This window comes from Carcharhinus amblyrhynchos, chromosome 7, assembly GCF_965287045.1.
Source record: "Carcharhinus amblyrhynchos chromosome 7, sCarAmb.v2.hapA, whole genome shotgun sequence".
In the NCBI taxonomy this organism is placed as follows: domain Eukaryota; kingdom Metazoa; phylum Chordata; class Chondrichthyes; order Carcharhiniformes; family Carcharhinidae; genus Carcharhinus; species Carcharhinus amblyrhynchos.
The window spans coordinates 36,493,188-36,637,366 of NC_137330.1; the positions used below are offsets into that span (position 1 = coordinate 36,493,188).

Below are 144,179 nucleotides of genomic sequence, written 5' to 3' on the forward strand. Positions count from 1 at the left end.
CTCGCCCAAGCTCCCCTGCCCCCACCCTGCGACCAAAAATCCCACTTTCCGGAGCTCCCTCTCCCACATTGGGATTGTGAGATGGAAATTATCCCAACTCTCTGCTCCCAACCTGGGAGTGAAAATTCAAGATATTGGGGGCAATTCTCCCAGCCCACTGCACTGCTGTGCCGGCTTCCCACTGGGCACCACAGCCTCCATGATTCTCCTAGCTGAGATTTCCAGGGTAATCAGCTCTGCACTGTAAATCGGCACAGACCTGATTACCATATGGAAATCCAGATTTCCATTTTATTAGCAGACCTGGGTCAGAAGTCTGCCCCCACTAGCATCCCTCCCCACCAGAAGTGTTTCACTCCAGCAGGGTTTACAAGTGATCCCCACCCTGCTGGAGTGGCCATTGAGGCCACCCCCCAGAGATCAGTTGTAAAGGGGGGGGGGGGGGGGGTTTCCCCTTGGGCAGTGCCAGTCTGGACTCTGGCACTACCCAACAGGCAAACTGGCGACACCCACTGGGTGCCTTGGCTCTCCCGACTGAGCATTGGGCAGCGCTGAGGGATGCGGCCTATTAGGGGGTACTCGGTGGAGGTGGGGATGGGGGGTTCTGCTGCTACTCTGCAATCGTGATTGCTGGCAGTAGGATGGAGGATGGCAATCAGGGCTGGTCATCCAGACGGGGGTGGGGGTGGGTGGTGGGAGGGATTGATGTTGGGGCTGCAGGGAGTGGGGGAGGTGGTGGGAGATTGAGAGACTGGGGCTGACCAGGGGAGGGGGAGATTAGGAAATCAGGGCTGGCTGGGGGCGGGAGGACACTGGGGCATGCCCAGAGAGGTCTGGGAGGCCAACGAGCGGTGGGGGGGTGATCTTTGCAAGGGCAGCAATGGGGGGTTGTGGAGTTGGCCAGTGAACTAAGGCCAGCAATGGGATGCCAGCACTGCACTGACAGATCAGCGCATGCACAGTGGCCCATTCAACGCACAAATAGGCTCCAACCCCTGATTTTCAGAGGGAATCTCACCAGGGCATCAGAGTGTCAGAAATTCAATCTGAAAATCACATTAAAAAAAATTGGTGGGAAAACTCCTGTTTTCATGCGAATTGGGGACTTAGAGAATTTTCTGGGGTGAATCCGGACCATTGTCTCCAAGTATTCCCTGAGTTGATGTAAATAACACATGCCAATAAAACTCTACAGGGATCATGTGCAGAGAAAAATTAAACAGATCCATAAATAATTTTGCAAATGTACAGAAAATTAGCTTTACAGTTGTTTAAAACAGTGATGTCATCATGGAAACATGTTGGAGAATCATTTGGTAGTTTGTTTGCAAACAGGCAAAGTGTACAGTGATAAAAGTCGCGTTGAAACATATTAGCATGTCATTTGCATAAAATGTTTTGCTCAACAGGAAGGGCTTTATATTGCTTCCAGCCTGATTGGATCGCCAAACCAAAACAAGATGATTTTCCAATATGCTCTCCTGATATATTGCTCTACAAAGCTTGGTGGGGGAATCACATTATTCCAAAGCAAAGCTTGCAGATCCATGTTCAGGCAGGAAGTTAACAAGTTTGAATAAGCCCGGATTGCCAGGGCTGCAGCGAAATGGCGACGCTATTACTTGTGTTGTCTTTCATGTGTCCATTCTGTGCCTCTGTAAGGGTTGGTTTACAAAATAATCTGAATGCACACCAAAGACATATCCAATCTTAAATCTAGAATTTTTTTTATGCTGAGAACTATCTTATTTGATTATCGAGGGAATGAAAAGGAAGCAATCTCAGGCCATGTGACATTTCCCTTATGGCAGCAACTGGCTCCTTCAAGAGAAGTCACAAGTCTGCCGTGGCAACATTTAGTTAAATAAATATTTACTTGTCTCACTTCTGGGGTAGCCTGCCCTATTAAAAGAACAAAAGCAGGTTTTTGCATGGGCACATTGCAACTCTTAATGGGAATAAAACACGTGGTACCAGTTTTGGCAGCGCAGAAATCTTGTTCCATTAAATCTTCAATTGCTTTAAACAAGGAGAACTTTTATGAACTTCCCCAAATAAAATGTTATTTGCTGTTCTGTTGTTACTTATTTCCAAATCAAGTTCTTTCCTTCCGGCAGCTCTTGTGAACATGAACAGACTTGTGTTTATTGGGTTCAGTTTTCACCCACCCGCACTTCGGTTGACATATTTAAATCTCCAGGGCCTGGTATTCCTCAAGTATACTCCTTGTTTGCTTCAACGTAAGTATAGCTGGTTTTAAAATTGTGGCTTGAAGATAATCTAATGTTACAACTCATCATTCTTTCATTCATTCATGGCTCCTAATAAAATTGTTAACATAACAGCTAAAGAATAAATCTACAATGTACAACGGATTGAAATCTAATACTCATGTTGCTTCTTCGCACAGAGGGCAACTAACACGGTGGCACGGTGGTTAGCACTGCTGCCTCACAGCGCCAAGAATCCAGGTCACTGTCTGTGCAGAGTCTGCACATTCTCACCGTTTCAGCGTGGGTTTGCCCTGGTTTCCTCCCACAGTCCAAAGATGTGTGAGTTAGGTGGATTGGCGGCGCTAAATTGCCCTTTAGTGTCAGGGGAATTAGCTAGGGTAAATGCATGGGGTTATGAGGATAGGCCCTGGGTGGGATTATGGTCAGTACAGACTCGATGGGCCGAATGGCCTCCTACTGCACTGTAGGATTCTATGCTTTTTTAAAAAATATTAATTCGTTAATTTTCCCTTGTAATTTTTTAAACTCCCATCCCGTGTTCTGGGCAAGACGATGATTGTGACATTATCCCCAGGACTCTTCCAGCAGAACATTGAAACCAGCTGCTAGGAGGAATCAAAGAGAAATTACTGGTGACTCATTCCTGCTCCCCCACACCCCACCCCCATCCCCCAGTCCAATTTTACTCCCTGCCTGTGTGGAAATGCCCAATGACCACTCAATGTTTCCTTATCCACATATTCTGAAGTATCGTGATTGTGAGCTAACAGTTACTATGTGGAGAACCATGGCTACTAACCTATGTCCTGTCATTCTACCTCTCAAATATCTTAATGGAATTAAAGTCAGATGTGGATTTGTAATTAACCTCAATTTAGAAAAAAAACACTGACGCAAATATGATAAAAGAATGGATAAACATGATCGTGTTAATGCATCCAGTGTCAAACGTCCCTCCCCTTACTCAGAAAAAGAATCAGAATCAGTCCATCATGCAAACATAATGTGCCCTTAAACCTCCCGGATGGTAATCAATTGTTATCCATCAATATCCCCGTGTTATTGTTGGGCTTTCTCAAGAGCAGTGAACACATTTTTACATTCGGTATTTCACTGAATATCTTAAGCCTCACCTTCAGTTACTAAGGTCCATCAGTGCCCAGTGTTTCTCTGACTTTAAACATGTCGGGCGTTTGTCGGCTTCCAGCCTCATAACCGTGTCCAGTGGTAGGTTAATTGATTCTGCAATTATTTTATTGTCAGTGCATGGGTCAGAATTGGCATCACGTTCACACAATTTGAAAGGATCTAATTGTTGAGCCACTATGAGATCTATGAGATCTGGATAGGCTGAGCGAGTGGGCGAGGACCTGGCAGATGGAGTATAATGTTAGCAAGTGTGAGGCAAACCACTTTGGCAGAAATAATAGTAGGAGGGATTATTATTTAAAAGGCGAAAAGCTGCAGCATGCTACGGTGCAGAGGGACCTGGGGGTCCTTGTGCACGAGTCGCAAAAACCCAGTCTGCAGGTGCAGCAGGTGATCAAGAAGGCGAATGGAATGTTGGCCTTTATAGCGAGGGGGTTAGAATATAAAAGTAGGGAGGTCTTGCTGCAACTGTATAGGGTACTGGTGAGGCCACAGCTGGAGTACTGTGTGCAGTTTTGGTGGCCGCACTTGCGGAAGGATATATTGGCCTTGGAGGGAGTGCAGAGGAGGTTCACTAGGCTGATACCGGAGATGAGGGGGTTGGCCTATGAAGAGAGACTAAATAGATTGGGTCTGTACTCGTTGGAGTTTAGAAGGATGAGGGGGAATCTTATAGAGACGTATAAGATAATGAAAGGGATGGATAGGATAGAGGTGGAGAGATTCTTCCCGCTTAGAAAGGACAGCAGGACTAGAGGACACAGCCTCAAGATAAGGGGGGGGACAGTTTAGATCGGAGTGGAGGAGGAACTTCTTCACTCAAAGGGTGGTGAATCCCTGGAATTCTCTGCCCGTTGAAGTGGTGGAGGCTACCTCGCTAAATATATTTAAGTCACGGGTATATAGATTTCTGATAGACAGGGGAATTAAGGGTTATGGGGAGAAAGCGGGAAAGTGGAACTGAGCCACAACAGATCAGCCATGATCTTATTGAATGGCGGGGCAGGCTCGAAGGGCTAGATGGCCTACTCCTGCTCCTATTTCTTATGTCCTAAACCCTTAGTTCAAATTCACAAGGATGTTAAAACTCACAAAGTTGAGGAGGAGCCAGTTTTGACTGGTCTATAAGAGAGAAACTGGGTTGTCCACATATCACTAAACAAGACTCAGTATAACACGTCTCCATTTTGGAGCACCACTAATATTGGGAAGACACATGTAGACCGACAAATTAAAGGCAGTGCAACACGAGCAGAAAATCCCAATGACAGCATAGGGAACATTCCTGGCGTTAACTTATTTCCTCACGTGTTCCTTGAATTTATACATATGGTTAGTAGTTAAATGTATTTGACATTTGAGGCTGTCTGTATGGTATCTGCATTTAAATCACTTGTCTGATATTGTTGGACGGGCTGCCGGACATTACATCAATACCAATACAGGATTAATTTCTGACGTGCTGATAATACTTTCCTCAAAGAGTTCCAGTTTACAAAGAACTGTAATTTGTTCTAAGTGATTTATTTGATGTTCAGTATAATTCAAGTGATGGGGAAAGTAATCTTCTGGCTATGAGTACTAATGAACCTGAAATTTGGAAACAATTGCGACATACTTATGTATGTGAAAGTCTGGATGTGCCTGGAGTTCATGCATCATTTATGTACCACTTCATTTATGGAAGAGCCTGAAATTTCAAGGGCAATTAACTTTATTTAGTCATTGGTCTTCTCATAAACATAGTTTCAACCAAAAATCCCTGGTTTGAGATCTCTGTAGTGCACCGGATTGTGTCCCCCAGCATCTTCCAGTGTGGACCTCACTGGAGCTGGGAATTCCAGCACCCATCTGCTTATGGGAAAAGGGTGTTGCCTAGGGTGCTCTCAACCCACAGAATTATGCCAATATTCCCCTCAATTCTGTAAACGATAAAGCTACTCTAGCTGAATTTGTTTTGAAATGAATCTGCTATATTGGAGAGCTTGCTGTGTGCTTGGCCTCAAACTAACCAATTGGGTCCCACCAATCGCACGCACCGGACATGTGCAAAAGTCAAGCACGTGTCAGTTCCTCAAGTTAAACATCTGTACCCCTCAACTGGGTACCCCTGAGACGCTGAGGGAGATGGTTAATGATGGTGCTGCAAGGCCTTGTTCTTCAGAAATTTTCTTTATTGTTTCCTCGCACATAACCCATTCAGGAAATAACTTGTGGTGTACTTCAGCAGCAATATAACATAATTAGCTACTGTATAGATTTCTTATAGAAAAGTCTGTGAAGAGATTAGAAACAAATGTTATCGGTTCACAAAAAAAACGCAAGGGTTCTTAAATCTCCAGCCTCCGAAGCCAATTATGACCTCTGCTACCTCTTTTTTAATTATTTCATGGGATGTGGGTGTTGCTGGCTGAGCCAGCATTTATCGCCCATCCTGAATCCATTTAAGAGTCAACAATGTTGCTGTGGATCTAGAGTCACATGTAGGCCAGACCAGGTAAGGACAACAAATTTCCTTCCCTGAAGGACATAAGTGAAACAGATGGGTTTTTACAACAATCATTTCACAGTCATCATTAGACTTTTAATACCATATTTTTATTGAATTCAAATAATACCATCTACCATGGTGGGATTTGAGCTTGGGTCGCCAGAGCACTACCCTAGGTCTCTAGATTACTAGTCCAGTTACAATACCACTAGGCCACTGCCACCCCCAATATGGATTAATAGATTCTCCTCTGGTGAGTTGGTGTTACCTCTCATTGCATGCTGTTTTCTCCTGCAGAAGGAATGTATATCTAAGTTAATTCCTTTCATTGGTAGGAGTAGGTGCCAAGCCGGCAGGACTCAGTCTTGTTCTGCATTTTGTGTTTAAGTTAGCGAACCTTAGAATTCTTGATTGCATAAACCTTCCCCAGATCTGGTGGCTATTAGTGACATTCCACTAGGTTAATGCAGGGAGTTCAAGGCCCCAGGAATTTCCAGGCCTCTCATTTCTCAGCTTAGATCCTGCGAACTTATCTTTGCTGCCCGAGTTTACAGAAGAATGCTTTCATCTGTCTCCAACATGTTTCCCCTTTGCTGCCTCTTTGAACTGGCATATTGCTCAAAGATTTGCCTTTTGCATTTGTTTACCCAAAATGAACCTTTTCAATGATTGTATTTCACTCTGTAATCGTTTGATGTTCCTGGTTAAATGAAGGACCAACATTTAGGACCCTGGCAGGTATTTATAGAAATGAAACAATTCAAATTTTGCGACACACATAGTCAAGGATTAAGTTTGTCAACGAATCCTCATCAGTCATCATATATAGTAGAGAAAGGTCTCTGTGTTCTTTTCACTTTCTTCCCCAACGCCTCCATGTGGAAATGCCTCCTTTGACATTGCATAGTAAGAAATGTTTTGGGCCCTTGTCATTTGGGCCCATTTTGACACAGTGACTTTTACTTACTGGGCAAGGTCCACCTCTGCAAATTTGTACTCATTATTATTATTCTGTACCTGCTTTCTGAAACTTTAATGCTTCTGTAAGAAATCAGAGAATATTAAAAATGAAATAGCAACACTCAGGAATGCTTAATTACAGCTATTGGGCAGCATATTAAGTGGCGGGGGTGGGGGGGGAGGGTGGTGGGCTTGGATGGACAGCTCATCCCCCCTCACCATTGCCGCTGGAAGCTAGTTTGCTGTGGAGCTGAGTCACTAGGTGCCAATCTGCTCCACAGCCATGATGTCCTGACTGCGGAGAGTCTCCCACCCTTGCAGCTGCTGGCCGGTCTAGATGGTTGGCAGCTCCACCAATTCCAGCAGCGTCGACAAAGGAGAGGGGAGCGCAGACGGTGTTGAACACCCTGGCCCTGGGGTGCACCCAGGCCCATTTTTCAAATAGAGTTCTCGAGTCATCCACACTGAACAGCCAAAGCCTCAAACCTCAGCTTCAAAAAATCAGAACAGTCAGGCTGTGCGGCTGCTACTCAACTTTAGCCAGCTTTGTGGTTCTGATTGCCTTTTCTTGAAAAGTCTACCATAAAACCACAAAGCCGCTGAAAGGTCAGCACGGCAACTGTCACAAGAGTGCTCTCAGTTAAAAAAAGGGTCAGTGAAATCCCTGTAATCTGAAAATCAGTCGGATTTTGTGTGTGTGGATGGGGTTTTTACGGTTAGTGTTAGGGTTGGGGGGACATTGGCGAGGAAGAGGTAAGGGAGGTTGGGGCGGGGGGCGTTGGTGGAGAGATCGGAGGAGCTTAGAGAGCGGTGGAGGGTGTGGGAGGGATGGTTGGACGGAGTTGGGGGATTCAGGAGGTTGGAAGCGAGGCAGAGGGGATGTCGTTTGGACGGGGAAAGTTGGGGAGGTGGGTTAGGGTAGGTTGGGGGTTGGAGGCTCGTTGGAGGGAGGAGATTGGAGGGGGGCCAGGGATGGTTATGGCAGGTGGGGAGGAGGTTGGAAGTGCACGTGAAGTGGGAGATTGGAAGGTGAATTGAATGTGGGTGGGATCACTTTTAAGGTTTAGTACCAAAAATAAAGAACAGCATACGTTTTGGAATTCTCAGAATTTAAACCAGCATATAAAAAGCAGTTTACATTTTTATTATGCTATAAAGTAAAGACATTCTGATGACATACTGTGTTGATGTACCAGAGACTTCAGAATCTTCGGCCTCACCGAACTAAATATAAGAAACTTAAAACAGGGAATGATGCAAACCAGGGTGTTAACTCACTATCATTACCGTTTCATTACTCTTGCAAACTCTGAGATTTAAATCCTTTTGTTTGGACATAATTTTGTGGGGCAGCATGGTAGCACATTGGTTAACACTGCTGCCTCACAGCACCAGGGACCCAGGTTTGATTCCTGGCTTGGGCCACTGTCTGTGTGGAGTTTGCACATTCTCTGTATCTGCGTGGATTTCCTCCGGCTGCTCCAGTTTCCTCCCACAGTCCAAAGGTATGCAGGTTAGGTGGATTGGCTTTGCTAAATTGCCACTTAGTGTCAAGGGATGAGCTAAGGTAAATGCAGATGGTTATGGGGATAGGGCCTGTGTGGGATTATGGTCAGCATAGACTCAATGGGCTGAATGACCTCCTTCTGCACTGTATAATTCTATGAATCTATGTTACTAAGGGATTGCTTAAAGGAAGATTTTACAAATCTCCGTTCGTCCCCGCCCTGCATCTTCCTGTTTAAAATCTAGCTGAAGGAGGTCACACCCATGTGCCTAAAATGTCTCTGAAGCTAAGGATTCCCGATCACCCATTGCAACTTCTGCAAAATCAAAATCCGGATGAAATCAGAGAGAATCAGCATCAAAAGCTTTGACCATAACGAGTCCTTATAAAAATTCAATCCTTGATTTAAGTGCTTTGAGAAGTGATTTTGCTCAGAATTTTGCTGTCACATTCTCTATTTAAGCTGTTGCAGTTTCTTATTTATTAATTACCCCTTTCCACTTATTTACTTGTTTCTCTCTCACCTCAAACAATAAATGGAATTTAAAAAAATTATTGTGTACAAATGTAATTAACAGCATATAGATCCTGTGGATAAGCTGTAAATGCTCAGTATGCAAGTAGTTTGGACATCCGAGATGTCAGAATGGAAAGATTGAATTAGTTACAAAGCAGAATCGTTCTGTAATTGGAGTGATTTTTTTTTGCAGCCACTTTCCTCACATCAGTTGATTGCTCTGGGATTAATTATCATTAGAGAATCAACATTGGACTTCCAATTTCACCATTGCTACAATCACTGTACCTACCGCATGCAAATGTAATGTACATTTATAGAACACCTTTCATGTTACCTCAAGTAGCTTTACAGCCAATTAATTCCTCTGGAGTTGTAGTCACTGGTATAATGTTGGCAACGTTATCAAATGTTAGAGCAAGCTCGAGGGGCTGAGTGGCCTACTCCTGCTCCTAATACATATATTCATATGCCATTCTGGGTGGATGAAATAAACTGAGCGAGATGATTTCTGTCATCCATAATTATCTTGTGAAAAAAAGTGGAATCGTGGCTGGAGTTCTTTTTATTTGTTGCTAATGAAAGTTTATTGTGAGCAAGCTTTGTGTGGTGAAATTGCCAGGACAGGAACACATATTGACTTGGAGAGAATGAGTAACTTGCTTTATTTTTTGCGCATGATTCTCAAGAATCTTCCCAATTGCCTTCAGTTTTGTCCTTTTGTTTACTTACTTATTTTACCACTTTATCCTGGTATTTTTACGGATTTTTTAAGATATTGAAATATTGTGTAACATATTAGAAATTAAAAATACATTGCAGTTTTGTTTAATAGTTTATTTATCAGTGTCACAAGAAGGCTTACATTAACACTGCAATGAAGTTACTGTGAAAATCCCCTAGTTGACACACTCCGGCACCTGTTTGGATACATTGAGGGAAAATTTAGCATGGCCAATGCACCTAACCAACATGTCTTTTGGATTGTGGAAGGAAACCGGAGCACCCGAAGAATACCCACGCAGACACAGGGAGAACATGCGGACTCTGCAGAGACCGTGACCCAAGCCGTGAATGGAACCTGGATCCCTGGCACTTTGAGACAGCTGTGCTAACCATTGTGCCACTGTACCATCCAGAGGAAAATCAACAAATGGCAGCCTTCAGACTAGCTGATCAAGAGAACACAGATAAAATTGTAAACCATCATCTTGTCCTCTGACCTCTTAAAAGTTTATGTCACACAGAGACACCTGAGGATTCCAGTGCTTCTCACTGTCAGTGAAGACCTGTATTGTTCAATCATTCCACTTTGCACTGAATCTTTTCCCCAAATATGAATTTATTGTCACCATTTCCCTATGGTACAATGTACAGAACATGTTAATGAGGGTCGAGGCAGTCACTGAAATCAATGTTGTCACCTGCACAGTGTTATAAATAACTAATGAGATATTTTCCCATCAAATTAATAATATTGCTTAATTTGTTAAGCTGTTAAAGTAAAATTTGTATTCTCTTTTTGTTTAAGTCATGGTGGGTTCACCTGTAAGGTGCACACAACCTAATACTGCATTATATGGTTGCTGCTCCTGATACTAATGACCCATATACTACATATAAAACACATGATATTTGTAACCAGATGCCAACAATAGGCATTATCATTTTACTAGGACCTTTTTATGATTGTTTGGTAAACTGATGGATGAATCTTGAAAACGAAAAAATATAATACAGGATTGAGGGTGAGGGTTAAATGTTGGGAGGATTAAAGGGCCCAGAAAGAGAAGAAGCAGAAGAACACACAATTTCTCTCCATGGCCCTGGCATTTGTGGGCACTGCCAGGATTCTAACCAGTTCTAAACCAGTTGGATCGCGGAGCAAGGTAAGTACAGGGTATTGAGCAGAGAGGGTTGACGTATTTAGGGGGAACGTGTCAGTGGGGTGGGTGTGGTGTGTTTTGCAGAGCATGTGGGTAGGAAGGAAGGGGGTTGCATTTTAGGGGTCTGCACCCTACCTTTCCACTTTTAGAAGATGGCCTGCCCACTCTCACCTTACTGCCACGCCACCCATATTTTGGAATGGGCAGCACATTTTCAGCATCAGTTGACTTGTTAACAGTTATCCCTTCATCATTTAAATTTGGCTGGTGAGCTGCCAATCTCTATGCCTGCCCAACCCTGTATTATGGATGCGGGCTTGAGGTTGGGCAATGTACCCATCTCATTTTACATGCCTCTCACCAAAAACAAGCTTGGAGTAGGAGCACATGAAATCCAGTCCATTTGTCTTGACACCAATTTTTCATGGAGGCAGGAACAAGACAATCTGATAAAATTTTACAAATGTGCACAAAGGTATCCATCCAAGCAGTGAAATTAAATCATTAGCTCCATATTTCTAGTGCAAGAAAATCAGTCAAGGAAAATTGTTCTTGAAGGAAGCACCTCAGTAATAAATCTTCAAATATTTATTTTTAATATGAAAACATTCCAACCGCCAATTAAAATCTCTTGCACCATGTACTTTCACATAACCAAAAAACTTCTAACAATGCTTCTTCAATCTATAGTCATGTTTTTTTAATTCACTCAAGGGATGTGGGAGTCGCTGGCTAGGCCAGCATTCATTGCCTAGTTGCTTTTAAGAAGGTGTGGTGAGCCACCTTGTTAAACCACTGCTGTGCCTGAGATGTAGGTACATCAAAGTGCTGTGAGGGAGCGAGTTCCAGGATTTTGACCCTGCGACAGTGAAGGAATGGCAATATATTTCCAAGTCCAGGTGGTGAGTGGCTTGGAGGGGAACTTCCAAATGAAGGTGTTCCCATGTGTCTGCTGTCATTGTCCTTCTAGATGATAGTGGTTGTGGGTTTAGAAGGTGCTGTCTAAGGAGCCTTGGTGAATTCCTGTGTCTTGTGGATGGTATGCACTACAGCCAATGTGTGTCGATGTTGAAGGGAGCGAATGTTTGTAGAAAGCATGCCAATCAAGCAGGCTGCTTTGCTCTGGATGGTGTCATGTATTGTTGGAGTTCCACTCATCCAGGCAAGGGGAGAGTATTCCATTGCACTCCTGATTTGTGCCTTATAAATGGTGTACAGGTTTTAGGAAGGCAGGAGGTGAATTACACACCACAGGTTCCCTAGCCTCTGCCTGCTCTTGTAGTCACAGCATTTACATGGCTACTCCAGTTGAGTTAATGGTCAATGGTAACCCCCAGGATGGTAATGCCATTGAATTTCAATGTGTTATGGTTTGATTCTCTCTTGTTGGAGATGGTAATTGCCTGGCACCTGCGTGGCGTCAATATTAATTGCCACTTGTCAGCCCAAGTCTGGATATTTATTGAATCATAGAAACCCTATAGTGCAGAAGCAGGCCATTCGGCCTACTGAGTCTGCACCAACTCTCTGGAGCATCCCTCCAAGATTCTATCCCAGTATCCCCATATATTTAGCCCGCTCATCCTCCAAACCATTACATCTTTGGACCCTAAGGAACAATTTTGCATGGCCAATCAACCTAACCTGCATGTCTTTGAAATGTGGGAGGAAACCAGGGCATCTGGAGGAAACCCATGCAGACACTGGAAGAACATGCAAACTCTGCACAGACAGTCATCCAAGGCTGAAATTGAACCTGGGTCCCTGGCACTGTGAGGCAACAGCACTAATCACTATGTCACCAAAACATCCAGGTCCAGATATTGTCCAGGTTGCAAATATTGAACATCGTGCAATCACCAGTGAACACACTCATGTCTGACCTTGTGATAGTGGAAGGTCATTGGTGAAGCAGCTGAAGATGGTTGGGCCCAGGACAGGCCCCTGAACAACTCTTGCAATGATGTCCTGGAACTGAGATGACTGACCTCCAACAACCACAACCATCTTCCTTTGTGCTAGGTATGACATAAAGCAGCAGAGAGCTTTCCCCTGATTTCCATTGACTCGTTTTGCCAGAGCTGCTTGGTACCTCACTGAGGCAAAAGCGGCCCTGATATTAAGGGCAATCATTCTCACGTCATCTCTGGGGTTCATTTCCTTTTTCCACGTTTGAACCAAGGATCCTGAAGATCAGAGGAACGTTGGAGTACATATCCACAGATCCCTGAAAATGGCAGGGCAGGTAGATAAGTTCGTTCAGAAGGCATATGGGATACTTGCCTTTATTAAATTTATGTTTATGGAATACAAAAGCCGAAGATCATGCTGGTTGGGCTGCAAATGGAGTGCTGCATGCAGTTCTACTCACCACATTATAGGAAGGATGTGACTACACTGGGAGGTAGCTCAGTGGTTAGCACTGCTGCTTCACAGCACCAGAGACCTGGGTTCAATTCCCAGCTTGGGTTACTGTGTGGGTTTCCTCTGGTTGCTCCAGTTTCCTTCCACGTTCTGAAAGACGTGCTGGTTAGGTGCATTGAGCTAGATTGTGGTGATTAGGGGAATTTCATATTAACTTCATTGTAGTGTTAATGTAAGCCTTACTTGTGACTAGTAAATAAACATTATTTTTACTTTCGGGTGCAGAGGGGTTTTACCAGGGTGCAGCCTGGGTTAGAGAGTCTGAGCTATGGGGAGAGGTTGGATAGCTGGAGTATGTTCCTTGGAGCTGTAAAGATTGAGAGGGGGCCTGATGGCAGTGTATAAGATTAGGAATGGCAAAGATAGGATAGGAAGGAAGGCACTTGTTCCATTAGTGAAGGGGTCAATAAGCAGGGGCCATAGATTTAAAGAAAGAGGTAGAAGGCTAAGAGGGGAGTTGAGGAGAAACATTTTCCTTTGGAGGGTGACCAAAGTCTGGAACTCGCTGTCCGAAAAGGTGGTTGAGTCAGAAACTCTCATAACGTTTAAGCAATATTTAGATATTCACTTCACTAGTCCTCCAGGGCTATGGGCCAAGTGCAGGAATGTGGGATTAGCATAGTCAGAACTTCATGCACCTGTGTGAACCTGACAGGCTGAATGGCCTCCTTCTGTGCAGTAAACATCTATGACTCTATTTACGCAATGAGGTCAGGAGCTGTGTGACCATTGCGGAACCCAAATGGAGCACGAGCGAGCAGGTTATTGCTAAACTAACACTTTTGATGACTCCTTCCATCAAGTAAACTGATGAGCTGGTAATTGGTGGGGTTGGATTTGTCTTGCTTTTTGTGTTCAGGACATACCTGGGCAATGTTCTACATTGCTGGATAGATGCCAGTGTTGCAGTCATACCAGAATAGCTTGGCTAAGGGTGCGGCAATCCCTGGAGCACAAATCTTCAGTACTGTTGCCAGAATATTGTCAGGCCCATTGTCTTCGCAGTATCCAGTGCTTTCAGCCATTTCTTGGTATCAAGTGGAATGAATTGTATTGCCTGGAGAGTGACATCTCTGATGCTGGAGAAGGCTGAGATGGATCATCCACTCGGCACTTGAGCTGAAAGATTGTTGTGAACACTTCCGTTTTATTGTGAGCACTGAGATGCTGGGCTCCATCACTGCGGATGGGGGTATTTGTGGGGCCTCCTCCTCCAGTGAGTTTAATTGCTCACCACCATTCACAGCTGGATGTGGCAGGATTGCAGAGTTTAGATTGAATTGTTAATAGTGGGATTGCATAGTTCTGTCTATCACTTGCTGCTTCTATTGTTTGGCACGCAAACAGTACTGTGCTGTAGCTTCACCAGATTCACACCTCATATTTAGGTATGCCTGGTGCTGCTCCTAACACATCCTCCTGCACTCTTCATTGAACCAGGGTTGATCCCCTGGCTTGATGGAAATGGGGGATATGCTGGATCATGAGGTTACAGGTTATGGTTAATTACATTTCTGCTGTTGCTGATGGCCCACAGCACCTCATGGATACCCAGTCTTGCGCTGCTAGACCTGTTCAAAGTCAATCCCATTTCTCACGGTGGTAGAGCCACAAAACATGTTAGAGGATATCCTTAATGTGAAGAGGGAGCTTTATCTCCATAAGGACTGTACAGTGGTCACTCCTAGCAATACTATCATGGGCAGATGCATCTGCAACAGGCAGGCTGGCGAGGATAAGATCAAATATATTTTCTGTCTTGCTGGTTTCCTCATCACCTGCCTCAAACCCAGTCTAGCAAGTTGTGCCCTTTAGGACTTGATCAGCCTCATCTGTGGTGGTGCTAATGAGACAAACTTGGTGATGGACATCGAAGTTCCCCACTCAGGGTATATTCTGCACCCATGCTGTCCTCAGTGCTCCCTTCAAGTGGCGTTCAACAGGGAGCAGTACTGATTCATAATCTAAGGGGGCAATATGTGGTAATCAGCAGGAGGGTTCCTTGCCCATGTTTGACCTGATGCCATGGAGTTAGGCGTCGATGTTGGGTCGCCTGAGAACTAACTTTTAGCGTGGAAGCAAGTCCTCCTCAACTTCGAGGGACTGTTTAAGAAGAGGATTTGTTGCATGTTCGTTATTGCCCTTGAATCCAATGGCTTACTAGGCTAGCCACAAAGCCACTGTGTCACCACCTCCTTGTTGGCTGTTAATAGGTGTACAGGAGGAGTAGATAATTTACTATCTGATTTTCTGTTCTCCTCAAAAAGGGTGAGTCTTCACTCTACTTGGTACTGCAACAGGACAGCACACCTGTGACCAGCATTGGACTGAGTGGGGAGTCAGCAAAATCCAAGCAATTTGTATTATTTAAGGTTGACCCAAACAGAAATCTGCAAACAACTTACACATTTTAATTAAATGTTGAGAACTGTGTTTAATGCTTGAGAAAGTTTAACTTTTTTCTGGCTCTTGAATCCAGAAATGTGGCACTGTGGCACAGTGGTTAGCACTGCTGCCTCACAGTGCTAGGGACCTGGGTTCGATTCCCAGCTGGGATCACTGTCTGTGCGGAGTTCCCCCATATCTGCATGTGTTTCCTCCAGGTGCTCCGGTTTCCTCCCACAGTCCAAAGATGTGCAGATCAGATTGATTGGCCATGTGAAATTGCCCCTTATTGTCAGGATGACTAGCGAGAGTAAATGCATGGGGTTATGGGGATAGGGCCTGAGTGGGATTATGGTCAGTACAGACTCACTGGGCTGAGTAGCCTCCTTCTGCACTGTAGAATTCTATGAAATGTTGCCATGAAAACTGATATTCTTGAAGCGTATGCAGTCCAAGAATTCCCCACAACTGAAGACTTTCCTGAGCTCAGGCTATAGATTATGGGTGTTGAGATGATTTGTGCTATTTAATATAAACATAATTAGAAATGTATGAAAGTTAAATTTAATGGTTTGAATTTTAATTTTGACTTTTAGTGAGCTGAAAATGCAAAATACAAGAGAAGTCACTAACTTACAGGAAGCCACTTGTCGCTACAAGGCAACTTCAAAACCTTGTCACCTTGAAACAAAATAATTTGGTCCCCAGGGCTTCGTGTAAACATCATAAAATGTTTGTTCAGTAAGTGTTGAATAATTTTATGTAAACAACGCATTGATTTTTCTCCACCCGTGAGTTATATTTAGCCATTCCAGGCAGAAGCGTGTGAAACGTGTCTGCAATGAATAAAAGAAACACAGAATTCAGGATCACAAAAATAGGTTTCCCTATTAAAGGAATGGTGATGTTAACAGGGCTCCCTACTCACATGTAAATGGGACAACAACTTCATGCAAGAGATAGAGGCATGGATAAGAGCAAATATCCACAGTTGTTGGCCAAGTTACACTGCTCCTCTCTTAGCTTCACATCTTTGAAATACACTGAATGACATAATGTCACTGAGCTTGTGCAGGAGATATGAACTAAGTGCGCTACAGTAAGTCAAGTCTGCTCAGAAATGATGCCAAGAGCCAGTTTAGATCTGTATATATTTAATTAAGCCTGAATTCGGACAGAGAGAGCTTTTTAGCTGTCAGTTATTATTTTTGGAAAGTGCTAAGTGTTAATTAGTGCCAATCAGCCACGCGATGGAAGGGATTGTAGACAGTGCTGTCAAGCAGCACGTACTCAGCAATAATCTGTACACTGATGCTCAGTTTGAGTTTTGCCAGGACCACGCAGCTCCTGAACTCATTACAGACTCACTCCAAACGTCAACAAAAGTGTTGAATTACAGAGGTAAAGCGAGAGTCACTATGCTACATATTTGACCCAATATGCCATCAAGGAGACCCAGCAAAACTGGGGTTCAATGAGGGAAAACTCTTCACTGGCTGGAGTTATACCAAGCACAAATGAGAACAGTTGTGGCTGTTAGAGGTCACTCATCTCAGTTCCAGGACATTTTGGCAGGAGTCCCTCAGGGTAGTATCCTAGGCCCAACCATCTTCAGCTGCTTCATCAGTGACCTTCCTTCCATGATTATGTCAGAAGTGGGATGTTTGCTGTTGATTGTACAATGTTCAGTATCATTCAAACTCCTCAGATGCTGAAGCAGTCCATGTCCAGGTGCAGCAAAACATGGACAACATTTAGGAGTGGGCTGATAAGTGGTAACATTCATGCCATACAAGTGACAAGCAAGACCATCTGCAACCAGGGGGAATCTAACCATCTCCCTTTGACAATCAATGGCATGACCATCACTGACTTGGGCAGTAACATTCTTGGGGTTACCATTGACCAGAAACTGAATTGGACGAGCCACATAAATACTGTGGTCATAATCTCAGGTCAGATACTGGGAATTCTGTGTTGAGTAACTCACCTCCTATTTCCTCAAAGTCTATTCACTACTTACAAGACGTAAGTCAGGAGTGTGACACAATACTCTCCACTTGCATGGATGACTTTGGCTCTTACAAAACTCAAGAAGCATGACACCATCCAGGACAAAGCAACCTGCTTTATTTACGACCCACCACTTTAAACATTCACTCCCACCACTGACGCACAGAAGCAGCAGTGTGTATCTTATACAAGATACACTGCAGCAACTCACTAGAGATTCTTTGACAGCACTTTTCAAACTCATGACTTCTCCCACTTTGTTGGACAAGGGCAGCAGGTGCTTGGGGACACCACCACTAGCTTTCGGAGCGCTGCTCCTTCGTCAGGTGAGTGAGAGTTCTGTTCACAAACACAGCATATAAAGACACAAACTCAATTTACAGAATAATGATTGAATGCCAGTCTTTACAGCTAATCAAGTCTTAAAGGTACAGACAATGTGTGTGGAGAGAACATTAAGCACAGGTTAAAGAGATGTGTATTGTCTCCAGACAGGACAGTTAGTGAGATTTTGCAAGTCCAGATAAGTTGTGGGGGTTACAGATAGTGTGACATGAACCCAAGATCTCGGTTGAAGCTGTCCTCATGTGTGCGGAACTTGGCTATCAGTCTCTGCTCAGCGACTCTGCGCTGTCATGTGTTGTGAAGGCCGCTTTGGAGACCATTTACCTGAAGATCAGAGGCCGAATGCTCGTGACCGCAGAAGTGTTCCCCAACAGGAAGAGAACAGTCTTGTCCGGTGATTGTTGAGTGGTGTTCATTCATACATTGTTGTAGTGTCTGCACAATCTCCCCAATGTACCATGCCTCGGGACATCCTTTCCTGCAGCATATCAGGTAGACTACATTGGCTGAGTTGCAAGAGTATGTACCATGTACCTGGTGGATGGTGTTCTCACCTGAAATGATGGCATCCATGTCAATGATCCAGCACGTCTTGCAGAGGTTGCTGTGGCAGGGTTGTGTGGTGTCATGGTCACTGTTCTCCTGAAAGCTGGGTAGTTTGCTGTGGACAATGGTCTGTTTGAGGTTATGTGGTTGTTTGAAGGCAAGAAGTGGGGGTGTGGGGGTGGCCTTGGCGAGATGTTCATCTTCATCAATGGCATGTTGAAGGCTCCAGAGGAATTGGAATAATATCACCATTCTTTCATTGTCATTGGGTGAAAATCCTAAAACTCCCCCCCTAAAAGTACTGTGAGTGTACCTATACCACATGGATACAATGTTTCAAGAAGACGGTTCACTACCACCTTCTAGAGGGCAATTCAGCACGGGCAATAAAAGTTAGCTTGATCAGCGATGCACACGTTTCATGGAAGAGTAATTTTTTTTAAAAATCAATCACTCTAGCATTGAATAGCAATGTCTACAAAGGTATTGCTGAAAAGAGACATATTGGTGAAGCTTTTCATTTTGCACTCATCAGGACAAACTAAAGATTGCCAAATTTCAAAATGGTTACAACAATTTATATTATAGGAGAAAAAGGCGCTGATTGGTTAGTAAGTAACACTTACTGACTGAGATGTTGCCATGGAGAAAGCAAATGAGAACTGTTCGCTCACCAAACAGGGTAACAACTCTGTGGAAAAAGATTAAAGGACAATTCACCAGGAGGGGGGGGGATGGATGCTGATGAGATGGGAGGAGTAGGAGTTGTGGGGGTGGGGGGATATTGCTGAGACTTGAGGAGCAGGGAGTTGCAAATGGAATTGGCAGAGTCCCCAGACTCAGGCCCAAGAGTGTAGTCACCACCTGACCTGACTTTGGAGCATGCTTCAACTACCCCAAGTCAAGCCTGAGTGCCTACATTGGCAACCTGACCCCAACCATCCTTGCTTCCACACCTCACTGCACCTCCCCACCTATGAAAGCCAGGAGTTCCAGCCAGTGCTGCCGTGAAACTCTCCTGTGGCTATGTCTGTACATGTGCACTATGCATGCACGGACATCAATGATGATCAGGCAACAACAAAAGGATACCTTGAGGAGTCCCCTCTGTCAATGTCCGGAGAAATCCAGGATATATAGAATCCTAGGAAGTCTGTATCTGGGATACAGAATAGTTAGCCAAATTCAAATTCAGGATGTTTGGACACTCTGGCCAGAATTTTACTGTTGTGCCTGCCACGGGAATCAGGACATGTGATATGGAAAGGCCCATCTTCCTTGGGAAAGATTTTACGCTTTTGGGATGGAAGCCTTAAACTCCTGCTCTCTGTCACCAAGCTCCCAGATAGTTTTTAAAAAGTGCAAGCCTTAAACCTATTCCTTTTGTTTCTCGAGACTAGGTCCCTGTGCATGAAAGTATATCAATTCGAACAAGTGTGAATGACCCATGTTACAATCTTGACTGGGACTTAAATTGGTTGTTAGCATAGCTATTCGCACACTGAAGACTATCCAGCAAGTGCTGCCCAATTGTGAAATCACAGCTAACAGCAGGCATTTTATTTGGGTTTTTGAAAATGTGAGCTTGTTGAATATATCTGCACTTTGCTTATCACCAAAAATTGAAGAAACATGCTATTTGATCCAATTAGCCAATCACTAAGTGCCTGACATTGCACCAGTATTGAAACTCAAATACAACATTGCTCAATTGTGTGTTAGGCAGAATGTCTAACAACCAATTTAAGGTAATCGGTTAAACTCAACATAGATTATTTATGCTGTTAGAAGCAACATATATTCATTCACAGGGACCCATTCTCTGCAAACAAAAGGAATATATCCATCCTCACATCTGTTTTGAGTTACCTGGGAGCTTGGGGAGCTACAATTCTCCATTGCTTTCTCCCTGGCTATACCTCAACCAATCAGAATTGACTTGTCAACCAATCAGTACACTTCTCTCTGTAGTATTAAATCATTGTGCTTGTTTGAAATTTGGTATTTTTGCATTTGTCCTGATGAGTGCAAGATGAAAAGCTTCGGCAACATATCCCTCCTTTGACAAAATTCAAGTTCTGTCCTACCAAGCGAGAAGGATCATTCTTTCTGCTTTGAATTGTTGTCGGAAATTTGAGAAATGGAATATTTTAAATTGAATGTTTCCTTTTTTTCTCTCTCAATCCAAACTTCCTTTCACTTTCTGTACTTGATTTAACATTGAATTTATCTACTCGAGGTTACGCTTCCTTCTCAGCTCTTGCACTGTTCATTTCACAACTCTTCAGTCTGATTGTACGTTTATTTAACCCATTCCTTGCCCAGTTTTCACAGATCTCAGATGTCCTGTTTTCCTGCAATGATGTTACAGCATTTTCAATAACTTGCCGTGTAAAATGCTTTTATAAAACTGAATGTCCCAAAGCATATCTAACCAAGATAGTTGCTGCCACATGCCCAATTTCAGCAAAATTTAATCCACTGTTCTTGTGATCTGAGAATCCAAGCTGAATATACAACTATTTTTGAAGTTTTAATTATGGGTGCATATCAAATATTAGAAACTTGTTGTAAAAATGATGTATATGTTATTAAAGGAATGTAACTGGATAAAAAGGGGTTCCAAAGAAGAGTCATACTGGACTCGAAACATTGGCGGGAATTTTCCCATCCCGCCACGTGAATTGAAGCGAGTGGGACATGGACATGCTAAGGTCCATTGACCTCGGGCAGGATCTTCCAGTTTTAGGGCGAGCACAGCCAGAAAATCTCACCCATCAACTCTGTTTCTCTCTCCACAGATGCTGCCAGGCCTGCAGAATTTGTCCAAAACTTACTGTTTTTACTTGACGTAAAAAGGGGGTTGTCAAAGGACAGAAAGCATAGGTAGGTGTAAATGGATGGTTTTGATTGACACCTTTAATGCAATTGGGTGCTCTGGGATTTGTGCTGGAACCTACTTTTCCCCATTGATATGATTGATTTGGACATAGGCAGAAGAGGAATGAGATGGAAGTTTGTTGACATACCGAACTCAATGCCTTAGTAGACTGTGAGGAAGGAAACTAAAGCCTGCAGTGGAAATTAGACATGTATATAGAGCAGGGAGCTCAGTAGGAAATTCTTTTCATACATGGAGATATGGAACGGACAATTACCAAAAAAAAACAAAATGAAATATGCCCTCGATGGTGAGTAGAAGAATAGAGACCTAATGGTACAGATGCATAGAGTGATTATATTTCTTTCTAACCAGCTGAATTTTCAAAGTGTTTACATCTTTTTGTTCTTATTGAGAAACAAAATTGTAATTAGTCGCAAATGGAGCAGTTTTCTATGACAGGCTCCTGGGAAACATTATCATTTCAATGGGATCCGCTAAAGCACTTGAACATTCAGACATTACACTGAATGCAATCTCACCACATGTGGATATATTAATTTTACCTCCCTCCCTTCGCACTGCTGGTCCCTGACCTCCATTTGAAGAGCTGGACTTTATGCACAATGTGCCACAGGCTCACGTCTATTGTGCAACAGATTTAATGGAATACAATTCTGCTGTCACTGAAACAAAGGCCTGGACTTAGCGACGTGGGTGCAATGTGAAATAGCTGACAAAAAAAAATGCATTTAATGAAACATAAAACAGACAATCCTCACCAAAGATGGCTTTACCTAAAAGATTCAAAAAAATGCAAGTTAAAAGAACAGAACTGCTTCGTCAGCTTCTGAAATTCTGGATACATTTCTAAAATAGATGCCATTGCAGAATATTCACATTTCAGAGAGGGTGGGGGAAGGGGAGGTGGCTTGGCCAGTTTTGTGTGGGCAAAAGGTCCCATGTTTATCAGCCTCCTTTCCCCTCTTCCAGCAAACCCTAGTGATTCTAACTTGTAAAAAAAATTATTGCCCATCCCTGATTATCCTTGTACTCAGCCATTTTCGAAGGCAGTTTAGTATGAACCATGTTGCTTTCGGTCTGGAGTTGTAAGTAGGCCAGAGCAGATAAGAGATGGCAGATTTCTTCCCTAAAGGGGTATTAATCAAACAGATGGGTTTTTGCAACAACTGACAAAAGTTTCAAGGTCACTATTGCTTCGGTTCGTTTTCAATTTCAGATTTTTTTTACTGAATTTATATTCCACCTATGCTGAGGTGAGATTTGAGCCAATAACCCCAGAGCATTAGCCTGGGCTTCCAGATTACTAGTCCACTGACATTATACCACCGTCTCCTCCTTGCTCAAAATGCTTAACTTCAACCTTGGAGATGGCTTCATCTAAATCACACCAGCTTTAACTGTTTGTGAAAGTGAAAGCTGTGTTTCCCATGTACCTCCAACTTGGGAAGATGGTAGCATTGTGATCTTGAACTGGATTAGTATTCCAGAGACCCAAACTATTTCGCTGTGGACCTGGATTCAAATCCCTCAACAGCAGATGGTGAAATTTGAATTGAATAAAAATCTAGAATTAAAAGTCTAATGATGACCATGAAACTATTGTCGATTGCTGTTAAAGACCCATCTCAGTCACTAATGTCCTTTAGGGAAAGAAATCTGCCATCTGATCAGACCTGCATTTAACTTCAGATTCACAGCAATGTGATTGACTCTTAAAATGTCCCCTGAAGGACAATTAGGGATGAGTAATAAATGCTGGCCCAGCCAGTGATGTCCACATCTAATGAAAAGAATTTTTAAAATTGCAAAGATAGCATTTAACATGCAATTAATTTACATGAAATGAATACAATTAGTTTCATGTTGTGTGCTACTGGCACTGCCATCACACTTCCAGCTCACCACCAGGAGAATTTGGCTCTTTTATCCCGATGTTGGGAATTTGAAACATCACTTCCCACCATTCTGAGTGTCCCACCTGCCATCCCCCTGCACTGTTTCCTCAGCCAGCATGAAATTACACCAAATATCTGTAAAAAAGAAAGCTACATGAAGCACATGGTTTGTAATCAATATTACTTGGAAGATGTAGAGGACACCTGCACTGAAATGGAGACTGGGGTGTGTGGGAGCCACATGTGGCTACACTAAAGTCATGGAAATGAGGAAGGTAAATGACTTATGTGTCTCACCCAGCTCATTTCCAATGGGAACAGGCACAGGCGCACCATGAATCACACTCCCCCATGCCCAAAACATCAGGGCAAATATATTTTGCCCCCTTCCCATTTATTATACATGCTCAAATCACCTGTGCTTTCCCCGGGGTGACCATCAAGGCAGGAACAGGGTTAATCATCCTTAGCTTTATCTGTGTTAAAATCATTTGATCATTTACACACTTAATCCTATCCAGATGCAGCACCATCTTGTTTTATTGTACATGTGCCAACAAACAGCTGAGGATCAAAGACCACCACATAGAGGTCACATTGTAACGTTGTACAGGCAACGACTGTTGCCAGGATGTGCTACTTCACTTGCTAGCTCAGCTATGTTGACAAAAAAAAGTCTTGCGTAACAAGTTAGTTACTTTCATTACCACAGCCACCTTACACCACAATCTTTAATTTTGGCCGTTGGGTTTTCAAATGTGCTTTGGGCATTCACAATAAATTACAATTAAAGGTATTGCTATTCAAATGGAACATGGAAACACTGGGGACTAAACAGAAAAGCTATGTGGTACAATATCCATTATCAGCGTAAATCCCACTCAGTGGTGGAATCGAAGGTCTTCCCTCCATGTCAGCCATAAGAACTCTAAGAGATAGGTGCTGGCAGCAGATCTTCCAGAAAATCGATAGTAACAATTGTGATTTGTTAATCTGAAGTTATCCATTGGTAATTACTGGCAGGCTGGATATTCTATGCATTAGGGATCATCCGTGGGAGTGATTTTCATTGATGGTCAAATCCTGTATCGTGACTTGTCCTTCAGTCACTTGTGCCCTGGCTCACGCTTGACATCTTATCATTTGTTTCCACTACATGTTGCTTGCTGCTCATTTGCCAACCTATTGTAGACCAACAAGTACTTCATGCTCTACAGCATTTTATTTTCTGTTTGCTTGGCACTATACCTGTTTGCAGTCAGTACTTTCCATTGTTTGTTTTGCCCCATAACTGATTGGTTTGGTACGTGTCCAATACATTCTTGGTGCACCTTTTACCCAGAGTATTATCTGTTGATCTGTGCATCCAAACTAGAACGCTTTTTTTTTCAATCCCTCAGCAGACTTTCTTATTAATCCTTCCAAGTTTTTTCTCACCAGTTTCTTGAAAAAATTTGATTACAAATTGAAGGATAGAATTACATCAACCTGTCAATCACCTCAGATTGAAGGGCATAAGAGAACCATCTAATTCCAGGAATAATTCAAACTTAACTCAGATAAGATTACATTCCATTAAATGCACTTAGTTCCCATTGTGTAAAGAAATATGCATATACATAATATGTACACAATATAATTGTTGGTGTGACCAAACACCCATACATCAGCCTATTACATATATTATGCAAAACCTCTAATGTACAGCACAGCTCCAATTGAAACTATTAAAAGAATGCTAATGGAAAATCAAGCATTTTCCAAAAAAAATCAATTTCAGAACATCAGGCCAACCACATTCCCAGATGTCACATTCTTCTGGTGAAACATCATGTGGCTGAAACTCTTGGATGATACTTTCCTGCCAGAAAGGGGGTGGCATGGGGAGTGGCAGGGCCACAAGGAAGGGCTCAGTCCTTGCCGGCTGAGATAATTGATCAATTCAGAATCAACTATATGGCTGTAATTCCCTGGCCGTTCAAGCCAGCGTGATTCTCCAATCCCGCAGGACCAGAGAATCCCGCTGCCAGTCATCAGCAAGCCACCTTCCACTGCCAGGAGACACGCAGCTGGAGGTTGGAGAATCTCACCTTTGTAATTTTTAATAAATGTATTCCTTTCTCAGAATTACAAAGCCAATGCACAGAGTGGATGGGGCAAAAACCTAATCCATCTCCTTGCTTGCTCCATAACCAGTTCAATTCCATTCATGGCAAGGGACATACCAGATCCAAACTGACAAGAATGGTATTGCACCTAACCACATCCACAATCTTACATTTGATCTTAGCCAAACTTTCCTTGGGGAACTGATGATCAGAGATGCTATATCTTGTGAGAGGAAGTGGGGGTCAATGCATGAGATTACATATTTTTCTTAGCTTTGCTGAACTTGCAGAAACAATTTAGGACTAACAGAATAACTAGGGTATGAGTTTACTGCTTGTTTCACTTTACAGTTGACTTTTGCCAAATGTCTTTAGATACTCCACAGCAACTTGTTTAGGACATTCTAGGGTCTTCTACTCAGGCATTACAGCTGGCAGCCCATAGTCTGCGCCACTGAATTGCCTTCATTGGAATGATGGACCTACCTGATGCGCCTAAATAACACCATACCAATAATTGGGGATGGAAACCGGGTCTCTATACTTGGGTAGATTTGAGGCCCATTCCAAAAATTGGACAGTTAAAGTATGCAGGGGTGAACAGTAGGGTGAACCGATTTGCATAGTTAGTACAGATCTGAAAAATTGGCGTTATCAGAGGCAAGTAGAAATTGGGCAGATCCCAGCATTAATTTTAACAGCAAAGTGCTGAATATTGCTGCCAATGGGAAACTGGGAGACCTTAACATAAAGAAACAGAAGACAATAGACTGAAAACAAGATACTAATACCGTTGCTGAGCTGGCTGTCTGACCTGACATAAAAATACAGATCCTGCGCTTTGCGAATAATGTTAATATCAGAATGAAACAACCTTCACAAGAAGTGTATCCAAGAGAAGAACAAATCCAGTTGCATTAAAACTACTTACATTACCAAGTGCTAAAAGAGTAAAATGTTTAAGATGACATATTCACCATGCACAAATCACTTTCCAATTCACTTTTCTAAAAATAGGCTTCCTTTTTAAATGATTGACTGTTAAATAAATAACGTGTTTAAATGAATGGAAGAATCTAGATTTATTCATTTTACTGTCTCACTAGTACATTAAACTCTCTTTTTATAAACAGCTTTGCCATGTTGCAATATTGCCCATTAACAAATATAACCCACATTTCTTTCTTCACCAGATTATACTTCAGGCAAATATAGTGAATGGGTAATGTCCTACAGAGAGGACTCTTGGAATTCTACTGTCAAAAGGATCTGACAATCTGAAAAATAATTCTCATTGTATTAATCCTTTTAGAATCATCCTGTGCAACATTTCCATTATCCAACAAATGGGATCGTGATGCAAACTGTTCACAATCCTTTAGGCAACATTTCCATTCATTATGAAATGTGTAAGGCTAGCCAGGAGGCATCTTACCTTCTGATTCTCTGTCCCCTCTGGGGAAAACCTTTTCTCTGCTTGGTGCCCCTACCAGAAGACCCAGGCCAATTCCTGGTCAAAGCAGGCTTGCGTATACACTCGGGCTGTTCAGGCACCTGAAGAAACTGAGTTGCAGCCTTTCATTGGACGTCATTCTCCGAAAGATTGGTTGATACCAAATCCAGTGTAATTTTGATATATAGATTGATACAGCAAAAGATCATTCCAGACTGTCAGAAACTTATTGAGCTGACCTTTGTGAAAGTCATTAAAGGGACAGTATCTAACTTGAAATCCATGCAAGAATGAAACATGCACACACCGAAAAAGTCATGTTTCAGATCACAGGTGCATTTATAAAATGGGTGATCTTTTAAAATAAAAGGTCAATGATAATACAAAACCTTAAAGTTGTGGCCGTTCACTTTCTGAACGGAGTCCCCACAGCCACTGCCTGAAGGCCCTTGGCTAAAAAACAACCCATTATGATCAATAGACTATTAGTAGCTGCATGAAGAATATCTAGTTATAGCTGTGCCTTTGTATGTAATTTGTGGTCAAGGACTGGCCAGTCAGGAATGCAATTTTTAAATTTCCAACTGGAAACATTCCATAGCGGTTACCTAAGGTGCTGGAGCTCTGGAAATCCTTGACATTATTCAATACCAACCCCCCAGAGGCTAATTTGGAAAATGCTGCAGAACTGTGTTGTAGCTCAATGAAAATAACTGAAGATGATGTCTTGCCTTCCTGACTTTAAATGGAGATTGTTTATTTCTGAATGTACTCCTTGTTACTGGTGATAATGCCAGTTCAATATCTCTGCAGCAGATATGATTTCCATTTGGGCAGTATTAATTTGCCTGTTTTTCAGGCCTGTTATCTTGCATTTCTTTGTGCAAACATAAGAACGTAGAAAATAGAAGCAAGAGTAGGCCATTTGGCCCTTCGAGCCTGCTCCACCATTCATTATGATCATGGCTGATCACCAGATTCAACACCCTGATCCTGCTTTCCCCCCATATCCCTTGATCCCTTCAGCCCCAAGAGCTATATCTAATTTCTTGAAATCACATAATGTCTTGGCCTCAGCTACCATTTTCTGTGGTAGTGATTTCCACAGATTCACCACTCTCTGGGTGAAGAAATTTCTCCTAACCCAGTCCTAAAAGGTATCCTCAAACTATGATTGCTAGTTCTGGACTCTTCCACTATCAGGAATGTTCTTTCTGAATCCACCCTGTCTAATCCCGTTAGAATTTTATAAGTTTCTATGAGATCCCTTTCACTCTTCTAAATTCCAGTGAATATACCCCTAACCGACTTAGTTTCTCCTCATATTGACAGATCTGCCATCCCTGGAATCAGCCTGGTAAATCTTCGCTGCACTCTCTCTATAGCAAGAACATCCTTCCTCAGATAAGGACACCAAATCTCCTCACAATGTTCCAGATGTGGCCTCACTAATGCCCCATATATTTGCAGTAAAACATCCCTATTCCTATACTCAAATCCTCTCTCTGTGACCATTTGCCTTTTTAACTGCCTGCTGTACCTGCACACTGACTTTCAGTTTTCCATTGTGGCAATTTTTAGCACCTTCATCTTGAAGTTATTTAATGTACCTTTTATTGTCCAACTTCTAATCTTAGGATGAAATGACTTAGGGGATTGTATAAATGAAACTGTATTGGTGATTTAAACTGGATGCTGTAATTTTACATGTGGACTTTTCCAATCTTCGGAAAGGTGACTGATTGAGAAGAGGTCAATTGAGAAATCAACAAATCAAGCCTGTTTTACAGCTGTCAAATGAGTGAGCAAAACAACATTTAAAATGAATCTGACCACGCTTCAAATTGGATATTTCATCACTCCTCATAGCACTGAACATAGAACTTACCACAGTGTCACTGAGGAGGTCTTGCGGTGCAGTGTGTTGTATCCCTGCCTCTGAGCCAGAAGGCCTGGGATCAAGCCCCATCCCACGACTTGATGGCCAAGGAAGGTGTGTTTATAATGCGGCCAAACAAGTTGAACATAAACCTGCAAAAAGCTAGCTATGAAAACAGATGAAAATCTGTCTTGTCTCCCACACAGTGTGGGCAAAGAAACAACAAGAGTGACACCGGTGACCTAAATATTGCTGTTCTGATTTCTGATCATTGAATCATAGGGATGACCAACCACCTGTCACCTGTCTCCTCAACTGAAAGTGGAATTGGACTATATGGGTGGAATTTTCCCATCCTGCCAGCCACAGGAATCATAGCAGGTAGGGCAGACCGTGCAAAGATCTGTTGACCTTTGACAGGAATTTCTGGCCTTGGGGCCAAGCATTGCTGGACAATCCCACCCAATGTCTTTGTCCTTTTGTTTTGTAACTGGTTGGAGAGTCCACAACTCAACTTCAAATTCTAACACCCTCCCTGGCCATGACGTGGCCACTGGGACTGGCAGTTCATCCAGCTACCACCTCCCATTCCCTCTAACCCCACCAGCTAGGAAGTATCTCTGACTGCTTTCTGGTGAACAGGACCATCCTGGTAGAATGGAGGTGATTTCAACTGCTTCTCAACTGAAAAACAGGTGGGCAGGCATTGAAAGTGGTGGTGGGGGGGAGGGGGGGTGGTGAGGGTGACAACTTGGCCATCTGGATGGCGCACAATGTATATTAGTAAAGGAAGCATGCACTGCCCACTCAAGTCGAGGGGCTCTCAGGGAAGATGGGGTGTCATTATAATATCATTGGACTAGCAATCCAGGCTCATGCTCTGCTGATGGGGCTCAAATCCCACCACAGTAGCTGGTAGAAAATTAAATCCAATGAATAAGTCTGGAATTGAAAGATAAAGGCCGGAATTCCCACATCCCACCCGCCACTGGAATTTTAGGGGGCGGGTTGCGGACAATGTGAAATCCCATTGACAGTTGGGTGGGAATTTGTGGTTTTTAGTCTAATGTGGCCAGGGGATTCTGGCCAGTGTCAGTAATGTTGAACAGAAAACTATTGTTAAAAAATGCATCTGGTTCAGTACAGATCAACAGTCACTCAGACTCAAAACATTAGCTCTGTTCTCTCTCCACAGATGCTGTCAGATCTGCTGAGATTTTCCAGCATGTTCTGTTTTTGGTTCAGTAACATCCGTCTTTTAGGGAAGGAATTCTGCCATCCTTACCTGATCTGGCCTACACATGGGGGTTCAATGTGGTTGATTCTTCACTCTGAAGTGGCCTGGCAAGCCATTTCATTTAAAGCAGTTAGGGATGGGCACAAATGTTGGCTTCACCAGTGGTGCCAACATCCCAAGAAAGAATGGGAAGCGTTTGATGGAAAATAAATATGTACACTGACTGTGAGTTACACCCTGCTTTTGAAATGATATGGATATATTGGAATGTGCTATGTATGACTTCCCACAGCTGCGGATAAATAGAACCTGTTGTCCTCAATTGCAAACCTGCTATTCCTGACTCACCCGTACAGATATAAAACTTAATCTGTGCACCTGCTCTATCACTGTATCTTGGCAATAAGGGAAGACTTTCACACAGAACACACTGCCATGACTGACATTAAAATAACCACGTCTCTGGTGTTCTGGGTGGCAGGACCACAGTCTGGCTGCTGACATTCCTGAAGACGAAGAGCAAGGGGAAAAGGAGGGATATTAAACCTCTAAACATCTTAATGACAAGAAGTCATCAATTTGACAGGATAGGCAGATACATTTACTATTGGTGATTTACAATGCAAATTCTTAGGAAAGCGCAAATCTTTGTCTCTTCTTTGGACACAGGTGAGGTCCCAGAAGACTGGAGGGTAGCAAATGTGGTACCGCTGTTTAAAAAAGGTAGTAGGGACAACCCTGGAAATTATAGACCGGTAAGTTTGACATCGGTGGTAGGGAAATTAATGGAAAAAATACTTAGGGGTAGGTTGTATGAGCATTTGGAGCGTTGCGATCTGATTAGGGATACGCAGCAAGACTTTGTTAGAGGGAGGTCTTGCCTCACGAATCTGGTAGAATTCTTTGAGGAGGTGACAAAAACGGTTGACGGTGGGAGAGCCGTTGATGTCATCTATATGGATTTCAGTAAGGCGTTTGACAAAGTCCCTCATGGTAGGCTGGTAGAAAAGGTTAAGGCGCATGGGATACAAGGACAGGTAGCTAGGTGGATTGAGAACTGGCTGGGCAATAGGAGACAGAGGGTAGTTGTTGAGGGGACCTTTTCGGGCTGGAGGCCAGTGACCAGTGGTGTGCCGCAGGGCTCAGTACTGGGACCTCTCCTCTTTGTAGTATACATAAACGATTTGGAAGAGAGCGTACGTGGTGTGATCAGCAAGTTTGCGGATGACACCAAGATGGCAGGGTTGGCGGATACTGAGGTGGAATGTCAGGTGATACAGCAGGATATAGATAGGTTGGTACATTGGGCAGATAGGTGGCAGATGGAATTTAATCCTGACAAATGCGAGGTGATGCATTTTGGAAGGAATAATGCAGAGAGGAGCTATGTGATAAAAGGTAGACCCATTAGGAGTATAGAAATACAGAGGGACCTGGGAGTGCAGGTTCACAAGTCTATGAAGGTTGCGACACAAGTGGAGAAGGTTGTGAGGAAAGTTTATGGAATGCTAGCCTTTATAGGAAGGGGTATAGAGTATAAGAGCTGCCGTCTAATGCTTCAGTTGTACAGAATGTTGGTTAGACCGCATTTGGAGTACTGCGTCCAGTTCTGGTCGCCTTACTACTGGAAGGACGTGGAGACTCTGGAGAGGGTGCAGAGGAGGTTTACCAGGATGTTGCCTGGCATGGAAGGACTGAGTTACGAGGAAAGGTTGGAGAAACTGGGACTTTTCTCCTTGGAAAGACGGAGATTGAGGGGAGACATGATAGAGGTATATAAGATACTGAAGGGAATAGATAGAGTCAATAGTGAGAGGCTGCTCCCTAGACTAGGTACAATTACGAGAGGTCATGATCTAAGGGTGAGGGGGGAGAGGTATAATTTGGATGTGAGAGGAAGGTTCTTCACGCAGAGAGTCGTGGGGGTATGGAACGCGCTACCGAGTAGGGTGGTGGAGGCAGGAACGTTGGACTCATTTAAGGTTTACTTAGATAGACACATGAGCGAAACGAGGATGGGGGGTTATAGTAGGGGGTATTAAATAAGGTCAGAGCCTCGGGAGACACCGGAAATGCAGACTTATATTTTAACGTTTTTGTCTTTTATTCCGCAGGTAGAGGTCCACCTTGTTGTCAAACGAGGGGCATGCACACGGTGGGTCATGCGTGGGCTGCTCTTGGAGGTTCCGGGAGTGGCCTAGTACTTCGTGTCGGTGTGTATGCTTAATCCTGGACCGGTAGATGGGCGCTGCAACAGCTCGGTGACTATCACTGCTAGCTGTGCAGATACATGGATTTGGGCCTGTGTCTGTGGGAGTTTGCGCATTCTCCCTGTGGTTGCGTGGGTTTCCTCCGGGCGCTCCGGTTTCCTCCCACACCCCAAAGATGTGCTCTTAGGCTGATTAGTTTACCAAATTGACACTATTCTCCCCTGAATCTGGCTAAGTTGGGGGTTCCACTTGCAGGCATGCAGGGCAGGGTAGGTGTAGGAGGATGCAGCAGCGCGGGCTCGTTGGGCCGAAGGGCCTGTTTCCCATGCTGGGTTGTTCTTTGTTCTTTGTTCTTTGTTCACTAAGATGTGCAGAGAAGGTAAAATTGCTCTGAATCTTCTTGAAGCATTTCTTAGCAGGTTCCCTAAGTAGAGGATACTGGGCATTGTGCGTGCTACACATGCCTCATTTGACTCCATAGGGAACATGGTGTGCAAGTTCAGGGTGTTCTAAATAGGTCTGTGGCTACAAACTGAGCAGACTGGCATAGTAAGCAAGGAACTGAGGAATGCTTTTTCAATCTGAGGTCCACAGTGCAGTCAAGTGCCAGCAATGGTGCCCTGTCAGGTAGTTACTTTAATGAATAAGATCATGACCAATGCTACGGAAATTTTAGTTGCAAAACGGTGAATGTTGTAAATGTCTTGAAAGCTTCAGCTAGGCAGGAGCAACATTGCAGAATGCCCTAAAGGAGAGATTAAGCCTTCTCAGAATGCACTAATCTTTCACCTGTAGCCGATATGCCGCAGATGAGGACATGCTCCTATACAGTATAATCCAGGGTATTACATAGAGTTTGGCAGTTATTACTCTGACTGGAAGCAATCCTGTACAAAAACATAATCCAGAACAAATGTCATAGAATCGTAGAATCTCCACAGTGCAGAAGTGGCCATTCAGCCAATCAAATCTGCACTGAATCTCTGACAGAGTATCTTCCCCAGGCACTCTTCCCCACCCTATCCTCGTAGCCCCACATTTCCCATGGCTAATCCATCTGAATACACATTGTAGGACATTAAGAGACAATTTAGCAAGGCCAATCCAACTGACCTGCACATATTTAGACTGTGGGAGGAAGCCAGAACACCTGGGCGAAACCTGCCTTCCTGGATGTAAGAGTGACGGCATTTCAAGAATCTCTATGCCTGATCCTGATGTATCAGATTTGTTTACATCTAAAGGTGGATGACCTTCCACATCACCAAACATACACAAGGTGTTTCATAGTTACCAGCCATAGTTACCTCCCCTCCTGGGACCATAGGACATAAAATTACAACCCATGAGGCTAAGAAAGGACATTGGGTTGCCAACTGTAAATTCACCTTACTTATTCAGTTAAGAGTATCCATTTCTGTTACAAATACACTTTTGCCCATAAATACCCCTGTTCAGGCATTATATATAAGAACATAAGAACATAAGAAATAGGAGCAGGAGTAGGCCGTCTGGCCCTTCGAGCCTGCCCCGCCATTCAATAAGATCATGGCTGATCTGTCGTGGCTCAGTTCCACTTTCCCGCCCTCTCCCCATAACCCTTAATCCCCTCTCTTATCAAAAACCCATCAACCCGCTTCTTAAAAATATTTAGCGAGGCAGCCTCCACCACTTCAACGGGCAGAGAATTCCAGATATTCACCACCCTTTGAGTGAAGAAGTTCCTCCTCAACTCCGTTCTAAACCGCCCCCCCTTTATCTTGAGGCTGTGCCCCCTAGTCCTACTGTCTTTTTTGAGCGGGAAGAGTCTCTCCACCTCTATCCTATCCATCCCATTCATCATCTTATACGTCTCAATGAGATCTCCCCTCATTCTTCTAAACTCTAACGAGTACAAGCCTAGTTTATTCAGCCTCTCCTCATAGCTCAACCCCCTCAACTCCGGTATCAGCCTAGTAAACCTCCTCTGCACTCCCTCCAAGGCCAAAATATCCTTGCGCAGGTGCGGCGCCCAAAACTGCACACAGTACTCCAGCTGCGGCCTCACCAATGCCCTATACAGCTGCTCACTCTCTGGTAAAGGTGCGAAAAGACTTAGGCCGGGACTTTCCTTTCTTGTTTGTGTCTCAAGGGCTTGGTGACAGGAGTGGAAAATCTTGCAAAAAGTTTCAAATCGTGATTCATGCCAACATAAATGTGGTTGTCCCCTACCCCCACCAGTGACATAGTGTGTTTTGGGATCATCATTTAACTACATTATCTTCTCATTATCAGGCTTCTACACCTGAGTCAATTGTCCCCCCGGCCCCCACCCCGCCCCCCAAAAGCAAGTCCATTTACATTGGTATGAGGGCAGACCTTCATACAACCCAACTGTTCTCCCACACCATGCATCTGGTGAGTAGTCCTATAAAGGGAGTTCAGTGAGTGCATCATTCAGGCAGAAAGGATTAGCCCCAGGCATTATCCCTGGCACTGCCCAACCATCTGGAATTGCCCAGGTAGTATCAGGAAGGTGATTCCAAGTAAATTATTTTGTGCTGGGGTAGCCTTTAAAAATAACATCTCGATCTTTGAGGGACTAAGCTGCTGGCGGGATGGACTCCATCCGAGCTGCCCCACCAGCGTCACATCATCAGAAACCGGCCCCCCCAACAACGTTATGTTTTTGAGAGCAAGTCCGGAAAGATACAATAGAGAAAGCCACCAATGCTGTCAACAGGCTTAAATGCTACTTTTCGTGCCCGCTATTGACCTTTCAGCCCTTAGAATACAGACACAAGCTTATACATAATTAAAACATCATACTATAGATGCTGGAAATCTCAAATAAAAATGGAAAATGCTGGAAATACTCAGTGTAAATGCCAGTATCTGTAGCGAGAGAAATTTAATATCCCAAATCATGTACGACTCACCTTTAGAACTGAAAGCAGGTAGAAATGTGATGGGTTGATGCCCTTGAAATCAAGGAAGAACAAAGCTCACCCTGGGCAAATGTTTTGTTTCTTTGCTACAATCATTACCACTCCTTTTGTCTTTTTTTTCCATGACACCTTTGTCAGTTGATATTTCCCACCCTCTAATCCCTGACCTTCCCTTTTGTCCTTCACCATCTTTCAACACATAAAATCAATCACATTTCTATCTTGCTTCTAAAGATGGGTCACTTTCCACTCAAGACACTAACTCAGCTCCTCTCTCCTCACATGCTGTCAGACATGCAGAATATTTTCAGCACTTCCTGCTGTCAATTTACAAAATTATATGTGAGATTTTCTTGACTGTTACTACCAATTATAACCGTTCCGTGAACACTAGAAGGCACCAGTAGTTGTACTTGGAAAGGAAAGGTGCGGCCGGCTGTAAAGATATTTGTCCTTTAATGTTAAGGAAAATATTTTTGATGATAGTGCCAGTCTGTTTAAGAATCTGGTCACTTGATCAGAAGTGTAAAAGACTGGAGCAACTGAGTGCACATGCTGATCATTTTATAGCCTTGCCACCAAGGATAGGAGACTAGCTGCCCCATAGTTCATTAGGTTGGAGGATAGCCAAGGAGAAATCAGAAACCTGAAGGGGAGGCACTCAGCTGTTTGAAAGGGCTGAGGTTTAAGGAAAACCACCGACAGTATCTCAGAAATCCTGTAATACAAACTGGCAGATCCCTTGAGCTCAAAGTAGGAATTGGTCAGTTACCTCCGCAGAGAGCAATAGATCAGGTCCTGGAAGTTAAGCACTGCATATCATAGAATCCCTACAGTGCCGAAGGAGGCCATTTGGCTTATCAAGCCTGCACCAACAATAATCCTAGTCAGGTCCTATCCCTTAACCCCACATATTTATCCAGCGAATCCCCCTGACACTAAGGGGCAATTTAGCATAGCCAATCCACCTAACCCACACATCTTTAGACTGTGGAGCGAAACTGGAGCACCCGGAGGAAATCACATAGGCATGGGAAGAATGTGCTGTAATTGAATCCGGGTCTCTGGCGCTGTGAGGCAGCAGTGCTAACCATTGTGCCACTGTGTCGCACAATGTATTAATACAATACTTCCCTTCTGAAGGTAATAATACATTGTATTAAGGAGAATAAAAATGGTTTATCATAGGATTAGTGTTTTAGTCCACTTTATAGAGTGAATATGAACTTGATTGTTTATGCTTTGAACACAATGGGCATTCATGTGAAGGATTCCTGATGAGAGCTTCCATTAAGATTCTGTTTATCTGCAAACAGGGCCAAGTGTGCCTTCTAACCACTTCTCAGTGGTCACTCCTTCCAATATTTGTGCTCCAGTTGAGCACATAACTCTAAATAGACATGTCATTGCACTGGAGATGCTGCATTTTGTATGAGATGCTAAACTGATGTTCTATCTCCTAGTTGTGTGAACATAACAGATCTATGCCACAGCAGCATGAATGTCTCTGCCCAGCTTTTATCCCTCAATCAACATCCACAAAACCAGATGAAATTGTCACTTTTATTTTATTCACTGTGCACAAAGGGCTGCAAGTGATGCTTGGCTTCAGAATGCTTTGGGATGCACTGAGATGTGAAAGCTGTCATCAAATGCAAGCTCTCTTTTGTTTGCAAGTTGTTCTGGCTGGGAAATCCGGAAGTCTATGTATTCTTGAATGTTGTAGAGCCTGAGTAGATTATTTTCTTCGCAGGATCAGCACCAGTAGCCAACCCAGATTGACAATTTTGGCTTGATATGGAGAGTAGGGAGACAGTGGGTTGGACAGAAGTCAGAGGCAGAGATGGGGAGAAGTGTCTTGGGGAATGTGATTACAGGTTGGGAAGCAGGTTTGCTTTGGGGGTGCAAACCCTCAGCCAGTGCTGGAAAATCACTTACCTCTTCAATGTGCAACCCTTGCCTCTCTCTAGCTTTTGGGTTTCCCATGGCCTGGGGAACCAAATTGGCCAACATTCAAAATGGAAAAGGGATGAGGTAGAGACACACAACTCTACTGAAATATTGAAATGAGCAATTTGCCTTCAGGGACCAGGTTGATTGCCCACCTCCTGTTCAACATCATTTAAAGCTAAACATGCGTGGGTTTGAGTTGAAGATATTTTAAATTTTCATGTTTCACTCAATCCAAATGTACTTTTAGGAATTAAAATTTCCTTCAATGTTTCAGCAGATTTGTTTTGAATTGAACCTCTTTATCCCTTACCTGCAGGTTTTCTCCCTTGGTTCTATCATTTTGGACATAGTGAAACAGGTTGACTTCTTCGACATTGTCTAGTCAATTTAGAACTCTAGAAGTAACACTCAGATTACCTTCTGTTTTTTTAGTTAAAGTATGCCCAATTTACGTGATTGCTTCTCACAATCATCTCTTTTCATCCTTTCAATAGCTGTAGTATTGCAGCAGTCAGAACTGCACACAATATTTTAAGCGCAGTTACACTAATAATTTATAAAGTGGCAGAATTACCTCATGATTGCAGCTCAATATTAACATTTTAATGCATCCTCACATCTGATTTGCTTCACTCACTACCACTGAGCATCATGGCAATAGTTCCAATTTATTTTTGACAATAAATTGGAACTATTGCTATGATGCTCAATGGTAGTGAGGGCAGCCAGATCTCTTTAATTTTAATTTTCCACGCACTTCAGATGAGGAGCACATTGGCCTTGGTGGTGATAGACGACATGAAATAATGAAATAACTCTCCATTCAGGCTCCCAACAAAGTATGGCCACTTGTGTGAGATGCAAGAAGACTGCCAGCACTCAAAGAATCAAACCTCTCCATGAACTGCTGCTGGTGAGAGTGGGGAAAATTGCAGAAAAATGGAGAAAATGGGTAGTGCTATGATTTAAATAATACATCTGGCCAGGATCTCACTTTGCCTATTCAAAAATATCAAATTGTTGTTGTATGACGGTGTGGTGGTAAAGCAAAGGAAGCAGTAGAAGCATGCACATTTTTAAAAGTTATTCAACCTACTGTTGACAATTAAATGAAAATTCTTATTTTGCTATTAATTTTAACCATATTTTTTATCAAGAAGCTGATAAGTAAGTTAATATTTTAAACATATTTTAGGGCAGTGGAGTCCTTCCTGTACTACGTATAACAGCCACAATACCTATGTCCCTACAGCATAAAGTTCTATTAATCCATTAGGGCAGTCAGTATTCTTTGACTGAGTCATGGTCCCCAGATGGCACCTGTTTAGGTTGACTCAGCAAGGACAGCACAACTCATACTTCAGATCAGTCTCCTCAAAACTGAACAGTCTATCCCTTAGGAGATCAACATACCCTCCTTTTTCGTAGTGAATGTTCAATGAATTTAAGTGTGTAGGCCCTTTAAATTCTTTTGTCTAGCTAAGCACGCATTGTAACATAAAGGAGCCAATTTGTGCAGACATCGTGCAGAACTTTTCAAATCTACTGTGCAGCTCAGGGGGAGCAGCACAGCATCTGCTGGAAGCTACACGCCTGATTTCACAATCCACAAGCGTCCATGCTACTTACAAGGCATGGCAAAATCAGGCTTCAGCTACATCAGTACATTTAAACTCTTATCTATGTTATTAACAGGATAAAGTAATACAATATTACACCACAAAGGGACTCATTTGGCTCTTTGAAATGGCTAGCCAATTAGTTGTACTCCCTGCTCTTCCCCATAGTCCTATAAATCTTTCAATTTCATATATATATCCTGTTCCCTTTTGAATTCAGTATTGAATCTACTTCCATGAGCCTTTTGGACAATATATTCCAGATGATAACAATTTGCTGTGTAAAAAAAATTTAATTTCCCTTTTGCTTCCTTTGCCAATAATCTTAAATCAATGCCCTTTGGTTATTTTGACTACCTCCTGCCAATGAAAACAGTGTCTCCCTATCTACTCAATGAAAACCCTTTATCACTTTGAATCCTGCTGTCAAATCACTATTATCACATCAAAAAAATTACGTTTTAATTCGACAGAATTAGATGGCGTGGTGACACAGTGGACAACACTGCTGCCTCACAGCGCCAGGGAGCCGGGTTCGATTCCTGGCTTGGGTCACTGTCCATGTGGGTGTTTTCCCCTGTGTCTCTGTGGGTTTCCTCTGGGTGCTCCAGTTTCGTCCCGCAGTCCAAAGATGTGTGGGTTAGATGGATTGTCAGCCACTTCAGGTCTTGAACAGCAGGTTAGGTGTAAGGATTCGCATTTTAATCAGTAATCTCTAAACTGTCTGTGCTTTATATGCTCTGTCTGAGGCCAGAACTCTCCATTCACCTGACGAAGAGGCTGTCCCCTCGAAAGCTTGTGAGAATATTATCAAATAAATAGGTTGGACTAAAACCTGGTGTTGTCAGACTTTTTACTGTGTTTAGATGGATTGGCCATGCTAAATTGCCCCTTAGGATCAGGGGAACTAGCAGGATAAATACCTGGGGTTATCGGGATAGGGCTTGGGTGGGATTGTGGTTGGTGCAGACTCAGTGGACGAAATGGCCTCCTTCTGCACTGTAGGGTTTTATGATTCTCTGAATAGTGTTTATGTGGGCTGGGAATTTGGACATTGGTAAATTACAAATAACAGTGCAGTCATACTGCAAATATTAGTCCAACATTAATAGGTATTTATTGGATCAATCAAAGCTACTCTCTGCTGAGGTGAATTTATAATGAAGCCTTAACACGTGGAAGTTCATGTACACAGTAAACTCATTATCAAAAACATGATTCATAGTAGACTGGAAGAAAGTGACAGATTACATTAAAAAGAATTGACATCAAAAACACCACTCCAACAAGGGATTTTGCTTATTTGACAACTAGCTACAAGATTCAGCGTGCTGTTATATTCCTGAATCATGGTAAGTCGGGGTTGGCAGATGATGACAAGCAGGTGAAACCATTCATTGAGGACAGTTTAGCTTCTGTGCTGAATCTATGCCATTGGCAATGTTAAACACATTACTCCAGCCATCTGAGCTAACCAGCTTGGCTTGACCTTTCATCAGAACCCCTGAATGATGTTTCTGTTTTTGGATCAAACATTTTGCATTTTCACAACTAAAATGCAGAGGCACCAAGTTCTGGGGCAAGATCAGAGCCATAAAAATGGGGACATAATCCATGATAGGGAAAACTTCCCCTTTACTCTCCATCAACTGAATGGTTATGCTCAATGACATAATGCCGCTTTCTGGAAATACAATAATTTTTATATTTAGCCAACTACCAGTAACCAGAATGAGTGATCATGTATGTTCTCCAATACTATGGGAGAAATGGGATCAGGGTTAGACCACTTGGCCCATCAAGCCAGCTCTGTCATGCAGTATGGTTGAATCTTTGACCTATATTCCACATTCCTGCTCTAATCCTATATCTCTCAACTCCCTAGTTCAGACTCTCCTAATTAGGGAAATACACAGGGAATACCCTGTTAAATACCCCAGGCCAGGTGGCATGGTGCTACAGTGGCTGCCATTCTTGCCTCACTGCGCCAAGGACCCAGGTTCAATTCCGGCCTCAAGTGACTATCTATGTCGAATTTGCACACTCTCCCCTGTCTGCATGAGTTTCCTCCGGATGCTCCAGTTTCTTCCCACAGTCCAAAGATGTAAGGGTAGGTAAATTTGCTATGCTAAAATTGAGGCTTAGTGTCAGGGAGACTAGTAGGCTAAATACAGGGATAGGCCCTGTGTGGGATTGTTATCATGCAGGATTGATGGGCCAAATGGCCTCCTTCTGCAATCCAGGGATTCTGTAAGTCATCTCCGTGTTTTTTATATGTTTCAATGAGACACCAAAGCTCCAGAGAATGGAGGCATGTTCTAGGCAATCACTGTTCATAGGGCAACTTTCTTATCCACCATTCAACCTTGGGTACTTTAGTAGCACCCTCTCCAAAGCAAAGTATAAGCGTGCTCACTTGACTCCACATTTTTCCGGTCAGTTAAGATGGAAGTCTGAGTGACAGCACTAAATGTAAAGCAGAATGGTGGTCTTCTTGATGTATAACAGTTATCTTTAAAAAGAAATATTTGTATGTTTTGTATTATTGGTATACATTGATTCTAGGCGGATTGGTGAGTGTTGCCGCAAGTTTATGTTAGCTGGAAATATGTACTCGGAAAATATCAGTATTGAGAGAATTCTGGCGTATAAAACTGCTCCATTGCCTTACAACATTTGGACCCACGTTACCAAAATCTTAGTTTCTGTATCATTGCAAGAAATGTGATTTCACCTTCGATATTAAATAGTGAAACATTTATTTTTGTACTGAAAATATTTGATCGCAACTCCTTATATACCATTGAAACGCGTCAATGCATATATCCCATTGAGAAATTGCGCAAGTACGTCCTCTGTAGGTTGTACTCTAAGCATTTACAATCCAATTACTTTATCCAAAAATAGGATAAGTGAAAACTTCTGCTGTAATGCTGCTAAGGAGCCTCTCCTGTGATAATGAAAGGAGAGCAGGCAGCAAGAAAGAAGGTTAATACACACACAGAAAAAAATTATGAGATGTGGATTCTTGTGCTTGAATAAATATTTAACCTTCTTCCCCACCTGACCTGGTTAAATGGATAATCCACTAAGAAAGACAGCGAGTTGTCAATTTAGACAATTGCAGCTCTGAATCAATCCTTAAACTGGCGTAGATTTAAGGATCAGTTCAGGGCCTGCCTTCACTTCCTGTCACTCTGAGAACTACTGACACATCGGAATCTGCTAAGTCAAAACCCAGGCAGAGAGAAGGGGGGAGTCTGATTGCTCATGTGTCTTCATTTTTTGACATGAGACTACATGGCATTTGCCTCCATCAATGAAGGGTGATGGACTATTATTAGGGTCGACGTGGCATGGGAGGATTGCACTGTCATGAAAAGGGGATGGGTTTTGGTGTACAGAAGCCTCTGAACACCCCTCTTTCCTGTATGTGGGCTGGCCCATGGAAATGGTTACATGGTATCGGCGCGGCACCTCTTCATCTCCTGCCTGACATGGAAAGAGCTGGAGAAGTGGACAAGTCAGCATACTACCTACTGATGCTGCCTCACTCAAACCCACTGCTGGCTTCACATTCCTCCTATCGCACCCTGATTGACTAAAATCATTTTTAAAACATAGATTTTTTTACTGGGCTTTTCTTTTTGGTTAAAGTTGTTTCTTTTATTTTTTTTTAAAAAAAGACGTTTTTAATAAAAACGAGCTGTGATCACCAGATCTACAAAGTAAAAGTGAGGAAGAAAAGATAACTCGGAAGGAGCCCTCTGGGGTGAGTCTTGAATATGTGTGTGTGTGTGTGTGTCTGAGAGAGAGAGAGAGGAGCTGGGTTGCAAAATGAGCAACAACAACAGTACAGCAACTTCGACAGGCTGCAGGAACTGCCAGGAAAAAGTGCAGAATGTGTCAGGGTTCCCTTCTCCATGCGAGCAGCTGCTGCAAGAGCCTTCATTGCCCACCCCTTCCTCATTCCATCCAGTTCATTTTAGACCATAGATGAATCGCAATACCCAAAAGATAGTATCGATAAAGTTTTGTTTTTTGGGGGAGGGGAACTTGTATTGTTTTGCAAGGGACGGAGCAAATGATTCAAAAATTCCCTGTTATTGGGAACACTAGTTGACAGGTTTCCCCCTCTCCTAGGCTGAATTCTGTCTGGGTCGGCAGAGTGTTAGTGTAGGAAAGCTGATCGAAATGTCTGGGAGCTGGGTTGGACGAGCGTGTGTTTTTAAATTCCTCTTGAAATTAAATCCTCCTTTTCTCTCGCTCGCTGACAGCGGTATTGTCCTTGTCCTTTTAACAGTGGCATGCATGCTTGCATTTTTGGAATGTGAACTTCTAAATGTACATCTTTCCAGCTTTATTGGATTAAGTGGGGAATCTACTTCGCAATGATCCACTAAAGACCCGTAAGTTTTGTTAAAAAAGTACTGTATACAATTAGCTCAACGCTGTCCCCTGATGAGAAAAACAATATCCTGATTTTTCTTTTAAAGTAGTTTCATCCTAAATTGTGGTCACGTAATTGTACTTGTCAGATATAAGACTCAATCCTGAAGGAAAATCTATTTTAGAGGTGCATGAAGTTGCTGCACTTTAAAGCAGTTAAAATATCATTAACATGGTTAAAAATACTTTGTACCTGTTGGTTCCCCGAGATGACATGCATTAATCCGCGGATGAGATGAATAATCCTAACAAAGCTTGTTGAGTGTAGCGGGCCTATGACAGAAATACACTGTGAAGCGGCAGTTCAAGGCCTTCACTTAATGTTTCCTCATTGTACTTCCAGTAATCCAAAGTAGGCACTAGATATATCCAGTAGTGAGGTTAGAGAAATTGGTGGCGGACTTCGCTTAAATTATTAGAACAGTCAAATTTTCAGAGACGTAAGCCTCTGATTCAAATAATGTTATGGTGTGGATATGCCGGCGTTGGACTGGGGTAAACACAGTAAAAAGTCTGACAAAACCAGGTTTCAGTCCAACCGATTTATTTGATAGTAAACTCACTAGCTGAAAGTCTGACAAACCTGGTGTCGTCAGACTTTTTACTCAAATAATGTTTCCAAGGCATCCACTTCTGGTGCTGTTAGCCAGTGCAGGGAACACTTCGAAAGTAATATTGCTTCAGGAGAGCAAACATTTAACTACATTTAAGTGCTCGAAACCTGATTGTGGTGGGTAGTTTACCAGGTAGCGAATGCCTACTTGTGCACATCCTTGACAGTGCTAAATGAAAACACTCCATTCCTTTACGACTATACATTAAGAAATGATTTGCAGATTGATTAATAATCGTGACAGGCCTTGTAAATGCGAGTGTTATTCCTTGGCTACTTTAATACCTGCTTATAGGGCTGTTAATCCTTTGCAGTGACTAGGTTTTATGGGATTCAACATGTACGAGGGGATTCCACCAACTATGCCCGCTTGGCCGGTATGTTCTGGATGTTAGATTAAGTGATTGGAGACTGCACTTTATTAGAAGTGTTTAGCAGCTGTTTAACTGAGTTCAAGTTCCAGGATGGCCTGGGATTTCTGGAAACATAAATCACAACTACATGTGCCTATTAAGATGAAAACATTAGCAGGGGAATTCCATATGTGTGGTATACCCTGGTTATCGAAACACTTCCAAGGTCAGTTGTGTCACAGGCCAGGCACAAACACACACTTGCCAAAGCCCCATCCTCCAGACTACAGCTTCTATTAGAAGATTGAATTTATCTGTTTACTGTACCAGCTATTCCTGCTTTTTAATGAATAGGACAGCAGATGCTGAGATTGGCACAATGTAAGGTGGACCTTTTACAAAAAAGACATTGAAAGGATGATATCCCAATTCACTAAACCCTAAGGGGTTTTTTTTCCCTCCTATTCCACATTTTAAACAGCCATAATCAATTCTCCATGAGGCTGCTACAGGTAAAAACATTACATAATATTGTGATTATGAAGCTATGGGTGACGGGGCAGGATGGTGGCACTGCTGCCTCTCAGCACCAGCAACCCGAGTTCAATTCCCGGCTTGGGTCACCGTCTGTGCGGAGTTTGCATGTTCTCCCTGCGTCTGTATGGGTTTCCTCCAGGTGCTCCAGTTTCCTCCCACAGTCCGTGCTGGTTAGTTGCATCAACCATGCTAAATTCTCCCTCGGTGTACCCGAATGGGTGCCTGAGTGTGGCAACTAGGGGATTTTCACAGCAGCTTCATTTCATTGTTAATGTATGCCTACTTGTGATACTAATAAATAAATTTTTCAAAATATATAAAATCCCTATAGCACAAAAGGAGGCCATTTGGCCCATCGAGCCTGCACTGACAACAGTCCCACCCAGGCCCTATCTCTGTAACCCCATGTTTTTACCCTGCTAATTTCCCTGACACTAAAGGGCAATTGAACATGGCCAATCCACCTAACCTGCACATCTTTGGATTGTGGGAGGAAACCAGACCACCCGGAGGAAACCCACACAGACACAGGGAGAATATACAACCTCCACACAGACAGAAGCCAGAGTTGAACTCAGATCCCTGGTGCTGTGAGGCAGCCATCCTGGCTACTATGTCACCCTTTCTATTTTATAGTTTTTTTGCAAAGCAATACAGAGACCCGGTTCTCTTGATTTATGGAGATTGTGTGACTGAGTTATTATGGTTGGCGGAGATGAAGGTGAAGATGTACATTGAAACTGTGTTAAAATAGAATTTAAATGATTCTTCAAATTGTATTTCAGACTGACCTAAGCATTTGGCTCTTTAATTGAGTTGATGATAAAATGAATGACTTGAGATATGGACTCTGTCCTCCAGTTACCTGCTAAGTTCACCCATAAATAAATTACAAAACGTATTGTCTCCATGATGTTGCTGGGTTAAAATCTGACAACTCCCTTCAGAACAGCACCTTAGATGTACCTACACCACATGGACTGCAGTGTTTCATGAAGAAAACACCACCACCATTTTCTCCAGGGTGGTTAGGAATGGGCAATAAAAATGCTGGCCAAGCCAGCAACACCCATGTCCACAAAAAAGCTTTTTAATACTGAAATTACATATTTATAGGTATCATGTTATTAAAAGGAAAATAATTACCTTTATCAACATGTTCTAGCAAGAAAAGGATTAATTTTCTATCAATACTATAACGCCCTTGAGGTATAATTGAGTGCTTATCTTCTGAGGCTGCACATACAGTGGCACTGGTTAGCTCTGCTGTCTCAGTGCCAGTGAACTGGGTTTGATTCCTGGCTTGGGTTACTGTCTGTGCAGAGTTTGCACGTTTCCCCGTGCCTGCATAGATTTCGTCCAAGTGCCCTGATATCCTTCCACAGTCTAAAAGACATGCTGGTTAGATGCACTGGCCATGCCAAATACTCTGTGTATCCAAACAGGTGCCGGTGTTACTGTAAGCTTACTTGTGACACTGGATAAACTTAACATTAACATATGACTTTATTTGCATTTTGATTCTTTCCCTCAAGTCAAGTACAATGTATAATATCCAAACGTGATGCAAGCAAGATTTCTGATCCATTTTCAAACCATTTATGTTAGTGTGAACAATTTGAAAGTGAGCATGTTTCAGTGGTTTTTACATAATCTGTAAAAGCCACTCTATTTAACCATGTTGGTCCCAATATTGAAAGTGTGTAGCAACTGGTGCTCATTCGGTAATGCAATGTTCACGTGAGAAATTTGGCTAAATCATGACTCTAACCCTCTCAAAGTAATCTTTATTATGAATGATAGGTGCAGGAATTGTGAAAATTAAACTTCAGTTGTATAAATGGATCTGTAGATATAATAGAATTTACTATCCTTGTGGAATTTTAACTCTGCCAACCTAATTGTTTAATTTTAAGAGTATTGCAAAGTTATTGAGGTTTTCAAGGTATTTATGTTTTTATTCGTATCCCATTTTAACAATCCAAACGTTGCACCTGGTGGTTTCAGCAGTATCGTTTTTGTTCTCAGTTGTATGAAAATTAAATGGTTGCTAGCTGTATAATTTGAACTCAGTCCCAATGAATAGGATCACCTAAATTGTGCATAAAAGTGTACACAGATTTGCATATGATGGTGGGTGGCAGTTAGGTGTTGGATACCGGATTTCAGGAGTAATTATCTCAAAAACCAGAGAATGCATGAAGAATATATATGCAGAACAAAAAATACTTCTATGCCTTTTAATAAAGATTTACGCTGCCAAAATTAGACTAGGGCTAAGAAGCATGTTTTAATCTTGAAGATATTATAATCATTAAACTATGCAGTACCCAATTCTTTATTCACTTTCTGACTTTTTTAAAATCCATATCCAATTTATTCACTCTCTGGTTTTTAATCCCTAAAGTCCATAACCAAACAATTAACTTTCACTATTAAAAACCAATTCAATCTTTCCCTAAATTGTACATCAAAGTGAACAATCTTTGCATATTTTAGAACTGGTCTTAAAAGTAGAATTTGCAAATATTCAATTTTCACCTGATCAGCTGAGATTAAACTAATTCATTTGGATTCTTGAAGCCATTAGTTGCAGCATTTGAGAATTGGGGATTTAACAATTCTAAGTTAGAGCATCGTCAGTTGTTACCTTGGAAAAAATAACGTTGCCGTGCACTCAATTTATGTGATTAGGTTGGCCAAGTTAGAGTCCACAAGGTTAATAAATCCTATTACATCTAGTGATCCATTATGTAACTGAAATCTAATTTTGTTTATGTAATTTCTCCTTTATTTGTGGTTTCCCCACATCAGACAATTTATAGCCAAATTATCCTGTGAGTGGCTGACTAACATTGCTCTGAGTCATTGCTTCTGATCGTTATGTACAGGTTTTTACCCTGTTTTCCCATATGAGGAGGTAGCCGACTGATAGCGGAGATCAGAAACTTCCATGCAGGAAATTGCATCCAATATCACTAGTATCTGGAACTGTTCCATTTGGCATAGTATATAATTTATCCTTGTGGCTATTAAATGCTGAAATAAGCTCCATACAAAGTGTCATCCCTGGTTATATTTCTCATCAGAAGGTGACAATTGACTGTACCCAAAATATATTTTGCCCTCGTATAGATGTCGGACTTAAATTGTTAGCAAAAGTAAATTGTCCAGCTTAATAGGCTAGATACAAGAAATAGACTTTTTGATTTACTGAGGAAATCACACCTGAGGTTTTTGGGTCACGCGCTGGAATTGTGATGCCCTGTCAGATTGAATGTTTGTAGCAAAAGTTTCAACTTCAAATCCTGAAGGAGGGAATAAGATCCATGAGGCATATGAACCTTCAGGGAATTTTTTTTAACAAATTTGGTGATGTAACTCAGTTGCAATACTTTGTAAAGGTAAACACACAGGATAAATGACAAATTAACTGCACATTATTGGCAGTTTGTGCAAAAATGACTTAAGATCACAGCCTGTCCACACTGTTCTAAAATAATGTACTTTCACAGCTAATCTATTTCACTTGAACCTTAGTAGGTGGGGAAAGCTCCCAGTAACAGTAAGGAAAACTTCACCACTTCAAAATTAATTTATAAGGGTGATGGGGCTAATATTTTACCCTTTCCTCCCTTTCTTTCTTGTTTGTCTGTTTAGTAATGAAAATTAGAGAAGGGTCTTTTCTACTTTCCACCCTGGCATAAAGCCATCAAATGGTGAGGCTACCCAATTTTAATTTGCAGCTTCCTTTATGCTAGGGCAACTAGCTGAAATCTACCCACCTGTCTGATCTATATGGACATGGCAATTTAGACGTTGCAAAATGATCTTAACAGTTCCTGTATTATGTTGCCAAAACTGTCGTAAAAAATAGTTGATGGAACTATTTTTGTATTGTTGAAATGCATGCTGTATAATGTGAAACCAAGCAATGTAAAACTTTTGAAGTATCAATGTATTTTGCATAGTGATGAAATATAGGCCCGTCTCCTTGAATTCTCATCATGTGGGATTGCAGTCTTGGCCACATCATCAACAAAAGGCACCAAGCCAAGAACAAGACTGGTTACAGCAATTGCTCTTTAGACACTTCTCTGGCTGAAGAGGTGCTGAAAGATGGCCAGCTATCCATCCTCTGGGCTTGAGATTGGTTTATGACACCCGTTTCGTAGAGCAAGTGGAAGCTAATAATTAGTGTTTGTTTACGGTTGGACATGGATTAAAGCCTGCTAATTAGGTGATGGCAAGCGGTTTTGCATAATCAATTGCATTTAAATTGGTGATTTTAATTGGCTCATTGGCGTTTAACTTCAAGTGTAGTTTTGTTTCTTTTGGTTGGCTGTGACTTGAAGCATTATTATAGATGAGAAGGTTTACTTTTAATGTCTATCTTTGCTCTTTACAGTAAACACTCAGCACGTTTATCAGTGTTTGTAAAGAGAAAAGGTGGGGTATTTCAGTTGTGCTCTTCAGTGCCATCTTAATAGCAAGTTGTCTTTGTCACCAAATGACTATTTGTTGTTCCCAGTTAATTAGTCTGATTTAAATTGACTTAGGGTGGCACAGTGGTTAGCACTGCTGCCTCACAGCAGTAAGGCTGCAGGTTCAATTCCTGGCTTGGGTCACTGTCCGTGTGAAGTTTATGTGGGTTTCCTCCGGGTGCTCCGGTTTCTCCTACAGTCCAAAGAGGTAGGGGTCAGGTTGATTGGCCATGCTAAATTATCCCTTAGTGTCACGGGACTAGCTAGGATAAATTCATGGGGTTACGGGGATAGGGGCTACATAGGATTGTGGTCAGCGCAGACGCGATGAGCTGGATGGCCTCCTTCTGCTCTGAAGGGATTCTATGATGGGAATGATCACACTGATTCGTTTAGTGCAAATAGACTCCTCATTTCAGTATGGCTGGAATTAAGCAGGCTCTTCTCCTTTTCTCCCATCCTATTTGAAATACATCACTTAAGCCAATGCTTGAACCCCAACTTGCCTTGCACCCAGTGCAGTACACTCATAACTTGACTACCACCTGCAAATAATGTATAATGAAATGTATGGTGGTTTCATAAAATTGTACATTATAGGACCTTCATAAAATGGAAGTGGGACCTCCATGTAAAATGATTGAGAATCCAATTAAAAAAGCTTCTGTGTGTGGTGTGGGGTATGGGGAATTCAATTTTCAATGTTACTATTAATAGAGCAGCGCTATTTAATATTTATAGTTCTGTTGTACTTGTTACTGTTTACGACTTTAAATTTGTACCCCTTTGTTGGGGTGTGGTGGGGGACATGGGTGCAGTTTATTTGTGTCATATTTTAACTTGAGCCACATCCTTCCTCAGATTTCCCATGAGATTTAAGCAAGTTCTCCACAGGCATTCCCAGCAACACTGTGCACGTACTTTCTCACCTGTGTTGTGTTCTGCTCTGCTTATTTCGTGCCATTCTATTCTGACTTCAAACCAGACTCCTGCCATTTTTTAATGTTGGACATAACATTGTGGGATAAGAGTAGGGAGATTTATTTTTCGATCAGTGGTGGAAGCTGAGAGTTTGGTGCAGAGTTAACATTTTAAAATATTACTGCATTAGAGGAACAGAGCAATAGCTTAAAATCAAGCTACTGCAAATGAGAAGATAAACAAATGTATTTGTGGACAGCAAGCAGTTTGAAGGTAAGCAATTTAGCAGATTGAAATAGTGGATGTTAACTCTCAAAGTGGGTTTTCTTTGTGGGGACAGGAGAAGAATATAGATTTAGCTGGCATATCTCAGGATTTGAGTACGTATATAGTTGCATCAACAGTAAGTGAATTTCGATCATATACATCAGTTCACACTTCCAGCTTTTTAATTCCAGCTATTAAGTTTGTTAGCTACTACTGTGAAATCTGATCCTATAGAAATTGTGAAAGATGGAAGGACAATTGTGACCATTCCACAAATTAGACGTTTTATACAAGATGCACTTGAACATCAGGCATTCACAAATGGATTCTGGAGAAAGTAGCAAGTCCATTTACTTAGTAAATTTTCCAAATTGAAACACAATGTACCTATCTATAGGTGACTGCTTCAAATGAAGGTCTTGAGTAACTGTGTAATGGCAATATTTTGCTGTTTTATATTTGAAATTAGTTTGACTAGCCACAGTATCCCACCAACCTTTTGTTTCACAGGCACCTGAGGTCACTGTGCTGTCACTAAGATTCTTCTGGCTTAATATGACGTACTTCAACAACAGAGCTGAGACAAAGAATGGAATCTTCGTGCTCCCTTCCTCTCCTGTGCACTGATTTGGCAACCTTCACATTTTCCATTTAGTGTTTGTCGTTGCAGACCCATCCTTAAAGTTTTTCTGCCAAATGTTGGAACATTCGAGCCAAGGTTACCAATGATGTGGCTGCTTCAATTTGCAACTGTGTAAATAGTTTTGAAACTGTAAACCTTGGTTTTTCAATGGTCATTTACGTTAAAAAGGAAAATCTGATCGCCGAGGCATTGGTGGACCCTGGAATCAAATGAAGTTAGATGACAACGTAACAGTTTATGATCAAACCATGAGCCTTCATAAACTAAAACTGCTGGCACCTGTAAAAAGAGGACTTGGATGCTGGTGTTCTGTTCATAGATTTCACTGTATTTGAATTTGAAAGAATCATGTGTTTTGTCTCTAGATCTATTTTTCCTTCCTTTTTTTCCACTGCCTTTTTCTGACAGATGGCTCAGCTTGCTTCACGGCTGTGTAAAAGGGATTTCGGAGTCTCGTCATTTGTGATGTTTTAACATTCAGTTTTACATTTCTAAAAATTCTACTTCAGATTTGCAGTATCCATCATTTCAGCATTACTGTGTTTAGCAATCATGTCCATTCCAACTGCATTTAAAGGTAGAGGAAACTGGGTGGTGTAATGGCTCACTTTGTTGAGCTTTGTTGTCTGTTGCACCCCAAACTGTTGAGGTGATGTTCCTCTCTGCTTAAAATGGTCCCAAGTGCAATGAGCTTGTGTAGTCAATCTGATTCTAGTAGATGTGGGCCTACAGTGCAAAACTCTCCACAAATGTGGTAAATTTGTTTAAGTTATGCGGATTGTGGAGATAGGAAGATGGATAAGGCACTAGCAAAGGTTGCCCAGGGTTAAACATAAGCACTCTATTAGCTGAACTGTGCATAATGCTGACATTGCCCAAATTGGGAAGTGAACATTTTGTTCCCCAGCACCAACATTCCTTGCCTTGATGAAGAATAAATTCATCAGGAATCTAGAATTTTAAAATATTTTGCATCTTTCAGATGAGGCTCATTGAAATGGCAGAATTATCCTACTTTCTTATATCTCATTGGATAGATTTTAAGCGTCTGGCAATAAATACAAGAAAATATGAATTCCTTGAATGCATTAATTTTTGAGGTAGAGTTGCCAGCCCTTCAGGTTGTGCTGGAGTTTTCCAGGAATTAGAAGATTAATTTCCTGTATGCTGCTGGGAGATAAATTGTAAGGATGCAAAAAATGTATTTTTTTTGTATTGTTTTACTTGGGAATTGAGGTCATAAGAACATAAGAAATAGGAGCAGGAGTAGGCCATCTAGCCCTTCGAGCCTGCCCCGCCATTCAATAAGATCATGGCTGATCTGTCGTGGCTCAGTTCCACATTCCCGCCCTCTCCCCATAACCCTTAATCCCCTCTCTTATCAAAAACGCATCAACCCGCGTCTTAAAAATACTTAGCGAGGCAGCCTCCACCACCTCAACGGGCAGAGAATTCCAGAGATTCACCACCCTTTGAGTGAAGAAGTTCTTCCTCAGCTCCATTCTAAACCGCCCCCCCTTTATCTTGAGGCTGTGCCCCTTAGTCCTACTGTCCTTTCTGAGCGGGAAGAGTCTCTCCACCTCTATCCTATCCATCCCATTCATCATCTTATATGTCTCAATGAGATCTCCCCTCATTCTTCTAAACTCTAACGAGTACAAGCCTAGTTTATTCAGCCTCTCCTCATAGCTCAACCCCTTCAACTCTGGCATCAGCCTAGTAAACCTCCTCTGCACTCCCTCCAAGGCCAAAATATCCTTGCGTAAGTACGGCACCCAAAACTGCACACAGTACTCCAGCTGCGGCCTCACCAATGCCCTATACAGCCGCAGCAAGACCACTTTTATATTCAATCCCCCTCGCTATGAAGGCCAGCATCCCATTAGCGTTCCTGACCACCTGCTGCACCTGCAGGCTGGGATTTTGCGACTCATGCACAAGGACCCCGAGGTCCCTCTGCACCGTCGCCTGCTGCAGTTTTTCGCCACGTAAGTAATAATCCTTCCTACCATTATTCCTACCAAAGTGGACCACCTCGCACTTGCCAACATTAAATTCCATTTGCCAGTTCCTGGCCCATTCGCCTAGCCTATCTAGATCCTTCTGTAGACTCTCCACACCCTCCGCGCAATTTGCCATTCCACCAATCTTGGTGTCATCAGCAAATTTCGACACCCTACACTCGGTTCCCTCCTCCAGATCATCTATATAAATGGTAAATACCTGAGGCCCCAGCACCGACCCCTGGGGCACTCCACTAGTCACCGACCGCCAGTCCGAATAGCACCCATTGACCCCCACTCTCTGCCTCCTATTTGACAACCAGTCCTCTATCCACGCTAACACCCTACCCCCAACTCCATGTCCCCTGACCTTCTGCAGTAACCTCTTGTGAGGTACCTTGTCAAACGCCTTCTGAAAATCAAGAAAGACCACATCCACCGGCTCTCTCTATCCACCGCCCTAGACACATCCTCATAGAACTCCAGTAAATTTGTCAGACACAACTTCCCCTTAACGAAACCGTGCTGCGTCTGCTCTATCAAGCAATTCCCCTCAAGATGCCTCGCTATTTCCTCCTTGATGACGGATTCTAACATTTTACCTACAACAGATGTTAAACTAACCGGCCTATAGTTCCCTGCCTTTTGCCTGGCACCCTTCTTAAACAACGGCGTAACATTAGCCGTTTTCCAATCTTCCGGCACTTCCCCGGAATCCAGCAACGTTTGGAAAATAACCACCAAGGCATCCACTATCACCTCCGCCATTTCTTTCAGAACCCTCGGATGCATTCCATCCGGTCCTGGGGACTTGTCCACAATCAGTCCCTCCAGTCTGTCGAGCACCGCCTCTCTAGTAACAATAATGTCATTGAGACCCTCCAGTCCTACCACCTTTCCATTTCTAACACCCAGCAAATTATTCACATCCTCCTCCGTGAAGACCGAAACAAAACACTGAATAGTTGTAAAACATCATGTAATGGAAACTAATTAGATAAAAGTGTCCAGCCAGAATTGATCCTAGCCTAAATGCTCATTAATATAAGGGAATCATTTTGTAATAAATCTTGAAACTACTACAGAAAATGAGAAAGTTTAAAATCATTATCTGCTTTTCAGGATGTAGGCTTAATTTTGTTGTAAAGATGCATTTTCACAGACTTCATTAGTGAACACAAAAGATAATGAGAATTGTACAGCAGCCACGTGGCTATAGCTTGCTCCCAAAATGTATCTGCCTAGGACTCTTTCTCGCTATGGGATGATTCCACACTCTGGGTGGGACTCTCCGATCTTGCCTGTACCTGCCCTGCTGCCAGTGAGAATGGAAAACTTGGCACTCGGCCAAAACTCCATTCACTGCACTTGAGGATCCCAGCCATGGGCAAGGTCAGAGGTTTTCAGTATCTTGAGTCCCGATTGGTTATCCAGGCCATGTGAACCCTTTGCTGTGTTGCCCTTAAAGGGACAATTACCACAATTGTGGAACATGAGTTTTCTCGATACCAGTACTGACATTTGAATCTTGGGTTACTTTTGTACCTTTGAAAGCCAACAAGGCTTCTCCTTGCAGGAAGCGTGGCAAAATAATGTACCATAACCGGACATAAAATTTGCAACATTTGATGCTTAATCCCACCTAATGCCATCTACATTGGAAGTTATTTTTCAAAAGTTATATGGTGCAATGTAGACTGTAGATTTTATGGTGGTTATGGAGCTGAATGTGACGACAGGCATCGCAAACATAATTCAAATTTTTGAATTCTAAATTGAACAGGGTTCTTAAATAACTTATAACTGAAAAAAAAATGTAACCAGGCTGTTGTGGTTTGCAAGGCAAAGTGCAAGTAAATATTTGATATTTTATCTTGCTATACGTTTTCTAATGTGTAATTCTTTTTTAAGAAACCTCCATTAGAGTCATTCTAGCTCTGTGCAATGTTTGCTGTTCTTAGGCTCTGAAACTTGGATTCTGGGAATTTATTTTGTTTGATTTGAATGTGTGATTTGTAAGCTTGATAGGATCATATAGTGCAGAAAAAGGCTTTTCAGCCCATGGAGTCCACACCAACACATTAGAAAGACCTGAACTCCCACCTAATCCCATCTGTCAGCACTTGGTCCTGAATGTTATGATGTGCCAAGTGCTCATCCAGATACTTTTTAAAGGATGTGAGGCAACGCATCTCTACTACCCTCCCAGGCAGGACATTCCAAGCCTTCATCCGCATCTCCCCCAACTTTCCCCTGAACCTATACCCCCATGTGATTGACCCTTCAACTAAGGGGAACAGCTCTGTCCATGTCTCTCATCATCTTGTATACCTTGATCAGGTTGCTCCTCAGTCTTCTCTGCTCCCATGAAAGTAACCCAAGCCTATCCAACCTCTCTTCATTACTTATATGTTCCATCCCAGGCAGCATCCTGGTGAATCTCCTTTGCGCCGCCTCCAGTGCAATCATATCCTACCAATAATGTGGCAATCAGAACTGCACACTATACCCTAGTTGTGGCCTCACCAAAGTTCTACGCAAGTCCAACATGACTTTTGTAATCTATGCCTTTTTTCACCATCCTACTAACATGCCCTTCCACTTTCAAAGACCTCTGGACAAATGGGCCAAGATCCCTTTGTTCTATAGAACTTCCTAGTGTCCTACCATTCATTGAATACTGTCTTGTCATATTACTCCTTCCAAAGTATATCACCTCACCCTTTTCAGGATTAAATTCTATCTGTCATTTGACCATTCTGTCTATATCGTCTCGTAGCCCAAAACACTCTGCTTCACTCTTACCTACCTGTCCAATCTGTGTCAGCTGCACACTTATTAATCTAACCCACCACATAGTCATCAATGTAATTTTTATAAATGACAAATAATAAGGGGCCCAACGCAGATCCCTGGATCTGGACACTGGCTTCTGGTCATTAATGCAGCCTTCTATCATCACCTTCTGTTTCCTACAACTGAGCAAATTTTGCATCCAATTTATCAAATTACCCTGTATCCCATGTGGGACCTTGTCGAAGGCTTTGCTCAAATCCATATAATCTACATCGGCTGCAATACCCTCGTCTACACACCTGGTCACTTCCTCACAAAAAATTCAATCAAATTTGTTAGCCGTGACTTCCCTTGGACTGGGGTAAACACAGTAAGAAGTCTCGCAACACCAGGTTAAAGTCCAACAGGTTTATTTGAATAAACTTGTTGGACCTTAACCTGGTGTTGTGAGACTTCTTACTGTGTTTACCTTCTTCGTGGCCAGAGACGAACTGAAAATTTGGGTCAGAACCCCTGCAATCTCTTCCACTGCCTCTCACAGCAACCTGGGACACAATTCATCTGGACCTGGAAATGAATCCACTTCTAAGGCTGGCAGCACCCCCAATACCTTGTCCTTCCCTAAGTTAATTGAGTTAATATTCTGACATTTTGGTACAACTTGCTAATATTCAGTTAATCAAGTTGGCTGATCAGTCCTCTAAGTGGAGACACTGGTTACCTAATAGCTGTCATGTAAAAACATTGACAGAAATTTGTACCTTGCAAATGCATCAGAGGATTTCCTTGATCACCTCCTAATGTTCCCTGTAATTTCCCCTTTTGCTATGCACAGCCAATTTGCATCCTGTGACTGTTGCGCAGCTATGCGTGAGTATATCTGAAAGGGATTACTCATTGTACGCAGTTTGTTAATCCCACCCACAGCACATTCCTGATTATTACACAGCTTAGAGGGAACTTTGCTTCAGACTGAACAGTCCTATTGGACTGTAACAGTTCAATAAAGTATCTTATCACTCTCTCCTTAAGGGCAGAAGGATTAATAAATAACGTCCTCTGCAGAGATGACCACATCTATGAATGAATTGATAATGGCTTATGCTTGCTCCCTACAATAAACATCTGCCAGGATTCCCTGCTGCATTCTAATCTTCAGCGCTGGCCCCCTCGGGTGAGGTGGTAGAGGCCAACAGGCACATCTGAGAATATCTTGGCGTAGGATTGACGTCTTCCGGTCAGGGTGAAAATTAGTTGGGAAAGAGGTGGAGGGCAAGGATGTGTAGCAGAGTGAAATAAAGCATTTTCATTTAGTTTGTATTGAAGTTGATTCTGGAACAAGTCTGCTATTGAAAATCATTTTGCATGTGCATACCAATTTCTGCACACCAGTTAGCTACTTTTGGGGTAGAGTATAATAGAAACTACATCAAATGGAAAATGTTGGTTCAGCCATTTCAGTTTATTATTAATCAGCATTGGTTTCTGAACAGTTGTTTTTCAGATGAGTTTCCTTTTTAAATGTTCTATTATTGACCTGTGGAGCACTGAGCAAATAAAACTATTTTGAATGGTGTAATGTTTCAACTTGGATTGGCTAAAGTGGAGGTTTAGTGTACATTACTGGGGATATAAATAACTAGGAGAGGGAATAGTTTGCATGAATGCATATTTACTTAGTTGACATTCTTGTGTTTTTCATTTGGCAGTGCTGACTTGTATTGTCCTCAGTCTGGGACTTCCTTCAGCCTAAAAATAGCTCAGTCTGTTGTGTGCCTTATCATTCGTGAAGGCACATTGGCTGTAAAAATTGAATACAAATATTTGTTTCTACAAAAATAATTTGTAGGCCTTTAAATTCCCTATGAATGGCAAAAAACAATTCAAGAAATTTTGTCGGGTGGCACAATGGTTAGCACTGCTGCCTCACAGCTCCAGGAACCAAGGTTTGATTCCCACCTTGTCTGTGCGGCGTTTGCACATCCTCCCTGTGTTTGCATGGGTTTCCTCACACACACAGTCCAAAGATGTGTGGGTTAGGTTGATTGACGTGCTAAATTAACCCTTAGTGTTCTGGGATGTTAGAGGAATTAGCAGGGTAGCTAAGCTAAGCGGTGATAGGACTTGGGTGGGATTGGTGGGCACAGTAAGAAGTCTCAACACCAGGTTAAAGTCCAACAGGGCTATTTGGTAGCACGAGCTTCATCAAGTAAATGGAGAGTTGGGATCACAGACAGGGCATATACAGACACAGACTCAATTACAAGATAACAGTTGGAATGTGAGTCTTGACAGGTAATCAATCTTTACAGGTGCAGACAGTACAAGTGGAGAGAGGGTTAAGTACATGTTAGAGAGGTGACTAATTGCCCTGGCTTGAGACAATTCACACCTATTTAACCTGTATTTACCCCTCTCTCCACTCGTATTTTCTGCACCTGTAAAGACTCACATTCCAAACATTATCTTGTAATTGAGTCTATGTCTATATATGCCCTGTTCAAGAAATGGCAGACGCGCACAGTTTTCTTTATTCTTTCAAGGGATGTGCACATCGGTGACAAGACCAGCATTTGTTGACCATCCCTAATTGCCCTTGAACTGAATGGCTGGTTAGACTATTTCAAAGGCAGTTAAGAGTCAAACACATTGCTGGGAACCTGGAGTCACATGTAGACCAGATTAGCTAAGGGCAGCAGATTTCTTTAAAGGACGTTAGTGAACCAGATGAATTTTTATGACAATCTGTGATAATTTCAAGTTCATCATTGCTGAGACTAGCTTCATATTCCAGATTTAATTGAATTTAATTCTACCAGCTGCCATGGTGGGATTTGAACTCCTGTTCCTAGGGCATTAGCCCAAGCCTGTGACATCTTCTAAACCTCTTTTTGAGCTCTTTCAGTCACAAAAAATACAACAAGAATGTGACCTGTATATGAAGTAATGTTATTCTTACATGTTCTATGATCGGTCCTCGGTAATGCAGGCTATCGATGCAAAATGGTCCGATACAATAGTCTGCCATCTTCACTAGATAACATACTTAATTCCAGAACCATGCAGATGCATTTTATTAATTGATCCCTGATTTTAGTGCTGACTACTTTAATTGCATACTTGTTACTTGCAATCCTTCGTGTTAGCGCTCCTCTAATTTTGGAATCTAGATCATTGCTGATGTTTAGTCGGGAATAGCTATGTTCTTACTGCCTAGGCCCTAACCTCTGGACTTCCCTCCCCAAACCTCTTTACCCCTCTACATTGTTTGGCTTGCTGTCAAATTTTGCTTTGATGTTTTTGAAGCACCTTGAGATTTGTGAGTTTACATGAGTATATTTGCAACGAAGAATATTATATTTTGGAAAAATTAGTTAAATTAATGTAAACTTTGAGAACATTCAGGCTTGGGCTTGTAAGTGGCAAATAAGATTAATGCACAAAAGTGCCAGTTAATGATCATCTCCGACAAGAGAGAATCTAACCATTTCCCTTTCACATACCTTGAGAGTTTTCATTGACCAAAAACTGAACTTGACCAGCTGTATCAATAATAACTGCAAAAGCAGGTCAGGGGCTGGGAGCTCTGTAGTGAGTAACTTGCTCCACAAAGCCTGTCCACCATCTAATAAAGCCCAAGTCAGTGTGATAGAATCCTTCCTGCTTGCCTGGATGAGTGCAACTGCAGCTCCATGAGAAGCTTGACATCATCCAGGACACTGATGCCTGCTTGATTGGCACTCCATCTACCACCTTAAACATATGTTCTCTCCAGCACCAAAGCATAGTGACATTGTATCATCTACAAGATGCATTGCTGCAACTTAAGGTTCCTTTTGACAGCATATTCCAAACCCATGACTATTGCCATCTTGAAGGTAAGAATAGCAGATACATGGAAACACCACTATTTATAAGATCCCCTCCAAATCACACACCATTCTAATTTGTAAGTACAACACTGTTGCTGGGTCAATGTTCTGCAACACCTTAACAGCACTGTGGGTGACTACAGTGGATCATGAAGGCTGCTTATCACTATCATCTAAAGCAATTTGTCTATCCAGTAATGCCTAGTCAGTAAGTAGCTCTGATCGCCAGCCATGTGATGTCTCTCTCAAGTAATGTGCTCATGGGCTCAACTTAGACATTACACTAGTCCTAGTAAGCAGAATACTGCTGTAATTACCTTGAGGTCTTGAACATTTAGTCATTAGTTGTGGCTCAGATGCTAGCACTTGTCTATAAATTAGAAGATTGTAGGTTTTGAGTCCCACTCCAGGACTTATGGCACGTGACTGAAGGTTAACACTAATGCAGTACAGATGGAGTACTGCATTGTTGGAGGTCCTGTCTATCAAGGTGAATCTCTAATCTGAGGCCCCTTCTGCTCTCTGGAGGTGGACCAGAAATTCTACGGTACTGTTTAAAGGGCAAGGAAGGTATAGGCCAGTGTCCTGCCCAATATTTCTGTCAGTCAAATTGGTCATTATCAGACTGAGAGTGCAAAATAGCTGCTAGATTTCTGACATGTGACGACATTTCAAAACTCTTTATTTGATTGCAAGTGCTTTGGGATGTCTCATGATTGTGAAATGCACTTCTATATATGGAAGCCTTTTGTGCTTTAAAATGTTAGTTGATACACTTTTAGGAGGCAGAGGCGTAATGAAGTCACTGGACTAGTAACCGAGAGACCCAGAGTATTAATGTGGGGACGGTTTCAAATCCACTATGGCAGATGGCAAAACTGAGTTCAGTTAAAATCTGGAATTAAAACATAACCATTAAATCATCTGATTTACTAATGTCTGTTAGGGAAGGAAATGCATCATCCTTACCTAGGATGGCCTGCATATGACTCCAGACCCATAGCAAGGTGATTGACTCCGAACAACCCTCTCAAATGCCTTGGGGGTGGTCAATAAATGTTGGTCCACACATATCATATGAAAACATTAAAAATGTCAAGATGGGTCAAAGTTATAGATTTGACAATCAAATTTCCATCAACTCCAGTTTTTTGAAAAACAAATCATCTTGTTCATTGGGTGCTATAATGGTTCTCTAACCATCACATTTCGGTTTGGCGGACATTTATAGTTGCACTGCACCAAACCCAAGAAACACCAGGCATCCAATGTGAATGCTACTGCACACCAAATGATTTCTATTTTCTCCCCCACACTGGATTAGAGGCTGACACCAAAGGTCAGTTGAAGTAGTCAGAACTATTGTCTATTTTGCCCCTGCTCCAATTTCCTCACTTCAGAAAGGTGTTCATCCTATCATGCAGAGTCATATTGTCTCAGTAAGACAGTACTCGACCTCCCGTTGCTCCTTTTTAAGACTACTCTTAAAACATACTTATATGTTTCCACATCATTTTGTTTAATTGTTTGTTGCAGCGCCTTGAGACACTGGGCAGGATTTTATGTCCTCGCTCATCTCAACCATAAAATCCCGCCGAGATCAAGGACCTTTCCGTGGTCTGCCCCTCACCCACTCCGATTTTCGCGATGGTCTGGACAGTAAAATTCTGACCGTTGTCCTACGTTAAAGATGCTATATAAATTTGTTTGCTCAGGCATACTGATACTTCAATCATTTGGCATAGTTCAAATTCACAAGAGGAAGATTTATCATGACTTTGTTGGACTCTTCATTTTGGATCCAGGCGAAGTGGAGAATACATTACTGCCATTTCCTGAGTTGGGAATTGGTTTTCTCTCTCTGCAGCATTATCCTGGAGTTAGCTAGATGATACTATAAAATAGCAATTTTCCACGAGGTAAGAAATTTACAAATGGATATGACAGATTAGGTGAGTGATCCAAAATTTGACAGATGGAATTTGGTTATCTATTTTGTTCGGAGGAATGTTATCTAAATGGAGAGAAACTTCAAAATGCTTTAGTGCAGAGAGATCTGGGTGTCCTCGTTCACGAATCACAGCACATTAATATGCAGTTGCAGCAGATAATAAGGAAAGCAAATGAAATTCTGACATTGCTAATGGAATAGAATATAAAAGTAGAGAAGTGCTGTTGCATCTGTGCCCGTTTATTTGAGGAAGGATGTAAAAGCATTTGGGGCAGTTCAGAGAAGGTTCACTAGATTGATTCCAGGGATGAAGGACTTTCTCATGAAGAGGGATTGGGCAGTTTGTGTCTATACTTGCTGTATTTTTGAAGAATGAGAAGAGATCTCATTGGAGGTATAGAAGATGCTGAAGAATATTAATAGGGTAGACATAGAGCGGATGTTTTCCCATTGTTGGACGTTCTAGAATGAGGCCATAGCTTTAGGCTAAGGGGTGGCAGGTTTAAAACTGAAATGAGAAGGAAATACTTGTGAAATTCTCTACACCAGAGTGCCCTGGATGCCAGGACACTAAATAAATTTAAGGAGATAGATCGGGATGAGGGGTGGATAGGAAGGTGGAGATGAGGCAGAGAGGAGATCAGCCATGATCATATTGAAAGGCTAGAGGGGCTGAATTGCCTACTCCTAGTTCTTTTGCAACAATGGCGCAGTATCAACATCAAAATTATTGACAGAAGTAGTCTTCAAGAAATCTTTGTTTTTGCAAGTCAATTCAGGTACTACACTTCCTGATGCTTGCTGATTCACCAATGGTCCAGCCCATAATTTTATTTAATTCCTTCATTCTTGCAATCTAATTATTAACTATCTTTACCATCAATCACAATTAACAGCCTTCCTCTGTCTTGTAAAACTAAACCACACTTAAGCCCTTGGCATTTTCATTAGCTTTGCATACCAAGCATAAGCTATTTCCTTGTGTGTTTAATGGTTCTGCACTTAATCCTAACTTTTGAAGTTTCCATGTACTTTTGTCAATTAGGTTGTGAACCTATCACAATAGATTTGCACTCGTACACTGACATCACCCAGATTTGCATGATGTTTTAAAGTTCCCTCTACAAAAAGGATACAGGCTGTCCGCATTCCATTCCTCCCTTTGTCTATTGCAAGTTGCATCTTGTCTTAGGTTTCCTAGGCATGCAGCAAGCTGAGAAGTGGCGCCTTTCCCAGAATTTCTGCATTTTGTGTTCCTTACCATAAAATACAGGTCCTTGACAGAATGTCCATCTTGCTTAGTGCAAAACTAGTCTCCTCTGGGGTCGCTGCCAATTTTCTTGTGCCATTTCTATCCTATCAACTGCTGGCATTTGCATACATTGCCTCAGTTTCCTATTCCAATTGTGTCTATATTAGAATGGGCTAATGGATTGACTGGGTTGAAGATGCCTTAAATCAAAGATTTCAAACTGACTTCAGGTCAGTGACGGAATAAATATCTGGGCTACTGATTTAAATTATTTCTTTTCTAGGCAAATAATGTGATTGAGAATGTCTTTCCTGGCTAGTGACAAGTGGAAAGAAAGCTTTATTACATGCTCTCCAATAGTGCCTAACAATTAAAGAGATTAGGAGAATAAAACTTGCCTTTTCTCATGAACAATTGGAACTACCGCAAACATCAGACTGAAAGAACATACAATTTTATGGAGATTAGTGGTAGGGCAGAAGGATTTTCAAAACCATTAAAGAATGGTTTGGAAGAATTTTGATTTATTATTGTCACATGTATTAGCATATGGTGAAAAGTATCGTTTCTTGCGCATTATATAGACACAACATACTGTTTGTAAAGAAGGAAACAAGAAAGTGCAGAATGTCATGTCACAGTCATAACTAGGGTGTAGAGAAAGATCAATTTAATGTCAGGTAGTTCCAGTTAAAAATTTGACAGCAGCAGGGAAGAAGCTGTTCTGGGGTCAGTTGGTGCGTGACCTGAGAATTTTTGTACGCTTTTCCCGATGGAAGAAGGTGCAAGAGAGAATGTCCAGGGTGCGTGGGGTCTTTAATTATGCTGGCTGCTTTACCGAGGCAGTGGGAAGTGTAGACAATGGATGGAAGGCTGGTTTGTGTGATGGATTGGGCTTCATTCACGACCTTTTGTAGTATCTTGTGGTCTTGGGCAGAGCAGGAGCCACAGAAGCTGTAATACAACCAGAAAGAATGATTTCTATTGGTACATCTGTAAAAATTGGTGAAAGTTGTAGCTGACATGCCAAATTTCTTTAGTCTTCTGAGAAAGTAGAGGCATTGATGGGTTTTCTTAACGCTAGTGTTAGCATGGGGGGACCAGAACAGGTTGGTGGTGATCTGGACACCTAAAAACCTGAAGCTCTCGAACCTTGATGTAGGCAGGGCCGTATTCTCCTTTACGCTTCCTGACGTCAATGACAATCTCCTTTGTTTTGTTGATGTTGAGGGAGAGATTATTGTTGCCAAACCAGTTTACCAGATTTCTATTTCATTTCTGTACTGTCTCGTCATTGTTTAAGATCTGACCCACTACATGTTGTCAGCAAACTTGAAAATCAAATTGGAGGGGAATTTGGTCACATAGTCTTAGGTGTGTAAGGCGTGTAGTAGGGAGCTGAGAACACAGCCTTGTGGGGCAGTGGTGTTGAAGTTGATCATGGAGGAGGTGTTGTTGCCTATCCGTACTGATTGTGGTTTGTGAGTTAGGAAGTTCAGGATCCAGTTGCAGAGGGAGGTGCCAAGGCCCAGGCCACAGAGTTTGGAAATGAGTTTTGTAGGAATAATGGTGTTGAAGGTTGAAGTCAATAAATAGGAGTCTGACATAGGTGTCTTTGTGGAAAAGTTAGAGTATGAGAGAAGCTAGCTGGAAATATAAAAACAAACAGTAACAGCCAGATGTAGTCAGCGAGACTCTAGAACCATTAAAAATGGCAGGCAGAATTCCTGCCCCCTTTTGCACCATTTCCAATATTTGGTAGTGCAGGCCAAGGATGTGGGCGATGAGCCTCCACTCCCAACCTTTGTGGCTCCATTGCAAGGAGTAGGCATTACCTAGCAAGCTCTGCCTCTCCCAAATAATTTTAATGGAGTTGGGCCAGCTTCTCCATGACTTGCCACGTGGTTCACAACCTTTCAGAGGATCGTAAAGCACAGTCTGGATTTGGGAACTTTTGGATGGTAAAGTTAAAAGGCCTTGCTGTCGCCCCTTGAGCCAATTCAGGAACTTTCATGATTATGCTACCTGCCTCAGTAACAAAATTCTGCAGTTTTATGTAAATGGCAAAATAACTAAAGTGAGTGTAGGTTCCTTAGAGGGTGAGAGTGGGAAATTAATAATGGGAATTGAGGAAACTGTGAAAACATTGAACAGGCATTTTGTAGAAGATGCAAACATCCCAAGACTAGTTGAGAAAGCTCCCTGGCATTTCCCTCTTGATTCTTGGGGGGTGAGACAAAGGGACCAAATGTATGGTTTTTACATTTGTTGATGGCACAGTGATAGGCAGGAGAACAAGCTGTGAAGAGGACACAAGGAGATGGATAGTTTAAATGAATGGCCTAAATTTGGCAGATTTTTAACAATTAATTTATTGGATCTGGGCATCACTGGCTAGATCAACATTTAATTTCTATCTGTAATTGCCTTTTGAGAAGGGGGTGGTGAGCTGCCACCTTGAACTGCTGCAGTCTCTGAGGTGTAAGGAAGGAGTTTCAGGATTTTAACCCAGCCACAGTGAGGGAACGGGGTTATATAATGTAGGGAAATGTGAGCAAGTCCACTTTGATATGAGAAGTGGAATATCAAATGGTGAGGCTGCAGAACTGAGAGATCTAGTACATAAATCACAAGGTTAGCAAGGCAGCTACAGCAAGTGAGTAGGAAGGGCAGTGGCATCTTGGCCACCTTTGGCTGACAGAGGGCTAGATGAGATGCAGAAGAATATTTTGAAAGAGTGAAATTTTGTATACCGTAGATGTGAATTCATTCTTACAGCTAGATCTATAGTCTGTCTCTGAGTAGTTGTTTTGTGAATAATTCCACTTGATTGGAAGGCAGGTACAATTTTACCACAATTTCTCTGCTAAAATTGTAGGTATTTCTTTGTCCTCCCTACTTCTGTTCCTGTCACTCAACTAGTTTGTAAACCTAGCTGGATTATATTCTAGACTGTGCTTTGGCAACAGTGAAAGTATTGGTCAGAATTTTCTGGCCATTCTCTTTGGTGTGATCTTCCTGTCCCAACGATGGCAAGATTCCACGGCAGGAGGGGTATAAAATGGGAAACCCTATTGACAATGGCAGGATCAGAAGGTTCTGCCAATGGTAGATCATCCCTGCTGCTGTGAAGCACACTGCCCGATTTTTTTTGTGGGGGGTGGGGAAGGTGTTGAAATTCCCACCCAGTCCAAAAGTTTGGGCTAGTGAAGTGACTATGTTCTACTGGTCTTCATCTAGGTTGCTATTCCATTGGTCTCTGCTGAAGAAAGCTTGGATGTCATGATCCACAATGGTATTTATTTTGAAGAAAAGCCAAATACTGCAGATGCTGGAGACCTGAAATTCAAAACCAAAAATGCTGGCAACGTTCAGCAGGTTTGAACCAATCTGACGAAAAGAAATGAAAGTGAATAATTGGACTGGACTTTACAGCTGCCCTTACCCTGCCTGACAGTGAGTTTGCAACTGGGAGCCTGTAAATACAGTGAGCACTATGATTGCTGCCCACCCCTCCTGCTGCTGCTGCTGCTGCTGCAGTTTGCCTGTGGTGGTAGTGTTCAGGACCCCATTTGCCCATGAGCCAATTGAGGCCTTTTAAGTGGCTAACCAATCATCCCACCACTGATGGGATTTAACCAGCAGGCAGCAACGGCCCGTGGGGGAGAGACCCACACCAAACGTCCACTCCGGCAGCTTTCGTGATGTGGACTGGGGAAGAGGAGACAAAAGAGGTGCCTAAATCCAACCCAGTAATTCTGTTTCTCTCCCACAAATGCTGTTTGACCTGCACATTCCAGTTACTATTTTTATTTAAGGATTTGCTTAAAACTTGACTGTGATGTGCCCATCTGTTGTCTTCTACCCTTCACACAGACGCACAGACGCTCTGCTTATAATGAAATAGCCAGCTGGCATTCACATGGTCTGCAAAGAATGCAATGCTCACATTGAGTTTTGTTAGTTCACATCAGTGGGGGTCAAAAGAATTCTTGACTATTTTAGTATTGCGTCGAATATTAGAGGGGTTAGATCATTCGTGAGGTGGGAGAGATTTTTTTTTGTTTATATTAACAGGATTCCGACCTTTTTTAATCATCACCTTGTCCCTGTGGAGAATGTGCTTTGCGTGAAGCAACTCCCAAGAAAACCCCTTGATCAAAGAATGTACAGTTCCGAAAGGATTTGACCATCTAGTGACCTGTTAAATCCAGCTGTAAAAACAACATCCTAATTTCATTTCACTGATCAGTCTGGCTTTGACTCCTTCAGTGAAAGTTTGTAATATGGGGCCAGTATGCTTTAAAAAAAAGGCTAAAATTTAATGTACTATTGCTTCACTTTCCTTTTGAGAGTGGGGTGATAGGTGTGGACTGAGTGGAGGTGGGATTGAGGTGGCGAGGTCAGACAAGTTATGAAACTACTTCTCCTGCTTCCTGAATATATGCCAATGAATATGACAAATGCGCACATGAAACCATTGACTAAGTCTTAATTTTGCTGCTTGGCTTATGTTCACAAATATGGTTCCATATGTATGCCAACCGCATACTGATACTGATCAGCTAAATGAATGTTACCCAAATATAGCGATATTAAAATGGATGTTTTTCATAGAATCCCACAGTGCAGAAGGAGACATTCGGCACATCAAGTTTGCATCGACCACAATCTCACCCAGGCCCTATCGCCATAACCCCTTGCATTTACCCTGCTAGTCCCCAACACTAAGGGGCAATTTAGCATTGCCAATCCACCTAACCTGCACATCTTTGGACTGTGGGAGGAAACTGGAGCATCCGGAGGGAACTCACGTGTTCACATGGAGAATGTGCAAACTCCACACAGACAGGAAATCGATCAGGGTCCCTGGTGCTGTGAGGCAGCAGTGCTGGCCACTATGTCATTGGTGCATGGGGCACAAAATAAATGTAATTTTTATACCTGTGGATAAAAGCTTTTGTTTTGAAACAGAAGATGCAAAAGGAAGATAATTTCAGTTCATTCAAGCTATTGACATAGGCTGAAGGTTTTCAAAGGCAAATGTGTGGAATTTGAGTTTTCCTATTTAGAGGTTGCTCTATTGCTATGTTATAGGTGAGTGACAAGTGGACTTTTGGTACTTTATTTGGAATATTTATTTCCTCTGTAGTTGCGATTGGTTTGAAATCTTTTGAACTGTAAACAAATGCTTTAACAAAAACATGTCATACAAATGACTTGAATTGCAGTGAGGACAAGTTTCATTTTGTTGAAAGAAAATGGTGTACTCTTGTCTTTCATTTGTCCTTGTTCCAAGGGTTAGAGTCATAGAAGTTTACAGCATGGAAATAGGCCTTTCGGCCCAATTTGTCCATGTTGTCCCTTTTGTCTTTAACCACTAAGCTATTCCTAATTACCTGACTTTGGCCCATAACACTCTTTAGCCGCTTTACCCATGTAACTGTCTAAATGCTTTTTAAAAGACAAAATAGTACCTACCTTTAAGACTAATTCTGGCAGCTTGTTCCAGACACTCACCAACCCCTGTGAAAAAATTGTCCCTCTGGACCCTTTTGTATCTCTTCTCTCACACCTTAAACCCATATGTGTACAGCATGTGGACAGTTGCATGGGTAAGGTGGCTATAGAGGGGTATGAGCCAAATGCAGGCAATTGGGAATAGCTTACTGGTTAAAAACAAAAGGGATAACATGGACAAGTTGGGCTGAAGGGCCTATTTCCATGCTGTAAACCTCTATGACTCTAACCCTTGGAGCAAGGACAAATGAAAGACAAGAGTACATCATTTTCTTCCAACAAAACGAAATGTGTCCTCTCTGCAATTCAAGTCATTTGTATGACACATTTTTGTTAAAGCATTTTGTATCTCTTCCCTCTCACCTTAAACCCATGTCCTCTAGTTTTAGACTCCCTTACCTTTAGGAAAAGATATTGACTAAGCAGCTGATCTATGTTCCTCATTATTTTATAGACCTCTAAGGTCATCCTTCTACGCTCCAGATTTTTTAAAAAAGCCCCGGTATATCTAGCATCTCCTTATAACTCAAGCCGTGAGTCGCTATAGAGGGATATGGACCAATTGCGGGCAGTTGGGACTAGCTTAGTGGTTAAAAATATGAACAAGTTGGGCCGACGGGCCTGTTTCTATGCTGTAAACCTTTGACTCTAATCCTTAGAACAGGGGCAAATGAAAGACAGGAGTACGTCATTTTCTTCCAGCGAAATGAAATGTGTCCTGGCTACAATTCGTGTCCTGGCTACAATTCAAGTCCTGGTAGCATCCTAGTAATTTTTTCTGCATTCTTTTTCTAGTTTAATAATATCCTTTTTATAATAGGGTGAACTGTATACAGTATTCCAAGTGAGGCCTTACCAATGTCTTGTACAACTTCAACAAAGCATCCCAACTCCTGTATTCAATGTTCCGAACAATGAAACCAAGCATGCTGAATGCCTTCTTCACCAGTCTGTCCACCTGTGACTCCACTTTCAAGGAGCTATGAACCTATACCCTCAGATGTCTTTGTTCGAGAACACTCCCCAACACCCTACCATTAACTGAGTAAAGTCCCTGCCCTGGTTTGATCTACCAAAATGCATCACCTCACATTTATCTAAATTAAACTTCATCAGCCCACTGACCCAATTGACCAAGATCCCGCTACAATCCTCAATAATGTTCTCCACTATGCCACCAATTTTGGTGTCATCTGCAAACTTATTAACCATGCCTCCTAAATTCTCATCCAAATCATTAATATAAATGATAAATAATAGTGGACAGTACCAATCCCTGAGGCACACCGCTGGTCACAGGCCTCCAGTTTGAAAAGCAACTCTCTACAACTGCCCTCTGTCTTCTGTCATCCAGCCGATTTGGTATCCATTTGGCCATCTCACCCTGGATCCCATGAGATTTTACCTTATGCAATGATCTGTCATGAGGTACCTTGTCAGAAGCCTTGCTAAAACCCACGTAGACAACATCAACTGCGCTGCCCTCATCGATCTTCTTGGTTACCCCTTCAAAAAACTCAATCAAATTTGTGAGACATGATCTTCCACACTCAAAGCCATGCTGACTGTCCCTAATCAGTCCTTGTGTCTCTAAATGCCTGACGATCTTGTCTCTCAGAATACTTTCTAACAACTTACCCACAGCACAAGTGAGGTTCACTGGCCTTTAGTTCCAAGGCTTTTCCCTGCAGCCCTTTTTAAACAAAGGCATGATATTTGCCACCCTCCAATCTTCAGGCACCTCACCTGTGGCTGTCAATGATTCAAATATCTCTGCTCGGGGACTCACAATTTCATCCCTAGCCTCTCACAAAATCATGGGATACATTTCTTCAGGTCCTGGGGATTTATCTACCTTGATGCACTTTAATACTTCCAGCATCACCACCTCTGTTATATGTACACTCCTCAAGACTGTTATTTATTTCCCCAAGTTCCCTAACATCCATGCCTTTGTCAACAGTAAATACTGATGAGAAATAGTCATTTAGGATCTCACCTATCTCTTGTGGATCCACACATAGTGAACTTGTTGACCCTTAAGAGGCCCTATCTCTCCTTAGTCACATTTTTATCCTTTATGTATTTGGAAAGTCTTTTTAGATTCTCCTTTGCCTTATCTGCCAAAACAATGTCATGTTTTCTGATTTCTCTCCTGATTTGCCCTCCTGATTTCTCTCTCAACTCTACTCCTACACCCTCTATACTCTTCAAGGGATCCTCTTGATCTCAGCTGCCTATGCATGTTTTGTGCCTCCTTCTCTTTGATCAGGACTTCAATATTCCAAGTCATCCAGACTTCCCTACTTCTACCAGCCTTGCCCTTCACTCTTAAGCGGAGTGTGCTTATCCTAAATCCTGGTTAGAACATTTTTGAAAACTTCCTACTTACCAGATGTCCCTTTGCCTGCCAACAGACTCCCCTAATTGACTTTTGAAAGTTCCTGTCAGATACCATCAAAATTGGCATTGCCCTAATTTGGAATTTTAACTTTTGGGCCAGACCTTTCATTCTCTATAACTACCTTTTAAAACTAATGGAATTATGGTCACTGGTCCCCAGAGTGATCCCTCACTAACAGTTCTATCACGTGCCCTTCCTTATTTCCCAGGAAGAGGTCAAGTTTTTCCCCCTCTCTAGTTGGGCCATCCCACATACTGAATGAGAAATTCAGCCTGAATACACTCAATAAATTTCTTTCCATCTAAACCTCTAATACTATGGCTGTCCCAGTAATTGTTGGAAAATTAAAATCGCTTATTATACCACCCGATTTTTCTTAGAGTTATCTGGCTCCAAGTTGGCTGCTCTATTATCTACTGTCCTCATTGCTCCTCCCCTAGAGAGGCCAGTCCACATTCTGATATCTATCCATGCCATCTAGGCTCTTCATTGTGCAAGTTTTTGGGAGTCAACCAGGGAGCAGGCTATACTAGACCTGGAAATGTGCAATGAGATGAAATTAATCTATGACTCCTAAGGATGATAGCAATTATCATAATACGAGTGCATTTTAAGGGTGAGAAGATTGGATCTAAGACCAGTATTTTAAACGTAAGGGCAATTATAAGAGCATGAAAGCTGAGCTAGTGAAGTCAAATTGGATTAAGGATGGATAAGAGATACAGTAATGGATATTTCAGAGTACACAGGTACATTCCAATGAGAGAGAAAATCCAAGGGGAGGACCCACCATCTGTGGTGAACTGAAAAAGTTAGAAATTAACAAAAAGCGTATCATTTTACGAAGGTGGGCTGCATTTCAGAAGACTGGACAGGATAGTTTTAAAAAAAAACCAGCAAACAGGATTAAGATTAATAAGGAGGGAAAAATTAAAAGCCAGCTAGAAATGTAAACTCAGTTCATAAGAGTTTTTATATAAATTTTTAAAAAATAGTTAACAGTGAGCATTAGTCCTCTCCAGTTTGGAGAATGGTACTTGCCAACCCACAGTTCCAACAATTTGCTAAGTACCCAGGTCCTGATGGATTTCAGCCGAGGATCTTAAAGTGCTGGTGAATTATTTGATGCACTGGCTTTAATTTCCCAAAATTCGATTGATCTGGAGCAGGTTCATTTGCATTGGAAAATTGTTATGTAACTTTAACTCAAAGGGAGAGAGACAGAAAGCAGGAAACTATAGGTCTATTAGCTTAACATTTATAGTTTATTAAAGAAGTTATAACAGTGCAACATCAGGCGCAGTCAACATGGTTTTGTGAAAGGGAAATCATGTTTAACCAATTTATTGAAGTTCTTGAAGTAGCAGGTGTAGATAAAATGGAAGATGGCTCGGGTGATTGTCATGGTGCAGCTCTGGCGCATTCCTCACTCCTGTGCTACGTACAGCAGCACTGAGTACCCCTCATCTGATAAACAGGTTCCTATGAGCGATGGAGAGGGAGCATCATTCCCGCGTACCCAGTTTTTGTTAGACCATCACTACCTGCTCCTTCCGTTTCTAACATGCGCCCTGTGCCAACTGCATCATATCCCCAGCACAGTCAAGCAGTCTGACTTGATGGTGAAGGGGACAAAGGATTGGTCAGCCCAGTTCCCAAAGAACCTTGGCTTGCTTTTGTGATTTACCTTGCCTTCCAAGGCCAGTTCGAACTGGTCATAGATGTTCATCAGTCTGCACGCTGACAGTGGAACTGAGCAGAAGATGGTGATATTATTTATGTACAAGGAGGCTTGACCTGAGTTCCTCCACTGCCTGGGATCATCACTCCTCTTCCTGCTGGACTCAGTAAAAGCTTCTATACAACATGCAAACCAGACAGGACAGGGGAGAGAGGGCAGCCCTACCTGACTCCAGATTTAACTGGAAAGCTTTGATTCTCGCCAGTTGATTAAAACTCTGCTATTGATGTTTGTGGAGCAGTTGGATCCAACTGTGGATTCCCTCCCCAGACCACATTTTAGAGAGCATATTCATTATGTGGGTGTGCAATACTCTCAAAGGCCTTCTCCTGACCCAGGCTGATGATTCAGGTTTCCACACCTCTGTCCTATACATAGCAATTGTATCCCTGAGCAGCATGTGGCTGTCAGCAACCTTTCTGCTGGGTAGAGTGCAGGCCTGGACAGGGTGGATCATCAACTCCTGAGCAGGCTTTACCTAACTGACAAATCTTGAACTTGATCCAAATTTAACAGTGAAAAGTTTTTTTTTTAATAAAGCAGTGAAGAAGCGATTTAAGCAGCTAATAGTTCTTCCTTTTATAAATTTCGATTTGAAGTTCACATGCACTTGCAGCTTTTTAATCATCATTGTGACTTGTCTCTTTGTGTACGGTGCAGAGGGACCTCGGGGTCCTTGTGCATGAGTCGCAAAAATCCAGCCCGCAGGTGCAGCAAGTGGTCAGGAAGGCGAATGGGATGCTGGCCTTCATAGCGAGGGGGATTGAATATAAAAGTAGGGAGGTCTTGCTGCAGCTGTATAGGGCATTGGTGAGGCCGCAGCTGGAGTACTGTGTGCAGTTTTGGGCGCCGCACCTGCGCAAAGATATTTTGGCCTTGGAGGGAGTGCAGAGGAGGTTTACTAGGCTGATACCGGAGTTGAGAGGGTTGAGCTATGAGGAGAGGCTGAATAAACTAGGCTTGTACTCGTTAGAGTTTAGAAGAATGAGGGGAGATCTCATTGAGACGTATAAGATGATGAATGGGATGGATAGGATAGAGGTGGAGAGACTCTTCCCGCTCAGAAAGGACAGTAGGACTAAGGGGCACAGCCTCAAGATAAAGGGGGGGCGGTTTAGAACGGAGTTGAGAAGGAACTTCTTCACTCAAAGGGTAGTGAATCTCTGGAATTCTCTGCCCGTTGAAGTGGTGGAGGCTACCTCGCTAAATATTTTTAAGACGCGGGTTGATGGGTTTTTGATAAGCGAGGGGATTAAGGGTTATGGGGAGAGGGCGGGAATGTGGAACTGAGCCACAACAGATCAGCCATGATCTTATTGAATGGCGGGGCAGGCTCGAAGGGCTAGATGGCCTACTCCTGCTCCTATTTCTTATGTCCTTATGTTCTTATTCTGGAAAGGCCACTGAAGTAAACCGTGTTTGTGCAATATATAAGTAATCTCCTTTTCATCAAACTTGAAATCCTGCACCAAATTATCTTTAAATTGAATAGTTGAATAAAGGAAAAGAACAGGACAATTCTGTTTACGCTGTTACGCTACAAACTTGAGGCTGTTGTATTTTAAGGCCTGTCTGGATGCTTGTGATCTCATATCAGTGCCAAATTGATTTTAAATGTCTAGCATTCATTGATTTTGTTGTGGAGGAGGAAGTGTGTCTTAAATATTGGGCTAAAATTGAGCTTTTAGAACATAGAACATAGAACACCACAGCACAAACAGGCCCTTCGGCCCACGAGTTGCGCCGATCACATCAACACCTACCAACCTACAGACCTATCTATAACCCTCAATCTCATGAAACCCCATATGCTCATCCAGAAGTCTTTTAAAAGACCCCAGCGAGTTCGCCTCCACCACCACTGACGGCAGCCGATTCCATTCACTCACCACCCTCTGAGTGAAAAACTTACCCCTAACATCACTTCTGAACTTCCCTCCTTGCACCTTAAATCTGTGTCCTCTCGTAGCAACCATTTCAACCCGGGGAAATAGCCTCTGAGAGTCCACCCTATCTATTCCTCTCAACATTTTGTAAACTTCTATCAGGTCGCCTCTCAACCTTCGTCTCTCCAGGAAAAAGAGTCCCAGCTCCCTCAACCTAACTTCATAAGGCATGCCTCCCAGTCCAGGCACCATCCTTGTAAATCTCCTCTGTACCCTCTCAATAGCTTCTACATCTTTCCTATAGTGAGGTGACCAGAACTGCGCACAATACTCTAAATGAGGCCTGACAAGGGTCTTATAAAGTTGCAGCATTACCTCCCGACTCCTAAACTCAATCCCTCGATTAATGAAGGCCAGTACACCATACGCCTTCTTGACCACCTCCTCCACCTGCGAGGCCGATTTAAGAGTCCTGTGGACCCGGACCCCTAGATCCTTCTGCTCTTCAACACTACTCAGACTTCTGCCCTTGATAGTGTACTCGTTCATCCCGTTGGTTCTGCCAAAATGGACGACTGCACATTTATCCGCGTTGAAGTCCATCTGCCACTTCTCCGCCCAGTCCTGCATCCTATCTATGTCCTGCTGCAACTTTTGCCATCCTTCCAGACCATCCACAACACCACCGACCTTCGTGTCATCAGCGAACTTACTTACCCATCCCTCCACTTCCTCATCCAGATCATTTATGAAAATGACAAACAACAAGGGTCCCAGAACAGATCCTTGAGGCACTCCGCTGGTGACTGCCCTCCATTCAGAAAAAGCCCCATCCACAACCACTCTCTGCCTTCTGCAGGCAAGCCAATTCTGGATCCACAAGGCCAAAGGCCCTTGGATCCCATGGCCTCTCACCTTCTCAAGAAGTTTTTTAAAGAATTTTTTTTCTGAAGTCAGCATGCCTTTAGATTCTAGATCACCAAAGCGTAGAAGTTCTCCTGGAGCTAGTGTCTCTTCTCTTTGAGCACCTATACCAAAACAAACTATCCAATTATAGAATGATGCAGCCTGGGAAGGGACCATTTGGTGTACCATGCCTGTATTTTAGCTGTGGGCAATTTGCCATTTCAAAGTAATGACCCAGAAATTGAGAAGCTGAATTTGAACCTGAGACAATGCCAGCAGTAACTCTCTTCTCCCCTATCCATTCTATTCAATCTGCATAACTTTTCCACAGCCATTAAATGTATATTCTTCTTCGACACTTAACCTTTCTGAAAGATGACTAGTTTCTTTTCAGTGGTCAGGGTAGTTGCAATCAACTTTTGCCAATTAACTTTTAACATGGAAAAATAAAGATGACGTGCAAATTCCATTTCCTGACCAGCAAGCACTGTGGAAACCTTTTGGATTTATTGCCTTATTGAGAAGAACAGACTTTCCTTTTTAGGATCTACAGATGTTTACTGTAAAGCTACAGAAAATTGTAGGGTATTTTGCAAAAGTTTTCATAAAGCTATAGTGGTTGTGGAATTTACAAACCAAAAAAATGTGCAATTTAATAATTTAACCTGCAACTAAACAGTGATCCTCTTCATCATTTAAATCAGTACATTGCATATTTATGCAAAAGCACGTCATTTTCTCATGTTGGAAATGTTAGCCCTCCGTGGTTCACTGAAAATCTCCATTATATCGCTTCCATTATATTGCTTCTACCCTCAGTCCCTGCGCTGCACCCCTCTTTTTAACCTTGCTCTTTGAGGTGTTCAGTTGTATAAGTTGAGAATATCCCTATTATTATACAGAGGACCATACTGAATAGCTCTTTTGTTTAAAGGCATCCAGCCTGAGGATCCAACACATTCATTCCTTTTTGTCCCCCTTTTTTTTTCTCAATTTTATCTCTCTCCCACCTATCTCCCCCCACATCTTCATCCGTCACAGCTTACCCTCTGATTTCAGCTTCTCTGCTTTTTGGCCACTGGCAACTTCTATTCTCTCTATGGACTGCCATTAGTACCTCTTAGCCTTTCCCCTTGTTTTTGTGGTTATGACTCATCTTTCATTCCTTCACTCTACAGTATAAATATCACCCACTTTCTATGCCTTTTAGCTTTAAAAAAGGGTCATCTGGAGTCAACGTCAGCTCTTTTCTCTCCTTACAGATTCATTCTTTTGCATATCTCTTAGAAATGTTACTTTGAACAGTCGTCATGACGTGATGAAAGAAAGTAACTTATTTTTACGGATCTGTTGAGAACCATAGTTGTTCAGAGCGATGTTGATCCATGGCCTGCAGGAGTGATTGAAAATAAGTAGTGATTTTTTTTGCAGCAGCAGTGGTCCTTTCCAACATTCCACTCCTATTTCTCCAATTTTCTCTTCTGCTTCCATCATTCTGCTATTATAGTTTAAATGATGGCTAAATGGCAAGTCCCATTTCCACAAGAAACCTTTTTTCTCTCTCTTCCATTCCCCAAGGCTTGGATGCTTTGAAGGAATTTTGTATTAAAAATGGACACTTCCACCTCCACATCTGAGAGCTGCTGGCCCAGATACACCGTGTATGTGGTTGAATGACCTATTGCTGCTGTACCGCTGGTGTTTGTGCATTCTTTATGGGAATTGAGGGAAGGGTATGACAAGGTAGGGTGCTCAGACAGGTGGCTTTCTGTGACTTCTTGTTCCTCAACTGGGCACTAAGTGACTCACAACAGGGAACCTCCCACCTAGGAGGCCACCGACAAACCAGACTAGGTTTGCTGGACAGCCTTTGGGAGATACAGGCGACCCTCGAGACTTCCAATTAAATCCCTGAGCCATCATCAAATTCCAGTGGGCTCGAGTAATTGATACTGTGGCCTACTAATGAGACTAATTAACATCCTGCCATTGAGGGGTAGGCAAAATTCCCACATCAGGCCCTTCCTGCCCCCAACATATTGGTGACACATTTTCCTCAATGTTGAGAATCTATTGTAGTTTCCTCTGACCATCTCCCCACTTACTGTCTAATCCCACGCACTCAATTAAATTCCGGGCAGAGCACCCGGAACTCTAAAAGGGCATCTGGTTTCTACTCAATTGAACAAAGCACAACAAAAAAGCTGAAGGTTTCCTAATTTCAATACATCTGCGTGCGTACTTTCAATGTTTGAATTTCACAGCTGCTGCTAAAAGATGCATAGAGGGCAGTTGTGTTTGAAGCATTTTTTAATCGTTCCAAAATGAACAAATTTCTGGCATGAGCTTCAAAGAACATACCTGCAGATGACATGTGAAATATACCGACATGAAAAAACAACTTCAAAAGTGATAAAACCTTACTAAGCTTAATACTAAGTGTAGACTGAACCAAATGTTTACAACAGCTGTGTAACTTCAGATAACAAGATTTTAAAAATTCTATCTGTGGATAACAATAGTACGGTATTTAAAACCTTGGTGTTCTAAAATAAATTAAGTTTGAAATGTGACTCAAAGAAATGGTATAGTTAGGGGCGTTTTTTTGCCAAAATGTTCACTTGGGGTTTAAAAAGTCTTCATCCATCATCGTTTCCACCTTCCATATTTTCAAAAGGCCCATTTTCCAACTGGTTTCTTCTTGTCATTCTTACTGGTCTTAATCCCGCCTTACAACCCTTTTCATAGACTAAGTGAGTCTTCTCATTCCTGAAAAGTATTTTTTCTGTGTAGTATTGGCTGACTAACCATTGTAAGTTTGGCAATGCCCACATCACATCCAACTTACAGCAAGCTTTTTTCCAATGTTTATCTTTATTTTTCTGTTATATCTGTTTTTTCTGAAGTTTTAAAATATTCAGCTCTCTGATTTATCTCATTCACGTTGCCTAAATTAGATTTGGTTGGAAAGGTGTTTTATTTTGACGTATCTTGTGAACGTTGGTGAAAGGATTCCTGCTTCCTCTTCAATGTTGTGGATTATTCATTTATTCAAAACATTAGCAAATGGAAAAACAAGAAGCATACTTCCAGAGTAGTTTGTAGGCATAGGTAAACTTGAAATACATTGGATACAGGACAAATCATGTGAGGAAAGAGTTAGGGTTAGCTTGGATTGTATGAAAGATTTCAATTTGTATTGTATTTTCATGAGCTCTGGGCATCCAAAATGCCTCACATTTTCACATAGTGAAGTACTTTGCATCATGACAGTAACCACACAAAGGGAAGAAGTATGACACATTAATTTTCAAGATCTGAGTGGAAGGGCAAAGCGATAGCTATAGTTGTGATCACTGGCAAAGCAATACCTGTAGTGGTGAACACCACTAGAGTAACAAAATAATTGGTTATGGAGGGATTCTGATTAGTATTGAGTATCCCTAGAAAAAAGATGATCATGGTTAGAATCTAAGCTGCTTCCCGTAGTGACTCCTTTCACGTGGAGAATCTGGATTGGACTGTGAAAGATTTTGTGAACTGGATATGGAAGGGTGTTGAGTCATGGTCCATCCGTTTGCATTTGGGGAACCAATTAATTGTCTTTCTGTTTTTAATATTTAATTTCCAACATTTTAATGTGTTCTGCCATCAAGATGAGAAGAGGCTTTTTTGAAGAAGAAGAAAATCTACTTCCCATATCTCTTGCTGTCATATCTATGAGCCTTTTCAATTTGTGCTACTTATCTTGAAGTTTCTGCAACACAGCTTGTGGATGGCTGCCAGGTTACTATTTCTCAGTTGTTAGGAATCCATGTATGCTCCAGTAGTCAAGAGCCATAATCAAACCCTCGTCATGTTGGACTTCTAGGAACCCTTGAATATGTGACAGACTAAATGGCTGATTCATCTCATGCTTTCAGTTAATTTTGAGCATAATGTGGTTGAAAACATTCATTAAAAATTCATAGTAAATTGCAATATTTGCATTTCTTTCCCCATTGACCCCTAACAGGTCCCTTTTGCCTCTTGAAACGTGGCTGTCAGTAACTGTACAAATTAATTTTTTAAATGTGATAAAGCTGTTAACAGACATTACTTTCTCAAAAGAGGCAAAATTTGACTGGGTTAGTCTTGTTCTTCCTATGCACTTGAATGGCCTTTAATGAAATTAACACTAAATTTATTCCTAATCTATTATACTTCCTGCAATACTTGATGATTATTCCATACATCTAAACAGCAAACATATATTTTTCATTGGAATAGTGTTGATAATAGCTATATGTTTGGTAGTCCAGTTTGAAGATTAAAGATAATTTATGCTGTTTTCAGATCCAAAAATAATTCTGATCTAATTTTAAGAGAAAAGGTTTTTGCACACTGCTAATCTGTAGAAAATTCATCATCTGCAAATGTTCCTGCAACATGTTGAAGGATTTCAAGCCAAGCCACTACTGATTTTGATTATTTTGCGGTAATTCCATTGAAGATGACGCATTTTAAAGTGGTTAGGATTTCTATAAACTGACAAAGTCTGCTGAGCTGAAATTGTACCCCCCCTGTGTCCCAGAAAGAGATTGTGTCACAGAGCTGGAGATTGTTCCTTCAGAGAATAACTCCCCAGAAACCACTCATGATGCCTGCTGCATGCTAGTGTGCTTTGAAAAAGTGTAAATACCATTCAGCCTTCTGTTCAGGCTTGAAAATAATTAAAGTTATTTATGGTAGATAATTACACCTAAGTAGAATGAAACTTGATATGCTTACGCAATATCCCAGCTCTGTTTCTAGACCATGTCCCTTTCTAGCTGCTGTAACATTCTCTAGCCATGCTCCACTATTTGCCAGGTGGTGCCTTCAGCTGTCTGGGGCCCAAGCTCAGGACTCCCTCATTGTCTCCTTTTGGGACCCTTCTGAAGGTCAAGGCTTTGGGACATCCCTCCCTCCTTTTGCCTCAGCAATTAATGTTTATTTATTAGTCACAAGTAAGGCTTACATTAACACTGCAATGAAGTTACTGTGAAATTCCCCTAGTCACCATACTCCGGCACCTATTCGGGTCAATGTACCTAACCGGCACATCTTTCGGACTGTGGGAGGCAGCCGGAGGAAACCCACGCTGGCACATAGAACATGCAAACTGCACGTAGAGAGTGATACAAGCCAGAAATCGAATCCAGGTCCCTGGCACTGAGGCAGCAGTGCTGACCACTGTGCCACCGTGCTGCCCATTGTGTATGATTTGGACAATTATTTTTGTCTGAATCATACACAGTGAAGGACCTAGGAATGCTTTTGCATGTTAGTTGATAGCACTACAAGTTCAAGGGAAAGCAATGGTGTAGTGGTATTGTCACTGGACTAGTAACCCAACATAAATGCTCAGGGGACCTGGGTTTGAATCCCACCACAGCTGATGGTGAAATTTGAATTCACTAAAAATCTGGAATTAAAAGCCTCATGATGACCATGAAAGGATGTCAATTGTTGTACAAACCCATCTGTTCACTAATGTCCTTTTTTAAGGAAGGAAATCTGCTATCCTTACCTGGTCTAGCCTATATGTGACTCTTAATATGCCACCTCAAGAGTAATTAGGGATGGGCAATAAGTGCAGGATCACATCCGACGAAGGAATAATCCGACAAAATCCCACGCCAAGCATTGAGCACAGAAAGCAATCAAGGGAGTGTTGCACTGTCAGAGGGGTCATCTGCTCAGGTGGATGTAAAAGACCCTGGCACTATTTTGAAGAGGAGTCAGTGGATTATTCCTGGTAAACTAGCCAATATGTATCTCTCAAGAAAAACCCACAGATTATCTAGTTATTATCAGATTGCTGTTTGTGGGGGATTGTTGTGCATGTCATTAATTGTTGTGTTTCATGCATTACAATCACCACCATTCAAAAAGTTCGCTGTGATGTCTGGTAGGCATACAAAGCACTACATACAAGTATTTATTTTCTTTGAACCACATAAGGAGATATAGTGTCAGATGATCAAAACTTTGTACAAAAAGTCCCTTTTTAAAGAAGAAGAGTTAGGGACAGTTCCAACAAAAGTATGAAGGGTACTCCACAGCTTGGGGCTTGGGCAATTGAAGGCACGGCCACCAGTATTGGAACAATGATAATGGGAATGCACAAAGGGATCAGAATTAAAGCCATGCAGACGTCTCAAGATGTATGAGAAGGGCCAAGGCCATGGAGGGACTTGAAAACTAGGATGCGATGAAATCAAGGTGTTGTTAGAACAGGAGCCAATCTAGGTCAGCACAAGAGCAATGACGTGAGCAGCAAGATTTTTGGATGACCTCCAGAATATGAATGATCAGTCAGGAGTGCATTGGAATAATGGAGTCTAGAGGTAATGAAGGCAATGAGGGTTTTAGCAGCAGATGAATTAATACGGGGCAAAGATGAAAGGTAAATAGGCAGCCTTGGTGATGGCATGAATGAGGGTGGCAGTTGGTATCAGAATCCAATGTGACACTGAAGTTGCAAACTTAGTTTTCATCTCAGATTGAAAACAATTATTTTAGCCTTCCAGATATTTAATTGCAGTTCACCCGAATGGTCTGGAGGAGTGGAAGGAAGTAGTGATGAAGTAGAGTTAGGTGCTTTGAAGATACATTTGAAAATGCTAGTTATTGTGGTTGTTAAACAATTGATATTGACATTTAGCTACGTAAAGTGTGAAATGCAGTTTCTAAGACAACTAGTGTTTCCTTTGCTATTGCGACTTGACCACAAGAGAAACTATTTAATTTCTGATCAGTCTCTCGAGATGCCTAATTTCAATTATCTCTTTACCCACTGCATTCAAGCTGACCTGCACATAAATCAACATATTTGCCACTACATGGTTTCTGACTGGGTGCTATGTATATTTTTGTGTATTTGTTACTCCCCAGTCATACGATCAAAATAACTCTCAAAGATACATTCCAGAACATCAACCTTGGTTCAAGTTAAGCTGAGACTCCAGCAAGATTCTTGGAGTGCTGCAGTGTTGGAGGTGCCATCTTTCAGATGAGATATTAAACTTGAGGCCCTGACTGACCCCTTAGTGGGATGTAAAAGATCCCATGGCACTATTTTGAACAATAGAATTTACCCTAGTGTTTGGGCCATTGTTTATCCCTCAGTCAATGCCTCAAACAACAGGTTATCTGGTCATTACCACATTGTTGTTTTTGTGAGTTTGCTGAGCACAATTTGGCTGCCACATTTCCTCCATTACAACAGTTGACTACACATCAAAAGTACTTCATTTGCTTGATGTTTTGGGGTAAGACATTTTATAAAAGCAATTTTCTTTTATTATTATGCAACTAAACTCAGCCAGCTTTCTTTCTGCTGAAATTTTCCTCCCTTAAACCTCTCCTTTAAACGTACAGAAAGTTTCCGTCGATGTTGCAGCAAGTACAAAATTCTATAATGTTATTATTTTGCACACTTAATAGACAGGGTGATTATTCATTTTCCAGCTCTTGCTGCTCCTGGCCTTGAATAAACTGATTAATGTTACAGGCTCCCCTAATTGGATCTACATTTCAAACCAGCAAATCAAGACTTTGAAGTATTCTGCATTTTTGCTTAATTTTTCACCTGTGGATAAAAAATAAATATATTGAGGGAAATGTGATGTGGGAACATTGAAAGTAGCCAAGAAGAGATTGAAATGGTATTGTTACCTGTTGTAGAGAGAGAGGAAATATAATGAGGTGAGTGATGGAAATAAGATTGCCAGAAAGATGAGGTGAAGGAGAAAGGCCATAGACTAGATAGAAAGAAAGTGGTGAGAGGATTAAACATGGCAGGATTCCAGTGCAGAAGGAGGCCATTTGACCCATCAGGCCGAATTTTACCATTTCACCTGTCAAGGAATCAGTGGGCAAGGGGCAGACCTTGGGTGGGATTTTACAGATGAGATCAGCCATAAAATTTTGCCCATCAAGTCTGCATCAGCTCTCTTGCTCTATCTCTGTAACCCCACATATTTACAATGGCTAATCTAGTAAACCTACACATGTTGGGACACCTAAGGGGCAATTTAGCATGGCCAATCCACCTGACCTGCACAGCTTTAACTGTGGGAGGAAATCGAGGAAACATACATGGAGAATATACAAACACCACGCAGTCGCTCAAGGCTGAATTGAACCCAGGTTCCTGGAGCTATGAGGCAGCAGCACTAACTACAGTGCTGCCCATAATTGGAAGAGGAATGGATGACAGACAGGAAGAGATGGCAAAGGGTGATCAACCTGCATTGTGGCAACCCCAAGTAAAACAGAAGCTAATAGAAGAGGGAGATAAGATGTGACTTAAAACAAAAAAAAACTTCTGCCTTGTTTGCATGCTCCGTAGGAGCAGTTTTGCTTATGAAACTACTGGGATTATTGCTGGGGACATATTTGCTACTCCTTTTTTTCACTTTACATAATTAATCTCGCACTTTTGTTAAATGATGCATTTTGTACTTGTGCTCAGGTTCAGGACCCGGCTGATTGTGTTCCTGCCTAGCGATAGCACCCTGGGAAATGTTAGGCTGCAGTAAATTTAAATCCCGCGTAGATGGGTTAACAGAAACTGAGTGCTGGGGAAATGTTGACTTTTGAGATGCACACTTCCAGTGTGACAGGTCAATTCATTCATGCTGGAGTGGTCATTGCCTGGTACTTGTGTGCAACATGGGAATAGGACATTCAGTCTAAGTCTGCACTGTCATTCAATACAATCATTATTGGTTGATCATCCACCTCAATGTCTTTACCCCACATCGTTTTCTGTCATTGGTATTTAGAAATCTATCAATCTCTGCTTTTAAACGTATGGTTTCCACAGACCTCTCGAGTAGAGAATTCCAAAGATCCACAACTCTGAGTAAACACTAAAATTCTCCTCATCGCGTCCTAAATGGCTTCCTTCTTTACTTTGAAATGGTGCCATACACACATATGTACACGCACGCGCACACACACACCCCCAGGGGAAACATGTTTCCTGCACCTATCTGTCTAACTTTCCCGTTTAAGTATTTTGTAGGTTTCAATGAGATCACCTCATCTTTGAAAATCTTGATGACGGGGTGGATGCTGAAAGGATGTTCTCCCTCATGTGGGAGTTACACATTTAAAAAATGATGGGCCTTTCATTCTAGGATTGAGATCGGAGAAAAGCTTTTTGCTCGAGACGGTTGTGAATCTTTGGAGCATTCTTCCCCAGAGAGTGGTAGATAGAGTCAATTAATATATTTAAGACTGAGATAGATACTTGACTTACAAAGGAGCCAAGGGTAATCGGGGGCAGGTGGAATGTGGAGTTGAGGCCTCCTTGTCAATTCTGTTAGTAACATCCTCAGAAATTACTCCCAACAGATTAGTCAGGTGTGATTTTTCCCATTCACAATGTTAATAAAGTTCAATTGGATCATTGTTAACCTTGTCCCTTGATTGCATCCTTTAGAATAGTTTCTAGTGTTTTCCCTACTATTGATGTAAGGTTAACAAGTCTGCCTCCCTTTAAATAGTGGGCTGACATTTTACTATCTTCCAATTTGCAGGAAACATTCCAGGGTGTATAGAATGTTGGAAGTTGATCACTAATGTATCCACTATCTCCACAGCAACCTCTTTCAACAGAAATGTAGGTTATCAGGTCCTGGGGATTTATCAACCTACAGTACAATTCATTTCTACAATACTGACCTTACTAATACTAATTTCATCAATTCCTTACTCTCTCTATTGCCTTAGTTCTCACATTCTGGGAGATTCCTTGCATCTTTCTCAGTGAAGATGTTAACCTGGTGTTGTGAGACTTCTTTCAATGAAGACAGATACATTGAGCTTCTCTATTGTTTCTCAATTCTTCATTGTAAATTCTCTGACTCTGTCCGTAATGGACTCTCATTTGTCTTGGTCAAACATTTCCTTTGTTTGTTAGTTTTTCTTCATTTGCTAGTTTACAGTCATACTCTATTCTCCCTTTATCAGTTTTTTGGCCTTCTTTTGCTATATTTTAAAATGCTGCTAATCCTCAGATTTGTTACTGTTTCTGGCAACTTTATAGGCTTTTTCTTTTATAATTTTACTTGCAACTTATTAGCCCAAGCTTCAGTGTCGTCCAGGTCTTAATGCATGTGGACACATTGCTTCGTATTTGAGGAGTTGGACATTGTGCTGAACACTAATCATCAACGATCATCTCCCCTTCTGTCCATATGTTGGCAGCAGGGTTAAAACTACAAAGGCTACATTAAAAACACTTCTTTTAATTGCTTTGGGTTTGCAATGCATTGAAGATTATGTTCAAAGATTGACTTTGCATTGTGAATTCTCATGAGACCAAAATAAAATAATTACACACAACACCATTAACACTGAAATCTAAATCATGGATATAAAGAGATTATTAGTTTGTGATTTAGTCTGCAGACCTAGATCTCTGATGTACTTGGGTAAGATTAGAATCCATCATATATAGATCAACATTGGTGCCTCAGATCTTATTTCATGCATTGCAAGTTCAAAAGCAAATGAAAATTTGATAGCAACACTGATTTTTGCATGCACGTAAAGCGTTCTTCACATGTGAAAAAAGACTTCCAGCAATACTTTTGTACATTTCTCATGGATCTATTCCATGCATTCCCATTCTTGATTGATGAACTAGAGAGGTCTCTTGACCTGGTCTGACTGTCCTCCATCAGCTCTGCGAGGCATTTGTACTATTCCTACATATCAAAGTTGTTTCAGATGATTCCTGTACTTGAGCAGTTGAAGAAATGAGCACCTCCTGTACTTACAACTCTGCATATCTCTCATCTCTCAGTGGCTTTTGCTACCAAATAAACATGCTGGACTTTAACCTGGTGTGAAACTTATTACCATCTCTCATATTCACAACTCTGTTTTCAAATTGAGTGCCTTTTCCTAGGTTTGTTGTTGAAACAAATATTCAGATGGCACAAGATGACTGCTTCCTACCTTTTGCACTCTGTTCTTTCCACCTTGCATCATTTGCATCTCAGCTTGGCTGCTCTTGGCTTATTTGCTGATTTCACCACAGGGTTGTTGAACCAAATTTGGCAGTTTGGGGGGAAAAGAGTGATTTGATTTATTATTGTCACATGTATTAGTATACAGTGACTGTTGCTTTATCAAGAAATTCAAGATTTCTCTGTAAAATGCAAGGATAACTCCAATTAAGAGGTGTGGTGGGTATCAGCAGGACTCTTCAGGACAGAGATTTTTTTCTGTGGTTATCATGTTGTGGTTTGTGCACTATGTTGTAGTTGGTTTTGCAGTTGAGCAGTTAGTGTCTAACATAGGGAGGAGTAGCAAGGCAGTAGCACAAGTAGTATTTTCACTTGATTAGTAAGCCAGAGACCCAGGGTAACACTTCGGTTCAAATCCCATCAGGGCAGATGGTAGAATTTAAAAACTCAGACTGACATTGAGCATGAAACCATTGTAAATTGTTGTAAAAACTCATCCAGTTCACTAATGTCCTTTAGGGCAGGAATTATATAATTCAGGGTCCTTACAGTGCAGAAGGAGGCCATTTGGCTCATCAAATCTGCACTGACTCCCCGTCTGAGCATCTTAGCCAGAATTGCCACCTGACCTATCTCTGTAACAGCATGCATTTACCCATCTAATCCCCTTAACCTACACATTTTGGGACACTAAGGCACAATTTAGCATGGCCAATCAACCTAACCTGCAAATCTTTGGACTGTAGGAGAAAATTGGAGCACCTGGAAGAGATTCACACAGACATGGGGAAAACATGCAAAATCCACGCAAGGCTGGAATCAAACCCAGATCCCTGGCTCTGAGGCGGCAGTGCTAACCATTGTGCCATCCCTGCTATCCTTAGCTAGTCTACATGTGACTCCAGATCCACAGCAATGTGGTTGACTCTTAAATGGCCTCAGATGGCCTAGAAATATATTCAGAATGAAACTGAAAGAGCCATCTGGCATCAAGCCTAAGAACCGGAAATGACAGCCGCAGACCCAACCCTGCTAGTCCTTGTTACTAGCATCTGGGGTCTGGTGCCAAAATTAGAAGAGATGTGTCACATACTCATCAAGCAACAGCCTAATTTAATCATACTCACTGAATTATACTTTGCAGATAATAGGCGGAATTTTCCCAAAAATATGACTTGTCATTTTGGATGAGAAACATAGAAACCAGAAGCAGGAGGAGGTCATTTGGCCCTCCTGAGCCTGCTCCATTGATTATGATGATGATGGCTGATCATATTCGATACGCCTTTAGCACCAAGAGCTATGGGTGTACCTACGCCACATGGACTGCAGCAGTTCAAAAAGGTAGCTCACCATCACCTTCTTGAGAATCACTAGTGATGAGCAATCGATGCTGACCTTGCCAGCAATGCTCACATCCCATAAACAAATAAAAGTAAGTAACTGATGTTACCTGAAGAAAGCTTTGAATAACCTGGCCCTACACACCACTCTCCACCCCCCCCCCCACCCCCCCTCCCCCACCCCACCCAAGATCAATTCCTTTCAAAATCTCCCTTTCTCTTGGTTCTTCTAGAAGTGGAAACCTTGTCTTTGTTTACATAAAAATTACCCTGGTAATAATCTGGTGAATCGTACAACACTTCCAATGCCAATGTTGCTTTGGTCTCCAGTGGGAATAGGCCCCACCCACTGACTTTTTTTTAATATATAAGGTGATTCACATTAAAGCTCTCAGCCCTGCACAGGATAGGAGATATAATTCGGCACTTTTTGGGAGAATCCCGGCCAAAATGTTTTTTAAACGTGGAAGTTCGTGTCAGTTGAAACTGTTTCTACAGATTTACATTTGCAGTGATATAAGTGTATCCTTTTGGGTGAGCAAGGGACCACTGATGGTGATATATAAAACTATGCATAGTTCTGTACACGTGATCCGAATGGGGCCTAAATAGGTAGTTCTGTTTAAATGCATACAAATTTAAAAACCAGTCGTGCTAATTTTCAGAATTTCCTATTTCCCTTGGGGGTTAGTTTGTGCACCCTTCAAGATAATTAACTGAAGAAACTATATAATCTTTCCAAATTTGACAGCTGAGGAGTAGTAACCACAATGCTTACACGTAATCACAGAAACCTGAGTCATCATAGAAATGGTTTAATAACATTCTTGCTTTAATTATGCCTTTAACTTCTGTTGCAAGGTGGGGAGGATGAAATAGCATTATTGTCAGTTTATTTATCAGTGCTATGGAGCACAGATCAGTGACAATGAAATTAGCGTGGAATTGTCACTGACAGATTACTAGCGTAATGATTTTCATTTCTACAGAGTTTATTCAATTTGAATTTCCAATTAAGATAAATTGCAATATATTTTCTCCAATTGGCAATTAGTAGCTTTGGAGGAAAAGTCACTCCTGAGTCCTATTCAACAGAATTCTTCAGTATGTGTCTTGTACTGGATAATTCATGGCTGCCCAGTGATGCCAGGTCCATAGTAATGTGGTTGAGTCTTAACTGCCCTCTGAAATGACCTAGCAAGCCACTCAGTTCAAGGGCATTTAGGAATGGGCAACAAATGCTGGCCGAACCAACAATGCCCACGTTCCATGAATTAATAAAGTCAGATGGAATCTATTTCACAAACCCAAGGACTAATCAGGCAGCATAGGACCCACTGCTCTGTTGTTCTCTTGAGAGAAAAGATTATTCTGCTGTTTTAGGTCTCCTGCTCTGTTCTAATACAATCTGGTAAGAAGTCTTACAACACCAGGTTAAAGTTTATTTGATAGTCAACCCACTAGCTTTCAGGGTTTGCCCCTTCGTCAGGTGAGTGGAGAGTTCTGGTGATAAACAGAGCATATAGAGGCACACACAGTTTATGTAACTGTTGTGAGGCTCCTTACTGTGTTTACCCCAGTCCAATGCCGGCATCTCCACACCAATACAACCTTCCAGATGAAAGGTGAGATGATGCCCCTAGAGCTTCTATTGAGTGTCAGTGTTTAACGCTGAGTTCAACAATTTCAGCTCATAACCACCGCCCCTATTCTTTTTCACATAGCAACTGTTGGTAAGCAAAATACCATGGATGCTGGAAATCTGAACTAAAAACTCAGGTCTGGTAGCATCTGTGGAGAGAAAAAGTGTTTCGAGTCAAGTATGACTCTTCACAACAACATCTGTTGGTAATGATTTTATTTATCCACACCAGCTCGAGACTCACTGGTAGACAAGTTATCATAGGCATAGCTTGTGGAAATGTGTCAGAAATGGTAATTTTTTTTTCTCTGTCCGAGCTGCATTATGCATTAGTAATTCTAACCATACACAGCACCTCATTTGACAAGGGACAACATTTGGGAGCAATTCTCCCAGCTCCCTGCACTGCTGTAGCAGCACAGCAGGCTAGGAGACATAAGCAGAGACCCGTATAGTGGGCTTCCTGCTGGGCCCCAAGGAATTCTAGCATCGTCAGCTCCATGTTGGAAATCAGCGTGGAGCTGATTCAACCTTGTAAATTCAAATTTCAGATCCATTAGTGGGCCCGGCCAGGAGTGTATAATTCCAGTGGAGTTTACAACAACTCCCGACTAATGGGGATCTGGGGGCCTCACCTTGTTGGAATGAAAAGGGACTACGCACGCTCCCCCCCCCCCCACTCCCGGCCCGGAAGTTGGGAGTAAGAGGGTGTGCCCCCTGGGCATTGCCAGCTTGAGCTCCAACACTGCCCAAGGGGCAAAATGGCAATGCCTGGGGGCACCTTGGCACTGTCCACTGGGCATCAGGCAGTGCCAAAAGGTGGGGGGGGGGGGGCAGAGGGGGCAGGGCCTATGGGGGGGTGAATTGGTGGGGGTGGGTGGTCCTGCTGCTACTCTGCACTTGGGATTGGTGACAGTGGGAGAGAAGGGTTGATCAGGGTTGGCCATTAAGGCGGGGAGAAAGTTCGGGGCGGGGGGCGGAGGGGGGGGAGGATGGATCTGAAGACGGGGATTGCTGGGGAGGTGGGTGGAGGCTGGCCATGGAGATGTCCGAAAAGCCAGCAGTCAGGGAGTGGGGAGGTCGGTAAGGGTAGCGATTGTGGGATTGGCTAGCGATCAGGAGGCCGGCAGTGTGGGGCTGCTGTCCATATGCTGATCTCCACTATACAGGGGCTCACTCAGCACTCTGCTGCCGGCTTCTCCAGCGAGAATAGGCCCCACCCACTGATTTTTTTTTTATATATAAATATCATGATTCACATTAGAGCTCTCAATAGTGCACAGTATAGGAGATATAATTTGGCACTTTTTGGGAGAATCCCGGCCATAATGTTTTTAAAAAGTGGAAGTTCATGCGAGTTGAAACTGTTTGTACAGACTTCTGTTTGCAGTGACGTAATTGCATCCTGTTGGAAGAGCAAAGAATCACTGATGGTAACTTCTGGCTTGTGTGTTTAACCACAGCATGTGATTCTAGAAGATGTTCTCTGTTTCTGTTAGAAGGGAATGGATGCCAGCAGTTGTTACAGCTGCAAAATCAGGGCTGTTAACTCACTTCCACTCTCCATGGATACTGTCAGATCTGCTGAGTATTTCCAGTGTTTTATGATGGATGCAATGGTGCTAATAGAGGACTGGTTGCATATTCACCGTTTGTGGTGCTTTTTCTCTTGACTCTTTCCTTCTCTTAACCCCACACTCCTTTCACTCAATCCATACATGTTCAACTACCTTGAGCACAGGACCACCCTTGTATTTTTCTCTATTTGCCTAATCATATTGAGATTCTTGGGTAATGGACACAACAACTATGGTATCTTTGCCGCAGGTTAACAGTTACTTATTCTGCAAGTAACACACACTCTCATTTTCTGTTTCATGTAGGTTTGAGACAAAACCAAGAGGATGGGAAAGCAGAACAGTAAACTTCGTCCAGAAGTGCTTCAGGACCTGCGAGAAAATACAGAATTCACAGATCATGAGCTTCAAGAGTGGTACAAGGGCTTCCTTAAAGATTGCCCAAGTGGACACTTAACTGTAGAAGAATTCAAGAAAATCTATGCAAACTTTTTTCCGTACGGAGATGCTTCCAAGTTTGCAGAGCATGTGTTCCGCACCTTTGACACCAATGCTGATGGAACTATTGACTTCAGAGAATTTATCATTGCACTTAGTGTCACATCCCGAGGGAAGCTCGAACAAAAATTGAAGTGGGCGTTTAGTATGTATGACCTGGATGGGAATGGATACATTAGCCGAAGCGAGATGCTGGAGATAGTGCAGGTATGCCATTGTTAAGTTTGGTGTTACTACTTGTGTTCCCTGACCCTGGGCCCCTCTCTTCTCCTCCCCACCCCCACCCTCCCCAAAACACAATCCCAGCCTAGCACAGATTGGGTAGACCAGCCTGGTTACACGCACATGGCTGTGGCTTTGCTAATCCAGGCAGATTATGTTTTTCAAAATTGTGCCAATCGAGAATATTTGCAAGTGAAAATGTATTGGATACAAAATTCTAGTGGAGCCAGGAGTGCGGGAAGGGCACAGACATTTGGAAAAGTCTGGAATTTCAAGAGAATGAAGACAGGTGTGAGAGGCCAGGTTATTGCGGTAAAGGAATTGGCAGTGGAGAGAAATCTAAAAGAGAGGGGTCTTTGCAACAAATCGGATATGTGGATGGAAACTCCACTTAGAATCTAACGGCCAATCGCTTGGCCTGAGGGAAGCCAAGTTATTGAAACTTAGGGCAAAGATGCAAGTGCAGGTCATATTTTGACTATTGTTGAGGGATGCTTTATGATTCGATACTCAACCAGCAGATGCAGAGGGAGCAGTAAATGGAAGGGTGAAGTCAGAGTTTACTTTGTCCCCATGAGCTTATCTGTTTTAAATTCCAAAATGTCATCCAGGGATAGCATATTATGTAAGGGACCCAAGTGGAACCATGAGAATAGTGCCATTAATGTCAATTGTGGAGAATGAGGAAAAATAAATGTAGCATCAATCACAAGAGGTGTTAACAAATTTTGACCAGTTACTATTGCTGAAGGCAGAGCAGCAGCCATTTTGGGAGTATATTTGAGGAAAGGAACATGGCCGTATTGTTTGGGAGGAATACCTCTTTCCAACAATTTGATAGAAAGGGAAGCGTGTGAGAGAGAGAGTTGGGAGTGTCTTTGAGAAGTGGATTCATGTTCATTTTGAAGGGGATGAGGGCAAGTTGGTGAGCCTGGGGTTGAGGAAAGAAAGCTGAATGATTAGAAGCTAGAGTGGGTTAATTGGATCTTATCAAGCTCGGTAAGGGTGGGAGGAGAATATGTGGAGTCTGGATTGGGACGAGGACATGTGTTGGCAGAAGTAATACTACGGTGGGCTTCAATTTGAGTCGAACCCCTCATTTTTAATATAAAACGTCAGAGGGACAAGTTTACAATTTTTCTACTCTCCATCCATCTTGGGGGGTAGGTGGTGGCGATGCGGGGAGTGGTGGGTGGGTGGGAAGTAGCAGGATTTAATTGTGCGAAGGAAGCTGCTGTACTTGAATTATAAATTACAGATTATATTTTAATACTTTAATCTCCCGAACTCAACAACTGAGCTTTCATCTGAAATCAAAACGCTGCTGCCAAATCTGGATAACACTTCGATTTGACAAGAGTTGGATTTTCCGTAGCCTTTAGTCAATCTCATCTGGTGTGCCAACAGCACTTTGCTAACCTGAAGAATTTAACTGGTTGGCTCAAGCAATCCCAGTGCTTCAGTGTGAAGATAATTGAAGCATTTCATCACAATCTGTTTTCATTAGCTTGTCCTGCAAACACTTGCAATGTTCAACTTTTTGAGGGTGCATTTGGGAAGGTGCTGCGGTGTATCCTTAACATACTGGGAGGAGAACTGGAACTTTGTGGTTCTATATTCCATGTGTTCCCATCTATTTCATGTTACTTTTTCCCTGAAGGTTTTTAGTCTATCTCGTGTGTTGTTAAGTACAACAAAGTCTCCGATGCCAAGTCTTTTGCAGGATGTTAATACTCGAATGGGTGTGCAGCATGCTTCTGAATTCCATATTCTTTATGCTTTTGCATTCCCTACGGTGGAAGGGGTGAGGTGGGGAGGATTTCCGCTCCCATTTCCATCGGATGGAAGCGGTGACTGGAGCAGAAAATCCTGCGAGAGGCCCGAATTGCATTTTGCGCTGTTGTAAAGGCGTGGCACAGTTGTCCTGGCCCCTGCCAGTGGCATAACAGGAATCCCAGCATTCAACATCGGGGACCCCATTACAATAAATCAGCGCCTAGTTATCGGGCCTGATAATGCCCCCAACCCTCCCACCCCATTACATTATCCATGCGCGTTGGCGTGGTCTCCCATAGCACGCACCTGGTGGACAGAGGAGTGCAGGTAATTGATTCATTTGGGAGAAAGGGTCATGTCCGGACACTGTCCCCAGGGTATGGCGGGTGGAGGGAAGAGAAGAGAGATATTCCATTTTTACTATATTGGGCGTTGCTTTTAAAGCTAAGTTTGTGGCAGAGTGGGCTCTGCCAGTGTAAAGTTGTGGGACCTGCACCCTCATTTCTTTTACTAAGTGCCTGAAAATATGACCGAGAAAGATAATTGGGCTCAGCTGCTTCAAAGCTGCTTTTCCTGCCTGCTGAGGCACTCTGCAAAAAAAATCATGTGTAAGTCTCATTTTGCTGATTTAAAAGCCTTGCTGAGAAAAGGTATATTACCATACGTGTCAGAACACAATTAACCCTTAAATCCTAAAAGTTCTGATTTTGACACTTCAGCAAAGCTTGATATTGTCCTTCGATAAAATAAAAAGGTGATATCTCACGTTTACAATCTCCCCACTCCCAGCATTTGATTGTTCAGTCCTTGGCTTGACATTTTGTGCACTGTAAAAGTGTTGAAGTATTGTATATGAAATAACCTAACCATTTCTGTGCTTTGGTGTCAGGCAATTTACAAAATGGTATCGTCCGTGATGAAGATGCCAGAAGATGAATCGACACCAGAAAAACGGACAGACAAGATTTTCAGACAGATGGACACAAACAACGATGGTATGTAACAAAGGAAATGGATCAGATGTGTAAGCAAAGAGTCTGTAGTTTCCTTGCAGCATGAGGCCAGTAACTAAAAGGATGCATGTTTATATTGGTAATAGGAGAGGAGCATTCACTGCACAGTGAAGTGGACCATTTGGTTTCACTATCTTTGAAAAAGGAGAAAGGCAAAGCCATAAATAAATCATAAGGCAGTTTATTACTTAGAGGAAGGGTGGATAGGAATGAGAAGTTGGAGCACTTTAGTCACATGAGAATGTTTGTTTGGAGTTTCAAAGCACAAGTCAGGAGTGTGCTTATCTGGCTGAATGCAGTTCCAACAACTTTTCAAGAAGGGTGGTGGAGGTGAACCAGGAAATTACAGACTGGTGAGTCTCATGGCACTGGTAGGGAAACTATTGGAGAAAATTCTGAAGGAGAATTAATCTCCACTTGGAAAAACGATGGGTTACTTATAGACAGTCAGTATGTCAGAGAGGTCACGTCTAACAAATATCATAGAATTATTTGAAAATGTGTGTGGATGAGGAAAGTCCAGTTGATGTAGCTTTACGGATTTCAGCAAAGTCTTTGACAAGGTCCCACGTGGGAGACTGAAAAAGTTGAAGCACGTGGAATTCAGGGAAACTTGGTGAGGTGAATCTGAAACTGGCTTAGTGATATGACACAAAAGGTGGTGGTAGAGTGACTGGAGGCCAGTGTTCAGTGGCACACGAGGGAATGATGAGCAACTTTGCAGATGACACCAAGATTGGTAAGATGGTTAATGGTAAATAAAAAGGTCGTAGGTTGCAGAAGATATAGATGGGATGGTCAGAACAGTGACAGATGGTATTTAACCCTAATAAATGCAAATTGATGCTCTTTTGAAGAAGTAACAAGGTAAGGGTGTTAATGAATGGCAGGACACTAGGAAGCTTAGATCCTGGAGTTGTACAGAATTTTGGCTAGATCACAGCTGGAGTACTGTGTGCAGTTCTGATCACCTCACTATAGGAACGATGTGATTGTACAAGGGTGGTACAGCAGAAGTTGCCTGGAATGGAGTATTTGAGCTATAAGGAGAGACTGGATAGGCTTGGATTGTTTTCTTTAGAGCAGAGAAGGCTGAGGAGGTACATGAACACCCCAAAGATGCACTCTTAGGCTGGTTGGTGTGACAAATTATCCCTAAATTATTCTCCCCTGAATCTGGTTTCCAATGGGGGTACCATAAGCATAGACATGGGTCAAGGGAGGTGTAGGAAAAATGCTTTAAGATGGCGGCACGGGCTCGTTGGGCCGAAGGGCCTGTTTCCCATGCTGTGTTCTTTGTTCTTTATGATTGTGGGGTATGGACAGGGTGAGCAGGAAACAGATGTTCCCCTTGGTTGAGGAGTCAAGGCACGGCAGTATGGTTTTAGGGTAACTAGGGGATTCAAGGAGGATTTGAGGAAAAACTCTTTTTGTCCAGAGGGAAGGTAGTGGAGTCTGGAAATTATACAACTTCTAAAGTACTTGGCTGCAACGTCATGGGGGCAATTCTCCCAAAAAAATTCTAAGTGTTGAATTTGCATAGAAACTGGAGTAAATCACACTGGTTTTTTCAGTGGGATTTTCAAAATGAATCTCCCACACTCTGTGCACTACCAAGTTGCTCCCCTTGGGCAGTGCCATGGTGGAGGCTGGCATTGCCAGGCTGGCCATTCCCAGGGGATACAAAGAACAAAGAACAAAAACAGCCCGGGAAACAGGCCCTTCGGCCCAACGAGCCCGCGCTGCCATTTTAACACTACCAGTCCCCCCCCTCCACCCATGACCCTTATCTATTGTTTATGGCATTCCACATTGAGGGAAACTAATTTAGGGACAATTTATTACCTCCAATCAGCCTAATTGCACATCTTTGGGGTGTGGGAGGGAATAGGAGCACCCGGACAAAACCCACGCACCTGACACTCTGGGGGCCTTTGATGGTCTTCAGTGGGATCAGGCTGCCAGCTCACTACAAGTGGAGAGCTATACTAAATCCTGATGGAGTGAATTACTCAAGGGAAAGGGGTTGGGGGAGAGAGTGATGTTCCCAGGCTCACTAATACCATTTAAATGATAAAATTAGCATTTGAATACATTATACAACTCTGCACTGATTTTTCTGGCGCAGAGTTGATAGAGGCTTGTGGAGACCGTGGCGCCCCCATAACATTCAAGGATATGGGATTAGCACAGCTTTTGTCGGTGCGGACTCGATGGGCCAAAGAGCTTTTTTTTGCACTAAGGTTCTATGGGTGGAATTTTGCCACCCTGCCTGCCACGGGAATTGTAGTGGACGGGACAGAACCATGCAAAGGTTCATTGATCTCAGGTGTGATCTTCCAGTCTTGGGATGAGCACGACTGGAAAATTCTGCCCTATAACTCTATAACAATGTCTAGACCAAATCTGCTTGACTGGCACCCCATTCACCACAGAAAGCATTCGCTCCGTCTCCCACAAGTGTAGAATGGTAGCAGTATGCATCATCTACAAGATGCAGCAGCTTTCATACCTACAACCTCTCTTCACTGAGAAGAACAAGGGCAGCCGATCATAGGAACACCACCACCTTTGGCTCACCACCAAATTGCACACCATCCTGACTTGCAATTATATTGATATTCCTTCAGTGTTGCTGAGTCAAAACCCTACAGGTCACTCCCTAAAATCACTGTCTATACACCCACCACTTGGACTATAGCAACTTATCCTGGATAGTGTTAAGCTTTGAGTGATATTGTAGCTGGATCATCCAAGCAAAAGGAGAATATTCCATTACACTCCTGACTTGTGCCTTGTAGACAGTAAACAGGCTTTGGGGAGTCAGGAGGTGAGTTACTCGCCACAGAATTCCTAGCCTTTGATCTGCTGGTCCAATTCAAGTTCTGGTAATAGTAACCCCCAGAATGCTGATAGTGAGGGATTCAGTGATAGTAATGCCATTAAATGTCAAGGAGTGGCTTGATTCTCGCTTGTTAAAGATGATCATTGCCTGACACTTGTGTAGTGTGTATGTTACTTGTTGCTTGTCAGCCCGAACCTGGATATTGTCCAAGTCTTGCTGCATTTTGGACATGGTCTGTTTCAGTATCTGAGAAGTCGTGAATTGTGCAATCATCAGTGAACAGATGGAAGGGAGGTCATTGATGAAGCAGCTGAAGATAGTTGGGCCTAGGGACAATTTTACACTTGGCAGTTTATTCTGTAAATTTCAAAGAAAAGCAGAGTACATAATTTGTTAAATCATTTGGAAAGAAGCTAGCGGTTTCCAAAAGAAGAGAGGAGGCAAAGCCAGAAATTCAGGCAATATAGATCAGATTTCTATATATAAATTCATATACTGTAGGATGTTCAGAAAATCAGTTTTATAGTACAAATGAGCTCTCTTTTAAGCTACCATTCATAATTCCAAAAGTCTGTACTCACTCTTGCTGTCCCATGATCTCCAAACCCATCAATAATGGTTTTTTTCTAGTTTGACACTGCAGATTATATCCAACAGTTCACATAACTGCCAGTTTCCATTAATCTGGATTGGCTAAAAGCCAATTCCATGGGCCATTTTCTTTAACATTTTGCAAAAACTTGGTTTATTTGTACATGAGCATTTCACTCCAAACTACGCAGAAGAGTTAGTGGAGGAAGTCAAATAACATTGACTATTTTTAAAATGAGCAGCAATGCCCTAAACTCTTGTGATTTAACACATATTGTAGCAGCAAGGCCTGGACAATACCAGGCTGGGACTGACAAAGGGCAAGTAACATTCACCACAATTGCCAGGCAACAACCATCTTCAACAAGACAGAATCTAACCATTACCCCTTGATATTCAGTGGCATTATCATCACTGAATCATCCATTATCAATGTAATGACTTCAATTAGCCATTAAGATTGGCCTATTGGAGTATGAATTCCCTAATTAACAGTGGGATCCCGCCTGAGCATACCTCTGCTCAGATGGAATTTCACATTGGCCCCAAGCCTAGAGCCCCCCACCACCCCCCACCACCCCACTCCGGGTCAGGTGATCCACAGCTTGAGCCATCTCGTGGAAATATCCTCCTTGCCCTTTGCTACCGCACAGAGGCGTTTCCTGTATAGGCTGCTGTCGCATACCTTCTACTACTGTGTCCATTGCCTGGACACACCTTGGCAGGCCTTGTTGGTGGCAGAGGGATCTCCCTCCACTATCTTGGGGACCTGGGGTAGAGGGTGCTGCATGCAGCAGTCCAGTACAACCGTATGTTTTACTGGTTCACAGGCTCCCAAGTGTGCCCTTTTTGCAATCTTGTGGAGTGTGTGGACCACATCTGTGTTTCGTACTATAGGCTGCACAACCTTTTCAGTTTTCTCAAAAATCTTTTTTTGATGTTTTGTTCGCACTTCAGCCCCATACTCCTGATCTAAGGGCACCTGGTGCGGAGTGGGAGAAGGAGTAGGAGGACCTCCTCCCATTCCTGGGCCTGGCAAGGCGTGCCATCTATAGGCCCAGGCAGCGGGCAATTGAGGAGATCGTCCAACCCGACTGCCCCCTCTACCGCGGCTGTGTTCGCGGCTGGGTGTCCCTGGAGTGGGAGCATTGCGGTGTCCAAGGGCACCACCTTGTTGCTGCCTTCTGTGCCACTGGGGTGTGTTATTGACCCTGTTACTCACATTTTAATTTGATGTTTAAGTTTCCTTTCTGCTTTGTCTTTTGTTTTGGGTGGTTCCCCTCCTTTTAGGAAGGTGCCCCTTTTGAGTTGCCCCTAAGTTAATTTGATTTTTTTTGGAAGCAAATATTCCCTGATTAAGGATCCAATTGATGGGTCAATCAAGGACATCTTTTTTTGCCTTGTACTTAACCAAGAGTGTCAGTTCCTCTGATACCTCCAGAGATAGACTGCATGTTTGAAATGACTGTACACACTGTTGTACTATGGGGATCAGAGAACGATTTGTTATCTCAACAAATGAGAGAGATGCAAAGTTCTTAAATAAAAAGGGAGTCAAAACAGTGGCCAGTCATAACATTTAACCTCATGTAACTCAGGTGTCAAAAGTCTTTGCATACTGAAACAACAATATACTGAATGAACAGGTGAATGGTGCCTTACCTACACCCACTAAGTTTGCTACTACATTTCTAGAATTGACAATCTCTGAACCATTCTGTGCACTGCTGTTAGATTTTGTAAATAAAGGAATTTTGCTAAAAGGACTTCTGCCTCCGAGAACTGATTACAATCAACATGAAAAATGACCATGCACGTGCAGAGATTGGTGTAAACAGTGATGGGGATAAGTGGCAGGAAATTCAACAGATCTGAGATTTGTAATATAAACACCCAAGTTTGAAAGATTTAATTAAACAAGGGAAGGAAGGTTAAACATAACTGCCACTCCAATCCACCTTCAAAAATGAATAATTGGAAATTCCGGGAAGGAGCTGTGCTGAAAACCTAGAATAGAAAGTCAGCATTATATTTAATCTTTCATGACGTCCGACATCCACTTTGTAACCACTTTTTGAAATTTAGTAATTAATGTAATGTAGGAAAGGTCAGTTCTTGCATTGCAAGATCTCAAAGAACAATGTAGTTGTGACAAGATTATCTATTATAGTGATGCTTGAAGGAAAAATTGGTCTGAACATTAGGGGTAACTCCCTTGTTGCTCTTCAAAGTAATGGCCTGGGATATTTGTGCTCACCTGAGCAGACAGACATGTCTTGGCTTAACACCTCGCCCTTTGTCAGTGAAGCAGTTCTTCATTGTTCCAGGATGTCAGCCTAGCTACTGGTTCAAAGATTGTCAATTCTAGGAATGTAGTAGCAAACTTAGTCGATGTAGGTAAGGCACCATTCACCTTCTGTTCATTCAGTATATAGTTGTTTCAGTGTGCAAAGACTTGTGACACCTGAGTTACATGAGGATAAATTTATGACTGGCCACTATTTTGACTCCCTCTTTATTTAAGAACTTTGCACCTCTCTCATTCTGTTGAGATAATGAATGGTTCTCTGATCCCCATAGTACAATCATGAGTACAATCATTTCAAACATGCCAGTTTGTAACAATTCCATCAACAGATGCCAACAGCCCAAAGCCACTTGCCAGGGGTACACAAGCAATTGGCATCCTCAAGGTGACATTTTAATCTGCAACTTTTTTTGTAAACGGACAAGATAAACTATTGCCAAAATGGAATAGTGCAGGTTACAAAATTAGTTTGTGTTTCCTTGTGCAAAATGCTGAACTGTAAACTACAACTAATGATAAATTAGGGCTAAAACATTCCCAGTCTGTCTGGCTGCACTGTTTAACATGCTTCAAATACATTCCAATTAGCAAATATGCAATTAAATTGACATGATGTTGAACTATATTTTAAGAAATAAAATTGTACCACCTATATCCATCTTAAGTGTTGTTCAATTGATGGAGTTTTAAACTTGGTGCTGGTAAGGTGGGTGTGTGATTGGAGTCTACGTTCCATGTTTTGTGAGACAGCCATGACCCACTTCTTAAAAATTTTGTTTCTAGGTAAACTCTCTCTCGAAGAATTTATAAAAGGTGCCAAGAGTGATCCTTCCATTGTCCGACTACTACAGTGTGATCCAAGCAGTGCAAGTCAGTTCTGATTTGAGGAAGATTTGTCTGGACAGTGATAAAGAACCACTGGCTTGGCATTCAAGCTTGGCTTGCAGCAGATGCCTTTCATTCATTCCTAATGGTTTGGTGGACAGATTCAGTTGCCAGGTTTTACTGTATCGTGCATAAAAGTGGCTGGCATTCTGTTCTTTGAGGTTACATAAATGCAGTAATGGAGCATTGCAACAGACAAACACAAAAGTTTAAGGTTATGTTTACATGCAGTTGTCTTGTTTTTTTTTGAATGCAGTTCATGTAACTGATGTTTAGTTTCAATCAATTATGAGTTGGGGGGGGGGGTTGTAAATAATCAGTGAATGACTATAGATATGTTTATTTGAGTCTAGATCGTACATAGCCCGGTGTTGAAATAACAACAAATGTTAGCTGATAGCTATAAAGCTTATCAAATAAGGCGCCTGTCACTTCATGGCTTCTATTCTGTAAGAAAATTGCTTGCACTTGAAAAATGTCGGGCATTTAAAAAATATCTTTATGATGGAATGTAGTTTGATAATGAAGGCAAGTCTGTATATTTAATGTAATGCTACTTCGCTTTCCCTGTTTTCAAAGCCGGTTTGATCCATATATTCATACTGATTAGTTTTATCTTCCTCAGTCGCGAGTGAGCATGTCATAACTACTAGTGATCATCAGAACATTTTAATATTTGCCTATTATGTAAGAAATATTGATCACCAATTTAAGTTAATTTTTTTATTAAATCAAGGAAAATCTGTTTTTAGGGTTGCTCGAGGAGAAGGCAAAACTTTCAATTTATGAATTAAATGTTTAATGGAGGAAAGGGCAAATTATCTGGAAATTATTTGCTGTTACTGATGTATTGCAACTTTTTTTTGCAATGTTTCTGTATTTTCAGCTGTTGGTAGTTCAAATCTTGTGCATCTCAGTGTTACTAGACATCTGCCTATTGCTGAGAAATGTAGCAAAATAAAGCCTACCTTTTCTTGTCATTGTGTTTATTTTTAAATACCAGTAGAATCCCAGTGTTGCAGAAAGAGGTCACCTTGCTCACCCCCACCCCTTCTTGCAAGATGAATGGCATTTACTATTTTAGTGGTAACAAATCTGCACATCTTTGGATACTAAGGGGCAATTTAGCATGGCCAATCCACCCAACCTGCACACCTTTGGAGAATGCGAGGAAACCGGAGCACTTGGAGGAAACCCACGCAAACACTGGGAGAACGTGCAAATTCCACACAGCGCCAGGGACCCAGGTTCAATCTCAGCTTTGAGTGTTTGAGAGGCAGCAGCACTAATCACTGTCACCCGTATTATAGATCAATTTTAATACTGATTTTAAATCTTCCAAAAAATGTCATCAGTTCAGAGGGTACAAAAAATGCTTAACTTGTAAAGCAGATTATTTTTTGAAAATTCTTGCTCTGCAAACATTGATATTTTGGTTGGCTTGAGGCTGCAAAGTACAAATTTCAAAGCAACTGTAGAATTTGTACATCAGATGATCTCTTTTATAAGGCTCTTATGCTACCTCACTCTGGCGATTGCCTGATTTCAGATTGTGCAAGGTAATTTACTGTTCTAACTATTCTTCTACCCTGACATCTGAGTTCAATATCTCCTGAACAATCGACACACTTTCAATTTTGAATTGGCTGGAGAAAATTAAATTCTCTTTGAAAGATGTACCATTCCCTTCTGCATTGTCAACAGATTTTTTGTGTAAGCTTCTTATTCGGCTCATGTGTAGCCTCAGAAGGCAATTGCTGATGGCAATTACTGGAAAAAGTACACATTTATTAGCCAGACTTCCAATGCTGCCTGCTCCCAGATGCGTCCGCCATAGAAACCAGAACAGTCCTGGTGCAGCCTGGGAGAAGCCAGGTTCCTGCATGTCCCCTTTTTAGACAATGATTAGTTGTCATATTCTGGGAAACAAGAGTTGTGTCCAAAAGGATGTTAATTTTGTTGGAAATGGGATTTCCTGTATCTACCAATCACTAAATATCTCATGGCCAGCATTTCTAAATCAAATTACTTGGAAATTCTTCAATTTGTGAGACTAAGGGAAAATCTCCTGGCTTTAAGATTGTCAACCTTGCCCCGTTGAACGGACTGATACCACCTCCCTCTCTGTCAAAGTGGCCTCTTCCATTATCAGCCTGACTGTAGCCTGGGACCCCATTGAGTGGAAGAGGGGATGAGCATAGTGGTGGGGGTTGAGGTATGTGTAAGCTTTGCAGTAGTTTTTAGAGGGCTTTGACATTCCCATTTTTTAAAGAAGTATTTTGCTGTTTCGAACGGCTCTGTCATTCGATCATGGCTGATATGCTTCTCATCCCCAATTTGCTGCCTTCTCCCCGTTCTCCCCTTCAACCCATTACCAATTAAAAATCTATCTAACTCCTTAAATTCACTCACTGTCCTAGCATCCCCCACACTTTGGGGTAGTGAATTCCACAGACATAATTTCTCCTCAACTTTGTTTTAAATTTGCTATTTCTTACCCTAAGACTATGATCTCTGATTCTAGAATGCCCCACAAGAGAAAGCATCCGCTCCATGTCTACTTTATACCTTTTTATCATCTTGAGTACCTCAATTTGATCTCCCCTCATGCTTCTAAATTCCAGAGAGCATAGGCCTAAAGTGTTCAATCTCTCTTCATGTGACAAATGTCTCATCTCTGGAATCAACCTAGTAAACCTCTCTGAACTGCCTCCAATGTCATGACATCCTTCCTCAAATAAGGGGACTAAGACTGCACAATACTCCAGGTGCAGCCTCACCAATGGTTTGTATGGTTGCAACAATACTTCCTGATGTTTATATTCTATCCCATTAGCTTTAAATGCTAACATTCCATTCGCTTTCTTTATTATCTGCTGTACTGCATGCTAGTTTTCTGCAACTGATAAACAAGGACACCCAAACCCCTCTGCGCTGGAGTACTGCAAAGGCTTTCCCCATTTAGATAAATAAAGACCAGACCATGGTAAGTATAAGGCAAACAGCCCAGAGTTTGTGGTTCAGGCAAATCACTGAGCAACTCAGGAAAGATAAAACTGGCAATCTGAAGTTTAAACTTCCTACAGAAGTATGGGGGATGAGCTTGTGTCAAGACTGAGGGATTCTGCATGTGTCATTTGGGTTGCCTGCAGTCTCTGACTAGCTGGAGACCAAAAGGTTTGTTTAATTTTTGAGGGGAAAGCTATTGTGCAGGTACTATGCTATTCATTGATCTGACTGAACACAGAGCACTATTTTGGATTGCACAAGCTCATCTTTCAAAAGGTACTTTACAACCTTCTGTACTTCGCACAATTTCAGATGATAACAGCACCTTTTTTCTCAGACAGTAGTACTGGTAATTTTGCTATTCCTATTTACACTAGCTCAAGCCCCATGTTTTATTTCTGTATTTGTCTTGGTCCATTATTTTTGTCTTAAATGGAATGATTCCTGCCTCCCACCCTATCCAGGGGTGCTACAAGAAAGGAAAGAAAAACCTTTTAGCCTTCCCTCCCCTTTCCCTGCTTCTGTACTTAAAACCCATTGATCTGTCATATCTTCCAGATCCATGGATGGAGCACAGTCATGAGACGGCTGCTCAGAGTCAGACAGTATCTTTAGAGTTTTACCAGCATTTTCTGACAACTTCAGTCAGATTGTGATCGCTTCCTGTTTAACTGTGTCCTGTTTTAAGAGTACTTTGAGCTACAGTTGGGGCTAATGAAGTTTGTCAGAAATGCCCTCGAGCATTTGTACACGTTTAAGTGCAATGACGATGGCGACCTTAATCATTTTATGCATCACAAGGTCTGACAAATGGCCATAAAACCAAGGACCAGTGACGCCACTATTCTAGTCAGACTGGAGACAATTGGATGATATTTTCCCCTCATTAATCATATCTGAAGATTACACTGCTTTAAGTAGATCCTCATGAATTTTTTTGTGCACCTAATTTGTGTACAACTATTCTCATTTCACTGCAGTTTTATCTTCCGCTTGTGCATTTTTTTTTTCCGAGAACTACTTTTATCAATAGTCACTAATTTTGGCTGAGTTCTATTTGTAGTATTTTGTTATAAATCAGACTGTTCATTTGTCATGGACTGATTAATTAAATTCTACTTGCTAAGGGTAAGTCTCGCCTAGCCTCCAACTCATTCTTTGAGCTGTGTCAATAAAGTCATTATGACGCAGGAGGAAACTTTCAGCCCATCCCAATCTATTCTGGTTCTCTGTCAAGCAATCTAGTCAGTTTCAATCTCCAATTCTATACCTGTAGACCAGAAAATTTAGTTCCTTTTAGTGCCCACCCATTTTCTTTTTGGAAACATGCATCTCTGTTTCCACTATCCTCTCTACACCCCCTACCAGCGCCCCCCCTCCCCCCAAATCTCTTACCCAAAACTTTAACTCAGTGTTCCTTAGTCCCTGTAGAATTAGCCAGTGGAACAGCTTTTCTTTGAAAGATTTATATCTTGTACACTACTATCAAATCTCTCTTCAATCCCCTTTGCTCCAAGAAGAAATCTCCAGCTTCTCCTACCTAACCTTGTAAGTTCATGTCAGTGGAACTATGCCAGTAAATCACCTTTCGACCCTCTCAAGGACCCTTGCATCCTTCCTGAAATGTCATCAGAACTGGATCCACCACACTATCTGTGGCCTATACCAGAGCTTTATCAAGTTTCATCACAACTTTCCTGTGCTTGTGCTCCGTACCTCTGTCTGAATATTACAGGTCTGAAATAAAAACAGAAAACATTATAAAGTTTCAGCAGGTCTGGTAGAGTTGTGATTAAAAATGTTACAAGTCATCCAATTTATCCACTCTAAACACAGATTACTTTTCCAGGACATCTTTCCCACCAATTTTCACCCTCTTCATTACCCCTCCCAATGTTTAATGAGATCCTCTTTCTTAGTAAACCAATGTAGAGTGCTCCCCTGCATTCTAAATATCCATCATCTTCTTTGTCCCTAATAGGGTCCACTGACCTCATTATCAGCTTATCGCACACCAACCTTACTTACCATGCTTGTCTGCATTCTAAACCTCCCTTTTTAATCCCAGGTGGTCCTTTATAACTTTCTATTTGATGTGGTACAATTTCATCCTCCAGTATTCACCCTGCATGCACATTATTTTGCTTTTCTACTTCTATATGTTGACACCCTTTCCCTGTCAATTTAATTTAAGCACCCCACCCACTAACCATGCTAGTGAGCCTCTCGCAAGAGAACATTGATCCCAGTCCTGTTGAGGTGCAGCCTGCCTCAGAATTGGTGCCAGTGCCCCAGTAATGTATAGGTACAATCTCCCACATGATCCATTCATCGATCCTCACCGTCTTCCTATTTCTACTGTTGCTAATGTCTGACGCTGGGAGTTATCAGTGATTACTACCTTACAGTCTGACTGAAATTTTTTCCTAGTTTGAAGGTAGGGCCTCAACACCTGCCCTTTGTCATTGGTACTAACTTATTACACCTTCTGGATCCCTCCTTTCCAGCTGCAGAATATTCTGCACCCTATCAGTGAACTCCTTTAACCTGACACCAGGGAGCTAACACACACCACGTGAGATTTGTGATGAGAGTTACAAAAAGAAGTGTCTGTCCCCCTAACTGGAGTCTCCCGTAATGAGTGGAGTTCTACTGTCTGCTGTTCAATCCTGTGTGTTTCCTTGCCCGTTGGATGCCAGTGCTGCTGAGTTCCAGTTTGAATGTGCTTCCTTGTGCCCTCTCTTCCTGCTCTTCTAACAATCACTGGAACAGAGCGTTATGACCTTCAGATTTATCCAAAGGAAAGCTCCTCCAATTGAGCAGCATTCCCTGAATATTGCCAGGAAATGTTTGTTTAGTTTCATAGAAAATAGAAGCAGGAGTACGCCATTCGAGCCTGCTCCACCATTCATATTAATCATGGCTTATCATCAAATTCAATACCCTGATCCTGCCTCCGCCTCCCCTGCCCCCCCCAACCCACCTGCCCCATATCTCTTTGATTTCTTCTTGAAATCATAACATTAGGAGGTAATGTACTCTCGTCCAGGAATATGCTTGAATGTTCCGATGTTACCAATCTGAACCTTTGTTGGCTTTGAGTGAGATTTAAGCTGTTTGAATCGATCTCCACTAAGATTTTTGATTTCTGGTGTAGTGATGGTGCCTCTTTTAAGGATAACTAACACTGTTTACTCTGAAGTGAAATTTAGATTGAAAACACTATCAACGTGATTGCCGGCTTTGAATGTATTCCTCAAGGTTTTATAACATGATCACACTTCCAGTTATTCCCTGCGTCTCCCAACATTGTAATGTTGGATAAAGAAAATGAAAGATGCACTTTGTAAAATGCACCCGCCCCCCCCCCCCCCCCCCCCCCCACCCCCTCGCCCGGCTTTTCCTCTTGTACTTCTTGTAGCAGTGCCCAAGGAGTTTAAACTCCAAGCTAATCCTGGAGGATTGGCAGCACTAACCACCGCCACCCAAGGCAAGTTGAACTTTGAACAGGTTAACGGATGATTCTTAAAACAGACAAAAAGTTAGATCAGCACAATCAAGATTTCAGCACTTTTTATAAACTTGCTTTCAAACCACTCTGCCTTCCACTAATGGAAAATAAATGAGTCACATACACAGAAAATGAAACTCTTTTTGTTTCTCATGCCTTTTTTTCTAGAAATGCTCTTTATGCTAACCAAAGGCTTTTCCAAATCCTCCCTGACATTTTGTCCTTATTTGTAGCATTCATTTTTCTGCTGTGATAAATGGGCTGGACCAGAAGATCTGCTTCTGCCTGTCATAGGTTTGAATGTTCCTACTTATATCTGCAAATGAAGACAGGCTATTTGTACTACTTAGTTTTTTAGGAAACTCATTTTATGTTAGGCAATTACTAGTGGGCATAGGTGCGAGGGGCAAGGTCTAAAGGAGATGTACGAGGCAGATGTTTTACACGGAGGGCGGTGGGTGCCTGGAACCCACTGCTGGAGGAGATAGTGGAAGCAGATGCAATAGTAACTTTTAAGGGGCGTCTTAACAAATACATGAATAGGTTGGAAATAGAGAGATGTGATCCCGGAAGGGTAGGGGGTTTTAGTTCAGATGGGCAGCATGGTCAGTACAGGCTTGGAAGGCTGAAGAGCCTGTTCCTGTGCTGTAATTTTCTTTGTTCTTTCCATTTTTAAAAACTTCTCTCCTGTTTTTCTTTTCCCACTGTCACACATTGTTGTGTGGGTGAAACGCTGCTCCCCTCGGACTACTGCGCAATAGGAAGCACTCAGTAACGGCAGTCCCACCTAAGACTGTGAACTATTTTTGAAGGACTAAATGTAGATGTCAACAGGGGGTAATTATAAAAAGAAACAGTTGCTTGTGAACATTTGCAGGAAATGCTAAAAGCCTTGGAAACACCAGCATGATGTCATGAGAGATACCATCACCACAAAGGAATGTAGCAGTTTGAGGATGTAGCCTGTCAACCTGTCAGCAATAAATAGTCTTGCTAGTAAGTGTAAATAAGAAACAAACCTGTAATGTGGGCATGAAATGCAGGTAAGTGATCACTTGAAGTGGAGGTGACATTGCTTGCGATATTGTAACAGTGTTTGCTTTCTCTCCTACTCCACGGCACTCCTTTGTGGATCACCACCTTGAAGTGGTGGAGAGGCTTGTGCATTCCCTTGAGTGGTGCCATGAAATCCTTGGTAGGGCTGCCATGGTGGCAAGATTGGGGATAGGTGGCAGACAAAGTGTGGCCCATAAAATCTTCAGCAGCAGAACAGGCAAAGGAAGACTGTGCGACTCACCAGCTGAGGTTGGGGGAGAGGAGAGATTGCAGTGAGGTGGTTCCAGCCATCATGGTTTGACATGTTCTCAAGATCATACAGACAATGATGGTGCTTGAGACCCCCATGTTAAACAAAATCATGGGCAAATTACCAGGGTCCATTTGCCAAGACCTCTGGAGAATTGGCCAGAACAGGATCAGGGCTGTGAACCAGGCAGTCTCTAGTCCAGAATCTGTAGACATGCTACAGATGCATGAATGTCATCGGACACCTGTATATGGACAGATGTGTCTTTGGACAGTGGCAATATCTGTGACTGAACAGTCCTTTTGATACCCTCTGTTCATTCAAATTGGGAAGGATAGGGGTGGGAGTGGGGGCAAAGGGGTGGAAAAGGTGCTCTTTAAAAAAAGGCTGTCATATTATGTTCTGTCTGGGAAACCACAGTCAGCAGAATCACCATCTTTGTCATCAAATAAAGAAAACTCTAAATGTTGCAGCTTGAAATGTTAGAAAACTGATGGATCATCTCAGAAATGCGACAATTAGAATGATCTTCAAGAAGGGAGATAAGTTAAGCTGTGAAAATGATTAGGGTCTTTCCTTCTTATCCATCATCTTGAAAAATAAAAAAAGGAGCAAATTCTGCACTTCAGATCCCACTACCTCCATGGGACGTTCTGCCCCATGTACCTAAATGTTGTGGGTCAAGAATTGACCTGTTTAGATACAATAAAACCTGTTAGATAAATTCACAATCTTGAGTTGCTGTTATTCCCAAAGCAAGAGATAGCCAATGATAATTCCATGACACTGTGGGCAGGATTCTCGAGCTGTTCTTGCCCCGAAACCAGAAAATCCCGCCCGAGGTCAATGCATCTCTCCATGATCCACACCTCGCCCGCTATCATTCCTGTGGTGGGCAGAATGGGAAAACTCGCAATGTTATAACTGGCAATTACAGTTCTAACAGTCCAATTCAGTACAGTAACCTCATGTGATTTTGTATGGGATGGCAACGTATCTGCCTCTGTATTGGCAAATGTTACTGCCCATTTTCAGCATTCTTCTGCTACAATACCACTCTGAAAGTGAAAGATAAGAGATAGGAAAAATCCAGACTTACACATTAATTAACCCTGGGAAATAATCATTTGTTCCTCTGTTGCGTTTCCATTTAATAAACTGTCTCTTAAAAGTTACATGTTGAGCTGGAAGAAACTATGGTTCATCTGCAATTGCTTGGCGGTCACTAAGTTTAGAATTGTAATTGTCCCAGGAAATTATTGTTCCTTAATTTATCCCTTAATTAATTATTCAGTATGTGACCCTTGGTTCACCACAATGAATTGTATCGTCTGGTGAGGGTTTATATGTATCTTTTGGGTGCACATTGGTCCAGAAAATCATTTGGCTCTTTTGAATGTAAAACTTCAGCCCATTCATCATATTTTCGAACAAGTCCTTACTTGACGAGTAGTATCTTTGCAATATTACCGTTTCACTTCAGGAGAAAGAGCATGCTGTACCTATGCTGTAACCTGATAACATCACCACTGTTATCCTCCTCTGTTTATGCCAATACTTAAATAGATTATGAAAAGATTACCTTGGTTGGTAGGTTTGTGACATTCTTAGAATTCGTGAACAATTCACATAATCTACACAGACAAAGCATACACTTTCTAATAACTGACTTGTATATTGGGGAAAGTACTGGAAGGTTCCTGCTCTACTAGAGAAGAAGAAAAGTTCAAGGAGAGCAGGAGAAGGATCCTATGTATCTATGTAGTCTTTCATAGAATATATTGTTTTTCTGGGGTGGCACAATGATTAACTCTGTTGCCTCTCAGTGCCAGATTGATTCCAGCCTCAGGTGACTGTGTGGAGTTTGCACATCCTTCCCATGTGTTTTCTCAGGTGCTCCGATTTCCTCCCACAGTCCAAAGCTGTGCAGGGTAAGTGGATTGGCTGTGTTAAGTTGCTCCGTAGTGTCAGGGGGATTAGCAGGGTAAATATGTACGGTTACTGGTATCAGTTGCATGCAGGCTTGATGGGCCAAATGGCCTCCTTCTGCACTGTAGTGATTTTATGATTCTTCTTTCATAAATTTTATGGTGCAATCTTAAAGAAAGTACGTATAAAACAAACTACAATGCAACATAGCTTCTTCTCAATGGGAGCGGTTTAATTGCATTTGAAAATATTTAAGCTAGCTAGGTAGCAAATGATTAATAGTATATTAAATGTTCATGTGTAAATGTGTGAAGATGAAGCTACTCAATTAAATAGAAATGTTTCCACTATTAGATTTCCTGTACACAATAATAGGATAGATGCTAGCTGAAATTTAAATGTTCGGTTCTTAAACACTTAACTGTGGTCCTCATTACTTAAGCAATACTGATGACCCCTCTAGTTGAACCCCTCCATAATGAGGAACATAGATATAAATGAGAGAAAATTACAGCAGATGCTGAAATCTAAAATGCTGGAAAAACTCAACAGATCTGGCAGCATCTGTGAAGAGAAAAAATAGAGTTCACATTTCGAGTTCGTACGACTCTCCTTCATAACTGTACTGGTGTTTCTGAGACAGAGTATTCAAAGAGACACTGAATGGAATCCAGATTACTAAATAACTCACACAAAGTTTAAGCTCAACCCAATCAATCTTTCATCTTACACACAGAGGTTTGGAATGGGTTAAAGTGAGCCATTTGATTCATCTCTTAACTCTAAATAGGTTATATTTGCCTCATATTTTCTTAAACAAGTGTGTCTCAGGTTATCCAGAAGAATTTTCCTGATCTGCTTCCCTATCTCTTTCTAAATTAGCGGGATGTATTCATATAAACATTGACCAATTTGTTCAAATAACTCAGACTGTACAAAAAACATTAGATGCACCAAAATAACATTATTAAAATCAATGCAGCAAAACAGGCTCCAGTGTGCTTGCTGATTCTTTATAAGTGTATATAATATACATATAAAATTGCATCAATTAACATTGGTTCCAAATGTTTCCTGTGTTTTGCAGTTCCCTTTTCTATTCGTGGTTTTCCTTTTGTCAATGAATACATTTTGAAACTAAAGACTTCCTGAACATGGCTGCAGTGTTTGACTTCATTTCAAGTCTGATGAAGCTACCTTTTTCAAGACTCAAACTGCCCATTAATACACCCAGAAACACAAATCCCATTGTTGGATTTACTCTTCCGAATTATAGAATCATAGAATCCCTACAATACAGAAGGAGGCCATTTGGCCCATTAATTCCGCACCAACCACAATCCTACGGGGCCCAGTCGCCATAACTCCATTATTTACCCTAGCAGGTCCCCCTGACATTAAGGGGCAATTTAGCATGGCCAATCCACCTAACCTGCACATCTTTGGCCTGCAGAAAGAAACCCATGCAGACACAGAGAGAACGTGCAAACTCTACAGTGACACAGTGGTTAGCACTGCTGCCTCACGGTGCCAGGGGCCCAGGTCCGATTCCTGGCTTGGGTCACTGTCTCGGTGGAGTTTGAACATTCTCCCCACGTCTGTGTAGGCTTCCTTTGGGTGCTCTGGTTTCCTCCCACAGTCCGAAAGAGTGGTTAAATAGACTGGCCGTGATAAGTTCCCCCTCGGTGTACCCGAACAGGTGCCGGAGTGTCACAGCTAGGGGATTTTCACAGTAACTTCATTGCGGTGTTTGTGACACTAATAAATAAATAAAAACACAGATGGCCACCCGAGTCCGGAATTGAACCGGATCCCTGGTGCTGTGAGGCAGCAGTGCTAACGACTGTGCTGTTGTGCGTAGGTTTTGGTCCGACTCAAAATTAACAAAAATTTGATCGAAACATGACAGCCTGTCTAGGCTGATTCTTAAAGCTATAACGTCATTGATGGATAGCTGCCACAATGAGGGAGATGTGAACTTAAGACTGTATTGTTTCTTTGGCCTGGTATTGGCTACCCTATGCGCCACCTGCTGGCTAGTCTGCATGTTTTTTTAAGTTATGCCAAAAATGCTTGCTGACGTTCAGTGTTTGACGTTTCCACATACATCTTTAAGTTTATTTAGGTCATCATATTCCGGCACCTGTTTGAGTACGCCAAAGGAGAATTCAGCATGGCCAATGCACCTAACCAGCATGTCTTTCAGACTGTGGGAGGAAACCGGAGCACCCGAAGGAAACGCACGCAGACATGGGGAGAATGTGCAGGCTCCACACAGGCGGTGACCAAGCTAGGAATCGAACCTGGGTTCCTGGAGCAATGAGGCAGCAGAGCTAACCTGATGAATGTGAGCGCTGTATACAAATAAAAGGAAATAGCAGCACGAGCAGAAAGACTTAATTCAATGAGAACTTTGTTTCGCATTCTGTATCCAAATTGAAGAACTAGACCTTGTGATAATCAGAACAATCCTCTTAAATTTAAGTTGCTTAATTCAAATGATCTGGAAACTCAATGTTTGTAGCGTTCAATTCTCACTTTGCTGTGTTATTTATATTATTTAATTTAAATCATTGCCCGATTCACTTTTTAGCAGATTTTGTTCTTAACTGGTACAAGTCAAATGGAGACTGAAGTTACCATTTTAGGAAACAACTTAAGTGTGAATCACGAAGTGGTGTACTACTGGGAAAAAGTGCTAATGAATTACGGTTGATAGTTGTGGGCCCAACACTTGTTGTCCAACGAGGGGCATACACGCGATGGGTCGTACTAGGGCTGCTCTTGAATGTTCGAGAGTAGCCTAGTGCTTCATGTCGTCAGTGTATGCTTAAACTGGACCAGATGCTGGGCAACACGACAGCTCAGTGACTATCACTGTTTGCTGTGCAGACACATGGATTTGGGCCAGTGTCTGCGCATTCTCCCTGTGCTTGCGTGGGTTTTCTCCGGGCGCTCCGGTTTCCTCCCACACCCCAAAGATGTGCTATTAGGCTGATTGGTATAATAAATTGTCCCTAAATTAGTCTTCCCTCAATGTGGAATGCCATAAACAATAGATAAGGGTCATGGGCGGAGGGACTGATAATGTTAAAATGGCGGCGCGGGCTCATTGGGCGGAAGGGCCTGTTTCCCGGGCTGTTTTTGTTCTTTGTTCTTTGATGGGGGTTGGGGGAGGGGGGTGGTTGGTGATTAAATCCTACAGCTTTTTAAAAATTCATTTACGGATTTGGGCGTCAGCAGCTAGAAAAATATTTATTGCTCGTCCCTAATTGTCCTTGAGAAGGTAGTGATGAGCTGCCTTCTTAAGTTGCGGCAGTCCATGTGGAGTAGGTACACCGACTGTGCAGTTAGGGAGACAGTTCCAGGACTTTTATCCAGTGGCAGTGAAGGAATGGTGATATATCTCCAAGTCAGGATAGTGGGTGATTTGGAGGGGATCTTCCAATTGGTGGTGTTCCCAGGTATCTGACGCTCTTGTCCTTCTTGATGGCAGCAATCGTGGGTTTGGAAAGTGCTGCTGAAACAGCCTTGGTGAGTTCCTGCAGTGCATCTTGTAGATGGTACACACTGCTGCCAACATTCACCAGTGGTGGAGAGCGTGAAAGCTTTTGGAAGGGTTAGCAATCAAGCCAGTTGCTTTGTCCTGAATGGTGTCAAGTTTCATGAGTGTTCCTGGAGCTGCATTCATCCAGGCACGTGGAGAGTGCTTTTCACAACAATCCTGGCTTGTAAGTGATGGACAGTTATTGGGGAGTCAGGAAGTGAGTCACTTGCTGCAGGTTTCCTAGCCTTTGACTTGTTCTGGTAGGCCCAGTATCTATATGGCTAGCCCAGTTGAGTTGCTGATCAATGGTGACCGCCCCTCACCCCCTCCCCCAGGATGTTAATAGCAGGAGATTTTGCAACGGTAATACTATTGAATGTCAAGGGATTGTGACTAGTTTTCCTATTGGAGTTGGTCATTGCCTGGCACTTGTGTGGTGCACGTTACTCACAACTTGTCAAACCAAGCCTGAATATTGTTCAGGTCTTGCTGCATTTGAACATGAACTGCTTCAGTATCTGAAGAGTTGCAAATGGTGCTGAGCATTGCTGAACATCAGCCAACATCCCCACATCTGATTTATGACGGAAGAAAGGTAATTGATAAAGCAGCTGAAGACAGTTGAAGTAAGTTATTAATAATATGGTGTACAACATTCTTATGTACAGCCTAGTTGGAAAAATAGTATTTTACTGCTGGACAGAATCTTCAGTTGACTTTAGTTCAAATTTTCCCTAATGTCATTTCCTTCCTGTGTTTTTCAATATTTCTGCATGGCCTTAGATTATTTTTTCCCTTTTCCAATCATTCTAATGTTGATACTTGTGATAATTTTCTTTTCTTCCCCATATAGATGTACTTTGTCTCCATATGTTTTCTATTGATCATTTAAATTCTTTTTCTAGCCCTGTATTTAGTTCTCTGGAATCTCTTCTAGAAGCTGTAATATTTACTCCTTTGAGAGGCACAACTTCCATTTTAAAACTTTGAATCAGTCTTTAGGACAATGTCAATGAAACAATATAATTATCAAAAGAGCCAAATGCTATCCCACAGTACTAAAAGGGTATGGCACATGTAGGGTTAATGTGGAACTGAGTACAGTACTGCCCAAACGTGATGTAAGGGAGCACATGATCAGCACTCAGGAACAATTTAGTTCTGTGTGTGCCAGTAAGCGTAGAGACAACTTGTACCCTTTTGCTGTATATTTGTAAATATTTGATAAGCCAGTAAAGGCTTACAGTTAACCTACATATGGTTGCAAAGATTTCTTCAGACATACTGAACTGTAACCAATATCTTACAACATGGTGGCAGGTTGTGGAAAAACCGAAAACTTTGTAGAGAATGCAGAGATAAAACAAAAATGACTGAGAAAAATGTTCAGCAAAGCAGTCTTACCTGAAAATAAGCTCAAGAGACACAAGCATAGAGAAAAGATTACCAAGAAAAAGCTTCATAGAAAAGCTTGGAAGCTGAATGCAGAAATTTAAAATCATTTACTGCAGCAGAAAACTCCATTGTCTCTCCTTTGGAATTCCAGCTTTTCATCCCAGAGCACAGAGTCAGCAGACCTAGCAAGGGTGAGTTAAGTCTTTTAAAATTCTAGGCTACAGCAAGTCTTTGAAATTTTCAAAACATGCAGTTTGAATAAAACCATTACTAAACCCTGAGTTGACATCTGAACATGGCGTCCAAGCTCACTCTGAAAAATTTTATGAATAATCAATTGAATATTTTAGGGGAATCGTGACTTTTTTAAACCCTTCTAAAGGCAAGCAAATGCCAGGATTTGCCGAATTCATGACTTAAAACAGAAACATTGAGCAAAGGAACTCTGCAGTAGCTGTTCCAGGCAGCCATTGTTGATAAGTTTTTCAAGTTGAGGGTGATCGCTGTTGTAGCGGAGTCCAAAAAAACTGGCAAGCGTGAGAAATCCCTCTGTCTGCAAGGGAATGGTGATGCCACCTTGAAATCCAAAAAGCTGATGAAACAGAACCTATACTCTTAAAAATATAACTATGGATCAGAATTCCACGCTTTCCGATCAATTTACACTCATCCCAGGAAGAAACTTAATGGAGAATTGGGTGTCCTGCAGAGGACAATTTTTAGACTGCTAGAAAATACCAGGTCCAAATACAAAATCTGAATAAATCCGGGTTATTATGTTTTTAGACTAGTTTGATGTGGAGATGCCGGTGTTGGACTGGGGTAAACACAATAAGAAGTCTCACAACACAGCATTAAAGTCCAACAGGTTTATTTGGTAGCAAAAGCCACGAGCTTTTGGAACATTGCTCCTTCATCAGGTAAGTGAGAGTTCTGCATATAAAGACACAAACTCAATTTACAAAATAATGGTTGGAATGCAAGTTTTTACAGATTAATGAAGTCTTAAAGTTACAGACAATGTGAGTGGAGAGAGGGTTAAGCACAGTAGTACATGTAGTACATACAGACATGCAGACACTACGACAACGGATTAATGAACACCGCTCGACAATCACCAGGCAAGGCTGTTCTCTTCCTGTTGGGGAACACTTCACCGGTCACGGGCATTTGGCCTCTGATCTTCAGGCAAACATTTTCTAAGGCGGGCTTCATGAAACACGACAGCGCAGAATCACTGAGCAGAGACTGATAACCAAGTTCTGCACACATGAGGATGGCCTCAACTGGGATCTTGGGTTCATGTCACACTATCTGTAACCCCCCCATGACTTGCCTGGGCTTGCAAAATCTCACAAACTGTCCTGGCTGGAGACAATACACATCTCTTTAACCTGTGCTTAACCCTCTTTCCATTCCACTCACATTCAACCATTATTTTGTAAATTGAATTTGTGTCGCTATATGCCCTGTTTGTGAACAGAACTCCCACTCACCTGATGAAGGAGCAGTGAGCGCTCCGAAATCTAGTGGCTTGTGCTGCCAAATAAACCTGTTGGACTTTAACCTGGTGTTGTGAGACTTCTTACGGTGTTTAAACTAGTTTCAGTAAGAAGCTTCACAACACCAGGTTAAAGTCCAACAAGTTTATTTGATAGTAAACCCACTAGCTTTCAGGGTTTGCCCCTTCATCAGGTGAGTGGAGAATTCTGGTCTCAAACCGAGCATATAAAGGCACACACAGTTTACAGATTACTGATTAGAGTGCAAGTCTTTACAGCTAATCAATTCTCAAAGGTGCAGACAATGTGAGTGGCGATAGCATTAAGTATAGGTTAAAGAGATGTGTATTGTCTCTTGACAGGACAATAAGTGAGATTTTGCAAGTCCAGGCAAGTCATAGGGATTACAGATAGTGTGACATGAACCCAAGATCCCAGTTGAGACCATCCTCATGTGCGCTGAACTTGGCTATCAGTTTCTGCTCGGCGACTCTGCGCTGTCATATGTCGTGAAGGCCGCCTTGGAGAACGTTTGCCTTGGAGAACAATACAGCATCTCCACATCATTTAAGCTAGTTTGGCAGACTTTTTGATAAAGTACAGTCATCCTAATGCAATGCATTGATGAATTCTCAACCAACTTTGATTGAATATTAAAAGCTTTAATGAGTATTTTCACTTTCAAGTCATGGAACTTGCAGAGCTTAATGACAGGGATAAAAGAACTCCAAGGAACATGACAAAAAAGATAAGAAAATACCAAAGCAAGCCACATGATGGCGCCAAAGAGACAGCAAACCTTTTTAATTTGATTTGATTTAATATTGTCACATGTATTAAGATACAGCGAAAAGTATTGTTCCTTGCGCGCGATACAGACAAAGCATACCGTTCATAGAGAAGGAAACGAGAGAGTGTTTCAGTCGTAGCTAGAAGATTCAAAACTATGAGTGGGATTTTCTGGCTGTGCCAGCCCCAAAGCTGGAAAAGCTCACCCTGAGGTCAACGGACATTTACACGGCCGGGGTCCAGCCTGCTACAATTCCTGTGGCGGGCAGGGTGGCAAAATTCTGGCCTCTATATTTTGGAAATCAAGAGACAGTACCCAAACTGCACCAACAGGTGGCAATGTAGCATAAGGAGCTGGCAGTGAATGACAAGAACTCTGCTGTAGGAGCAAGAGAAAACAAAAGCAAAATTGGAAACTATATCAAAGTCGAATTGGAAGATTTGAAATGCAAATTGAGTATGAATGAGTATATATATACCTTTGAAAATGCAAGACAAAGTCTTCAATGAACCAAACTGTTTGAGATCTGAACACATATTTCTGAGGCATCACAAAGGAACAAGGAAATAAAACAACTGTGAATTCCATTGTTGGCACATTGAAGCAGATATGACAGGGTGGCACAGTGGTTAGCATTGCTGCTTCACAACACTGGATAACTGTGACATTTTCCCCGTGTCTGCATGGGTTTCCTCCCACAGTCCAAAGATGTGCAGGTGAAATGGACTGGCCAGGCTAAATTGATCCTTAGTGTCAGGGGGATTAGCAGAGTAAATATGTGGGGAAACAGGGATAAGGCCTGGGTAGGATTGTTGTTGGTTGTAGGGCTGATGGGCTGAATGGCCTCCTTCTGCACTGTTGGGATTTCTATGATTCTAGGTATCGGGAAATCTCAACCAGGAGTACAGCCAGTCACAACAGAAAGGAGACAAAGTACTCAAAGAAGATGTGACTTTGAAAGACTCACTGAAGAACCAATATGTGCCCCTAGAAAAATAGAAGTTAGAAAAGTTAAATACTACTTCAGAAAATGCTGCTTTGGAGATATCAGTTTCAACAAAGCAACATACTGACTGCAGCATGAGTTGGCAAGGGGTCAACAAGCAAATAAACAGTAGAAAAACTCTGATTGCAAAAGGAATACATAACCCTTCAGCAGCATGAATAGATGAAGATTGTCTTGAACAGCAGAACAAGATCGAGGAGACCCTGTTGAATTAGAGGACATCTCAAGATGAAGGATTAAGCTTCACAACAAAAAGGAAAACTAGTTGAGGGACCTTCACATGTTACAGGGGTCCCTCAGGTCACAGATTTTTCCTCTGGAAAACCCCGAAGTGAAGCAAAATGAATTTAATGACAGTCTGAAGGAATTGATGAACCAGTTGGCAAAGATGACTTAGAAGGAGGAAGTTGAAGAATACAAGAAAGAGGTGACAGAGGTGCAAAAAATGGTTGGACATTTGGAAGAAAACTTGGGAAGACATTACATTTCCAAAGATATATATGAAGAGATGAACATTAGGAATCTAGAACAGCAAGAAAAAGCAAAACTTCCCACAGAAGAGCATGAAGAGCCCCAGAAATGATTGGCAGAATTGTAATTACAGAATGTGAGCTTGAAGGATAGCTGCTCTGCGAAAGACAAACTGGTCAGCGTAGAGAAGCAACGTCCAAAAGAAGAGTCTGCCACTGAAAAATGAGAACTAGAAAATGAGAACATTGGAATGTTGCTCGCAGGACGTAGAACATTTGAACAAGGCCTTGAGGTGCTTAAGCAACAAACTTGTAGAAGTACATTCAGGAAGCACATCGAATTCTTTAGCAGGGTCATTAACTCTGTTTCTCTCTCCACAGATGCTGCCAGACCTGTTGAGCTATAATCACTTAATATCCATTGGGTAAAGACTTAGGGGAGAGTGTGCCATAAGGATCTGGCATACATGGGCAACACGGTGGTACAGTGATTAGCACTGCTGCCTCACAGCATCAGGAACCCGCATTCAATTCCTGGCTTGGATCACTGTCTGTGTGGAGTTTGCATATTCTCCCCATGTCTGCGTAGATTTCCTCCGGGTGCTCCAGTTCCCTGCCACACTCCAAAGATGTGCAGGTTTTATGGATTGGCCATGCTAAATTGATCCTTAGTGTCAGGGGGATTAGTGGTTAAAATACTTGGGGTTACCGGGTTAAGGCCTGGTGGGACTGTTGTCAGTGCAAGTTCAGTGGGCTGAATGGCTTCCTCCTGCACTGTAGGGATTCAATGATTCTATATAGGGTTAATATAGGACTGAATACTGTACTGCCTACATAGTGAGGTCAGAGAAAACATCAGGGTCAGCTGAATGTTGGACAGAGCTGTCTGTGCCAGAAAGCATGGAGACAGTTCTGAGAATATTCCCTTTACTGTGTGTTGTGAATAGTTCTAAGAATCAATAAAGGTCTACAGTTAACCTACCTAAGACTACAAAGCCTTCTTCAGACCTACCAAACTGTAACCAACACCCTCCAATACCAACCTTCAAGTTATTAATCAGTTTTGATTACTGACAAACACTATGGGCTCTATTTTTCTGAGTACAGAAGTTTAGATGTAAGCAGGCAAAGAAAAGGCCGGTTATGGATCTTTCTCCTGTTTGTACTATAACTTAAATCGTTCTGCATTTGACCATTATCCTTATTCTGTTATCTTAATTGGGACACTAACCCTTTGAAAAAAACACGTTAATGCTAAAATATTTTTAATAAAATATTTTATCGTTCTGCTAAAATATTTTTACATGTCTTAACATTCTTTCCCTGATGGTCCTTGGTGTGATTTTGGAGCCTTTAGTATTTGGTCCCGTGTTCTATTCTGCCTAAAAAGGGTGGAGGGACAGGCAAATATATTTCATTACCAGCAGCCTGTATATTTTTGTGAAAAGAAAAGATAAGCTCAATTTTAACAAAACGTTTCTTACACGCACAGTGTAGACACGACAGGAATAGCTTATAAAGCAAGCAAATTTCAAAATCAAGAATTCACTTAGAAATGTTTCTTTCTCAAACCAAATCCTGGATTGGTAGTTTTCGTATACATAATCATTCCCATATACAATTTGTATTTGGAATCATGGATTGGGACAGCATGGAAGGAGGCTATTTGGCCCATCTAATCTGTGTCAATTCTTTCAAAGGATAATTTACTATCACTTCTCTGATTAAGCAGCTCCATGTTATTCAGCTCTGTCATGCTTATACGTTGAAGCATTTCTCTTTAAATGTTAGCATTAAGATCTGACATGTTCTTAAAGATTTAATTTCCTGAATATTCACTTAAGTAAATGGTAGGCAGAAATTGCATTTATAAAGCGCCTTTCATAGTCTCAGCATGCCTCAGAAAACTTCACTGTCAATAAGTTACTTCTGAAATTCAACCGTTAAAGCTTTTAGGCCAAACAACCAATAAAAAGCAAGATTGCAAACACATCAAATTGGATAAATGATGAGACCACCCCTTTTGGTGTGGTGGATGGGAAATAAGTACTGACTCGAACATCAGGAGAACTCTCAGAATGATATGGGATTTTGCTAAGTATCAAATTACGTTCTCAGATTGATGACATCTCAACTCCCTCAGTACTACAATGAAGTGCTGGTGAATTACATTCTCAAGTCCTAGAGTGAGATTTGAATCCATGAGCTCCTGATTCAGAGGTAAAGAAAGACACCCTTGAGCCAAGCTGACATTGCATAATCTTTGTAAATCTGTCTCTGGATTGATCGGGATCCTCAGAGCAGGGCTAAACATGGTCCAATAATCTCAGTTCCTTCTGCTGACGTTTAACAACTTTTTACTCACATCTGTTTTATTTAGTAAGATTATCAGGCTAAATCTCTTCAGGGGAAGCAATGGCCCAGTGGTATTGTCATTAGACTATTAATCCAGAACCTCACCTAATGCTCTAGGGTCCCAGGTTTGAATCCAGTCACGGCAAGTGGTGGAATTTGAATTCAGTAAAAAATAACTCTAAAATTAAAAATCTACTGATGACCATGAAACCATTGTCAATTGTTGAAAAACCCACTTGGTTCAATAATGTCCTTCATCTGCTGTCCTTACCCAATTTGGTCTACATGTGACTCCAGAATCACGGCTATGTGGTTGACTCTCAACTACCCTCCAAGGGTAACTAGGGATGGACAATAAATGCCGACCAGCCACCAACGCCCATGCTCCATGAATGATTTTTTTAAAAATATAGCTAAGTATAATGAAAAATTGGGAAAATTAGAATAAATTGCTAGATTGTTCATAGAATAAATTCTGGTTGGGATTACGTCAAAACAGTTTTCTTGATCTCCTCATTTGGCTGAAATATTATTCACTGTTGAATAATACATTCATATTCCAGGTAAGAATAAGTTTTAATAATCCAATTTAACATTAGCCAACTTCATGAAAATCAAAGGGTCTTCATGAAACAATCTTTTAAGACTGGTACTTGCAGCAGAGTGTGACTCATGTAAATTAATACAACATTGAAGTAATGAAAGATGTGGTGGCAGTTTACTGATCATTGAAACAATAGTTGGAACACATCAATATGAGCACATTGTTCATTTGAAAATGAAAAACAATTAAAGGAACATTGACCATGAAGTTTCACAAGATGTCATTTAATCTCCTCCCATAACATTGAAAGCCTCAGTAAAACATAATGATCGTTTGTTTTCAATTGTTTACATTATTTTTCTGGGGGTTCGGCTGATCAGTCCCATGGTTCATCAAATTGAGCTTTAGAGGCACATAAAATAGCAACCTAATTAGGCAACAAACCAGCTCTTGTTCCCAAAGAAAGACTAGGTAAGTTCGAGTGTTGAGCATTTCAACCAAGGATTCTAAGCTTCAACATTAAAATTAAGTTTCAATATATTCAGGAATTCTCCATGGTTATGATGCCCAGATCAAAGGAGTTGTGCATAAATTCTGGTAGAATATTTTCACTAAAAGACATAATAGCCTCTTAGATATCTGGGCACAGGTCAACAACATGTACATGACATGGCCATGTGGTTTTGTAGGTACAATATGTCCTCATTTATTTTATGATGTTCTAGCCTTTGTGTAAAAGCACTTGCAGAGCTTTCCTAATGCACAAATAAACAGTGCATGAAACAAATGATTTAGCAAAGTGATTTGAAAACAACTGAAGCAGCGTGCCACCAGAGACTAGCTTACATCTTATTTATTCTGGTGAGTATATTGTGTTTTTTAATTCACTTACGGATATAGGTGTCACTGAGTAGGCCAGCATTTATTGCAAACCCCTAATTGCCCTTGAGAAGGTGGTGGTGAGCTGCCTTCTTGCGGCAGTCCTTGTGGTGGAAGAACAGCAACAGTGAAGGAACAGCAATATATTTCCAAGTCAGGATGGTGAGTGACTTGGGGGGGAACCTCCAGGAGGCGGTATTTCCAGGTATCTGCTGTTGTAGAAGTCATGGGTTTGGAAGGTGCTACTTAAGGACCCTTGGTAAGTGACTGCTGTGCATCTTGTAGATCATACACACAGTTGCTACTGTTAATCAGTGGTTCAGGGAGTGAATGTTTGTGGAAGTGGTAGCAATCAAGCAAGTTGCTTCATGCTGGATGATTTATAATGTCTTCAGTGTTGTCGGAGCTGCACTCATTCAGGCAAGAGGAGAATATTCCATCACACCCCTGACTTGTGCCTTGTAGATGGTGCACCGGTTTTGGGAGTCAAGAGGTAAATTACTAGCCACAATGTTCCTAGGCTCCAAGATGTTCTTGGAGCCACTGTGTTTATGTAGTTAGTCTAGTCAGCTTCAAGTCAGATATTGATAGTGGGGGACTCAGTGGTGGTAATACCATTGAATGTCAAAGGGCGATCTCTTGTTGGAAATTGTCATTGCCTGGTACTTGTGTGGCGTGTATGTTACTTACCACTTGTCAGTCCAAGCCTGGGTATTGTCCAGTTCTTTCGGGACAACAAGAGATATTGTGTGCCTAGTCAAAGAGCAAAAGAAAGCATTTGTCAAGGTTAGGAGGCTGGGAACATACAAAACAAGTTTGGAATACAAGGAAAGTAGAAATAAACTTAAGTAAGGAGTAAGGAGAGCTAAAAGTCATTGGCCAGAGGATTAAGAACAATCCCAAGGCTTTTCATACATATATAAAGAGCAAGAGGGTAGCCAGGGAGAGAGTTGGCCCAGTCAAGGACAGGGGAGGGAATCTATGCATGGAACCAGAGGAAATGGGTGAGTACTTTGTGTCAGTATTCACCAAAGAGAAGGATTTGGTGGATGATGAATCTGGGGATAGGTGCGTAGATAGTTTGAGTCCAATTGAAATCAAAAAGGAGGTATTGGGCATCTTGAGAAACATTAAGGTAGTCAAGTCCTCACAGTTGATAGGTATACCCCAAAATACTGAGAGAGGCTAGGGAGGAAATTGTTGGGGCCTTGAGAGAAATCTTTGTATTCTCACTGGCTACAGGGGAGGTCCCAAATGATTGGAGAATAGCTAATTTTGTTCCTTTGTTTAAAAAGGGTAGCAAGGATAATCCAGGTATTTACAGGCTGATGAGTCTTACATCAGTGGTAGGGAAATTATTGGAGAGGATTCTTCACGACAGGATTTACTTCCACTTGGAAATAAGTGGACGTATTAGCAAGAAGCAATATGGTTTTGTGAAGGGGAGGTTGTGTCTCACTAACTTGATCGAGTTTTTCGAGAACATGATGGAGATGATTGATGAGGGTAGGGCAGTGGATGTTGTCTACATGGACTTCAGTAAGGCCTTTGACAAGGTCCCTCATGGCAGAATGCTACAGAAAGTGAAGTTGCGTGGGATCAGAGGTGAGTTGGCAAGGTAGATATAAAACTGGCTCGGCCATACAAGACAGAGGAAAGCAGTGGAAGGGTGCATTTCTGAATGGAGGGCTGCGACAAGTGGCATTCCTCAGGGATCAGTGCTGGGACCTTTGCTGTTTGTAATATACATAAATGATTTGGAGGAAAATGTAACTAGTTTGATTAGTAAGTTTGGGGATGACACAAAGGTTGGTGGATTTGTGGATAGCGATGAGGACCATCAGAGGGTACAAATCGGCTGGAGACTTGGGTGGAGAGATGGCAGATAGAGATTAATCAGCACAAACGTGAGGTAATACATTTTGAAAGGTCAGATACAGATAGAAATTATACAGTAAAGGGCAGAACCCTTGAGAGCATTGATGGGCAGAGGGATCTGTGTGTACAGGTACACAGGTCACTGAAAGTGGCAATGCGAGTGGAGAAGGCAATCAAGAAGGCATACAGCATGCTTGCCTTCATTGGATAGGGCATTGAGTTTAAAAATTGGCAATCCACATTGCAGCTTTATAGAACCTTAGTTAGGCCGCGCTTGGAATATAATTTTCAATTCCAGTCACCACACTAGAAGATGTATAGGCTTTAGAGAGGGTACAGAAAAGAGTTACCAGGATGCTGCCTGATATGGAGGGCATTAGCTATGAAGAGAGATTGGAGAAACTTGGTTTGTTCTCACTGGAACGATGGAGGTTGAGGGGCGACCTGATTTAAGTCTACAACATTATGAGGGGCATGGACAGAGTGCATAGCCAGAAGCTTTATCCCAGGGTAGAAAAGTCAATTACTTGGGGGCGAAGGTTTAAAGTGCAAGGGGCAAAGTTTAAAGGAGATGTACGAGGCAAGTTTTTTTACACAGAGAGTGGTGGGCGCTTGGAACTCACTGCTGGGGTAGGTAGTGGAAGTGGATACGGTAGTGACTTTTAAGGGGCATCTGGACAAATACATGAATAGGATGAGAATAGAGGGATATGGTCTCTGGAAGGGTAGGAAGTTATAGTTCAGTTGGCCAACATGGTCGGTGCAGGCTCGGAGGGCCAAAGAGCCTCTTCCTGTGCTGTAATTTTCTTTGTTCTTTACTTTGTTCTTGGCATTTTTCACCTGAGAAATTTCACAACTTTTCACCAACTCTTCAATATGGCTGCGTTCCCTTTTGGATATTAGTAATAACTTCTTGCTGCTGCTTTTATACTAACCCTCCATGATGAAGTTCCTCTAATGATCTCTCTAAACCTTGGTGGAATAAGGACTCAGAGACCGCTCAGGAGAGAACATCGATCAGCACTAGGTTCATTTCTGGTGTGGAAATACGGCAGCACTCTTTGTTCCAGCCATGCTATATTTGAACAGTTTGTTGAGTACCACATCCTTACAAGTTTCTTCACTAATTTTTCTGGCAGACGCTGGATCATCATAGGATCATAGAATCCCTGCAGTGCAGGAGAAGGCCATTCAGCCCATCGAGTCTCCACCAACCACAATTCCACCCAAACCCTACTCCCATAGCCCCACATATTTACTCTGCTAATCCCCTGACACTAGGGTCAATTTATCATGGCCAATCAACCTAGCCCGCACATCTTTGGACTGTGGGAGGAAACCGGAGCACCCGGAGAAAACCCATGCAGACACAGGAAGAATGTGCAAACTTCACACAGGAGTGACTGAGGCTGGAATTGAACCCAGGTCCCTGGCACTGTGAAGCAGCAGTGCTAACCACTGTGTCACCATGCCACCCCAAAGTGATTCTCAGATAACTCAATGGCTAGAAATGAATCGTCTTAACAGGAAATCTTGAAAGACTATCTGGATTTGCATGATTAGAGTATTTAATATCATACTAATGGAACATCAAAATCAATGTTCATCTCTGAAACTGTGCTGCCACCAAGGATGCCACCCTTCTCCCAACCAAACATCATTGTAAGAGCTTGGTGGCCAGTTAATTAAGTGAACTTCTTCCTGTACAAGTATTGTGGAACTTAGTAACACTATATATGATCATTAATGCATCTTTCTCCACTTGTGAATAGTTTTGCTCTGAATTCATTCAAGTATGTGAAGCATATGCTCCAGGCTTCTTCACGCTGTCTTACTATGCAGCATTAGAGGATTTCACTAAGGCTCCTTAGCCAACACCTTCCAAGCCCAGAGCCACTCCCATCTAGAAGAACAAGGGCAGCACAGAGATGGGAAAACCATCATCTGGAGGAGCCACTGACTTGGAAATAGGTTGCTGTTCCTTCATTGTCACTGGATCAAAGTCCTAGAACTTCCTCCTAACAGCATTGAGGGTATGCCTACACCACAGAGACTGTAGTGGTTGAAGAAGGCAGCTCACCACCACCTTCAGAAGCGTAATTAGGGATGGGCAATGAATGCTGGCCTAGCCAGTGATGCTCACATCCTTTGAACGAAGTTTAAAAAATTATGGGGTGTCCAGTAACGGGAGAGGTTGGATAATGACGGGGGAATTAAGAGGTGATGAGAATAGAGGATGATGGAGGAATTTGGTGAGTGTTAGAGTGAGGTTGGAAGCTGGGCTCATGGATATAAGTCAGTGGCACCATTCTTGATCTCACCTGCGAATTACATATTTTGAAAACTAGCAATAAAAATCAAGTCAGTGAGGGGCCATATAACATTATCTTTATATGCTGCAGTGTGTATGGTCTCACTTGTCATCTGATTCTAAGTGAGGCATGTCAGAATGGATGTTGCAGCAAACAACAATGGCCCTGTCTGCTGAGTAGAGGCAGCATGGACCTTACAAATCTTCATGTTCTCAGTGCACTGACCATAGCATTCAAGCCACCATTGCAGCCATGGCATAAGGACAAGGATTGGAAATCAATAGTGGTTGTCAAGGCCAGTGGAGGCCAACCACCAGAAGCCTGACTGTACATCCTAGATCTTGGCTCTTTTGACTGTAATTAGGACTTTCATTGTGAATGCACAATGAGATCTGTGGAGAAAACCCAGTCACCTGTTGTCCTCAAAGATGATATCATTCTGCAAGGGGGGGGTGACCTTGGTATGCTGGGTATTGTTATTCAGACCTCTATCAAATGTGTCCTTAACATTGATTTATAAGTTCACACCACATCCACAGTGATGAGAATGTTTCTGTAATCCAATAATGTAATCTACAACAATCTCACTTGGCAACAGCTTCTTTTCATTGAATACAACTCTCAGTGCAATCCCTTTGGGCTGCATGGTGGCACAGTGGTCAGCACCAGGGACGTGGGTTCAATTCCCGGCTTGGGTCACTGACTGTGGAGTTTGCACGTTGTCTCTGTGCTCCAGTTGCCCCAAATTCCAAAGATGTGTAGGTTAGGTGGATTGGCCATCTTAAATTGTCCTAGTGTCAGGAGGACTAATAGAGGGGGTTATGGGGATTGGGCCTGGGTGGGATTGTTGTAGGTGCAGGCTTGATGGATCGAATGGCCTCCTTCTGCACTGTAGATTTTATTCATATCATAAAAATGAGTTCAGAATCTCATTAATTTTAGAATAGTTTATGGTACTAGGGTCTGTGGGCTACGTTAGTTAGACACCACTTCAAAAGCATTAATTCCTCTCATGGTGAAATAAATACTTGCTTTATCTTCATCTCGCATTTTATTTGCTTCAGCGTTCATGTGTAATTACACCAGAGCTCTTTCTTCGAGTTGAATTCCTCCATTGTCCTCAAAAATGTTTTCGGTACAATTTTCCCATGACATACTGTGCTGGCTCACTGTGTACCTGTACACAATGTGCAGAAAATCAACTTTCAGAGTTCTGCAATGTGTCAGCGTTCTTCAGTTCTTTCTTTCTCAAACAAAATGTGAAAGAAAATTCCTCTCCAACCTCATCACCAACTTTCCCTTGTGTATTGCACTGAGGAAGAGAACGCATGCTCAGCTGAACCAATTTTATTTACACCTCTCCAACAAAGGGGCAATATAACAAAACTGTCAGATCTTGCAATATACTACAACTGCTCTGTTTCATAGAACATAGAACAATACAGCGCAGAACAGGCCCTTCGGCCCACGATGTTACGCCGACCAGTTAAAAAACAATGACCCTCTAACCTAAACCAAACCCTTACCATCCATAAACCTATCCACGGATCTCTTAAACACCCCCAAACTAGGCGCATTTACAACTGCAGCAGGCAGGGCATTCCAATCCCTCACCACCCGCTGGGTAAAGAACCTACCCCTGACATCCGTCCTATAACTACCACCCCTTAATTTAAAGCTATGCCCCCTCGTGCTAGCTTTCTCCATCTGAGGAAAAAGGCTATCACTGTCCACCCTATCTAAACCTCTAATCATCTTATATGTTTCAATAAGGTCCCCTCGTAGCCGCCTTCTTTCTAACGAAAACAACCTCAAATCCCTCAGTCTCTCCTCATAGGACCTTCCCTCCATACCAGGCAACATCCTGGTAAACCTCCTCTGCACCCTCTCCAAAGCCTCCCCATCCTTCCTATAATGTGGGGACCAGAACTGCACACAATACTCCAAGTGCGGCCGCACCAGAGTTTTGTACAGTTGCAACATGACGCTGCGGCTCCTAAATTCAATCCCCCTACCAATAAACTCCAAGACACCGTATGCCTTCCTAACAACCCTATCTACTTGATTCCCAACTTTCAGGGATCTATGTATACATACACCTAGATCCCTCTGTTCATCCACACTATTCAGAGTCCTACCGTTAGCCCTATACTCTACACATCTGTTATTCCTGCCAAAGTGAATTACCTCACACTTTTCCGCATTAAACTCCATCCTCCACCTCTCGGCCCAGCTCTGCAACTTGTCCAAGTCTCCCTGTAGACTAAGACACCCTTCCTCACTATCTACCACACCTCCGACTTTGGTGTCATCAGCAAATTTACTAATCCACCCAACTATACCCTCATCCAGATCATCTATGAAAATTACAAACAGCAGTGGCCCCAAAACAGATCCCTGAGGCACACCACTCATAACTGAACTCCATGTCGAATACTTACCATCAACCACCACCCTCTGTCTCCTATCCGCCAGCCAATTCCTAATCCAATTTCCTAGATCACCCTCAATCCCATACATCTGCAATTTCTGCAGAAGCCTTCCATGGTGAACCTTATCAAACGATAAGGTTCATCCTCCTTCTTCCATGCCCTAAGACTCTGAGTTGGAAGCAAGTGTTCAAGTCCATTTCTTTGTTCATTGTTCGAGTCAAAGATGATCATGATCATCATCTTTTTTTATAGGGGGCTGGTAGTTGCATAAATGTTTGCCAAGGCTGATCTGCATTCTGAAGATTGCACTGAAAATAGGACAGCATACTGCAGATCAATGAGATTTGGACCAATTTCTGGCTCGTGATTTTCTCTACTTGTGTTTTCTGTCTGCTTTAGATATGTGCTTGATTTTGAAGGAGGCCAGACCATTTACTATTTAGTTGCACTGGATGCAGTGGTCCTGGACGAGTTTCACGTCTCGATTAATGTTAAAATTCTGAAATGAAGCCTTCAGGGTGTCTTTCTTTTGACCACCATGAGTGGGCATCCCAGATTTCAGGCTCTCCACAGCAATGAGTGTCAGGCAGCCTGGCTAGATTATAAACCCAACTCAGTCGTGACTGTCTCAACATGGTATGGATGCTTGGTATGCCAGCTTAAGTCAGTGTCTAGTACTTTTGTCTTGTTGTCTAATCTTCAGAAATTTCCTAAGGAAGCTCAAGTGAAAGTGACTGAGCCTCTTGGCATGATGCTGGTACACTTCTCAAGTCTTGCAGAGTGGGCAGGACTATTGATCCAAAAACTTTGAATTTGGTAGGCAGACTTACTCCTCTTCACACCCAGACTGATATTCGAAGTCTATTGCTTTGGCAATTCTTGCAAATGTCCTGCCATTATAGACTGCTTCAGGGAGCATGCTGATGAGATAAGTGAAGTTATCCGCTGCTGCCAAGTTCAAATCATGGAGTGAAATCATGGGCTTGTGATAGGATTTTCCTAGAGCAGGCTAGTATGTTACTTCAGTATTCTTTTGTGATGATTGTAAGGTCACAGTTTTCATACGCGTTGGAGAATGAATCGATGCTCCAGTCTATACCCAGCACTAAACCAGAAGCAGTGCACTGTCATCAATAAACTGGAAATCTCAAACTTTGTCCTTTCAGACCTTGGTCTTTGCTTGGAGTTGTCTCAGATTCAGCAGCTTCCCACGTATGCAATTTTGATACCGGGATCACCTTCATGGAAGGCATTGGGGAGCATGGCTGCAGCAGGTTGGTGCTAACACACAGTCCTATTTAACTCCATTAGTAACTGGAATGGTCAGAAGATCACTATCACCCAGGAGACCCACAAGCATGTCTTCACAAAACTGTCAAACAATTGTGATGTGTTTCTCAGGGCAATCAAATTTGTCCATTGCCTTCTAAAGGCCTCACAGCCAACTGTGTCTTTTGGATTTGAATGTGTTTTCATTTTGGACAGCATGGGAGGGTTATCAGTACATTAGTTGATGGCAAAATGTTGATTGCTTCTTTACTGATCAGTGAAATCTGATAGATATGGTTAAATTGATCTACCCATCTTTCTAGAATTTGTCTTTATCTGTGAGCAGTATTGACTATCAGCAGGGAGGACTGGCAAAGACCCAATAGACTGGAGCCCATGGAGACATTTCAGAACATTGTGGCATCTATTCCAGTCACTGTGGTTTACATATGCCTAAAGTTCATCTCCTTTCTGATTCAGCCGAGTGTCTTTCACCTGAGCTTGCTTTGGACAGACCTGCAGATGTTTTGGGAGGCATTGTGTTTGAATAATGGTGTCATTGAAGAAAACCCTGTAAAGATGATGGTTCTCCTCCCATAGTTTTGGGATTATTTGCTTACAACTGTTTTCATCAAACCAATCTTGATGTCTATGTTAGCTTGGGCAAGGGCCACCAGAGCAATGGTGTACAATCACCCTCAAAACAGTGAGTGTTCATTCTCACTGTACAAAGATTTCTCAGTTTCTCTATGAGGCATTCCTTCATGACTGCCTATTTGAGCATTGGGACATTGAGATGCTTCATGCCCAGGGTGTCTTGGAAGACTAATTATTGATGCTTAGCTTCGAAATGATCATTTATGGAGCTGTATGAAATACAGTGTCTCAACTGCATTTATTATCTGTACTCAGTTTTTATCTAAAATAAATATTTTGTTTGTACTTTTGAGTAGTTTAAATGTGTGCTGTTGATTTGTGCATTTAATTACATGGGATATTTTTTGCTGTGCATTATTATGCGATTACTAACAGTAACAGTAATTCCCTAATAGTACATGAACACATTGCTGTCTACCTACCTTTCTGTTTCTTGTTTATTTTGTTAATGTTGTGTATTTATATATTTACATAAAACTGGCATTACTCATGTTCTGATTAAATATTAACTCAGTTTCTATCACCATATTTACAGTCAGACATACTGCATTTTCCAGTTTTATTTCAGGTTTCTGGCATCTGTGATAATTTTGCTTTTGATATTTCTCAATCCTACTTTGTTTCAATAATTTTATAGTAATTCCATTCTGAATAGTTATGGGACAATAAATCAGTTATCAGAGAATGGTTTCAATCATCAGTGGAATTTTCCACATAGTGTTTCAGGGTAAACAGGAGTTTTTTTCATTCATTCATGGGACATGGGTGTTGCTGGCTGCCTAGCATTTAATGCCCATCCCTACAAACCACAGGCAGCTGTTCTGAAAACATAGGTATATATTTTAATGATCATTTTCACACATGAATCGTTACATTTACTGCCATTCTGTCCATCTGTGGCTCCCCACCCCTTCCATCCATTAGCAAGATTCTGCTGGCTTTGTTTCACACCAACTTGCAGACTGAGGATATTCAGAGGGACAATTTGACTATCCACCAAAGCTCCTTAGTCTCATGACAAGTGCTGTAGTTTGATTGAATTGCTTCCAACACTTTCAGGTTGATGAATGGAGTGCAACAGGGATGTGACCAAATACTTATTTTGTTTGGTATTTTCTTCTGTGTTCCTGGAGGAGTTTACCTGCATACTCGTGCAGACGGCAAGCTCTACAATCTGTCCTGGAGATGATGACAAAAATATAGCATTCTTGATCAGAGAACTCCGCACTAGTTACCCACACAGAAACTCAGCTACAATGAAACATGAGTTGTTATGTTGCTCACAGGTAAGCTGTGCCATCAAAATGTATCCCATCCCATCAAGCCATTTCATACTTTGTTAGGAGAAAAGGTATTATTGATAAGCAATACTTAGGTACAGGACGGTTGGAGCTCTTATTATGCCCTGGTGCAGAACTTCAGTCCTTAAAACATGGTTTCTAGCTGCTTCTGCCTGGGAGAAATCATTCACTCTCCAGTTTCCATTGGTCCCCCAAGTCAGGTGATTCACTTCTGCTTGGAGAGACAGACACATATACAACGTCCCTCCCCTTTAACCTCCTTATAATCTTCAAAATTGATTTACTCAAACCCACATTCTAAATAAACATTATATACACAAGTTAGACATTTGTAAATCAATGTAGTGATTGTTCAACAATGAGATCTTGAGGCTGGCATTTAATATAACACTTCTAGAAAGTTTCAACCATGCATAGTCTTGCATGGAATTCTCCCATACAGGCTTGTTGCTTTCCAGGTTCTGTCCTAGATTCTGCACTAACAAAGGATGATATCGTTTATTCTGTGGATAGTGTCACTTTTCAATCTTACATTGATCCTTTTCTTTATCAAGTACCTTACTCTACAGTACCTGAAGGTACCATCATCACAGTATAACACAACACTGACAGTTCGTGTACAATCACTACTTTTCATTTGTGAAGGAAATGTCCATGGTACTCTATTTCTGGTACTTAACTCATGTGTTAAAGTTTCTTCTCCACCTAGCGTTTCTAATCTTCATGTTTTGCATTGACCATGTTTATTAGTTTTTGTGCATTTCTATTGCTGTAACCATTTCAGCAATCTTGTTGTGGTATGTAATCTGTTTCCCTCTCTGCCCAAATTGCTTTGTCTAGTTCTCTTTAGAGTATCTCCTCAGCTGAGTGATTTCCATTTACCAATCTCTTCCTTCCACCTTCTGTATCCATCTCCTGGTTTAGCTCAGCTATACTTTCTTCCAATGCATTGGTTTTCACAATCCATTCAGCCTATCCATCTGAGTTTCTTCCAAGTTGAATTCATCATTTCATTCTGACATTTGATAGCAATCTCACCCTTGGTATGCTTTATGTTTTCAGAGAACCAACCTGTTTCTTTTTGCAGTAATTGCATTAAAGTTGTACAACTCCAATTGCATTCCTGCTTTAAGGCCATCAGTTTTTAAAAACTTCCACAACTGATGTTTTTCTGCTTTTCATGTTTTTGCAGTTTTGATGGGAAACACCTCATGGACTTTTTTTTTAAAAAAGACTGGTCTTCTTGCAGTCAGGTAACTTACTTATTATGCTCTTATCTCTTACAATAAGGAAGTGGTAAGCATGGAAAAGGTGCACAAGTACAAATAGAAATTACATCTATTCATTCAACTGAAAATTGGGATGTGATACATTATGGTGGGGAGAGGAGAGACTAACAAGCAAGGGAATATACAATGAGCAGTAGTATACTAGGAAATAGAGAATCCTTGAAGGTCCCTAGATCCCTGAAAGCAGGATAGTTTGATAAGGTAATTAAGTACAAGATACTGCCTTTCTTAGCCAAGGCATAGAATGCAAGAGAAAAAAGATTATAATGGAGCTGTTAAAAAAATGCTCATTAGGCCAGCTAGTGTAGAATTCGAGTCACTACACCACAGAAAGGATGCAAGTGCAGACGACATTCACCAGGGTGTTTCCTAGACTTGAGCATTTCAGCTATGAACTGGCTGAAGGAACAATTCCTTAGTCAAAACAGAGGTAGGGGGACCTGATCAAAAGGGAACAAAAAGTAAGGAATTTTTCCCTTTTGTAGAGAGATTCAATAACCAGGGGGTATAGATTTAAAGTGAAGGTTAGGAGATTTAGTGGGGATTTCAGACTCAGAAGGTGGTGGGAATCTGGAACGCTACCTGAAGGATGGTGGGAGGCAGAAACCTGAAACATACAGTATTTAGATGACCATTCAAAATGTCATAGTATACAAGGCTACAGGCTAAGTGCTGAAAAATGGGATTAGAATAGATAATGGCTAATAGATTTCTTTTCATGCCGTTAAACTCAAAACGTCATGAGTTGATCATGGTATTGATGGGTTATAAACAAAAAATGTTTGGGTAAGAACACAAAATAGATAATTTGATCCTTCAAGCCTGCTTTGTCATTCAACAAGAATCAAGATTTCAGAATGGACTTCTAATAACTGAAGTAAAAATAAAATGAAAATCAGTTTCACCTTTTATTTCAAGCTCAAATAAAAATACAAAAAAGATATAAAAGTGTAAACAAGTTTCCATAGGAACACATCAGATTGTATTCCATCTCCTAGTCAACCATTTTGTTGCATACATAAACTAATCCACAATACTTCATAAATTTCAAGCACTCAAGCATCAGTTACTGGTCCCAAAAGGCAGCCATTTACTATCACCCAAACTGCCTAGTTCAGCCAAGATTGCCAACTGGTCAGTTAAGAGTTCTATAACAGTTTAGACATTAACTCTTGCTGAAGAGCAAGAAGAAGAACAAAGCAGCTCCATGCCACTTTCCCAGGCACAGGATGCCAGTACAGTATTAGCAGCACGATCCTCTGCTTGGGATGAAAAGCCATCTTCTTTGATCTGTTGCATTAATTGCCTAGGAGAAAAAGTTATAGGTTACGATGCATTCAATTAACTACTGGCACTACATGAAATAGTCTCAAATTTAGACAGGAAAGTGCATTGCGTGAAGTCAGATGACTTCAACCAGAAATTTTAGTCTGTACTTTAATAGTAATACAGCAAATTCATAATCATAGAATTCCTACAGTGCAGAAAGCAGCCAGTTGGCCTATCAAACTTGCACCAACAATCCCACCTGGGCACTATCCCCATAACCCCACATATTTACCTTGTTAGTCACTCTGACATTATGGCCATGCTAAATTGCCCAATCAACCTAACCTGCAGATCTTAGGGTTGTTAGAGGAAACCAGATGCATTCAACTAACTACTGGCATTTCATGAAAATGAGCCTCAAATTTAGGGAAAAAGTGCATTGTGTGAAGTCAGATGACTTCAACCACAAATTTTATCTGTGCTTTAATAGTGGGATCGTTGTCAGTGCAAGTTCAACAGGCAAGTTAGGTGACCCTAGGCCAGAATTGACCCCAAGTCCCTGGCGCTTGAGGCAGCAGTGCTAACCACTGTGCCCCCCATAATCCAGCTATCATTGTTACTTCCCAGAGATTTGAAGTCAATTCTGCAGACCTGGGAGGGCTTTTCCCCCTCAAAAATGAACGACAGCCTTCTTAGAAAAAGATGACAAGTATTAAATCAGTACATGCTAAAATGGGAAAAATCAATTTAAGCTAGACAATTTGAATAGTGCAAAAAACATGGTCTCAATGAAATACTGTACCAGGCTGGTCTTGACATAACATAAAAGATCTGAGGTCTTTGAAATCCATTGAATGTTGAAGCAGCAGCAACAGTATAAGCTCCCATATTCTCAAACACCATCCAATCTCCAACCTGCAGCTCTGGCATATTACAACGTTCTACAATACGATCAAGCCCATCACAAGTTGGACCCCAAATACTGGTCAAGTACAGTCTCTCATCAGACTTTTGTTTCTAAAAGAAAAATTATGTTACTTAATATATACATTTTACATGAATTATGAAAAATGTAAGAGCAACAAAAAAGGTCTTACCTTGACCAGAACTGGCATTACATGAGCATGGTCATATAGTATGCAGTTGAATGATCCATAAACACCATCATTTACATAGTACATGAGGGTCATGTTGCTTTCACTATCATCCTCATCTTCAAAACAAGATGGTATACCTATTAGCCACATGCAATAATTGGATTACTACCAAAATTTCAAACAAATCCACCAACTGAGTTTCATAAATAGAAGCAGAAATAGACTGCTCTGCCATTCATTTTGATCAAATTCAATACCCTGATCTCACTTCTCTTTCTCCCCCACCACTACCCCTGATATTCACTGATCCACCATATCCAATTTCTTCTCGCAATCACCCAACATTTAGGCTTCAACTACTTTGTGGTAGTGAATTCCAAATTCACCATTCTGGGTGAAGAAATTTCTGCTCACTAAGGTTTACCTCCTTCTCAGGGGCTCCTCCACCACCAGGAACATTTTTGAATCTACCCCATCTAATCCTGTTACAATTTTAAAAGTTTGAGATCCCTCAAACTTTTAAACTCTAAATGAATATAATCCACCTGCTATACCCAGAAATCAGCCTGGTAAACCTTAGCAAGGAGGACAGCAAAACTGCACACATACTCCAGCTGTGGCCTCACCAACAATTAGAGTAGAACATATTATTGCAATATTCAAATCCTCTTGCCATAAAGCCCAACATACCATTTGCCTGTTTTTTTTTTACTGCCTACTGTTTCTGCACCCTTATTTTCAACAATTGATTCTTGACACCCAAGGTCTGAGTATTCACCTCTCAATTTGCACCCACTCAAATAATAAACATGCCTTCCTATACTTGCTACTGGAGTGGGTAGCCTTGTATATTTCAAACTATAGAAAATACTAAATAAGCAACAAGTATAGATTGCGGTCAGTTTGTGGTTAGAATGGATGTGCAGTACAAAGTACTGTGATAAAGATCTACAACAAAAATGTTAACTGCAGAAAAACAGGTGTCATATTTTATAAATAGCTTAACCAAGGTTAACAGGCAGTCTTGACATCTTGCCAGGAGGAACTTGCTCACGTTTTAGATGAGCAGACAACTCCCGGAATAAACTACATAATGAAATGGTTAGGTCACTATTGATGTACCTACCATCAGAGCTGCTCTGTTCATTGTACATCACCTTCTTAGCAATGATATTCACAGACAGCGTGTAAGCAGATGCCACGTAGAACCGACCAGGCTCAGCGATGACGTGAACTCCAGAATCAGTCGGGAAGTATTTATCCAATGCAGGATTGATGACAGCTGCAATCTAAAATTATTTAGAGTTAATCACATTCAGGTAAATAAATCATTCCATGTTCAGGTCAATAAATGTACTTGAAACTAAGCAGCAACACTTTTCACCTCTTCAAATTTGAGCTTGGTGTCTTCTGAACCAGGAAAACCACCACCAATATCAAGCAAGTACATGTTGAAACCGTACTCCACCTAAAAGCAAAGAGGATACAAGACATGAATGGCCAACAAGTCCAAAATCAAACAATTGTCAAAATGATGATATCTAAAAGCTGATGAAATCAAAATACTTACACCCATATCAAAAACAAAACGAGCATCTGCAATAGCCTGGGCATATGTTTGGGCATCTGTACAACCACTTCCCACATGAAAGCTTTCACAAGAGACACAAAAATTAGTCCATACAAGCCAGTATGTAATAAAGCCAATAGATTTCAACCAATGAGCTAGAGAGTTTTTAAATCCAAAAATGCACTTAGCACTTTCCACTCATCCAACCTTAACTGAGCCATAGTAATATAAATGTAGCAAATTGCCTGTTTTAAAGAGCTTTGAACCCAATTTAAAAATACCAGTCTTATGAAGGTGTCAAACAAATGGCACACAGGATTTGACACCACAAAAGTTTGTGAGCAGATAGCAACAAGAATTCAACAGGACATAGGCTGAAGGAATGGCACTTGAAGGTAATGCAGAGAATTGCAAAGTGATCTATTTTGCCAGGAAAGAATGAGAAAAATCAATATATAATGAAGGATACAATTTTAAAGTGGGTACAGGAACAAGAGAATCTTGGCAGAGTATAGGTGACAGGGCAGGTTAAGGAAGTAGTTAGCAAGGCATATTGAATGCTGGAAGCTATGGTGAACCATAAGCACTTGAGCCTCAACTGAAGTAATGTCCAATTTTGGGCACCACACTTGGTATGGGTGGGAAGGCATTAAAGAGGATGCAGAAAAGGTTAGAGAATGATTCTACAGTCAAGAGACTTCGGTTACAAGGATAAAGTGAATAAGCATTCAGGGATTATAGATAACAGACAGTGAGGAACTGCCCTGCTAGCAGAAGGGGATGGAGGACTCTAGGTGGCAAGATCAAAAGGGGACAAATGCAGGTGGCTAGGATCTGCAAATTTGGTGGAGGCAGACTCAGTTATGGCTTTTGAAGGGAATTGGATAATTATCCAATGTGGGGTGGGGGGGGAAAAATTAGGGCAACGGGAAAAGGGCAGGTGAGTCAGACTATCAGGCTCTTGTAGACTGCTAGCACGAACAGGCCAAATAGCCCCCCTCCAAGCTGTAATTTTTTTTGCATCACATCAAAAGCCAAAACTTGTCATAATTAAAATCAAACCATAACAGTTTTGCATTCTAACACAAGCCATCAGTATAATTCCAAGGTAACAATGATAAATCTACCTTACGCCAATGATGTCAATATCCAGCTCTTTGGCACGTTCAAGGAGAAGCCTACTAGTCTTAAGTGTTGCTCCAAACTTAACACTGAGGCGACAGATAGCCTTGGAATCATCAGCAGCAATGCGCAGAACCAGCCTAGGACAGAGGAAGAGGTGGATGTATTTTACGTCAGGATTTGACGTTAAGTCGATAAAGGCGTCAATGAAACAGTATAAAGGAGAATCCAAAATCCAACAGAGACCACCACAGGCAACCTAAAACAGGAAAACCTGTGCAGGAAACATTCAGAATTAAGATCTGCCAGACCAAAAAAATCTGCCAGGAAGAGATAAAATAGCATTGCTTGCTCAATTAAAAAATTCTGAAGTAGCCTAATCAAAAAACACTCAGTAGTAGATACACAAAAGAACAAGGTGCATCCAGAACTATATACAATATTCTAATTCTACGAGTAAATATTTTTAAATATCTTTGGATTGAAAGAGTCAAAATTAATATTCAGATCCTGAAATTTCCATCCATCTGCTTTAAAATAAAAAACTATATTCGAGGTTTGAGATTACATTAGCATTTTGCACACAAATTTAAATCTTCAGTTGTACTCGATCAACAACTTACTTTGCACTTGGATGACCTCTTGCTACTTTCATCAGCTCCACTTCACTATCAAATGTCATCTTCTGCACCCCATGTGTGGCAGCATATTTGATTTGAGACATCTGTTTGCATGGGTTAGCATAGATTATTTTGTCAACAGGAACATCAAGACTCTGTACCATCTGAATTTCAGTCTGTAAAGAAATTACTATTAAAATGATTGCAGCAAGAAGCGAGCTCAAATTAGGATACAATGAACTGTCAACATACCTTACTAGCACAATCAAATCCAGCACCCAAAGTAGCAAGAGTTTTAACCACAGCTTTATCATCATTGCATTTGACAGCATAAAAAGGAGTCACACGAGGAAGGATCCTGTGCCACCGCATGTGTTTCTTGACAATGTCACCCAAGTCCGCAACATAAAAAGCATCTTTGTCATCCTAGGATTAATAGTACAAGGTCAAATTTCCATGCTAGATATAATCTTATTACACAGAAGTGTTGATAGGAGGGATACATGGCCAAAGTCCAAGGAACAAAAGATTCTATTTAGCAAGGTCAGTTTGCACATTTGAAGAATGTTCACAGATAAGTTGGGGTAAGGCAGAAGGATGGTTGACAAAAACTGCCAAGAGACATGTTAATTCCTCAATGCATATCACATGAGAATTAAATATACAAAATACTTACAGAATGAGAAACTTCATTTATTTTGCTTTCCAAGATGTCCCTAGCACTGAATCCTTCTTCAAGGAAGGAAAAGTCAAATTCACCATTGCTGAAGTCATTCATTCTGAGATTGGTAGAAGTTTCACAAGAGCAGAAATTCACAACATGCAACAAACTGGAAAAAAATAATAAGCTGTGAGATACAGGATAAGTCTAATTCAAAATTCTGTTTGTCATTAAGCATTTATACCTACATGGGCAAGTAAGAGATGGAATCTATTTAAAAGCACAACTCAGCTGTCTAGCCAAGGCGGCTTTCCAACAGAATTAAACCCTCGAAGGTACAACGCAAGGTTCAGGCTTTCTGTGTAGCCGTTATACACCTTTCTGACTTGTTCGTTCTGAAATACAATTGCACAGTGTTAACAGCATCACACAAGTAGTTTAATAACAAATGATTTAATATTGTCACATGTTCAGAGACAGTGAAAAATATTGTTTCTTGCAAGCCATACAGATAAAACACTGTTCAGAGTACATAGAGAAGGAGAAAAGGATAGGCTGCAGAATACAGTGTTGCAATTACCAATGAGAGAAAGTTAAGCCATGATTGAATGGTGGAACAGATTCAATAGGCCGAATGGCCTAATTCTACTCTTATGATCTTATGGTCTAAAAGTCTGATGGGAAGAAACTGTTCTAAAGTGAACCTACAATAATCCTCTCCGTTACTTCTCCCTTGCCAACCATCACTCAGCAAAGGCCACAGACTTCAGCATACCATTAGACTGCTGATTTGACTCTCCCCTCCCTCCACTTATTCCTGCCGCTCAACCGGGCAGGAGGGCAGAGCTCTGATTGATGCGACAGTTCGCCAATAGGAGAGCAGGACTCCTTTCTGCACGTGCATGCAGACACGAGCGGCCAGCCAATGAGGGAGGAGGGGCGGGCGGCCGGGCAGCCAGCTGGCTCACCGGCACCGCACCGGCGGAAGGCCCGCGGAGGTATCTGCGGGTGGAGGGTCAGCCAGCAGCGGGTGGAGGGCTCTGCCCGCGGCCGGCAGAGGTGAGCCAGCCCCACACACACACACAGGCGTCCGACATGTTCACCGGCCCACCTCTCTTCCCCACCCTCCCAGCTAACGGCCTGCGGATTTCCGCAAATTTCTTCTCCTAATTACCATTTTCATCGAATAAATAGTAAATTTTCTCTATCCCAGTCAGGCCTTTGTTGAAAAATGCTTTATTTAAAACACTTGAAATAAAAATGATTTCACCCCCCTCCTCCCCTCCAGAAAAAACGCTGAATTAACACGTGGCACTCAGGCAAATTTAAACCGGTGCACTTTTAAAAAAATGCGGAAACAACTTTATTTTTTAAAATAGGAATAATTTACCTTAAAAAACATTTACGAAGACTGTGCCCATCGAAGAAATGCGTTTAAAAAAAAAGGAAGATTACTCCTCCACCTTGCACCGCCGCTACCAGACAAGAATAAAGCCGGCTCTGCCTCCGTCGCCTCCCCTTTTATAACTGGCAGCCGGGTTGCTAGGCAACCGTGTCCAGCCCGAACCGGTCCTGATCGGTTTGCTCTTGTCAGCAATCAATGGCGTTAGGACCCGCCCCCCCCTCGTGCGTCACCGTGATTAACAGGCCGCGCGGCCGCGCCCAATTGCAACATCAGCGGGCGCTCTGAGTTCACTGGGATCAGAACTGTAACATCGAGACATGAGGAAATCCTGTGCAGCATAGTGAATCCGGAAGAGTGGCGTGATGTGGAAAGACATCACACCGCATCCCTCCGTTTGAACCAATATTATTTATCCTGGTTATGCCTCTCTTATGACAACTACGCAGTCATTCAGCCATTTCCGGGAAATGCTTATTTTTCCCGCTTCCTATGCCTGATAGATCCACGCACTGCGGTTTTGCCCATCTAAACTTATCTAGATCACGCAGCAGTTGCAACTTGAAACATTGCTCAAGGTGCTTCCTGCTCTCGCCAATGTACGCAATCACATCTGATGTCTTTTGTCTCAGGTACGTTGCTCTCTGATACCTCGCTGACTCACCGGAAGTATTTTTTTCCATGATAAAGGTGCCACTTCAATCTAGGTTGATACTTTTCAAATTGGCCATGGGGGAGTAGGACTCCTTTCTGCACGTGCATTAATGGTGCTGCTGTAGAGTCTCATTTTTACATCTTTAGATCACTACACTTACCATGGAATACCTCCAGTGTAGCAGGAGGCCATCTGTGACCCTTTGAAGAGCATCTCATCAAAGCCCAGTCCTTCCCCACCCTATATTCGTAACCAGTGCATTTACCACAACCAATCCACCTAACCTGCACATCTTTGGATTGTGGGAGGAAACAAGAGCACCCAGCGGAAACCCACACAGACATAGGGAGAACATGCAAACTCCACACAGTCACTCAAGAATCCATTGAACCGTAGTAGAAGCGAGTCATCCTCAATTCTGAGTGATCATCTAAGACAGAAGACTAGAGAAATTCATACAACCTAAAATTCAATTATGCAGTGCGTGGACAGCATGGTAGCACACTGGTTGGCACTGCTGCCTTACAGAGCTGAGAAACTAGTTGAGGAGGTGGTGGCACAGTGGTATTGTCATCTGACTAGTAATCCAGAGACCTAGGGCAATGTTCTGGGGAACCTGGGGCTCAAATCCTATCATAGCAAATGGTGAAGTTTTAACTTAATAAAGCAATTTCGATTTTATAAGTCAAATGATGACCATGAAACCATTGTTGATTGTCATAGAAACCCTGGTTCACTAATGTTCTGATGTGGAGATGCCGGTGTTGGACTGGGGTAAACATACTAAGAAGCCTCACAACACCAGGTTAAAGTCCAACAAGTTTATTTGGTAGTAAACAGAGTGTAAATTGTGTGTGCCTTTATATGCCCTGTTTGTGATCAGAACTCCCCCCTCACCTGACAAAGGCACAACGTTCTGAAAGTTAGTGTCATTTACTACCAAAAGATCTGTTGGACTTCAACCCGGTGTTGTGAGACTTCTTACTCACTAATGCCCTTCAGAGAAGGAAACTTGCCATCATGGTCTACATTTGACTATGTATAACTCCAGATCTACAGCAACGTGGTTGATTCTTAACTACCCTACCAAACCACAGGCCTTGTGGAGTCTGTGGACTATGTCTATATTCTTTGTTATAGACTGCACACCCTTTTTGGTTTTCTCAAACACCTTTTACTGATGTTTTGTTTGCACTTCAGTCCCAGGCTCCTAATCTACAGGCACTTGGTGCGGGGAGGGGTGAGTCGGGATGCTGACCTCCTTGTGAACCTGCTCCTAGGCCTGGTGAGACGCACCATCAATAGGTCCATCCCGACTGTCTGCCCCTCTAACGCGGCTACATTCGCGGCCAGGTGTCCCTGGAGAGGGAGCATGCGGTGTCCGCGGGTGCAGTTGATGCCTTCTGTGCCCGCTGGGCACCACAGGGGCTGGGGTATATTATAGACCCTGAC

At 42.0% G+C, this 144,179-nt stretch overlaps 2 protein-coding genes across 4 annotated transcripts; one reads left to right on the forward strand and one right to left on the reverse strand.

Moving 5' to 3' along the window:
- Positions 1-42,118: 42,118 nt before the first annotated feature.
- LOC145344881 (hippocalcin-like protein 1) lies at positions 42,119-101,930 on the forward strand. 2 transcript variants are annotated; one of them, XM_080192152.1, is made up of 5 exons: positions 42,119-42,415; positions 42,947-43,052; positions 91,119-91,517; positions 94,198-94,303; positions 100,849-101,930. In XM_080192152.1, the coding sequence occupies exons 3-5, from the start codon at positions 91,140-91,142 to the stop codon at positions 100,944-100,946; spliced, it is 582 nt and encodes a 193-aa protein (XP_080048278.1). In that variant the 5' UTR covers positions 42,119-42,415; positions 42,947-43,052; positions 91,119-91,139; the 3' UTR covers positions 100,947-101,930. The 2 variants fall into 2 exon arrangements, with proteins under 2 accessions (XP_080048278.1, XP_080048276.1); XM_080192150.1 differs by lacking the exon at positions 42,947-43,052.
- Positions 101,931-135,226: 33,296 nt separating this feature from the next.
- On the reverse strand, positions 135,227-142,177 carry odc1 (ornithine decarboxylase 1). Of its 2 annotated transcripts, none has more exons than XM_080192154.1 (12): positions 142,061-142,177; positions 140,919-141,065; positions 140,686-140,839; positions 140,262-140,435; positions 140,013-140,185; positions 139,395-139,529; positions 138,268-138,349; positions 138,082-138,165; positions 137,824-137,986; positions 136,698-136,813; positions 136,403-136,617; positions 135,227-135,637 (listed from the first exon to the last, which is right to left on the reverse strand). In XM_080192154.1, exons 3-12 carry the CDS (start codon positions 140,785-140,787, stop codon positions 135,490-135,492), a joined length of 1,392 nt encoding a protein of 463 aa, XP_080048280.1. In that variant the 5' UTR covers positions 140,788-140,839; positions 140,919-141,065; positions 142,061-142,177; the 3' UTR covers positions 135,227-135,489. The 2 variants fall into 2 exon arrangements, with proteins under 2 accessions (XP_080048280.1, XP_080048279.1); XM_080192153.1 differs by having other exon boundaries at positions 136,698-136,834.
- Between the last annotated feature and the right edge of the window lie 2,002 nt (positions 142,178-144,179).

Bases quoted from the DNA above. Each gene is read 5' to 3' on its own strand.
- LOC145344881 (XM_080192152.1), top strand. From the start codon at position 91,140: ATGGGAAAGCAGAACAGTAAACTTCGTCCAGAAGTGCTTCAGGACCTG. The intron at 91,518-94,197 runs GTATGCCATTGT...CTTTGGTGTCAG, and splicing joins AGATGCTGGAGATAGTGCAG to GCAATTTACAAAATGGTATC. The intron at 94,304-100,848 runs GTATGTAACAAA...TTTTGTTTCTAG, and splicing joins GATGGACACAAACAACGATG to GTAAACTCTCTCTCGAAGAA.
- odc1 (XM_080192153.1), bottom strand. From the start codon at position 140,787: ATGAATGACTTCAGCAATGGTGAATTTGACTTTTCCTTCCTTGAAGAA. The intron at 140,436-140,685 runs GTAAGTATTTTG...TATTAATCCTAG, and splicing joins TAAATGAAGTTTCTCATTCT to GATGACAAAGATGCTTTTTA. The intron at 139,530-140,012 runs GTAAGTTGTTGA...CCTCTGTCCTAG, and splicing joins AGAGGTCATCCAAGTGCAAA to GCTGGTTCTGCGCATTGCTG.